We start from the raw sequence: 144,179 nt of genomic DNA on the forward strand, positions 1-144,179 counted from the left end.
TAATAATTTTGCATCTCAAAAAGTTAGAAAACTAAATTTTACATAAAAATTTATTTTAAATTAATATTTTATTTTTTTTAAAAAATAAACCCACCATTGTCGGTCCCAAGTCCGAATGAAAAAGGGTGAGGGAAAATTTTTAAAAAAATATATATTAAAGGCCTAAATGTTTTTTTTTTTGCAAAGGGTCTCATGAAACTTTGAGATGACCCTGTATTTATTTATATATATTTTCTTATTTGCATTAATCAACTATTTAGAGCATGGTTCTCTCTTCCTTGCTTTGAACGTAGAATGGACGGAACTGGCATTCCGTCACGGAAACACTTTATGCCGTTCAAAAATTTCGATAAATCATGTGATTTACTTTGGGATGTCGTTTTCAGACATAACGATAAAAGAACAGGCCGAAACGAGGTACTTTTCTTGGACAGTCGCTTGCGACCTCTTCTCCAATGGTAGCTCACGACGGCAAGTTGTTGGCGAGCAGAGTGGTGCTGGCTCGGTTGCCAACAGAATATATATATATAGTGCTATTCTGTTGGCAATAATATAATTAATAAAATAAAAGAATAATTCGAAGTACGACGTCAATATAAGATCTGAAGTAATAATCTATTGTACGTAATCTTATCTTACTTTATAAGAAGATATTTCTAATACTTGAATTCATGACCTCTAGATCATACAATTACAATTTTACTGTTTTACCAAGAATCTCCTTCATCACAAAATGATTACTTTACCATTTTTTTTAAATTAAGCTCAATTCTGAAACTTGTTTGCATAAACTCTTTTTAACTTGATACAAAAGAGATTCTACCATGTTATTACTTATTAATTGAAATAGGTCTTCAGTTCTTGTGCAGAGCAATTGAAGATGCTTCCATGAGTATGCTTCTTGTAAACTCTAGAAATCGCAAGAAGTATATAAAAAAATTGCACATTGTATTTCTTGTCAATAACTTGAAAACATGAGGTAGCTTCATGGTATTTTTTCTAATAAACACTTCACGATATCAAATCTTGTAAATTATGCAAACTTTATTTACAGATATACCTCCTACAGAAAACTGAACAGATACAACAGCAAAATAGTTACAAGTAGAAAAGAGGATAGAAACAAATAAAACACACACAAAAACCACATTGATACCAAACCAGTTAACTAAATTGGCATCAGACAATCTGTCTCAAATTAGCAGTAGTTGATAAAAAAATTCACAACTCGTATCAAAATAATCTGAATGACTGATTAAATAAAAATAAAAGTAGTTGGTAGAAGAAAGTTATTACAAAGACTTTTGAGTAGTTGTTCTGGAAACCAGTTCGGTTTTAGATAACAGGTCGTCGCTGGTCTCCGATCTGATCCACTGACGACATCACTTTCGTCATCGCCCCGCCGCCAACTGCGACCGCTTCGTACCATCTCCAATATCTCGACACCGACGACGAGCTCCCTTTCGTCAAGAGTACTCAAGACACAACGATTCCTCTTTTGAACTTATTGGGAAAATCCAGAACAGTTAATGGCGGACGTGAAGCTCATCGGCGCACCGCTAAGTCCATACGTGCTACGAGCGATAATTGCTCTGAGCCTGAAGAAGGTGGAGTACGAGTTGCTGCAAGAGAAGTTCGGGAGCGAGCTGCTCCTCAAGTCGAATCCCATCTACAAGAAGATCCCCGTCCTCATCCACCACGACCGCCCCATCTGCGAGTCGGCCGTCATCGTGGAGTACATCGACGAGGTCTGGCCAGAGTCCGGCTGGGGCGCCATCCTCCCGGCTGACGCCTACCACCGCTCGCTCCACCGCTTCTGGACCTTCTACGTCGATGACAAGGTTAGTTAGCTAATTAATTAGTTTTCGTCTATAGTTGATTTTGCCGTGAATGCCTCTTATATTTTGTCTGCTGAATTGATGATTCTGCGCCTACAGTGGTGCCCGTCGTTGGTCGCCACAGGTAAGGCTGAAACAGAGGAAGCCAAGGCGGAGGCGGTGGAGCAGGTCCGCGCAGGGCTTCTGCTTCTGGAAGAAGCCTTCGTGAAGCTGAGTGAAGGGAAAGCCTTCTTCGGCGGCGATCGCGTATCGTATCTGGACGTCACGTTCGGGTGCTTTGCGAATTGGATCAAGGCGGTGGAGCAGTTGGTGAGCGTGGAGCTGTTGGATGCGGCGACGATGCCGGCACTGCACGGGTGGGCGGTGAGGTTCCTCGAGCACGAGGCGGTGAAGGAGGTGATGCCGGACAGCGGGAAGGTGCTCGAGTATTTGAAGACCCTTCAGTCAAAGGGAAAGAAGGACGCTGCCGACGCCAAGAATTAATAACGCTTAGCAATATAAACAAAACCTGTGAGATCGGTGAGAATGAACAAGGCAACCCAACCCTTTTAGGCATCAATGGGAATTAAATTGTTGGGTTTAAAAAATAAATTTTCATTTTTAAATATATTATCTTTGGTTGGTTTGAATTTTTAGTTTATATATATATATATACAAATTTGTTATACTACGGACTCTATCCTGCGGATTGTTACGGACCAACTGCCACATCATATTATTTTATTTTTTTTAATACAATATTTTCTCTTAATTTTTTTTTCTTCTTCTCGCTTCTCGCTGTAACGAAACGCTCACCGCGCCTCGTCGCCGCGATCGTCGGCCGGACTCCAGACAGTCGGACGCTCGCGACTGGACGCTGCCGAAGGGAAGCGATCGTGCCGACTGGACGCTGCCGACTGGACGAGATCACAACCGGAATCTGGCGCGATCTCGTTCGAAATCCGGCCGCGATCGTGCCAGATTCTGGACGCCATCGCGACCGGAATCCGACGGGATCGCAGCCGGATTCCGGACGCGATCGCGACTGGACGTGATCGCGCCGGAATCCGGCGGCGATCTTGCTGGAATCTGGCACGATCACGTCCAGTCGCGAGCGTCCAGTACGTCGCGATAGCGGCCGGATTCCGGACGTTATCCCCGACGGGTTCACCTTCTGGTCTATAGTATGGGTGAGTCCAGGCGACCGGAGGCCGCCGGCGGTGGGCAGATGGCCGGTGGCAGGGCGTGTGGCGGGCGCGCGAGGAGGCGCGGTGAGCACAGTGAGCAGCGAGAACGTTTCGGCGAGAACGAAGAGAAAAAAGAAAAAGAAAAAGTTACATTTAAAAAATTAAAAAGAAAATGACATGGCAAGTCCGTAACAATCCGTAGAAAATAGTCCGTAGCATAACAATCCTCTATATATATATATATGAATTGTCAATCCTTATTTTATTTATGAGCTTCTACATGCATCAATCTTACAGACCACGGATGTTCTTCAACAAGTTGGACGTCAAGCCCCTGTAAAATCCACGACGGCCTTCAAACCTTCAGCGACGAGTTAGCAATCATCTGCCTCTCATTTAACAATTATGAAATTGAGCAAGTAATGAATCAACGAGCATAATTCTCCTACTGCAAGCCTAATCCAATTGATCCTTGTATTAGAACTATTGTTTTGCATGAACTTGATTGCAGCAGGCATGTTTAGGTAGTAAATTATAACGAGGACAAATGACCAAATAAAGGTATCGGACAAGCAAGGTGGCTCGTGGACTATAACTCTGTAGAATGCCAATTTAGTTAAATAACAAAGTCAAGATATCAATTTTGTTTTCTACAAAAAATCTTAAAGTTAAATAATGTGCTACTATGACATCATTATTTACCTTGCAGTTTCCTTTATAACATGCCAACTATCTGAATACTTTGGGGTTCAATTGATATTAGGTCTTTGCTGCAATATACAAAAAAAAATATTTAATTGGGATACAAGGGCAAGCTGATTGTATTGCTCATATATTAAAATGGATAGAAAATATAACTTTTCAACATCCAAAATTAGATGGTATAGGAAAAAGAAACTGGTTTGGCAATTATGAAAGAAAACATCAAGTACCTGTAACCAATAACCTACAATGGGACAACCACTGAACCACAATCAGTTAGGAAGATAGCTTGCGAGTAAGGGCATCGAGTTCAGGTTAATGTGATTGCAAACAAAACACAAAATCTAGAAAGAAGATAACAAATCTTGAACAGCTTGCCTGATATGGATATGTGAATAGGATAGCGACAAGTTTAGAGGAAGCCCCAAGAGCAGCATAGTCGAATTAGCTCTAATAAGAGAAACAAAATAAACCAATGAATCCCATCGCAAGCAAAGTATTAATGGGCAGTGCAACAGTATAATGTGTTAGCAAAATGAATTTGTAACTTGACAAGTGCAATAGTACAACCATATCAAAGACACATGCAAGGACGAATCCAGAAATTAGAGTTGGATTGGACTGATCGTGAGTTGGTTGAGTCCGCCAAGAACGTTGTGGAAGAGGTCCGAATTTATATTGCACGAGCACTTAACCATCTCGTCATCTCTTATATTTTATAGGATTTTAAATTTTTATTGAATAGATTTTTCTCATTATTTATGAAATTGTTTAGTTAATTTATCGATAATGATATCTAATTCTTAGAAGTTGAAAATTTAGGGTCACGACGGAAGCCTGACCCCTAACATCGACATTAAAGAGCGTGTCGTTGACAGTGAGGTAAAGATAGTCATTTCACGAGTGTGGCATGAGATCGGCTTTCTTGACAACTATGCCTCTAGAGGCGAGGGCTTGGACATAGAGGGAGTGGTCGTATTCATGAGCGATGATAGGAAAAAGTCATGAGAATGAGTAAGCGAGACAGAAGAGGGAGGCAATATCATTGAGGAGGACAGGCAGAGGACGACGAACATAATTAATTAATTAATTAGGAAGGTTATTGTTTTACATACATCCAATTTATGTTATTTTATTCATGTAATAAAATTAGTATATGATTTAGACCTTTTAGATGGATTTTTTTAAGAAACGATTTAAAAATATATTTAGTGTTGAAAAAAATAATTAGAACTTGTCTTTTTTAATTTGATGTTATTTAATCGAGCAGCTAACTTGTAAGGAATGAATCAAAAAATAAATCATGGGTCATTTCAAAGTCTCCATGCATGAACGGATGGACCCTTGACGAGAAAATGCATGTGCCATTTTATGTTTAATCATATATTTGGGCTGGGCTACAGCACAGCCCAGCCCTTAGATAATCTGGACACAAGTAAAAAAAACTTATATTATACGCTGGACAATACTTCCGGTTCTATCTTAGCTTTAACAGCAAATAAAAAATGAATGGGCAAAAATAGTTATCTCGGTTTCATAATAAATTTTTTAGCATATTTTGCCTCATTCAATTTTTTTGCATCCATAATGCGACAACTGTTAAAAGTTAATTTGTATTTCCAATTAAGATAACTCTTGTCTTTTCAGTTTTCTATGAGTCTGGATAATAGTGTTAATCAGTCATTGGAATTGTGTTAAGGAATTAAGATAGGGTCTAACAATCTGATGATTAGTACTGAAGTTAAAGAAAAAAAGGGCCTCCTAAATAAATCAAAGATTTGTTTCCTCTCTAGCCTTCATTTTCTTATACTACTCTTCATTATCTCCAACAAATTTGGTATCAGAGCCAAGGGCCTCTTCAAATCCTTTAACCTTCTTCACTTATTCTCCTAGTCAAATACCTATATTCGAAGGAGAACATTACGAGTATTGGAGCTCCCAAATGGAGACCATCTTCATTTCCCAAGATTTGTGGGATGTGGTGAAACAAGAATTCGAAACAGTCGTGGGAGAAGAAACCGAGAAGCAGTTGAAGGAGAATATAAAGAAGAATGCTACAGCCTTGCGAATTATTCAACAGGGGGTAAGTAAATCAATTTACCCTAGAATTTTCGGCATGAAGAGCGCCCAAGAAGCATGGGACGTTCTGAAGAAGGAATTCAAAGGGGCTGATAAAGTGATCTCAATTAAGTTGCAAAATTATTGGAGAAATTTTGACAACTTATCGATGAAAGAAAATGAATCTGTTAAAGATTTTTCTTCGAGGGTGACTGAGATTGTCAACCAAATCAAGGGCTGTGGTGATACAATATCCGAGAAGAAAGTAGTGGAAAGAATTCTCAGATCATTACCGCAAAAATTCGAGCATATCGTTGCCGTGATCGAGGAGACGAAGGATAAATCCCAGCTAACTCGGTACGAGTTGTTCAGCTCTTTGGAGGCACATGAAGGCAGAGTCAATGGCTATACGAATCAGCCACTTGAGCAAGTTTTTCAAGTAAAGGCCAACCTCGGGGAAAAGAAATCTGATCCGAGACATGAAGAAAGAGGGTTTTCATCTTCCTACAGAGGATCATCAAGCAGAAAACGAGGAGGCTCAGGTCAAAATCATGGCCGGGGATATGGAAGAAAGCCATCATTGGATGTGCAGAGGTCTGGGACAGAGTGCCAGATCTGCAAAAAGCCAGGACATGAATCAAAAAGTTGTTGGCATCGCTGTACTAGGTGCAAAATTTCCAATCATTCGAAGCGGGACTGTTGGTTTAAGGAGAAATCTGAAGCCGCAGATGCTAAGGCGAATTTTGCGAAGGAAAATGATGTTGAAAAATTATTTTATTCATCTATGGATTCCAAGCACAGTTACAAGGAAACGTGGTTTCTTGACCGCGGGTGCAGCCACCACATAACCGGAAATCGTGATTCTTTCGCTATGCTGGATGATAAATTTTCCACGCAAGTGGAGCTTGGTGACAGCAAGCGTGTAAGCATCGAAGGGCAAGGAGTTGTTGCTGTCTTCACAGAAGGAGGTAATAAAAAACATATTCATGATGTCTATTATTCTTCAAAGATCACCCATAACTTGTTGAGTGTTGGGCAAATAATGAAGGATGGTTATAAGTTGATTTTTGATAATGATCGTTGTGATATCATCAATAAGAAGAACAATTTGAGAGTAGCTGCTGTGAAAATGAATGCAAATGGTTTATTTCCATTCGAGACAGGGAAGTTACAGACATATGCTCTCAAATGTGGAGACCTTGATGAATCCTATCTTTGGCATTTAAGGTATGGACACTTAAACTTTAAGAGCTTGCAGCTTTTGGAGCAAAAGGGAATGGTCACTGGTCTTCCTACAATCCATTCAAAAGATCGAGTTTGTGAAGGCTGTATATATGGAAAGATGCATCGATTTCCATTTCCAAAGACAGCATGGAGAGCTCGAAGTCCATTAGAGCTTGTCCATGCTGATATATGCGGCCCAATTCGAAGTGCTTCACTCGGTAACAAGCAGTACTTCATTCTTTTTGTTGACGAATTTACAAGAATGATATGGACTTATTTTCTCGATAGAAAGTCAGATGCTTTCAGCACCTTCTTACACTTCAAAGCCCTTGTTGAGAATCAAAGTGGATGCTCGATTAAGGCTCTCCGAACAGATCGTGGAGGAGAGTTTATATACAAACCTTTCCTCAAATATTGCAAGGAGAACGGGATTCTACGACAGCTTACTGTGTGGCACACTCCTCAGCAAAACGGAGTCGCGGAGAGGAAAAATCGAACGATTGAAGAAATGTCTCGCAGCATGCTCAAGGGTAAAGGACTTCCTAACAAATTTTGGGCTGAGGCTGTGAATACGACAGTGTATATTCTAAATCGTTCTCCAACAAAGGCTGTTCAGAATAGGACTCCGTTCGAGGCATGGTATGATCGAAAGCTAGTTGTAAATCAGCTCAAGATTTTTGGGTGCGTCGCCTATGCTTGTGTGTTGCCACATAACAGGGAGAAGTTTGATGAAAAAGGAGAAAAATTGATTTTTATTGGCTATAGTGATGAGTCCAAGGGGTATCGTCTTTATAACCCAAAAACTAATCAGTTAGTTCTCTCAAGAGATGTAATTTTTGACGAATTAGCTGTGTGGAATTGGGACGATAATGATTCACAAGTGCCTGTATTATCGGATGGAGCTGGAACAATTCCATTTGCTGATGTTGCTGGACCAACTGCGGGGACACAAAGCAGGATGGAAGGTGAAAGTTTGAGCACAGAAGGAGAAAGTAGTACTGCACCAACTGATGACTCAGAATCAGATTCCCCTCAAAGGTATCGCTCTTTATCTGACATATATTCAGAAACTAATTTGGCTTTGTTTGCTGGAGAACCACAGAATTACGTTGAAGCTACAGATCAAGAAGTGTGGAGAAAAGCCATGAATGAAGAGATTAAAAGCATTGAGAAAAATCAGACTTGGGATCTGGTTGATTTGCCAGCAGGAAAGGATGCAATCGGATTGAAATGGATATTCAAGACGAAGTATAATGAAGACGGAAGCATTCAGAAGCACAAGGCCAGAGTAGTCGCAAAAGGCTACTCACAGCAGCCGGGGATTGACTTCAATGAGACCTTCGCACCGGTCGCTCGCATGGAAACGATAAGAATTGTTCTCGCTTTGGCAGCCCAGTTGGAGATGAAAGTTTACCAACTTGGCATTAAGTCGGCCTTCTTGAATGGAGAGTTAGAAGAAGAAGTTTATGTATGCCAGCCTGAAGGATATGTCGTGAAAGGGAAGGAAGAAAAAGTGTACCGGCTTCGAAAAGCTCTTTATGGGTTAAAACAAGCCCCTCGAGCTTGGTACAGCAAGATTGATTCCTATTTTCAGCATTTCGGTCTTCAGCGCAGCCCCAACGAGCCCTCCCTCTATGTGAAAGTCGGAGAAAAGGGAATTTTTTAATCGTTTGTCTTTACGTCGATGATGTGATTTATGCAGGAACCGATATAAAGATGGTTGAAGATTTTAAATTGGCCATGATGAAAAAGTTCGAGATGTCTGATCTTGGACTTATGAGGTATTTTCTTGGTTTTCAAGTCAAGCAATCAAGTGGCGAGATTTTCATTTCACAAGAAAAGTATGTGGAGGATCTCTTGAAGAAGTTTCAGATGTTGTCTTGCAAACCCGTGCCCACGCCAATGGCACTTAATGAGAAGTTACAGCAAGAAGATGACAACGAAATGGCAGATGAGAAGCTTTATCGAAGCTTAGTGGGATCCTGGATTTATCTCACAAACACGAGGCCCGATATTGTTCAGCCTGTAAGTGTACTCTCGAGGTTTATGAGCAAGCCAAGCAAGGTTCATTATGCTGCTGCAAAGAGAGTGCTCAGATTCTTGCAAGGAACAATGAAACATGGGTTGAGATATGTAAAAGAATCGAACAATGATTTGGTCGGTTTTACGGATAGTGATTGGGCCGGCTCCCTCGAAGATAGGAGGAGTACCTCAGCATATCTTTTCTGTCTCGGATCAAAGGTGATTTCATGGAGCTCAAGGAAGCAAAATACAGTAGCTTTATCATCTGCAGAGGCTGAATATTCTGCAGCAACAAGTGCAGCTTGTGAAGCAATTTGGCTTAGGCGAATTATGGCTGATCTGCAACAGAAACATACGTGTTCGACTACTGTTTTCTGTGACAACATGTCCGCAATTGCAATGACAAAGAATCCAGTTTTTCACGCCCGAAGTTAGCATATTGAGTCGCGTCATCATTTCATTCGAGATTTGGTGAACAAAAGGGAAATTCACTTGGAGTTCATCGGGACTAATGAGCAGCCTGCAGATGTTCTTACAAAGCCTGTGTCATTGGAAAAGCTTGAGAAGTTTAAAGACAAGATGAAAATCACAAATTAAAGGGGAGTGTTAAAAGTTAATTTGTATTTCCAATTAAGATAACTCTTGTCTTTTCAGTTTTCTATGAGTCTGGATAATAGTGTTAATCAGTCATTGGAATTGTGTTAAGGAATTAAGATAGGGTCTAGAACAATCTGATGATTAGTATAAAAATATGTGCTTTGTACTGACTGAAGTTAAAGAAAAAAAGGGCCTCCTAAATAAATCAAAGATCCGTTTCCTCTCTAGCCTTCATTTTCTTATACTACTCTTCATTATCTCCAACAACAACTGTATTGATTATAGTATAACAGTGAATCTAGATTGATATAGTAAAAAAGATAATCAACGTACTAGGACTGTGATTACCTAGTCTGAAAGAATATGTTTATTTGGATTTATAAAGTCATTCCTCAAATTAGTTTGCAAACATTGAAAAAACTTGACTTGAGATAAATAATCTCTCATTTTCATGTATTTGAGCAATGTTTAATTAATCTCCTCAAATAATAGTATTTTTTTATTGTATGTCATCTAATAGTTCTATGCATCCATCTTAGCAATCTCAAATTGCTATATTAATTTATTTTTGTTTCTTCTTCACAGCTCATCTCTCCAATCCATTTCATAAAGTATGACTAATGATATCACAATCATATAAATTTTCCTTTTAACTTAAGGGAGATATGACATCACATGAGACTCCAGAAGCTCTTCTACATTCTAACTACTTGTTCTTTATCCTAATACTGGTATCTTCATCAATATCAATTTCATAAAATATCTAAACTTTCATAAGAATTACATGCTCGCTTATTCAGCCATAACATTGATTCTTTTTTTGTTCCCAGAACTATTTTACATATTCAAATTTAGTACTAATAGATAGTACAACTAAATAATCCCAGATTTTCCATATTATCATGAACCACTAGGATTCATGATCGTATCCAACTAAAATGCAAGATTTTTTTATATAAAAAAAGTGAATTTTCAAACTTTGGAAATAAGAGACAATCTGACATCTATTCAAGCCTACCACTATCGCTATATATAGATACATGCAATCAATAATATCTACTCATTGAAATGCGCATAATTTCAGAATATTACCAATGATTCATCTCCACCCATGGCATTTGTCTTTGCTCCTTTTCCCTTGGTGTAAGCAACAAGCCTACGGAACTGAATTGCACCATGAGTAACCTAATCAAATATTAACAAACATCAATTTTACCATTACTAATGATATATACAGAAGTAAATAAAGTCTACGTTAAAAAAAATTGTGTGCCAAATGATTAACGCATGTTTCACAGGTTAAATGAGAGGAGCGGAAAACAAAATCAAAACTCAAGAGGTACAGGCGTAAGAGTTCCTGTGTTTAAGTTCTTGATGCATGACCAACCCAACATGACTTTAAAGAGTCATAACTTTTGACTGGACTCGGAATCAGGCTCTATCGGCAGCCAAGCGTGCAAAATTCAGAGATCTACATTTATTATCGGGAACCCGTAACCATCAAATTTCGGATCCAAAAAGCAATGTTTAGGCCCTCGTCGGAGCCTTCAAAGATTTTATTACTACTTTTAGTAATTCCTATTTTTATAATATTTAGGGTATTTTTGATATTTATGGTATTTCTGGGTTAGTATTTGTCTATATCAACGTCCTGTTTTATTAATTTCGATTTTTGTCAAGAAATTTCCTTTTTTGGTAAGAAATTTTCTTTTTTTGTTACAAGATATGAATTGAAGTCCATAAATTGGGATTTCTTTCCTTTTTTTTATCTTAGGATCTAGAGTCTATATAAACACGGTCGTATGAGGATTCATCCTTCAATTATTAACAAAGTTTCCTTTTTTAGCAAACGACAAGTTTTCTCCTTGTTTTTTTCTGGTTTTCTTCTTGTCTTCTCCTCAATTCCTCCTTTTCGTTAGCCCATAGGATAATCGCTATCGTGTCCGGCATCAATTCAGTTGTCTGAGTTATGCTAGAGTAAGAATAAATACTCATGGATTTCAAATGTGGGCCTCAACTAGCTATTCTTGTCTAGACATGTATACGTCCTCTCGGAACGGTCTCATGGCTAGCGCATGAGGTGCTGCCAACTTGAGGTTTGGGATTCAAATATCAGCATAATCGAGATAAATGTCTCTCTCATGTGTCATTCACTATTCCAAGGGCTAATAACAATGGGACCTGTTGGTGGGGACACTGGAGGCGAGCACAGTCACCTTTTGCCAACTTGTCTAGACATTTATACATAAGGGAAGTGTTAAGAAATATGATTTGGGCCCTGCCACATATCTTAAGCTTTTGGCATAATTGCTCAACTACTCAGACTTACAGAAATTTAGAACCTTCATATAAGATCTCAATTGCATCATTTATTATTGTCAGAGAAGTGCTACTCTGTTTTATTCCTTCCATTTGAATACATAAAAATTTAAGAATTACTATACTGATGCAACTCTAAATCACAAGCACTTGAAAATTGAATTATTGTGCTTGATAGCAATACTTTGAGATGACTTGATATCTGAATGACTTCCAAACCCTAAGTATAGTGCTAACAGTAATATTAATACATGAAAAAATAGTTCATCAAAAAAAAATTGAACATGACATAGAGGCAGAACCCACCACCCAAAATGACTAACCATTTGGGTGGAGATTATCATTATGTATAAGCCTAACAAGATCTCCAACTTGTCTGTGAGGGACTAATGGAGCTACCCCTGCTTGCCACTAGCTAGACCTCTGACTCAAACTATTAATGTGAGGAGTCCTGCTTCATTCAACGCATATTGGGTTCCTAGATTAGGGTGCCTGACAAGTAGAACTTGTGTTTCACTCAGCAAATTGTATGATGATGATGTTGATTCATAGTACCGGGCATCATTCTGCCTATTTGATGCCATCTCAATCTAGGCCTAACCCACAGCCCATTAAGGATTCAGACCCATGAACTACTAAATCCCTTGGCCATGTGAGACTAAGGAGCTACCCAATAAGAAGTAATTAAGCTTTGTTTATGCAATGACAATGTAGAACTTCGTCAAGGTAACCTTATATCAAAACAATACAACACACAACAACCATAGATGACGTTTTTTAAAAATGTAATATTGTAATTATCTTTGAAGTTTCTCCAGTGACCAAAAATAAATAAAGTTAATAAGAGATCTCAAGACTTATTGGGTGCAAAGAATTTCTTGAGTTTTTAGAGGTCAAGGATATCAAAATGGCCATGTTACTTTCAACTAACAATTGGTAGGACACGATTAGGTGGTCCTATAATTTTGTGAATCCTATTTGTTAACAGAAAATCGTGTATTAGACATCACGGAATTATTGACTTATATAGAGAAGGATATACAGCATAATTATAATAATATCCTTAGTTATTATGTTTATAATATTCTAACACTCCCTCTCAAGCTAGAGAATATAGATCATATGTACCCAGCTTATTACATATGCAGTCAATTCAGAAATCTCTCAGTGACTTAGTGAATATATCTGCTAGTTGATCATGTGAGTTGACAAAACTAGTAAATATTTCTCTTGATATGACTTTCTCTCTAACAAAGTGACAGTCAACTTCAATATGTTTTGTCCTCTCATGAAAAACTGGGTTCGAGGCAATATGCATGGCAGCCTGGTTGTCACATATAAATGACATTTGTGTAACCTCCCCAAACCTGAGTTCCTAAAGCAACTGTTTTAGCCATATAAGCTCTTGACTAGTTATGGCCATAGCTCGATACTCTGCCTCTACACTGGATCTTGCCACAACATTTTGCTTTTTGCTTTTCCAAGAAACAAGGTTACCTCCGACAAATATACAAAACCCAGAAGTGGATCTTTTATCAATGGGAGATCCTGCCCAATCTGCAACAGAATATCCTATGACTCGAGTATGTCCTTTGTCTGCATACAAAAGACCCTTTCCTAGTGCGCCTCTGATATATCGAATAATACAAGTCACAGCATCCCAATGTTCTTTGCATGGAGAGTTGAGAAACTGACTTACCGCAAATGAGATATCCAGACGAGTAATAGTAAGGTAGCTTAGTTTCCCTACTAATCGCCTGTACCGTTCAAGATCTGGAAGAGGATCCCTCTGATTTGGCAGGAGTTTGACATTATGATCCATAGGGTTGTCGACTGTCTTTGAGTTTAACATTCTTGTTTCTTCCAAAATAACCATTGCATACTTCCTTTGGGATATGACGATCCCCTGTTTAGACTGTGCTACTTCTATCCCTAAGAAATATATGAGTTTGCCGAGGTCCTTTGTCTGAAAATGTTTAAAAAAATGTTATTTCACCTGTGAAATTCTAAGATAATCACTACCTGTGATGACAATATCATAAACATAAACCACTACGTAGATGAGTTATGTCAAACTGTTGAATTACAGTACTAAATCTACCGAACTATACTCTGGGTGATTGCTTGAGGTCATATAAAGATTTCCGCAAGCGACATACAAGACCAGAAGACTCCCCTGAGCAACAAAACATGGAGGTTGCTCCATGTAGACTTCCTCGAGCAGATCACCATGTAAGAATGCATTTTTGATGTCCAACTGATAAAGAGGTCAATGGCGAATCACAACAATTGACAGGAATAGGCGTACAGAAGATATCTTGATAATAGGAGAAAAAGTATCCCCATAATCCAATCTGAAGATCTGAGTATAGCCTTTAGCTAGGGGTGTCAAAAATGAACCCGACCCGACGACCCAACCCGAGTCGACCCGAAAAAAATCGGGTTCGGGTTGGGCATTTTCGGGTTCGGGTTGGAAGGTTGGAGAGTAAAAGAGTCTCGGTTTGGGTCGGGTTGGGTTCGGGTTGACCCGGGTTGACTTAAATATAGGGTTTTGTGGGTTTTTTTGGGGTTAAATCAAATTTTATTTTAAAAATTTAGATGTTTTTATGTATATTAATATCATGTTTGTATGATAATGATGGAATATTGAGATAAAAGTAAAGAATTATAGGGAAAATAGCCCAAAAAAGTCGTTTTGAATCGGATTTTCGGGTTATATGGGTCGGGTTCGGGTTGATCGGGTTGGTCGGGTTCGGGTTCGGGTTCGGGTTGAGGTATTTTGGGTTGAACTCGGGTTCGGGTCGGGTTCGGGTTGGGTTAAAAAAAAAAAAAAACTCAACCCGACCCAACCCGACCCGACCCACCCGAATTGACACCCCTACCTTTAGCGACGAGACGCGCCTTAAGTCTGTCATCTATACCGTCTGGACCAACCTTCACCGTATACACCCATCGACAACCAACAACTGACTTCCCAGGTGGTAGAGGAACGATGTCCCAAGTCCCACTACTCTGTAAAGCACAAATTTCATTGAGCATAGCCTGTTTCCATCTTGATGGGCAAAGGCATCACCTGCAGTCTTAGGAAGAGAAACAGACGACAAGGAAGAAAGACAAAAATAATATGAAGGAGAAAGACGATGATAACTCAAAGAAACATAGTGAGGAGAAGGATTACGAGTGGAACGCATACCCTTTCGAAGTGCAATAGGAATATCAGAGTCAGGAGATGGAACCAGAGGAAACAGCGAAGGACTTCACTCTAAAGATGTGTCCACGGTAGTGTCAGGGTCAGTCGGCGGCAAAGCAAGACGAGGGCGACGCTGATAAACCTGCAAAGGAGGAGACGAGGCTGGCCTCCAGAGGAAAAAGATAGTTACTAGTGCAGGTGGAGAGGGAGAAACCTCGGACTGGGAAGTGAGAGGCCAAAAAAATGGAATCGAATCAAAGAATGTGGCATCAACAGAGATGAAGTACCGACGAAGAGTGGGGGAATAACACTTGTACCCTTTCTGAGACCGTGGGTACCCAAGAAAAACGCACTTATGAGATCGGGGAGAGAGTTTATCAATGCTAGGATCAAGATCATGAGCAAAACATATAGAACCAAAGATCTGAGGTGGTAAAGGATGAAGAGGATGATGAGGGTAGAGGATATGATGAGGTATTTTACCCTGGAGAGTGGAGGAAGACATACGATTGATGAGATAACACGCAGTAAGTACGGCATCATCCCAAAACTGATGAGGAACATGAGAATGGAGAAGAAGAGTCCGAGTAGTCTCAAGGAGATGACGATTCTTACGTTCTGCAACCCCATTCTGTTGAGGGGTATGAGGGAAAGACGTGCGATGCAATGCACCATGAGATGACAAAAAGGAACGAAACTGAGTAGAAAGATATTTGTGTGCATTATCATTTTGCAAAGTTCGAAGATAAATACAAACTGAGTTTTGATTTCATGAAAAAAAGATTGAAAAATAGAAAATAATTTTGAACGTTCCTTCATCAGATACAACCATGTACAACGGGAAAAATCATCTATAAAAGTAACAAAATATCATGATCCTAATGTAGAAGAAACACGACTCGGACCCCAAACATCAGAATGAACCAAAGCAAAGGGGGGCGTAGCTCGACTCACAATGCGAGGAGAAAAAGAACTACGAACATACTTACCTAATTGACACGACTCACAAGACAAAGACTCTAAGTGAGAAAGACTAGGATGTAATTGTTTCAACTTATCAAGACATGAATGTCCCAACTGAGCATGAATAAAAAGTGGAGATGCCGTCGTCGAACCAACAAAAGAGGGTTGTTGAAGACGATAAAGTCCATGAGACTCACATCCGAAGTCAATCATCCTCCCCGTACTCCGGTCCTGTAAGGAAACAGACGTTTTAGTAAAAGAAATAACACAATCAAGAGACCGAGTAAGTTGACTTATTGACAATAGATTAAAGGGAGCTTCGGGAACATAAAGAACATTATGAATAGAAAGAGACGGAGAAGGATGAACAATACCAATACCCTTGGACTCAGTTTGGGAACCATTGGCCATGGTGACAATTGGTAAATAACCAGAAGTAGTGAGAGAAGAAAATAGAGATTTATTACCAGTGATACGATCAGTGGCCCCAGAATCAAGAACCCAAGGACCTAAAGAGTGAGATATGCCAGCAAAGGAATTACCAGCATGTGCAACAGCAGCAGTGGAATCAGAAGCCCGACGATCCTCAAATCATTTCAGAAAGTCATTATAGGAAGGTCGTAGGGTCGAATCCGATGGCAGGTGGAAGCCGAAGAAGCGTCAGAACTCTGAACGACCTGAGCAACGCATGGAGGTCGACCATGTAGACTCCAACGCTTATCAATCATGTGTCCTGGTCGGTGGCTGTAATCACACCAAGGACGTCCTTTGCCACCCTTACGAGGTGGAGGTCTGTTGTTGTTTAGAGAGACCAAAGCTGACGAGTCACTAGGAACGAAAGGAGGCAACGTCAAGACTTTGGCAGGGGCACGGAGGAGAATCGCCAAGGTACTGTCTATGGTAGCTTCTGTGGGGCTGCCCAGGATCTGATCACGAACATGAGAATAATCTGAGGGCGGACCATATCAAGCCAGAGACATAAAAAACTTCTTCTGATTTTCAAGCTCTGCAACAGGAGTGACCGCAGGTGAAGGTGAAAGTAGTTCATTGAAGTCACAAAGAAGGCTAGAGACCGAACCCAGATAAGTTGACATTGAGTCCTTAATTTGATGGGCACTGAGGATGGTCATGAGATCTTCACAAACTTGATAGAGTCGTCGAGGGTGTTTGTAAAGAGTTGTTGAGCATGTGTCCAAACATCTTTACAAGTTTTGTGAGTGTGGAAGACATCCCTAAGAGATGGATGGATGGTGGCTCGGATAATGCAACACAATTGGGCGTCAACCTTTCTCCACAAAGGACGATCAACGACTTGGACATCCTTTTCGATTTGAGAGAGATGTGTCTCATAATCCTGTCCAACAAGCCAAAGCTCAATGTGAGAGGACCAAGAGGAGTAGTTCTTACCATCCAACTGCTCGGAGGAGAGTGGTGCAGTGATGTGGTTGGTAAAGATCGAAATATCCGGCTTTGGAGTGCTGGAGGTAGCCATTGATCAACTCGGTGAAAGAGGGCAGCAGCCCGACTCTTCGATGACGTCGTAGCACCTCGGAGACAGGCACGGAGTTTCTCTCCGTCGTCGGACTGTAGGAGAATTAAGGGTTTGCTGCGGCGCTGGAAAATTTAGGGTTTGCTGCGACGGCGCCGGAAAATTTAGGATTTGTTGCGGTGCAAGGATGCTGTGACGCTAGGATATTCCACGCAGAAGGAAGAGCATTGGCGGCTTGTGCTCACGATCAGAAAAGAGATGCCTGCGCGCAAGGAATGGAGGCGGCGGCTTGTGCTCGCGGGCGACGCGAGAGGGAGAAGCAGGCAACGCGCGAGGGAGAAGCAGCGGCTTGTGCTCGTGGGCGACGCGAGAAGGAGCGGCTTTCTCGAGGCTGAGGAGCAGATCTGGTCGCGGAGGCCGGCATCGGCGTCAACGGCGACGACGGAGAAACCGAAGCGGGCAACGCGAGAGGGAGAAGAGGGATCGGGAGAGATTTTCTCCCATCCAAGCGTGACTAATGGCGGTAGGAATTGGTGGTGACGGCAGAAAAATTAGGATTTGACTCTGATACCATGTTAAAAGAAAACCGTATATTAGACACCAAGAGTTATTGACTTATATAGATAAAGATATATAGCATAATTACAATAATACCCCTAGTTATTATGTTTACAATATTCTAACACTATTTATTTGCAAGCTTCTCACTTGGGAGAAGAGCATATATGTCATCGATAGAGAACCTCATTATCTAAAAGTTGGGAAAGGTATTTTTCCTAAGTATTTTGGTTAACTTTGCTATTCACTTGTATTGATTATTTATTTGATAGAAGAAGTGTAAACTAAGATCAATCGTCTTGACTGATTTATTTATTCCTTAAGATGGTAAATCAAATTGAACTAATGAACTAGCTTAATATAGGTAAGACAACTGAAATAAAGGTAATATCCCATGCGTTTATGTGTGTGTAAAAAAGGAAGGACTGCATATGCATATGCAACCACCTGAAAAACAATTTTAAGACAACACAACGACAACGGAAAGAACAACAAAGAAAAAGTCGTGAGTCCCAACTCCCACCTATTCCAACCATGACTTTTATGCAAGGGTATTTCACTACTAAGTCTTACGATCTTAAATAGTCTTCTTAGTCTCTTTCACACCTTTATATCTAAATAATATAACAATCGAATCTCAATTTTCTTTATTGATCCCTTGTCCGGTTGGATGCATAAAATTATGAATGCATTTGAAAGGAATTATTCCTACAAAACCATTCATCAATTATACTTGCACTGCAATAATAAAACTGACTCGCAATTCATTATTCACACAATTTCTCGATAATATGGTTGAGTGGTTCAAGGAGTGACATTGGAATTGCTATATAGACTCATATTTTGATTTAATATAGAATCCCATATTTTCTACCTATGGCTAGAAAAGAATTATATTTACAGATCCAGTAGACGGAGAAAGTTCAGTAAGGAACCAATTTATTTGACTTGGTATTCTATCAAATGAATGAATTATACTTTAAAAAATTGTTTGCTTAAGTCATTTATATCTCCAACAAAATTTTCAGGCTACTCAATCATGAAGTAAACATTTTTATATAACAAAAAAGACTATAAAACTATAATTTATTAATTTCCATTTAATATATTTCTAATCATGGAGCCAAATCCATTATAATGTGCAAAGGCACAATATATCATGCTCAATAAGTATAGAAAAGAATATCATAGAAACAAACATGATACGCCAAACTAAATCAGGTAGAATACAAAATAAGGGAAAAATTCAAACTGAAAACTGCAAGCACAGAAGTCCATACAAGCAGAAGACTTGGTCCAATCCCTTTATAAAGTGCTTGCCATCCTTCCTCTTTTAAAATGGTCTTCAAAGCATCTGACCTTAGATAAAAAGTATGTGCATGTGTAAGCAACTTTTATATACCTTAGAATGACTGCAAATGGTAACTAAAGTAGAATATATAACCGCAGAACTGAGACATTAAGCAATCTAAGACATAATATCCAACTTTTAAAAAAAACGCCTTCCTTTTTTTAAAGTTGGTTAACATAGCCTTAGCAAGAATTTTCCTAATTAAGCAACTTTTTTGCACCCCAGCAGAGGTTGCAAAATGCTAGAAATGCATACTTGAAAACCAACCCTAAAGCGGTAAAAGCATTTCATAAAATTACATAAGCATGTTTGCCTAAAGACTAAGTGAATTGCTCATCCACAGTCTTATATTCAGCATAAGATAATAGCCAAATATAAAATGTTAAACAAAAAAAAATTATATAAGTATGCAATATTTGAAAAGGACAATTTTAATATTATAGCAAGTCCAGTATCACTCAATTCTCAAGGAAGAGAACATACCATAAAATCCTGAATAGGTTCGCCAAATATAAAAATGTTAAACAAAAAAAACTATATATTGCAAGTATGCAATATTTGAAAAGGACAATTTTAATATCATAGCAAGTCCAGTCTCACTCATTTCTCAAGGAAGAGAACATACTGAAAAATCCCGAATAGGTCCGATAACCATGGTAAGGAGTTTGGAGCTGAAGCCGTGTTTTTACAAGCCAAATAGGATTGGTAAACAAAGAAACCTGCAGTGCCAGAAGAGTGTTTGTCATGTAATAAAAGTCTGCCAGTCTATAACTGCAGTGAAAATCTAATTTAGATATTTGAATTATTGATTATATCACGTCAATCACAGATGGGCACAATAGAATCAAAGAAGTGTACATCAAATATAATGAACAAGATAGCTACCATCCTAAAATAATAAAGGAACTCTGAAGTTACCAATTTCATCACAGGAACCAAAGGAACAGAAACCCATTGACACTGGAGGGATGGGCAAGGAAAGCCCACTCAGTATTTGGTCTTAACAAACAATACTGATCTGTCAAAGGAATCTTATGTCAACTTAGTTCAGATCCTGTCTTTAACACACAAGGAGATACAATTTAATTTTTTCTATGATTGTAGCAGAAGGTACCCTGCTGCCCTGCTGGCAGCCAGAGGAATAACATTCATCAATTTCATAAAACCTCATACACATTGGATAAATTATGTGATCAACCACAGATCACATAATTTCCATCAAACACTTTCCCTCCCACACAGGAACTCAGTTCTCTTTTTTTTTCTTAGCAGTTGAGACAAGTAGGAAATAGAGAATTTAACACAATGATTTGGATGAAGAGCTGCAAAAAGGTTAATAAGCCAATGAGACGCTCCAGCAAGCTATCCAACCTTGAGCGCCAAGAAGAAAGAACCACTCAAGTGGACAAAAACTCTTTACCATAGTAATTATCATTTCCTAACTGATAATTGCACAAAAAAGGGGACTGAAAGGGAGAAATTCTTGAAGGAAGAACATGAATCTTGTTGCACTTCCACTGTCTACTTTAAGGAAGAACAATTTCAAATTTTGGCACAATTTCAATTATCAAAACTGGGTGAAAGAGGAAAAAGGAACATTATTGTTTGGTAAAATTGCTATTTTATACTTAGTAAGTTATCAAAACTACCATTCTGTTTGGCACAGCTTCTCCTTTTTGGCTCTTTTCCTTTTTAGGAAGACAGAACATTATCATGAATCATTTTTTTGTTTAGCACAATTTTTCATTCTCTTTACTGCTTGCGTTTTTGCCTCACCGATATTACTATTTTTTACCCAATAAACATGAAGGAGAATGAGATTTCTTTATGGGTAAAATGGATATTTTCTTTTCTATCCAAGTAGATAAAGGAATGAGCCAAATACTCACATTCTTTCCCTTTGTATTTCTTCTTTCCAAACAGACAAATTTTAGTACCCCTTCTTTCTTCTCCTTTTCCCTCCACCTTCCACTCCTTTCCTGCCCTCCCTTACCCTTTCCTTATAAGTAGATGGAGCATAAGTCTGCTAGCTACAATATTATTCTCAACTTACATACACATACATTCTATTGCTTACAATAAATGAAATCACTTTCATTAATCATGGCCTAGCCTCACAAACAATCCAATCTTCAGCTTTTTGCAACAGCAAAGATCATGGTAAGGCCAGCAAAATCCTTTATTAATTACTGAATCAACAAAAAAAAGGATATTTTTTTGTCAAAAAAAAAAAAAAAACATTTCCTACTGGTCTTCAAACAAAGGATCATCCTGTATGGCATGCTTACAATCAGTAAGTCTGAGAACGACAACAATGTTATTTGGTAATCTCTACATTCAAACATAGCATCTTATCTTACCAAAAGAACAAAAAATCGTTATCGTATATGATAAGGTATGTTAAACTAAAATGCTGAGATAATAGATAATATTGTTGCAGAATATCACTGACCAGACCAATGTCAAGATAGCAATCACAGCACTTTCCATAGCACCAGCTTCAGCAGCAGAAATAAGATGATAATGGGGGGTGAGAATGTGAGATGCTCATCATTCCCTCTTAGGTACCTACTCTTTGCCCTGCTATAACTGAAACAGGAAGAAACAAGATGTCATTGAGAAAGGCAAAAAACAATATATTGAACAAGTCCAAGTAAGAACTGAATATTAGTCTATCATAATTCTCATATACGCTTGATGAGAAGATAAAAGGCAAGCTTCATGAATCATGACATTAGAAATATACATGAGAACAGAGAGAACTGCATGTTTTACTTCTTAAATGGTTGATATGAAAGGCTCTTCGGCAATTATCACCTAGCAATCATCATATGTTTTAAAGTAAGCAATGCTTAAAACTGTCTTAATTTGAAATATTTAGGTTTCTATTTTTTTCCCCAATGCTACAATATTGTCAATGCATGCTTTCACTAGACAATGACCCTGCTCATTATGCAAACAGTATAAAATATTTTTAAAAAAACATTAATATGTTTTATTTCATTACCGTTGTTGTTGTTGCGGCTAATGGAGTGTATTGTTTAAAGTTGAAAGATTCAACTTAATTTGATGTTTAGAAGAAAAAAATCACTTCATGGTGGTAAAAAGCTATAAAATCGTCATAAAGATTTTAAAGTGATGTTTTTTTGTAATTACACGAGAGTTATATTTCATATTTATCTATTAAATAATTCTTTTCTTAGTAGTTTTCTATAATTTATCAAAATTTTATAATTTATTTAAATAACTAATTTTCTCAGATGTCAAACAATGTTATATAATTCTTTAATATAATTCATACAAAATAATTATTCTAACTCAATTATATTCTTAATTTTTATGTATAAAATAGAAAGAAAAGAACAAATAATTTCTCTATTGATTGTGTAAAGAAACAAATAGAGCAACTGAACATACCATATAAATAAAATACAAAACTTCCCTAATACATAAGACATATTAGTACATAATTATAAAAATAGTATTGTACATAATTTATTGAAATTCACCTACTAATTATATTTCTTAATATTAGTATCTATTTAATAATTAATTGATATTTGCTTATAATTATTTTTTTATGCAAAAATAGTGTACAATGTAGAATATTATGGCAAAAACACAAGTTGTTCAATTAGGAGGTAAAGTAATTAAAATTAATTGGATCGAGCAGAAAAGGTTAGCATAGATGAAAGGTTATGGAGACATATCTTAAAATATATTCACAAGATCTTAACCAAAACCAAACTTATTTAGTTGGCATGAAAATTGGACATGAAAGAAGAATATGGCCAGTTATTTTAAAAGAGCTTCAAATGCATAGTTAGCACCAGTTAGGAGGCCAAGTTGATGAGCATAGCTTAGTTATATATAAATATATAAATCATTGAACTCTCTCTCACTCTCTTTATAAAGAGTTGGTGATTGTGAAATGTAGTGTGCATGCATAAATATCCACCACATCTTGCTTCCAGCGTGGTGACTTAGTATTGCAAGCGCCTAGTTCTGTTCATGCCTTTGATTTCGACTGATGAGTTGGCCATTATCAAGGTAACCTTACCCTTTTCCACTGCAGTATCCATATTTATCATTGCATCAACCACTTAAAAATGTCTAAATATTTCATGTTGCTAACCTAATCCTATAATTATTGCCTACCAAACAGTTGGAATATGAGAATGCTTATTAGTTTGTATCCGATTCAAGCATTGATGTGAAGTTAGCTTTCGAAAAATCAACACCCACCCCATTTAGTTCTGTAATCCTTAATTAATGTGAGCTCAGGCAATGCAACAGGCATAGAATAGGGGGAAGACAGTTTGGTTCAGCTAATTAGGCATGTTTGGAATTTTGGGTCTAGATAATTAGAAACATTGAAGGAACAACTATTGGAAGGGCACCAAGATTGTTATTTTAGGTCTTTTTTAGCATTATACTGGGAAGCCAAATCCCAACAGTACAATTTATTTTGTGCATGATAAGCGACAAATCTACACTATTGACAACCTAAAACTGATTTGGTTCCAACAGTATGTCTTGATCAACTTTTAAGTACGAAGCTTAACAATATCCTAATAAATGCGCACAGACCAATAACAATGGAAGTAAAAAAAGTTGCTTCTAATTTAAGGGATCAAGTCACACTTGCAATGTCAGAAATAGAGATTTATGAAACTAACTACTATTTTGAGGTTTATTTGATTTTAATACCTCCATTATAGTATAATCATTATCAAATCAACAAATTCTAATATATATCCAACCTATCTAATAGTAATCAAAAGAGTATATAGTTCTTGCTCTTTAAATTTGATGACATTTACAAAATAATATGAAGCCTTGCAAATTTTGAGAAAATAATGTGTCCGACCGACCATAGCACACAAATGTTTAAAAAAAGTTAGTATTAAAGCTACCTCAAGCATAGGAATTATTTCAAATATATTCAGATTTTGAATTTGTATAAATCCATAATCTTTCATCCTCACCTCATTTGAGTCCTACTATCACACACATGTATATGAATTGTCTACATTGATGCAATTTGCATGAGTCACTAATTCCCAAATCATCAACCATTGTGGATTGTAACATATATAGTAAAACATGGTAGCATAGACATAAATATATAGCCACACTTACAAAAAGAAGTAAAGCCCCTATGAAACAGTTGACCCAATAACAGCTGGAAAAAAATCCCGCATATAGACCTCTGATTCCCTACAAAAATGCAAATCTGATTAGCCATAAGATAATTACTTTATAGTATGTAATTACTTTATTGTATGAAAGTTAAATGTACAGTTAATCTAAGGAAAAAAATTACTTAAGTTTGAGTAAAACTAATGCTAACAGTTCACAATTAAAATTTTCAGTGGCTTATCATTTTTATCCATAACAGTTATTATCACATCAAAATACGTGCAATGCTCTCCAAAGTAATTGCCTCAAACTATGTGTTTAAACTAGATATTGAATAAGTATATTCAAATTTTGGAATATGATTGATGCGGCAAAGGGGGCGTCGGCGTCGTCATTCTCTCCTGCATTCCTCCCCTGGCGGCGGAAGAAAACCCGAAGCCCCCTCCTCTCTTTGTGATGAACAGTATCCCTCTTAAAGCCAAAATCCTACTAATGTCAAATGACCAAAATGCCCTTCCACCTCTCATCTCATCACCATATCAGATATTTTATGCCATTGGGCTTTATCCCCTATATCATCATCTATACTTAAATAAATTTTATAAATATTGTTGCTAACCAAGTCTTTTTTGGTCTTCCTCGTTTGATGTGCATATTTGTTATAGTTTTACATCGCCTAGAGCATTTATTGATCCTCTACATACATGTTTGTGTCATCTTAAACGTTTCTTTTCCCTATGTAACTCCGACTTTCTCTCTAATGCTCTCATTTCTTATTCTACCCATCCTCGTATGTTTTAATACATTCACCTTAACATTCTCATCTCTGCAACCCTCATTTTCTGCTCATATGCTCGAGTCATAGTCCAACATTCAACACTATATAACATAGCACGTCTAACCGTCGTTTTGTAGAACTTCTCTTCAAGTTTTAAAACCTATCTTTTTTATCTTCTTGGAAGTTAAAAAAGGCTTCTCATATAATCCACAATTTTCTTGGAAAATATGTTCAGAAGAGTTGTCTATTTCTTTTAACGCTAAATTTTAAAATGTTTATTTGAATGCAAGTTTATTCATATTAAGTTATGATTGCGCATATCAAGATCCTACATATCAACAATGATTGATCATAAAATTGAGTCATGAGTTTGTGAGATCCTACCACAATCAAGGCTATGTAGGTTGATTTAGATAGTAGGATCTTAAGATCCTAAGATCCTATTCACAAATTTGACAATCATATTGGATAAAATTTAGCATCAATTTATTATGGCTCATCTTAAGTAGAAGTAATCCATTTTTACCTTCAGCTGCACAACTAGCCTAATGTATTTCTCTTCTTCCCTTTTCCTTTGCTAAAAAACTCCCTGACACAAAGTTCGCACCATCACTGCCTAATTTCACATTTAACAAATGAGTATTGTCAACAACTTGCATTATCTCCTTGATTGAATATTAACTTGTTCAATTAAATTCATACCACTTAGGAAACTTGCCCAAGCTCAATACTTTTTTGATTGATGATAATGAAAGGTTTTAAACAAATAATCTTGCCCTTTTACCATGTAAAGATGGGTTGGATGAACACTTATTCCATTCCTGAAGGCTGAAGCTATCATGTAAGAGTCCAATCCATACTTTTGTATGCTTATCAAATCATAATTGCATGCTCTCTTTGTCAAATAAATTGTTTGTTTAATGGGTTTGGTTTCATCCCTTAATAGGTTAAGTACATGTTTTTGAAAAATGAATTATGATTTTTTTGTGATTGATTGATTGGCTCTAAAATTATTGAACTCTTTGACAATATCACATTTTGTGACAATGCGCTCGGATATTGTCACAAAATTTCAATAATTTTAGAGCCACGTCACACCGGCAATTCCGTCTTCTTATATTCCCGATAGGATCAATTTGATCCATATAGCTGACTCCTCGAGGTTGCCGACCTTTGCCTTCAATTTTTCCTTTTCTTCCCTCTAGGTGTGTGTTTCTTATAAAGCTTCCTTTCTGATTTTCTTCATTGGTGATTTTCACTGATTTATCAATTTTTTTTCACTTATTTACTTCTCTATGTTTGTCACTGACTTTGATTATTTTCACTAATTTATTACTCAATTTTATGATTTGTTGATAATGTGTATTTTATCCTATTTTAATAAAATTTTAATGCCAACCCCTTAGGCCTCAACCTAGAACCGTTTTGATACCTTACTTTTAATCATTTCAGTTCTATCTATTATCTTCTCATCTATACTCTGCACTGTGATATACTTGCTCTCATTTACTGTGGAAACAATTCCATAGTTAAGTCTATTTCCTCAAAAAGGTATTCTTGTTTCATCATTGCCCACTGTAATAAAACAATTGGCACTCAAAAAGGAAGATCGCTATGCAGTGACAATAGTATATATAAGACACCTCAAGGGCAAAAGAAATAAGTAGGAAAGTCTAGAGATCTTAATCTATAACCGTGCAGTAAACATACAGAACATGCATGAATTGAGAAATTCAGAGAAAAAGATGTAGTTAACCCCAAATAGCTGAGGCAAGCACCACTCGATGAGAATTTTTCTTGATTAAATAATACAAGCAAATAAATTCCTAAGCAACACGATATAAAACAAAAAAAAAACTTTTTTTTCAACACATTTGGAATTCTGAAGTCACAATAGCTAAATCAATTTATTTCATGACCATAAAACGTGGCAAACCAGGATGAAAAATTTAATAATCTAACAAATGTTACATTTTAATAGCATGAAAACTAAGCACAATATTGCAGAAATATATGTTCCTGAGCAGGGAATCGAAACACTACTAGAAGTTATGAACTGTTGATAATGCAAAGAATTCAATTCATATGTGTTTGCGACTAACAGCAACGGAACGAATTCTATCGATTTATTTCTTGATTCCAAGAAACAGAATAATAACGAAAATGGTATAATAGCAACGAAGGGAGAAGGAGACCCTACCTAACCATCTTCCTCATTCGAACACGACTTTAGCACCAATATGTTTCAGCTTCTCCACAATCTTCTCCGCGTCTTCCTTCAGCACCCCAGTCTTCAGTACGGTTGGAGCCTTCTCCACGAGTTCCTTAGCCTCTTTGAGTCCCAGGTTCGTGAAAGTTCTTACTTCCTTGATGATCTTGATCTTGGAGGCCGCTTCGAAGCTCTCCAGCTTCAGATCGAAGGCCGTCTTCTCCTCCTTCTCCTCGGGCACAGCAGCGGCTCCTGCACCGGAGAAGGCGGCAGCGGGCCCACCCATGCCAGGGTTCAAAATGACCATGACGGGCATCTGCTGGACGCCCAACCGGACACGGAGTGCCTCTGTGAGGTCGGCAACCTCGAGGAGTGATAACCGAGAGATCTCATCGACCATGGCGGACACGCGCACGGTGGGCTGGTGAGGAGCTGAGGCAGTGGAGAGGCGGGCGGAAGTGACAGGGTGCATAACGGTGGACAGAGCGACGCGGACGATGAAGCTCGATCGCCTCATCGTGGATCGGCGCTTATGGTGTCTCTCGTCCGCAATCTTTGATCCGCTCCGTCCTTAGGTTCACCTTTCAATCTAGTTATAGTTTATGTCGAAACTGTGAACTCAAAAGAAAGGTGTACTGTCAATCGGGACAGGGATCAACAATTAAAAGATTATTGTCAACCGAGCCTGGCCCAGTCAGGCACAGCTCAGCCTTAAATGGACCGAGCCTAGGCGCAGCTTAGCGTTAAAGCGATCAAGCCCAACTCGTATAAGACATTGTCAAACAATTTAAATAAATTTGATTAAAATTTTATCAATTTCATCCTTGGACGGACCTAAACGAACTAGTCTCCGGCGAGCACAGGTTGACCCGTTGATTGAGAAGATTTTTTAAAAATAAAAATAAAATTAAAAAATTCCATAAATTCATGAACAAGCCGGCATAACTCACAACCCAAACTTAAATTTTTAATTTATATATACTTTTTTATATATTTTTATTTTTAGTTTTTTGGGCTCGTGAGCTGATCGATATAACTCACACTTCACCTTGAGTTGGAGATTTTCCATATCGTCAAATGATGAATTTTTAACTGACCGACCTATCTGACAATTCTATGCATAGTTATACAACCACTCGCAAAATCGAAACACGTTTTGACAATTTTTTTGTCAGTGCTACTTTTTAGGGTAGAGCTATTCATTTAGACGGAGTCTGTTAAATTAACCTCCTCGTCAAATAATTAAAATGGATTAAATTAAAATTTTATTAATTCATTATATGACCGACTTAAATGGGCTAGCCCACATGCTTCATGGGTTCAGGTAGACAGATGCTATGACAAAGCCTGTAAATTGAGAATAAATTTTTTTCCTTTCAAAATTTAAATTAAAATAGAAAATTTAATGATTTTTTTTTTAAAAAAAATCGGCTTGTGGGTTGACTATTTAATCTATCATCTACCTTGGATTGGGAATTTTTCAACCCGCTAAATGATGAATTTTTTATGAATCGATCCGTCTGACAGCTCTATGAATATTTACACTTAATGAGATCATTCATAAAATTCAAGCACGTTTTGATATTTTTTTGTTGGTGATGGTTTTCAAACTAAGCTATTAATTTAGATTAGACACGTCAAATTGATTTGCCTCGTCAAACAATTTAAATATATTGAGTTAAAATTTTATCAATTCATTATGCCTAAATAAGTCAGCTAGTACTGGTTGACCTACGTATTTAGAAGATTTTTTTTTTAAATTAAACTAAAATAGAAAATTACCTACCTAACTCACAACACAAACTTTAAAATTTTAACATTTTCTATATATATTATTTTTAATAGGCTCATGATTTAACCGATTATCCAAATTCACTTTAGATTGATTGAGTTGGATTGAAGATTTCTCATCTTGATATCCCCCACTCCCACCAAGATGGCAGGTCAATCTGTCCTAGTTCATCTACTGCTCTATCTATGTATAATTTTTAAAATAAAACAATACATTAATTTCATATATTTTTGAAAAAAAATATTTAGATGCCAAGACGCTTTCTAAAATTTATCAAATTGTCATTTATTTAAAATGTAAAAACTTTAATAGTGCTGAAATCCATTCATACCATTTCACCAGGGAAAGATGTTAAAAGATATTTTGTAAATAAGTCATAAGAGCTTTATAACATATTTAACCAAGTGCCGGAAAAAAATATGCAAATAAAATTCTAAAAAGGTGAAATTTATCATATTGACGTTCCTGCCATTGTCTCATATTATTAGGAGAGGGGTCCCCTCGGATGGATTTAATGGTTAGTACATAAGGTCTGTGATTCGAATCTTGATAAAGTCGAGGTAAATGTCTACTTTATGTATTAGTCATTATTCCAAAGAATAGTAGCCGTCCGTGATTTACCTCCTCTGTGTTGACCCTGAGACGAATTGACGAGGACGCTGGGGACGAACATATTTACCTTTTTACCACAATACTATTATGATAATGTAAATCAAGAAATCGAAACTTACCATCATATAGGACAATAATTATACGATTTTTATTAAGATTAACTCTTACTTTAGTATGCAAATTTTGCATATGAGAACCTATTCGGTTATGCCATGAAAAAAAAAACTGCAAATAAAAAAATATTATTAAGTAGCATAATTAACTATGAAAATGAAAAAATTACCATATAAATGTAAATTTAATTTTTAATTAAAATGTAATTTAGAATTTAAAATGTTTTTATTGTGATATAATTATAACCACACAATTAATACAAGTAACATTGAACTTGGAGGCGCGGCCGATACGTTACCATGCATGAAAATTTTCTATTGATCATCCGAATAAATCAAGACATAATGGGTGACCTAGAAGTCTAGCATCGCTTGATTACGCGCGTTCATTTGAAGAAAATTGTTTATAAATATGTCATAATTAGATTTCACTATGAATACCTAGAATAACAACCATCGATATACAATACAAGCATCTATGATCACACATGAAAAAATATCAACTGTTTTTCATTTTTACATCACTAATAACATTCATACGATTTGTACAATTTTTTTTAGCAGTGTAACAATTCAAATTATTTTTTAATAATAAGTCAAAGTAAGATCCCTAACAATATGTTTTGCATATGTTTTATTTTGCATTTTGTATTAAATAATACAGCTAAGGGTATTTTTTTTTTTCAGAACACTTGCCTATTTTTATTCATATCCTTAATTACTCTGAAATAACTTTTAACAAAGTTATTATTATTTTCGATTTCGATTGTTCTCAAAGAAAATGAATCAAGTGAATTTTGTTTTATAATCTAGGTATGCAGCTTTCGGTCCAATTAGTATGGGAGATGAATGGTCTATCCCGATCACATAGAGTGAGCATTAGCTAAATCTGGAAGCATCAAGGAAAAAATATTGCATTACACTCTATAGTTAAAATCCGAAAGTGTTTGCAGTTGCTACCAGCGATCGAGATTTTTTTTCCTAATCGTGCTTGCGAACTGCTCACTCTCTCACGGATCATTAGATTAAGTCCGAAGTGTTTGCAGTTGCGACCAGCGATCAAGATTTTTAGTTTTTTACTCCGATATAATCAGAATTCATCGCGTTCGAAAATTTCAGGCTCCCGTTAAATTCTGAGCGTAACTTTAGACCGAAGCATAAGACAAGCTCGACTCGTCAGTGCTAACTTATTAGAACCGGACTCCTCTTCAACTCATTGCTTGTCCATCCTCAGCGCTCTCCGCTGCTCTGCCGTCCCAGTGCCTCCTCATGCGCTGTCCTCCCCAAGAACCACGAGGACTCCTACTGTTGGTCAAGCAGATCAAAGGCGGTGAATACAAGGTTAGATTTCAATTTCCTTCACCACAATTCCCTCTCCAAGTTCGTTGTGGAATTCTCCTTTTTTTTTTTTTTTCTTTTCATCTCCGAGTTCTCCGAGCATATATTCCAATCTAGGTATTGTTGAGATGAGCTGCTTCTTCTTGTTGTTTCTTATTTTTTCTCCGAGTTCTCCAAGCATAGATGTCAATCTAGGTATTACTGTGATGACAGTGGCTAGAGGTGAGTTTTTTTTTTCTTTTGTTATCCTTTTTCCTTGGCTGTCTGGGTCTTGATCCTTCTCCATCTAGGCTGGTGTTGCGGTTACTTCACCATTTCTGATCTCCCTTGTTCGTCGCAGTTGCAGTTGGAGTTGGAAGAATAGCTACGTTGTTGGATTTAGGAATAATTTGGTTGGTCGAGTGGGTTATGTTTAGATACGGTAACGGGTGGAGTTGGAAGTTCGATTATAGATTCGGAGTATTGATGGGTGTAGTAACCTAGTTGCCGATCAATTGTTTCTTCTTACTGATTTGGGAGGTAGGTCCTTTCTGGTCAAATTAGATTATATCTATGCATTCATTGGTTAATGTCGGTTTCTCTTCTAGTTCAGCGTATTAGGCTTTATCCTACCGCCATAGCCTCTTTGGATGACGATGTATATATTGTTTGCATACATCTTAAATATCATTTGGAAGTGCGTCTTTTCTCCTACCTCTTACATGTCAGGCTTTTGACAACACAGCAACATTGACGATGCCATAGTTTTTTGGAACATGAGAAAAAAAACATAAAACCACGACTTGGAAGCTAATTTAAACTGAAAGTCAACACGACACTCAATCAACCACACCCGTTGCAAATACACAAAATTAATTCATCACACTTGAACCAAATATTTCAGCCTTTTCAGCTCCACTTATTGGAATGCTAGTATGCAGCTTAACAAGTTGGAATTGGTACACTGCACGTCTTGGAGACCTGCTTCGCCATTACCACCACCTTGAGCTTAGTTGAAGAAAGCGGTGGTGGGCAGTGTCAATGTTCTTAACAAAAAATTTGTCAAAAAATGACTTTGTATGAACTATGGATCAGTGAAAATTGGAATTCTTTTTGGTTGCATCAAAGGAGTGAAAAGCCCGGAGAGGTTGCAATTTAAAATATTTTATCCATTATTATCTTTAATAATTTATCCCTTTCTAAAACATTCAACCTATATATTAACTAACTTGATTTATTTGATCTCTATTTACATCCATCTTAAAATGATATAGTTAATAGATTTTATGTTTGCCTATTTTCCTTTATTTTTATCCTCTCTGTTTGGAGTTACTTAACTTTTATGTGATTTTTAATTTTGTGTCTCTCTTAATACTGTGTGCATACAGTGCTTAAGGAGTTCATATGGCTGGTTTGGAGGAGCTAAAAAGGAAGTTGCAGCCCTTATTTGACTCCACAAATGCTCCCTCAGTTGCACTCTCTCTCGATCCTTGTGACTCATACACGGTGAGTGTTTGTAAATATCTTTGGATCATGCTTAAGTGGAAAACCAAAAGATAGAATGTCAAGCCTATCTAAATTGCCATTTGGCTGATAATCTACTTGTTTAGTTATCCTTTCATATCTATCTTATGTCTTGTTGGTATGATCCACTTTATTTTATGGATTGGAATGTTGGGCTGTTTGAAGCAACATATAGAAAAAGTTTAATAGACATTAAAATGAGAGAAAATAGATTGAAATGGGCTAGAGTTGTTTAATGGCAATCAATAACTACTCTAGTTAGAAATGTTGAATCATTTAGAATGGAAGATTTAAGGGTAGAGGAACTAAAAGTTTCATAAGTTGATGTGATTAAAAAAATTAATTGATTTGGATATTACTACTAATTTAATGTTTTGCATAGCTTAATAGAGGGTTAAGATTCATAAACCAATTCCAAATAGTCGGGATAAAGATGTCTTGATGATTATAAGGTTGGCGATTTCCTCTGTTTTGTACATTAAATCAATTTAATGGGTATAAATTAATGCTTACATTTGGTTAATGTAGAAACATACTTATAAATATACTTTGACAACTGCATTTCTATATTTTTGTTTGTAAGACTGATATAGAAAGAAGCCCAAAAACATGTAAGTTTTGGGGTGTCTACAGTCATGAAGATTTTTTGGAAGGGCTTTAGATTACTGTTAAGCTCTCAAGTTTGGGATCAATTCCAAAGGCAAAGGGTAATAGGTGGGAAACCTCTCAATGAGTAATATAATTGGTTTGTCACAACAACCTTATTCTTTCTTCTAATTGTGTTGTAGGAGGCTGGAAGGGAAGAAGGATCAAACTTCTTGGAATCATTGAAGGGAACTCAGAACCCCACACAGTGCCTTATGACTTGACTTTGCCTTATTCACACACACACACACACAACACAGCATCTTCTTAATAATAAATTAGTCTTAGTGGGTGTTTGGCTAAGCTTATAAGCTCTCTAAAATAGCTTATAAGCTGTTTTGGAGCTTATAAGCTCTTCAAATTTGTTTGGTAAATTTTTTTTCAAACAGCTTATAAACTGTCAAAATAAGCTGTTTTGGAGCTTATAAGCTGTTTTTAAAAAAGTATGAAAGACCCTACTTTTTAAAAAAAGATCTTATTTTAATAATTTGTTTCTCTAAAATATCCTTATATAATTTCATAAATCTCCATCTTATCCTCGATAAATTTTTATAAGCTTAATATCTTTTTATCTCCGTCGACTTTTCTTCCAACGTTGTATCATCTTCTCCGCCAACGCCTCTTTCTAATTTTCTCTCCCCCGATGCAGAAATTCGCCCAAAACCCTCTATTAATAAAAATATCAAAACCCTCTATTAATAGTATTATACCCGTTTTGGTAATTTTATTAATAAAAAGAACTTATAATACCAAACACATCAATATCTTTAAGTTGATTGTAATAAGTTCACCCAAACACTTTAACAACTTATTTTTAAAATAAGACCTAACAACTTATAAGCTCCTAAAACAACTTATAAGTTGTACGAGCTTATAAACTGTTTTTAATAAGTTTAGCCAAACACCCTCTTAATTTAAGGAAAAAGGGGAATGCAATTTTCTCATAGCTGGATCTTGGTCTGGCCACCTTTCCCGCAACCACACCTACAGTTGTTCACTCTGTGCAGTCAGAATGGGTTCAGACTAGGTTGGATCGTCAGGATTGAGTTCGACTCACTCACCAGCTCGAGTGCATGGTCTGCAACCACTTGGACTTTGACCCTATAAGCTCTCTCAGAATCTAGAAAATTTTGGAATTTTGGCATCAGCAATGAATTCCCTAACATGCACTCTGTAGTTAGTTGTGAATTACTAGTGTCGCCAAGCTTTGGTCTCTTCTTTCCATACATGGAATTTTATTGAAATTCTAGTTGATGATTTATGTTAAAATTTTTGTTATATATGGGGGCAGCTTTTTGAATGTTTCTAAGGAATTCTATTGTAATAGTTGAAATGCCTATTAATTTTGTGTATTACTTGGTTATACTTTGTCATATCCTAGTTGAAACTTCAGATTGTTTTTGTCTGCAATTTCATCAACTATTTCATGTTACCAAATTTGAGCTTCTTATGCTCAATTAAAACCTAATATAATCATATTGTGTGTTGAGGGAGTACTGATTCCTGTGGCCTATTACTCTTCTATGTTATGTCGAAACTCTCCTTATGCCGACATAAGCTGAAATTGCCCTATTTTGGGTCAGGTTGGCATTTTGCTGACATATGCCCCACATGACAATCTTGCAAAAAACAGGATAAGGCTACGTACAATGGATCCTTCCCCGGGACCCCGCATGGCAGGAGCTTTGTGCACCGGGCTGTCCTTTTTTATTTTTTAGTTTTTATGCCCCACATGACAATCTTTCATTGAACTTTATATTTAGGTCATATGTTACATACTCTCTCACTTGTATAATAAAATTTCCTATCTTCGTTTTCTGAAGGTTTCGGATGATGGAAATGTTAATTTATTAAGCAGATCATATGGAGTCTACAATATTAATGAGCAAGGGTTGCAAAAACGTCCAGCAGTTATAGGAAGTGAAACTGAAACTGGTGAAAAGACATACTGCTGTGCCTCTCATGAAATGCATGTTTTTGGAACCATAGGTTGTGGAGCTAGCAGTGTGGTGCAACGAGCTATTAAAGTACCAATTCATCGAATTCTGGCATTGAAGAGGATAAATGTGTTTGAAAAGGTCTGCCATTTATTTTTCTCATTGTTTACGTTTGTTAGATGTGCAATAAATATGTATTAGTTTTGCTTTACAGAATTTTATATATCCTTCAGCTGAAAATTACTATACAGGATTTTAGCCATAGGAGAACTTAAATGCTTGAATGCCTTAATGTCGATTTAGAATTTTTTATCTGTTAATTTTTTAATAATCATCAAACTAAACCTGTGCCTGAGAAGCCATATCTCAATTTTTAAATTCTCTTGTATACAAATTTGGAGTTGGATCAGGAGCCGTGGGATCTGATCAGAATTCTACTGGGATCACGGAAAACACTAGGGACACATTATAAACGGCCACCTAAATTGAGAGAAATTGGTTGAAATTAAAGATCTACAATGGGAATTGATCGAGATCTTCCAGCAGGGCATAGGCAGAGTGAGCAGAGAAGCAATGAGTGGGAAAAACATGCTTCTCCAAGAAGTGACAAGCTTTTGAAGGTGATATGTCAGAGTTTAGTTTTAGTGGCATGCGAGAAAGATGTGAACATCTGTGGATCATGAAGATGCAAGAAGCAGATGCTACCTGATTGTGTGGGTGAGGCATGCATGGTGATGGTGGTGGTGAGGCGAGTTAAGAAATTAGGCTAGGTCTTAGTAAATTAGTTTTAAGGTTTATACTTTTAAGTTTCTATTTCAATAATCATAAATCTAATTAGGTCATTAATCATCTTATTATTATAAAAATATTGTACATTTAAATATCTTAGTGTTAATATGTAATCATAATTGTTTAATTATGAATTATAATTTGATTAATATTAAGCTGTTAACTAACTACTAACTAGTAATGTACTATCCTATTTTTTAGCCATTGATTATTAGTATCAAATTATTATTATATTATATATTTTAATGTAATTAGATTGACTTAAAATTATCTTAGTGTTACTTAATATTAATTTTTTTATTATATTATCACGACAATTTAATAATCAGATTTTTAAATCATAGTTAAACACCATACTGTAATCAACATTTTATTATTCTAAAATGATAATAACTACTAATCATTTTTTAAATTATTGATGTTTTTAATAACAATAAACATAATAATTATATATTCTGTTTGAACTAATTAGAAAAGTTTTATTAAATCCAATGTTATTAATTCTATTATTGATTGTATTATGAGTAATAATTTAATAGTTTTATACAATAATCAAATAGAAAAATATTGAGGCAGTTGCTATACATTTTTATACATGATTCCCCGGGACCTTGCATGGCGGGAGTTTCGTGCACCGGGCTATCCTTTTTTTTAATTCATTAGTAAATATATATTAATAATTTGAAGAAGTTTTGTTAAATTTTAAAAAATTTATCACTGAAAATTTAATTCTATTTACCTTGATGTCATGTGTTTATCTTAATATGATATTACATCAAATAAAAAATTATATCAAGAATAGAGATAGAATTGTAACATTGTAAAAAAATCACAAAGCAAATTCCATAATTAGAATTCAGCATGAAATCATTGGGATTGTATTTTATTCATGAAAAAATGGATTTGGTTAGTATTTATCAAGAAATCATTACCTTTTTGGTAAGGTAATATCTAACTTTATTTTTCTTTAACTTCCTATATACTGTTCTTAGCATTTAGTAAATTATACACTGTCTTTAGGTTTTCTGAAATTTTATATTCTCTCATAAACTAAACAGTTTTATTGTACTTTCAATTTTATGGGTTTTATTTTCCTTCCAACTCCGATCTCAGTGATTGATCAATATGGAAGATATCTGGGTTTTTGGCTAGTTGATACCAACACTGATTTTGATTTTGCAAACTATACTTGTGGGAGTCTTGGCGCAGCAGTAAAGTTGTTGCAGTGCGACCTTATGGTCACAAGTTCGAGTCGTGGAAACAACCTCTTGCAATGCATAATAAGGCTATGTATGATGGGAGCTTGGTGCATCGCGCTGCTCTTTAAACTATACTTGTGCATATCAGACAATCTGATATATAGGTTACAAGCTCAAGGATTTTCTGGATCAAAGACTGACTCATCTCTATTCCACAAATATAATGATAGATATATGATATTTTTTCTTATTTATGCGGATGACATCCTAATAATCGGCAATGATCGCAAGGTTATCACAATTTTATTAAGTCTTCTTAATCAAGAATTTCCTACTCGAGATTTGGGTATTGCTAGTTTTTTCTTGGTATTGAACTTATTCCATATGAGAAAGGCTATCTTCTCTCTCAAAGCAAATATATTACTGGCTTGAGCCAAAATGAATGGAGCACGTCCGGTCTCTACACCAATTGCTATAAACAACTCTACAACTTATTCTCCGTCTGATCCCCAGATTTATTGAAGCATTGTTAGATCCTTATAATATGTCACTATCACATGCCTTGATATTATCTTTGCAGTAAATCATGTTTGTCAATTCATGCATGCTCCAACTGAACAAAATTGGGATAATGTAAAAAGAATACTTTGCTATCTCAAAGTTACTATATTACATGGTCTTCTTTTATATCGTCAATCGTCTTGAGATTTATATGCCTACAGTGATGTGGATGGACAAGTTCTCCTGAAGATAGACGCTCTACTAGTGGATATGCAATATTTCTTGAACGGAATCTTACCTCATGGAATTCGAAAAAACAACCTACAGTATCTCGTTCAGAATATAAAGCTATAGCAAATACAACGTCTGAAATTATTTAGCTTCAATCACTTCTCTGTTAACTTCATCTTGTATCAAATATTGCATCAAAAATTTGGCGTGATAATATTGAAGCAACATATCTCACAGCAAATTCAATCTTTCATGCTCGTATAGAACATGTGGAGATTGATTTTCATTTTGTTCGAGAGCGTGTGGCAACTCAACAATTATCAGTTTCTTACATTTCTACGGAGAATCAAATTGCTGATATCTTTATTAAGCTATTATTCAAACAACGTTTCAACAAGTTAGCAACTAAACTCAACATCCGAGATCTCCCGTTGAATTTGTCGGGGGTAAAAGAGACTTGTTCAATATGACTGGATCAAATCAAGGACGTAATAATTTTTTGAATAAATCTGTTTCCTAGGTCAATTGACCAAGTCTTGCAAATATGCTATAAATTATACCATCTGTACCTTAACCAGTAATTTAACAAAGTTTTAATTATTTGCCGAACACTTTCTTCATCACCTTTTCTGAGTTCAATATATATATATATATATATATTTCCGGCAAAATGAATGGATCTGGGAGATGCTATATTGCACACCTCATGTTTGGTTTATACATGTTTTCTGTGATTTTGAAGGAGAAAAGGCAACAACTACTTAATGAGATTCGGACCTTATGTGAAGCATCAAATTACTCTGGTCTAGTTGAATTTCATGGTGCATTTTATACGCCTGAGTCTGGACAAATCAGCATTGCTCTGGAGTATGTTGATGGAGGTTCATTTGCAGATATATTGAAATTTCAGAAAGTTATTCCTGAGGATGTCCTTTCGTGCATGGTTAAAAAATTGTTGGATGTAAGGATTACTTGTTTCAACTGTTGTTGTCATTATCTATTATTTTTGTGTTTCAGCAATTTGTGTTCATCTTCTAGATGTTTCCACTTTAGAGTCTAAACTACTTGCACGGAGTAAGACGTTTGGTGCATAGAGATATAAAGCCGGCCAATTTGCTTGTAAGCCTCAAAGGGGAGACAAAGGTCACAGATTTTGGTGTCAGTGCTGGTTTAGATAATTCAGTGGCTATGGTATGTTATTTGCATTGCATTGATGCATATTATTGTCACGTTTTTTTACATTGTTTGATTCTTTGAAACAAGAAACAACTGTCTTGTTCCTCTCTTACTATTGTGGATGGAGCTTGAGAAGAGAATAAACATAAAATATCTGTTGTTTCTTTGCCAGTGTGCTACTTTTGTGGGCACAGTCACATACATGTCACCTGAGAGAATACGAAATGAGACCTATTCCTTCGCTGCAGACATTTGGAGCCTTGGATTAACCATCCTCGAATGCGGTAGTGGAAAATTCCCATACAGTGCAAATGAAGGGCCTGCAAATCTAATGCTTCAGGTCAATACGATTTCATTTTCTCTCGTCTGCTGCATTTTTCCTCATGCTTATCATTTATCAAATTACTTTTTTTTTAATGTTCTTCGCACTTTGCGCGAAGGGGAGCCTTGGCGCAACGGTAAAGTTGTTGCCATGTGATCAAAAGGTCGGTTCGAATCCTGGAAACAGTCTCTTGCAAAAAGCAGGGTAAGACTGCATACAATGGATCCTTCCTCGGGATCCCGCATGGCGGGAGCTTCGTGCTCCGGGCTGTTTTTTTTTTTTTTTGTTCTTTGCACTTTGCACATATAAATACAAATGCTAATTATATAAAATCAAATCACATAATTATGATAATAGTAAATCAAAATTAAAAATAATTTTAATTTTAAAATTTATTAAAAATGATACCAGAATTAATATATTATTATTTTAGAGTAATTTGAAATTGGTTGAACATCGTTTGGTTAAAAAATATTTTATAGTTTTAATTATATTTGATTTTTTTTTGCAGAAAGTGACAATTTGCAAATTGGATTCCATGAAATATAATTAATTCAATATTAAGAATTGCTTAATATCTAAATATGAATTTGATTTTCACAAAATTTAATTGATAAATTCTAAAATAATATATAAAGAATATATTACCAAAGGCAAGTTTATGGGTAATGACAAACTATGAATAATTTTTAATTCTAATTACTTACAGTGTTACATAAATATTTTTTTGATTAAAAATTTAGAATATAGTGTCGAAAATACTTTATAGAAAATAAAATATATTCAGTTGAATTAAAACATGGTTTTTTGGAGAAAGAATGACAATATATGAAATGGATGTTGAAGATTGAGTGAGGAAAGGGATTAACATGAGACAACGGTGACGCTCAGTGGTTGTGGGTTGTTTAACGCCTGTTCCAGTTGCTTCCTCGACAAGCAACCACACCCTTCTAGAGAATAAAAGCAATGTTAGAAAATAAATATAAGAAATCAGGAACATACAATTTTGTCAACTTGTTATATCTCAGATCAGCATTTATAGTGCTTCATGTTCAAGAACAATGTTGGCATGGAAGGAATCAGCTTTGTTTGTCATTTCATCATTGTTAACTTCTTTGGGTCTTAGGAAAAACAACAACATTACTTTTAGAAGAAATTGTAGGAATCATTGGACTATCCAAATTGGTGATTTAATTACTTGCACTTTGAGTATTCATCAGCTGGTTGATTCACACCTTTGCTCTCTTTCCGTTGGCTAGCAGTTGCACTATCAACTTGCCATTTCCTACTTATACTCAGATCAGTGGAGTATGAAGTTAGGGTAAGTTATGATCTCTTGGAGCAATTGCATCTTAAGTTTCCTTGCCTCTATATTGAAGTGTGTGTTGGGTACGACAAACTGTGGATGTGCACTGTTCATCCATCTTAGCATTGCACAAATCAAGTCGATCACCTTCCTCTCAGATCTGAGCCCTAACAAGTAGCAAGCAGCCATTAGAAAGAGAAATGGTGGAGATTATAGTGGCAAAAAAAGGTGGTGTTTGTGAGAGGGGAGAATGTTGAGTCTTCCAACATCACCATTCTTGTCTCAACATTGTCTGCTCAATCTTCATCTTGGTTATAGTCTCTTTGGCTTCAAAGGCTCAAGCCAGTTGAGCTACCTGACAACTTCCACTTTATTAAAATCAATAGCCTACTTAGTCCTGGATTTAAAAGAAATAACATAGAAATAGCTTGTATATATGAATTGAGATAATGCAATATGGCAATAACAAGCTGTTTGTTATGTTCTATCATTTTTTGTGGTTGCCTTTAGGGACCTTATTCCACCATTGAGTGCTCTGCAAGTTCATATCATTAGTATTATGCCTGTAGTTTCTTTAAAATATTACTTTGGAAAAGCTCTAGACTTTCTATGAAAGGGTGAATATACATTTATTCTTTCAACACATCCAAGAAGTATACACACCTTTGCAAAATTTGATATTGCATGTATACCATTGTTAATCTACAAATCTCTCATAAATACCATTGGTTTAAATTAAACTTAAGTTAATGGTATTTGGTTAAAATTATATTCCCAAAACATTATTATTATATTTTTTTAAAAATTGTTTTTTTCTCTTTTCTCCCTATCTTTATTTTGCATTCTATTTCATTTTAATCATATTTTTCATATTCAATGCCCTCCTAAAATATTCAAATGCCTTTTCAAATATTGAAGAAAAATTTAGTAAGAATATAGATAAATGATCAAATGCACTTCATATACTGTTTAAAGCTAAATGACAATATTATCGATTATAACCATTTTAATCCTATTTCAAGAAAAAAACACTCTAATGGTATATATTCTATTTTAAATTTTACAGTGATATATTTGCAAAATTAAAATTTAGTAGGATATATGCAAAATAGTATGTTTGTAAAGGCATGGAATTTTTACTTGTTTTAAAGGAAACAATAGATGCTTAGAAACCTCAATTTTCATTTATTACACCTGTAGTGGGCTTACTAGCAAGGACATGCTTACAATTTGTGCAAATTCAGCAAGGATATGTTTGTACCTTTTGGTGATGGATTTGGCTGAAGCTTGTATATCTCTTTCCTGTCTTATATTCTTATGTCTTCGCAGATCTTGTATGATCCTTCACCCACACCTCCAAGAGATTCATTTTCACCAGAATTTTGCTCATTTGTCGATGCTTGTCTTCAAAAGGATTCTGATGCACGACCAACAGCTGAGCAGGCAAGAGAACCTTATATTTTGTTTTTGAATCACGTTCAGTGCTTTAATATATTATATCTTCTCAGTTCATAGAGATGCAAAAGGTACTTATGTCATGGCATATTGACTCACACAAAGTAATCATTCTCTAGTATCGTAAAATGACATTATGACGTAAATAACCTGGTCAAACTTCAGTGGTTGACAGTTGTTCATTGATAATTTAGCATCCATATAATTTGCACAAATTGGAGAATTAAAGAGAAAACAATAACAAGTTATTAAGTTATTGTTCCTGACTGTTTTTCTAGTTTTTTAAGTGGCTCATTGCCATTGAATTTTATGAAAAGTGGGTGGACATCAAATTGTGGTTTTGACAGTGTAATTTGTTTTTTCTATTCTGTGGCAAATGTAACAGGGTTTCACAGTGAGAAAAGGAGAAATGGAAGAGAAGAGGACACAACAAAATTAAAAATAAAAGCCTAAGCACACAAGTATAAATATATGGCAAACAAGAAATCTAATTTTTAAATTTTAGATTTGTGAAATTTGGTTTTGGTCAAATCCTCTTTTCTAGGATTATGGGTATTTAAGGTGTCTTTGAAGATGGTGATTGCCTTTTTAGGAGTATAACCAAGATTTGGTAGAAGTTTTATTAGATGGTCACTTTATAATTTGAAGTTGTTTCGGTGCTTAATTTGATTGAGTCATTTAGGTAGGTATAATCTATTTCTTTCTTTGATTGTTCTCAGTTCATTTTTAATTTTGTTTGGGTTTGTTTTAAAGGTAACAAAATTGTGAAAAATAGATTAAACGCCTTTTAAAATTTTTCACAACAAAACAATTTTGTTTAGATCGAACAAAAGATCTTGTTTAATTATAAAATCTCTTATAATTCAACATGCAAACATTATAATATTTTCTTTATAATTCTACAAAATAGAATCTTTACCTTGAGTTCACGCCTAAGATTTGCAGGTCGCCGGAGTTCTTCACAGGTTGTCGGAGTTCTTCCAATACCACGATCTTCCTCTCCAATTCTTCGAATCAACGGATGGACAAAAGTGTGGGCTAACTCTTTTAACTTTTCTCACAAAATGAATTGTAGAATTTTTCACCAAAAATTCTCTTTTTCATTCTTTTTTTTTTTTTTTTTTTTTTGCGAGAGAGAAAGAGAGATGTATATTATAGTAAGGAGAGAGGGGAACGTGTATTATGAACATGGGAGAAAAAGAGGGAAACGTGTATTATCGAGTGGGAGAGAAAAGAGGGGAACATGTATACAAAAGTGGAAGAGAAAAAATGGGAACGTGTATTATAAAGTGAGAGAGAAAATTTATAATATTCACAAATATTGATTTCTCTCTTTTATATTTTATTCGTAATTAAATTACAAATAGAATATCTAAATACTTGATTTTTCTCTTATATATATTTTATTTGTAATCAAATTACAAATAGAATATCCAAATATTTGATTTCACTCTTTTATATTTTATTCGTAATCAAATTACAAATAGAATATTTGTATATTTGATTTCTCTCTCTTTTATATTTTATTCATAATCAAATTACAAATAGAATATCTGAATATTTGATTTCTCTCTTTTTTTATATTTTATTCGTAATCAAATTATAAATAGAATATCTGTATATTTGATTTCTCTCTCTTTTATATTTTATTCGTAATCAAATTACAAATAGAATATCTTCTTTTAGTAAAAATAATAAACAATTTATTAGTTAATAAATTTTGTGAGAATAAATAATTAATCAAATTAATTATTTAAGAGTATCCATCATGATTATACGAAGATGGTTTGGGGACCATGGACCCATAATTTCAAGCTCCAATAAATTTAGATACAATTAATTAAAGCTCTTTAACTAATTATCTAATTTATTAATTCCGAGATTATTCCACTAAAATCCAGAATTGAACTCTTGAGAATTATGGAACATATTTACTCAAAAGATTTGAACAGTCCATTGATATAATCATTACATGTCGATCAACCCTCCGTTCATGGTTCACAAATAGAGCTAGGCGAAATTACTGTTTTACCTCTCTATTTGTATCTAAAATCTTAAGTACCATTGATTCACTAGTGAATAGTTAATTCATAATCTAATTATGAATTAGAGCGCTCAAACTATTCAGTGCTAGAATCAACACTCAAGAGAACCATTTTAGCATCCTTTCGGAAGTTACGGATTCCGTATCTATAAATCATATTCCCAGCTGAATGTATAACTGAGTCTCCAAAATGTAAGTGTTACACCTATTATTTAAAATAGGTTTTAACAAACAAATCAAGAGACTTGTTAATACAAACAAGGAGTCTATGACAACTCAGGATTTAGATTGATCTACATATGATCATCTTAGCGATGTTGATTCGAGTCTTTGTAACGGTACTTAAACATAGACACTTAAATCACATCTGGTCCTTGTCCTATATAATCATATTATATAAAATGCCTCTGCTTAGTGTCATTACACTGATTGTCCGGATAAGACTATCATATTCATAATGTCAGCAAACTGCATTCATGATTTCCAATTAAAGATCCATACTTTAATCAATCATGGACATTTTAAATATATTATCTATGATTTTAATCCTATTGTATATAACAATCTTATATACTAAAATCATAGTTACATCAATATATTATGGATTTTATACAGATATTCATTTTTATACAAATAAGCATAAAACAATCAAACAATAAAATAAATTCTTCTTTTATTTAATTCAGCAATTAATAATAAATATCTGTTTTACGGGCATATTCCCAACAAACTCCCACTTGACCTAAAACAAATGAGACATATCTCTAAGACCCATTCCCTCTAAGTGACCTATGAACATTTTTTCAGGTAATGTCTTGGTGAACGGATCTGCAAGGTTCTCTTTCGACGCTATCTTCATAACGTCGACATCTCCTCGACGTACAATCTCCCTAAGGAGATGATACTTTCTTTCTATGTGCTTGCTTCTTTTATGACTCCTTGGTTCTTTTGAATTTGCCACAGCCCCACTGTTGTCACAATACAGGGTTAATGGTTTATCCATATCTGGAACTATTTCCGGATCGAGTAGAACTTTTTCAGCAAATCGATTCCTTAGCGGCTTCACAAGTTGCTATATATTCGTTCCATGGTAGAATCTGCTATCTGGATTGTTTAATGCTTCTCCAAACAACTGCTCCTCCACCAAGAATAAATATTGATCCAGACGTCGACTTTCGAGAGTCCTTATCGACTGGAAATCAGAATCAGTATATCCCAAGGGGTTCAGGACTCCTCCTGAATAGACAAGCATATAGTTTCTTGTTCTTCGCAGGTACTTGAGAATATGTTTTACTGCAACCCAATGATCTAATCCTGGGTTTGACTGGTACCGACTAACCATTCCCACTGCATAGCAAATATCAGGCCTAGTGCACAACATAGCATACATAAGGCTCCCCACTGCTGATGCATATGGGATACGTCTCATATGCTCTTCCTCTTGCAATGTTTTGGGACATTGTGCCTTCGAAAGAGTAATTCCATGTCGGGTTGGTAAGAGACCTTTCTTGGAATTTTGCATCGAAAAACGTGTGAGCACCTTATCAATATAAGTTGCTTGAGATAATGCTAGGAGTTTATTCTTCCTATCCCGAATAATCTGGATCCCAAGAACATAACTTGCTTCTCCCAAATCTTTCATTTGGAATTGCTCAGTCAACCAAGTCTTTACATGAGATAACACTTTTATATCATTCCCAATGAGTAAAATGTCATCTACGTAAAGGGCTAAGAAAACCACACTTTTAGCATTGATGAGCTTGTAAACACAAGGTTCATCAATATTTTGTTGGAATCCATAGGTCTTAATAATCTCATCAAACCTAAGATTCCATGATCTAGATGCTTGCTTAAGTCCGTAAATGGACCTTTGTAGCTTGCAAACTTTTTGCTCATGATCTTTAACTACGAACCCTTCTGGTTGCACCATATAGATGCTTTCTTCAAGATGACCATTCAAAAAGGCTGTCTTGACATCCATTTGCCAAATCTCATAGTCAAGACAAGTGGCAATGGACAAGAGAATGCGGATAGACTTTATCATGGCAACCGGAGAGAAAGTTTCTTCATAATCAACTCCTTCCTTTTGGGTATAACCCTTTGCCACTAGTCTAGCTTTGAAAGTCTCTACTTCTCCATTCACACCTCTCTTTTTCTTGAAGATCCATTTACATCCTATGGGCCTGACATCTTCAGGTGGATCTACAAGTTCCCAGACCGAATTAGAGTACATTGACTCTATTTCTTGGTTCATGGCTTCTTGCCATTTTTCCTTATCAAGATCATTCATTGCATGTTGATATGATGATGGATCATCATCATTGGTATCGGCTACAACAATATTTGTTTCACCGTCCTGTCTGTAGCGGGCAGGAGTTCTAACAACTCTCCCACTTCGTCTAGGTACCAAACTTTCCTGATTAGGAATAGTGGTTTCTTTTTCTTTCCTATTATCTTCAACAATCATCGGTTGTGAAATGATCTGATCATTTAGCAATTCCTCGAGTACAACTTTACTTCGAGGTTTGAAGTTTGTCATATAGTCATTCTCAAGGAAAGTAGCATGTGTTGATACAAATACTTTCTTTTCTTGTGGGCTAAAAAACAAACCTCCTCTCGTGCCTTTTGGGTAGCCAACAAACAAACACACTTCTGTTCGTGGTTCCAATTTCCCAGATTTCCCTTTTAGTACATGTGCTAGACATCCCCAAATTCTAAAATGGCGCAAACTAGGTTTACGCTCATTCCACATTTCTATTGGGGTCTTAGGGACTGATTTTGATGGTACCACATTCAAAATATAGACTGCTGTTTGTAAAGCGTATCCCCAAAAAGATGTAGGTAGCGAGGCATAACTCATCATGGATCTAACCATATCTAACAAAGTTCGATTCCTTCTTTCAGCAACACCATTTTGTTGCGGAGTTCTAGGAGCCGAGAGATGGGATATAATCCCTTTCTCAATTAGGTGATTCTTGAACTCAGTATCAAGGTACTCACCTCCTCGATCTGATCGAAGTATTTTTAGTGATTTACCTAATTGCTTTTCAGCTTCAGCTAGAAACTCCTTAAACTTTCCAAAAGTTTCTGATTTCCTTTGCATTAGGTAAACATATCCATATCTCGAATAATCATCTATAAATGTGACGAAATATTCATAACCTCCTCGTGCGTGGACATTCAATGGTCCACACACATCAGTATGCACTAACTCAAGTGGTTCTTTGGCCCTTTCGCCCTTCGAAAAGAAAGATCTTTTAGTCATTTTCCCTTCTAGACAAGATTCACAAACTGGTAGAGTGTTAACAATTAACTCTCTCAAAGGACCATCCTTTGTTAGTCTATTTAGCTTATCTAAATTGATATGACCTAACCTAAGGTGCCATAGATATGTTTCATCACTATTTGCAAGCTTTTGCCTTTTGTTAGATTTTGGATAAGCTACTTTGAATAGTTCAGTATTTAATGATAAATTTTCACAAGGCTTAAGGACATATAACCCGTTTTTCATACCTGCATGACAAATTTCAAGACCATTTCTTGAAATAGAAATTCCATTTTCATAAAAGGAAATACCAAATAATTGTTCATGCAATTTTGAAATAGAAATCAAATTCCTACAAAATCCAGGAATAAAATAAACATCGTTCAACACTAAATATTTATTTTTAAAATTTAAACGGGTGACTCCCACTGCCTTGACTGAAACTAATGCCCCATTGCCAACTCTAAGTGTCAACTCCCCATCTGCAAGCTCCTTTAAAGAACTAAGTAGCTGTATAGAAGAACAAACATGATTAGTGGCTCCTGAATCAACTATCCAGAAGGAGGAGTCATCCTCTACTAAACAAGCTTCTAAGACAAGTAAATCAAATTTACCTTTCTTCTTCTCCTTCAACTCTGCGAGGTATTTTGGACAGTTCCTTTTCCAGTGTCCATCTACACCGCAGTGGAAACATTTTCCTTTAGGTTTCTTCTCGGCCTTCTTGCATCTGGTTTTGTTGTTCTTAGACCCATCCTTTGTCTTTTTGAATTTACCACCAGATTTACCACCTTTAGCCATTTTTCTCTTCAAACCTTTTGAAGAATTGGGTTTATTAACAATATTTGCTTCAGCCTTGTTCTTCACAAGCCCTAAGATAGCTTCAAAGGTTTGTAGTTCATTCAGCAGCTGAGTCATCCCATAATTCAGCTTATTCATAATATAGTTGCTGGTGAACGGGATGAAGTCACTAGAGAGCGAATTCAAAATTATGCTCACTTGTGTACCCTCATCAATTACAGCCCCATGCATCTCAGCCTCAGAAAAATAATTTGTCATCTGCATGACATGATCACGAACATGAGTGCCAAGAATCATTCTAGCATTTGTGTACTTTCTTGTGGCCTCATGACGAGCTTGCTCAGATTGTTGCCCAAACATTTCTTGCAGAGATTCCATGATCTCAAAAGCACACTCTTTGGGCTCCATCTTGCTTCTTAGTGCATCAGACATGCTCGCAAGCATATATGCCTTAGCCTTATTGTTGGACGCAATCCAACGATCATACAGTTCTCTAACAGCACGAGTGGCATTTGCAGGTGGTACCGGTGGACATTCCTCTGTAAGAACAAACCTATTGTTCTCACTAACCAACACGATATTAATATTGCTTTTCCACTTAGGAAAGTTTTCCCCAGTCAAAGTATTGTTTGCGAGTAAAGACATAATTGGATTTCCCATTGACATTATTGCTGAATTCAAATAAATAGCATGATTAAATTGTTTGAAAAAAAATATCCATATGTATATATTTAGGAATAGTAAACATGATGTAAGAATGCAAGGATAAAATCAAAAATCCCATATACTATTCCTTCGATAATTCAACTATCCACGAAGAATGATGCCATCGTTGGGAAGGTCACATTGCTTGCTTAGTCAAACCAAGACTCTTCTTGATTAACATATGTGTACCAAAATAACTTTTATTCATACACATATTAACTACCGGAAAAAAAAAATTTGGTCAAAGATATAATCAACAATTTTGATCTCATATCTTTATGAGTAAAAACCTTCGTTTCAAATTTTAGACTTAACTCAAGAGTGCCGCCGTAAGGGTGGGTCAAACTTAAAATACATTAAAAATTCTATCATCAGAGATCTAGCCTTGATATTAAATCAAAACGGACACCACCCGTAGGGTAACGAAATCAAAGCGTTAAGAGGCGCCATTCTAACTCTCACGGTGTTAGACCAACGAAGGAGACCAATAATTACTCATTATTTAATTTCTTAGATAACTAATTATCCACTAATCCTAGATTTTAATAATCATATTATTAATTAGACATCTTATGTCATAATTACCTAGGTCTATAGAATTCTCAATAATTCTAATTAATTGTAACATAAACAATTTATGAATTACAATTATACATGATGTTTGCAACATGCAACATGCGATATGCTATAATGCACAGAATAGACCCATCTAATTCTAAATGACATATTGCTATTATAAACATAAAACATCATTGAATAATATATGGAATTGAGTTAAAATTGTAATCTTTAATTACCTCTAATTAATAGTTCATGACCTTGAACTATTTTGTCAAAATTATAAAATTAACTAATTGAATTAATTTTATCAACTTTTGAATCCAATTATTTAACTTTCGATAATTACATTAATTATCAAAACTATTAAATAAATTAATTATTTCGAATAAAATAATTATATTCCTTCTGGTTTGATGATTATATTAATTATCAAAACTATATCTCACTTTTGATAGTTATATTAATTATCAAAACTATTAAATATTTAAAAATGGATAATTCAATTTTGTCCACTGAAGTAATCGAAATATTTAACTTTTGATAATTACATTAATTATCAAAACTATTAAATATATCAACTAGTTTAAATAAAACAATTTTATACTAGAACAGTGGATCTTTTAGGCTAATAAGTGTAAGGTGGAATTAGAAAATTACCCATCCATAAAATCCAAACTCTTTGGTAATTAAAGAAAATAATTTTAGCCTGATCTTAATAATAAAATCAGAAACAAACGGAGTCATAAAATTAGCCAATCACTATCATGCATTAAAAAATATATAATACATGGCATTCAATCAAATATCGAACAAATCATGTGATCATTCATATAAATAAAATATCATAATGTTTTTCAATAACCTGGCTCTGATACCAATTTGTTGGTATTTAACTGTTCGATGCGCAACGGAAGGTGTGAAAAATAGATTAAACGCCTTTTAAATTACAAATTACAAACCCAAACAAAATTTTGTGATACCATGTTGTAATAAAGAGATTTTTAATTCATTCATATTTCAGGAGAAATACATCGTTTATATAACCACACAACCCTAAGCAGCATCAACTTATTTACAAAAGATAAAAAGACTTATCTACCCTTGTTTCTCACAACACTCCCCCTCAAGTTGAACATATATATCAAACATGTTTAACTTGCTAAGAGAAGAGTCGAACACAGCTTGGGGTATAGCTTTTGTAAACATATCAGCAAGTTGGTCCTCAGACTTAACATAAGGCAGACATAGCTCTCCAGAATCAAGTCTCTCCCGAATAAAGTGACGATCAATCTCAATGTGTTTAGTTCGGTCATGCTGTACTGGATTATTTGCAATATTGATTGCTGCCTTATTGTCGCAATACAGCTTGAGAGGTAATTCAACCTTTAATCCTATGTCTGTCAACAGAAAACTCAACCACAACATCTCTGCAAGACCATGTGCCATGGCTCAATATTCTGCTTCAGCACTGGACCGTGCACAAACATTTTGTTTCTTACTCCTCCAAGTTACCAAGTTTCCTCCCAAAAAAGTGCAATAGCCAGAAGTGGACCTTCTATCATCTCGAGAACCAGCCCAGTCTGCATCAGAATAGCATTCCACCTTCAGATCACCACCTCCTTTAAACAGCAAGCCTTTTCCAGGACATGATTTCAAGTACCTTAAAATCCTGTCAATAGCCTTCATGTGGATAGTCTTAGGAGCATGCATGTACTGACTTACCACACTAACAGCATAGGTGATGTCAGGTCTAGTCATAGATAAATAGAGTAATTTTCCAACCAGCCTTTGATACGTTCCCTTTTCCAGACTTGTAAGATCTTCCCCACTAGAACTAGTAAGATCATGATTTACTTCTATAGGAGTAGACGCTGGCCGAGAACCCAGCTTCCCTGTCTCCTTGAGTAAATCCAACACATATTTTCTCTGACACACATAGATCCCTTTTTTTGATCGAGCAACTTCAATGCCCAAGAAGTACTTCAATGACCCAAGATCTTTAATTTCAAATTCTGACGTTAACTTGGACTTAAGAGTCTGGATTTCTACCTCATCATCACCTGTAACTATCATATCATCAACATAAACCAAAAGAATGGTAGTGCTGTCCCCTTTCCTTTTTATAAAGAGTGTATGATCAGCATTCCCTTGTTTAAAGCCAAACAAAATCATGACTTTGCAAAACCTATCAAACCATGCTCTGGGAGATTGTTTAAGCCCATACAAAGCTTTTCTTAGCTTGCAAACCTTTCCTTTTGTTTCAATTCCAGGAGGTGGCAACATGTATACTTCTTCACAAAGGTCACCATTCAAGAAGGCGTTTTTGACATCTAACTGAAATAGAGGCCAATCATATTGAGCAGCAAGAGAAAGAATTACCTGACAGAGTTCAGCTTTGCAACTGGTGCGAAAGTTTCCAAGTAATCTACCCCATATGTTTGGGTAAATCCCTTGGCAACAAGTCTGGCTTTATATCTAATCACTTCACCCTCTGAGTTATACTTGATAGCATAGACCCATTTAGAACCAACCAAGTTCTTCCCCTTCGGGGGATCAACTAATTCCCAAGTACCATTTCTGTTAAGAGCCTCCATTTCGTCGTTCATTGCTTCCTGCCACCTTGAATCCCTTACAGCCTCATAATAGGAAGAAGGTATAGCATGATTTGATAACTGTGAAACAAATGCATGATATGAAGGAGACAAACGAGAATATGAAACATGGTTGGAGATAGGATGTTGAGTACATGACCTGACACCTTTTCTAACAGCAACCGGAAGGTTCAGCTCATTCATATTTAGAGGTGCGGTTGACTCAACTGATGAGGATAACTGCTTCACAGGATCAGGAGCCAGAGCATCCGATTCAACTAGCCGATCAATAGTAGGTTCTTGCTTGCGTCTTTGTCGTTTGTAAGTAATAATATCTGGTGAAGACTGTGCTCCCAGTGACGGAGCATCTTTTCCCAGTGGTGGGGCATCTTTTCTATTTTCTATGACATCCAGTGGAATAGGAGAAGAAATCACTTGAGGAACCACTTGAGGTACAAAGGAAGAGGTAATATCAAAGGAAGAGGTAATATTCTCCCCCTGAGGATGAGACTGAGGAGAATAATAGGACTCAGACTCAAAAAAAGTAACATCCTTCAAACTATATCTCGTCCTATTAATAGGATCAAAGCTTGTAGCCTTTCTGGCAAGTAGAATATCCTATAAAAACTCCTCGTATAGAACGAGGATCAAGTTTAGAGGACTTGGGACCAAGAACATGAATAAAACAAAGAGAACCAAAAACCCGAGGTGTAAGGGAGAACAACTCTACACCAGGATGAAGAATAGTGAGAGGACACCGGTTCCCGAGACCTTTAGATGGCAATCGATTGATGAGATAAGCGGCTGCAAGAACAGCATCAGCCCAGAAATATTTGGGTAAGTGACGTTGAAATAAAAGTGCACGGGCTATTTCAAGAATATGACGATTCTTTCTCTCGGCCACTCCATTTTGTTGTGGTGTGTAGGGACAGGATGACTCATGAAGAATTCCCAAATCCTCAAGAAAAGTATTTAGAGACTGGGCAAAGTACTCACGGGCATTGTCAGAACGAAGAATCTTCACCTTTGAGTTAAATTGGGTTTCAACCATTCTACAAAAATTTTGAATAAGACGAGGAACTTCGTCCCTGGTTTTCATCAAATAAAGCCATGTACAGCGGGTGTAGTCATCAATAAAGGAGAGAAAATATCGATAGCCATCCAAAGAAGTCACAGGAGAGGGCCCCCACACATCCGAATGAACAAGATCAAATGGAGATAAACTCTTCTTTAAAGACTCAGAAAAATGTGTTCTACAATGTTTGGACAACTGATAGATTTCACATTGAAATGACTGAAGAGAAACAGAAGAGAAAAGACTAGGAAATAAAATTTTCAAAGATTGAAAAGACAAATGTCCCAACCGAGAATGCCACAAAAGAATTTCTTGATGCTTAGTTTCTAAACACTTGGCCGCAGATTTCAGAGCAGATGTTGTTTCAAGCTGATAATAATAGAGACCCCCTACTTCACGGCCAGTCCCAATCGTCTGCTTGGTTTCGAGATCCTGGAAGACACAATGATCAGGAAAAAAGGTTACGGAGCAGTGTAGTTGTTTAGTAATGCTACTAACAGAAAGTAAATTAATAGAGACGGAAGGAACATGAAGTGCAGAGGATAGGAAAAAATGATCTGTAAGTTTTATGGAACCTTTGCCAGCAACAGTGGCTTTGGTTCCATCTGCAATGATCACTTTCTCCTGCCCAGAGGATAAAGAGTAAGAAATAAAGGAGTTAGCGGCATTTGTCATGTGATCCGTAGCTCCTGAATCAATGACCCAGGGGCTGTAAGAGCTGGGACCAGTAACACTTAATCCCAGACCACGAATACCTGTGTGCGCCTGAGAGGGAGTAGAGTCTGCAGGAGTAGAGGCCGAAGATGAAGCCTGAAGCCGAGAGAGAAGATGCTGGAGATTAACAATATCAGTAGAAGACAGCCCAGTGGTAGAAGGCACAGAGGAACCAATAGTCTCTTTATTTTCTATCTTTTGGACAGTAATATTACTACTATTAGGAGCCTTCTTAGCGTTGTGCTTAAATTTTTCAGGTTTCTTTTCTGGATATTTTTCCCAACAGAAATCTGAATCATGATTAGTCCTCTTGCAGTGCCGACAAAATCTGTCCCCTTGCCTTTTAGTTCCCCCAGGTCGGAACTTGTTTGCAGAACCAATAAAGACAGAGGTCTCCCCGATCGGAGGGCCTACAGCGGAAATCCCTTGTTGTTCATGGTCCTTTTCTACCTTCTTCACTTAGAATTTTGTAGTAAACCTGTTCTAGAGAGGGAGTAGGATCAAGACCAAGGATTTGCCCTTTTAAATTTTCGAACTCTGCAGTAAGGCCATCTAAAAATTTAATAATTCTGTCTTTTTCCAGAAGCTTTAAATATCTCTGATGATCATCCGTGGAACTCCAATTTTCCATCCGGTAGTAGTCAAACTCATCCCACAGCCCCTTCAGAGTAGCAAAATAATTGGTGACGGACATAGAACCTTGTTCAAGTTTGAAAATTTGACTGCTGATCTGATAGGTACGCAGCATATCATGTCGACGTCCATACATCTGCTCTAGTGTCTTCCACATGTCGTACGCTGTTTTGTTATGAAGAATGACTTGTTTGATGCCAGAATTAACAGAGTTAAGCATCCAAGTCATTAATTGAATATTGTCACGCCGCCAAGTACGAAAGCTAGGATCCTTCTCATCTGGTTTTACTTTAGTGCCATGAAGAATATCAAGTTTATCATGGCCTTCGACATAAAGTTCAACAGCAACTGCCCATGATGCATAATTTGTTTCAGACAATTTTTCTGATACGATTTGAAGACCGGATCCTCCAGTGCCTGTCATTGTAAAAACTGGTTGTACCTGTCCTGAAGAAGACATAGGGTTCACAGAAATCCCAGAGGATTCGCTAGTGTTGTCAGCCATTAAGATCACACAAAAAAAAAAATATGTTTCTTTTCCTGGAAGGGCGGCGGCAGCAGATCAGAGGAAAGGGGAAGTTGCTGTTGATCGAGCCCTAACGCGGTAGATAGGAAGCAGCAGCAGCCAAGAGCGACAAGGGAAGAGGAAAGGGAAGTGCAGGAGGCTTCTTGTGCTTTCTGTCCGACACTACTGGAGGCTACTGCTGGTGGCTCTGGCCGATGGCAGCGTCCGCGGCGTTGGGTGGACGGGAGGCGTCTGCGGCGTGCGCGAGCAGAGACGGCGTCCGCGGCGTGCGCGAGCAGAGAGGGCGTGCGCGAGCAGAGACGGCTTCCGCGGCGTGCGCGAGAAGAGAGAGCGTGCGCGAGCAGAGAGAGCGTGCGCGAGCAGATACGGCGTCCGCGTGCGCGAGCAGAGAGGGCGCAGCTTGTGGTCGGCAGCAGGAAACCAGAGGCCAAACGCGCGAGCGATGAAGAAGGGAAGAGGAAAGCTTTGTCGGAGCTAGGGCAGAGAGGAAGGAGATGCGCCAGCGGCGGCGGTTAGGGTTAGGGATCAGAAACTTTGCTCTGATACCATGTTGTAATAAAGAGATTTTTAATTCATTCATATTTCAGGAGAAATACATCGTTTATATAACCACACAACCCTAAGCAGCATCAACTTATTTACAAAAGATAAAAAAGACTTATCTACCCTTGTTTCTCACAACAATGGGTATTTAAGGTGTCTTTGAAGATGGTAATTGCCTTTTTAGGAGTATAACCAAGATTTGGTAGAAGTTTTATTAGATGGTCACTTTATAATTTGAAGTTGTTTCGGTGCTTAATTTGATTGAGTCATTTAGGTAGGTATAATCTATTTCTTTCTTTGATTGTTCTCAGTTCATTTTTAATTTTGTTTGGGTTTGTTTTAAAGGTAACAAAATTCTTCTTGCGTGATATTGTTCTTGTTTGTGAGTTTGATAGTTGTCTTTAGTACCATGGCAATAGAGGTGTAAGTTTGGCCAAACTACTTGTGCTCCGACTTGGCATATTTAGTGTTGTGTTTATCCCAACTTCAATGCAAACAAGTGGGGTCGCCCAAAGCACAACATTAGAAGAAGGTTTGTGCCGAATGTGGGGGTGACGGCCCATAGGCTCAAGCATGGCCAGGTCGACATGAGATCGGGCTTGGTAGGGTCTACTGATCAAGTCTAGCCAAGCCTTTTTTCTTTTGTAAAATATTAACATTGTATATAAATATTAAATATTCTAATAATATTTGATAAAAATTGTCAATTTTATTAATATTTATTCTGATTTTTTTTTTAAATTTTTTAGTAATTTTTCAAAATAAACTCTCATGGGCTGTTCTAATCAACCCAGGCCCAAGCCTGGCTCGTTGATGCCTCATAAAAAAGGCTCCACATTAACATGGAAGTTATAAGAACACTTTAATGATCTAGCTATCCAGGTTTCACATATATCCAAGACTATTATTTAGATATTTTTATCTTTGATATGAACCATTACCAACATTTTTTGCCCCTAAGAAGCTAATATTTAACATATTGGGTGAGGTGAATGTGATTGTATGTTTTAAGTGGCATGAAGAGTTTTTATTTATTCTATATATTTTTTCTTGTTACACAATAGTACAATGTTCAATAACTATCATTTGTGCTATCTGACATATATATCTTTTCTTTTGGCTTCTTTCAAAAAAATGTATGAGGCAGCAAGGAAGACCATTTACATCTAGTAGATTTGCCCATAATAATTAGCTAGATATCAATGAGAGAGTATAAAGGAAAACAGATAGAGGACTTTTTCTTTGACCTCTATGCACTAGTGCAAGTTTTATTTTTACTCTTTCAGGAGCTCAATCTCAAGGCAGCTCTCTGTAAGAGATCTCAAAGTATAATTGTTTTTATTGTCCAGTGATTGATTACGTTCTTGAAGATTTGATTTGTGTTATTTCCTAATGCTTATATTTACATAATGAATTTGGAACAAGAATTGTAATTTTTGTGGAAACCTCTTCAAGTTTTACTAAAGGAAGAAAAGCTAAAATTAAATGGAAGTCATTTGAAAAGGCATAGTTTATTAAGATAGAAAATGTGAGAATGTAAATCAATATCTAGAGATGAACTACAGTGAATTTGGTGTATTTGCAAAATCTAGTAATTTCCACTAATTGAAACTTAAAATGTGAATGGATTTTTTTTTGTATCTTTTATCTTTTGAAGCATGTTTTGGAATTTATTACTAATTTTCTAGATAAGCATGCACAGTTGTCTTTGAAAACACGGGTGAATTTCATTAACATATATTATAAACTGAAAATTCTTCAGCTCTCACGTTGTGTTCTTTTTGGTCTTACTGACAAGAGTTCTTTTTGTTTTGTTTGTTTGCTTTCATACTTTGATGTGCAAATTCTAAAATCCATTCATTTAGTTTGATGAATGCTGCTATATTGGTATTCCTTTAAACTAAATTCATGATTTTCTGCACTTTCAAAGGCATGAAGTTTTTACATTTTACATATCACTCTTTAATTCCACCTACACAATTGCTGAAATAAAATCCTCAGATAAATGAGATAAGAAAAGACTTATATTTCTCACGTTTAGATTATCGAAGGTGGTAGTAACAGTGTTAATGTCTCACACAAGGTGTGTCTATTTATCTTGATTGACAAAAGTTTACATGCTGATAGTGTTCTGTTTTCCAGCTTTTATCACATCCATTCATCAGAAAGTATGAGAATGCTCGTGTGAATTTACGGGAATATATTCGAAGTGTTTTTGATCCAACTCAGAAGCTGAAAGAAATAGCTGATGTAAGTCTATTGACCTCTTAAAAAATTCAAATATTTCTTGGGTTCTCATAAGCCGGAGATTTGACCTGGCTGACAATATGGTATTGAATGTTTCTTTTTGATGGATTGTATTGGATAATCCATTATGCTGCTGCGTGGAAGCCTTTTTGTGCATCTATGAAATGTCCTTGCTCATTCTTTATATAGACACATAGGATGTTGATAGCCTATAGAACCATTATCCTATAGAACCATCTTTTGTTTAGCTTTTCTGAATCAAGGGTTGATTACAAACTGTCAGTTTATTTTTAATGATGATTTATTTGCAAATTTGGCAGATGCTTTCTGTGCACTACTACTTACTTTTTGATGGGTCTGATGAGCTTTGGCAGCATATGAGAACATTTTATACTGAAAACTCTAGCTTCAGGTATACTTAAAATATTTTCATTTAGATCTTTTAATTTGTAGTTATTCTCCATAATAAATTCTTATTTTCATATCCATGAATTATCTAATGCGTAGTATGTTTAGTCGGCATATGCACTTATTGCATACTCCCCAATCCCCATATATATTTACCAAATTTCATATGCACTTTGCACCATACATTAGTAGAATGGATGACAGGGTATTATCAGTCAGTGAAAACAAAGTTATATGCCCGGTTCCTTCTGAAAATTGGATTTTTTTAAACTCCCATTTCTTATCCTTGATATTTTTATTAGTTTAAATGTACAGGTTTACCCACACGATGCTACTTTTTTTAGATAGATATATATGTGCTTCATCAAATTAACCCAACAAGGCTTGAAGAAGTCTTCAAAAGGTATGAACCATATCTTTAATGAAAATTCTAACTAAGACCTCTACTTTATTACTAAGTAAATTACTTTAGCGTCTGAACCCTATATGGAGCTGTGAAAGACTTTAGTAAGGTCATAAGAAGGCAGAAGGCTGTTAGAGATCTGAACCTTGGTTTCATGGTAAGCTTGAAGGGTAAAGAACTAAAAATAATTTACTTTATAATAAATTATGTCAGAAAGGTTTGAACAATCAATTAAAGATTGGTACCAGAACTCACGAACTGTGGATCTAGAATACCTTGATTTAGGAACAGCAGTTTCCCTCAAAGAAGTTTCTAATAACATCGGTGTTATTTACGATCGCCTTTTATTACATTCAAAGGTGTCCATAGCTGAATATAGGACCCTTCTTGAAATTTTAAAACAAAATCATTTGGAGACAACGCAGGCTTTGCAGGAATCTTTAAAGGTGCAAAGAAAGACGCAGCATGCCATCTTACAACTACAGAAGGAGCTGGTGCATAATAAGCCTTTGACTTCCAGCGACGTTAAAAGTTTGGTAGTAGAAATTTCCAAACAGCCAAAGTTAATTGAAGAACAAGCAGTGGTCCTCATTGAAGAACTAAAAAATCAGATTAAGCAAATTGAAGAAATTATGCAAGAAGTAAAGCGGCAAGTGTCATGAGCCTACCTTCCTCTTCAAAATCAAGAGATTATGAAGAAGCGCTAGCCAACACTGAAGAAATTAGCTCACCCGCCATTGGTTTTATTGTTGCAAAAGACGCCACCAATAAAGACATCGATAGACAAAACAATACCATCATCGACTTGCTACTAAAGAATAACGAGAAGCTAGATCAGCTACTTATAAAGCCGGTCTCTAGCAACTCCGAACAAGTTGCAACTCTTGCCAAACAACTTGAAGGCCTAACTCTGGGAGTAGTAAAAGCAGTACCACCAAAAAAGGAGTCTTTCTACGTATACCAAGATCCTTTACAAATATTCAAAAAGGAAAAAGAAAAGCTTAATGGCAACAAGGAATAGGCCAACAATAACAGAAGTATCTGAACCGGTAACCTCTTCACAAGAATATCAAATAAGAAGCTATCGGAGGATGACGAGACTCCGATATGAAGCTCAAAGAAGATTACATGGCTCAAGAAATGGAACGAGAACGCTGGAGAGTCAATTAAATCCTGAAGCAGAATTGGAACTTTCCCAAAGAAGGAGAGCCTCATTAGTACCAGTTGAAACTTTATATTCCATAAATTGGTCTGAACCTCAACATAGAGTCTACCAGCATTATTCTGAAACAAGAATCTTGGTGACAGGAGGACAACAAAACCTTCCCCTAATAAATCAAGAGAGCTACACCATCCTGCGACAAGAAGGTATGCAGCTAATCCACCTTGGATTAGTAATGATTAGAGTTCATGCTCTGCATCGCAGGAACGCTGGTGTCAACGCTTTAATAGTCCTTCGAGACACACGATGGAAGGATGACAGATCTATCATTGGCACGATGGAAGAAGATCTTTCTGGAGGAGCACAGCTGGTATATATAGCCCCAAATATGCTAATCAGCGTGGAAGATTTCTTCCAACACATTGAGTTGGCTATCCAAACTCATGGCCATGAAGACTGGAATATGGCGGAATCAAATTTACTAATTACACGAGGGCTAATTGGAAGATTAACCAATACCAGTCATGCTGGTTTCCGTTATAATGTCCAAAATATAGCAGATTATCTAGCCAACACCGGAATTCATGCAGTAGCAGCTACACCAAGGACGATAATTGAATTACAAGGGATGAGATGGACTTTGCAACCATCAACCGTTTCCCAGATCCGGATTCCTCAAGAGGTTAGAACCACTACTCTACTGGATGGTTCCATTTCTTTATCTTTCCAGGCGTATCAACCAGTAAGAAATCCTCAACCAAGAAGAATGAGTAATTTTGATATAGGGGAAATCAGAAATAAAGGAGAAGAAGAATTCGCTGAGGTTTTCATAACACCCTGTTTGGAAATAACTTAAGTCATGGAATTGAATTGAGTTCCATTATGAATTGAATTCCATAAGGAATTGAATTCAATTCTCATGTTTGGAATGAATTGCAACTTAAGTTATGGAATTCTTATGTTTTACCATTTTATCCTTCTCTCTTTTTTCTTTTCTTTTTTTACAAAGAAGAGAGAATGAGGGCACAATGGACATAATATGGAGAATTGAATTCCCTATCTAAATCACACATAAAGAGGTGTGATTTACTTTTGCCTTGTTTGATGGAATTGGAATTGAATTCCATATCAATTCTTAGCTAAAAAAGCATTCCAAAGCATGGAATTCAATTCCAATTCTAAAAAGAATTGAATTCCATATCATTCCAAACAGGCAATAAGCGAATATGCTTTACTACTTTTTCATGAAGAATATGATTTTCCTGACACAAATGATAGATGGGATATCCTAGGAGAACCTAGTGGTAAGTATAATTACTATGTCAATTACGCAACACCACCCATAGTACCTTTTATACCTCCAACCAAGCCTTCATGGGAAGATGAAGATGAGGACGACAATGAAACAGTTTTTCCAAGTATATGGGAAGACACGCCATGGGAAGAAGATCCTGATTTTGATCCCAATGAACTTCCAACAAATGTTGAAGACGAAGAAGAGGATCTAAGTTCTTACTTCTTAGGGTTCAGTAATCTGGAAACAGATTACCCTATTAATTCTCCAAGTTCGGTCCTACCCGAGGACAATAATCAACAACAACCGCCATATTGGGATGATACTGACACTGATTCAAAGGAATATTGGCAACAAGTAGAACAGATTGAAGAACAATTTTATACAACACTGACGAATAGCTTACCTAGGAGAATGAACACATTATCAGTCCATGAGGACAAATCCTCAACAGAAGAAGGAGAACCAAACGACTGGTTACCATAAATCAACCAGTCCCAAAACCAGGAGAGCTTCCAATCAGAAGAAGAAGATACTCAAGCAACAGAAGAAGCAGCACATGTTGGAGCCGATTCTCTTGTGACAGAACAACTTGAAAGATTGGACTATCCAATACTACGGAGTATGATGCAACAAGCAACTACTGAGAAAGCATTATCTAGTACAAGTGTCATATCAAGGTACAATCCCCCTCAAGAACCTCTTATGGGTCAAGTAAATTATCCCCCTGCGCAGGTAAATATGAGGACGGAACCACGAGAATCAACTACGGTTCTTAATGGCAAGTTTAAACCTCGAGGTTATAATTATCAACCATGGACGTTATCATCAGCCCAGACAAACGATGGAGCTATTTTAATTCTACCTGAAGATATCGGGCAATATTCTGAAGTTTTTTCTCAGTGGGAATCCATTACTAATAATTTGGTGAATCAAAAGACATGGCTGGACAATGCGCAAAGATACAATTTATTGAAAATCTCTTAGAAGAAAACGAGAAAAAGATGCAGATCCAATGGCGTATGGCTTACGCAGCGGAGTATGAAGCTCTTATTCAAATGACTGGTGAAACACAAAATATTTTATCAGCTATTAGAAGATCATTCGAAGATCCCTACCAAGGATCCATTGTTGAACAAGATCAAGCCTACATAGATATTGAAAGATTATCTTGCAACAGTATGAAGGATATTTTTAATTATTTGAATGATTACAAAATGTTGACAGCTAAGTCCGGGCGCATGTTTATAAGTCCTGAACTATCAGACAAGTTATTTAGAAAGATGCCTCCCATTATTGGCAACGAGATGGAGGCCGCCTTCAAAGCCAAATATCCAGCTAATCAGGTAGGCATCATTCCAAGAATTCAATTTACTTACCAATATTTGGCAGAAATCTGCAAGAAGGCAGCAATACAAAAGAGTGTGAAGGACTTGACATTCTGTAGCAAGATACCTATACCAGGATATTACAATAAGCAAAAGAAATATAGCCTCAGGAAATCCAAAACTTATAAAGGAAAACCTTATGATTCTCATGTTCGAGTCTTCAAAAGAAAAAAGACGGACCAGCAAAAGAAATGTAAGTGTTTTATTTGTGGTGAACCAGGTCACTTTGCTCGAGATTGTAAAAAACAAGTAGGTAACATTGTTCGAGCAGTAATAATGGATCAATTAGACATTTCATCATATTATGATGTCCTCTCTGTAGACCAAAATGAAGAAGACTCTGATGCAATTTGCTCATTTTCAGAAGGTGAAGTTGGACTAATTATGTCAATCTTGCACTATATGACACACCATGGGTCTACGAAGCAACTTTTATGCTTGGAGTAGAAAATTGCGGTTGGAGAAGCCAGGTTTTTATAGGCGATAAAATGAAAAACTGTCAGCATCAATGGGAAGAAAACCAGATTATTACCGTTAGTAAATACTTATATTGTACTCTCTGTAAATTAATCACTAATGATACTATGCGCATACATTGCTTACTCCGCAGGATGACAGTATGTCCTGCTTGTGGCCCATTCTACTTAAACAAGACTCTGGTCTTAAAAAAGAATGATGCCATCCCACCATATGAAAAAGAAGACCGAATGATACAAGACTTACTGGATTATACCCAGTATTTGTGAAGTACCTTGGACAAAAGAACGACGGAGCAAGGAACAGAAATAGCAATTAATCAAGAAACTCCTATCGCAGCAAACAACCTTTTTATTAAAGTCAAGAGGATAACACCAACGACAGTACTACCAGTTCGGCGAACACCTGGAGCAGCTAGATATGATATTTTCATAGATGAGGAAGTTCATATTTCGGCACATCAACAGTTCTTATCAAGACAGGACTAAGCATAGAATTTTCAGACGGATACTATGCTAGAATCGCACCCAGATCCGGGGCTGCGTTTTGCCTCAATTTTCTAATCAATGCTGGTGTCATTGATACTGATTTCCGGGGGAGGTACAAATACTTATTTATAATATTTCTAATCTAACCCTCTCTCTTGAACATGGCAGTTGCATTGCACAATTGATATTTGAAAAAATTATGACCCCATGTATTATGGAGGTCGAAAATTTGGAAGAAACAACCAGAGCAACGGGATCCTTTGGCTCGACTTCGGAAACTCAACCATCAACAAGTCAAGAACTGATACTTGCAGCAACAGGAAAATCCCTTATGAATCGTTTATATAATATCGAGGTAACTATTCAAATTCCTGGAGTAGCTAATACAAAGGTACAAGCAATACTGGATACAGGAGCTACTACCTGTTGTATTTGTAAGGATGTGTTACCAAGAAATGCATTTGAAGAGATTAGCTATAAAGTAATCTTTTCCGGAATAATTTCTCAATAAGAATCAACAAAGAAGGTGAAGAATGACTTCATGACCATCGGTATACATAAATTTCGGATTCCCTTCACCTATCATCTAGAAATGAATCTTAAAGATGGAATCCAAATGCTAATCGGATGTAATTTCATCAAGGCTATGGCAGGAGGTTTGAGAATAGAAGGAACAGAGGTAACATTTTACAAAAAAAATTACTACTATTAATACCTCTCCTGAAGTATATGTTTCAGCAAAAGCAATACTAGAGCTGGACATGAATGAGGATGAGTATCTTAACCTTCACGAGGAATTTTTCTTACCAAGACAACCAGTATTGGCGGGAATAGATTTCAAGATGCAATTTGCACCATTACTCCAACGATTAAAGGAAGCTGGATTTATCGGGGAAAATCCCCTGGAGCATTGGTCTAGAAATAAGGTACTATGCACCTTGGATATTATTAACCCTGATATTACTATACAGGATAAACCTTTGAAGCACATCACCCCTGCTATAGAGGCCTCTTTCAAAATCCATATAGAGGCCCTATTAAAACTAAAGGTCATCAGACCCAGTGTAAGTCGGCATCGGACCATGACCTTTATTGTTCAATCTGGAACTACTATAGATCCTATAACGGGCCAGGAGAAGAAAGGCAAGGAAAGACTTGTCTTTAACTTCAAAACGCTCAATGATAATACCTATAAGGATCAATATTCTTTACCGGGTATTAATCTTATTTTAAAGAAGCTTGGAGGCAGCAAGGTGTTTTCTAAATTTGACCTGAAATATGGATTTCATCAGGTCATGATGAACCCTGAATCTGTTACATGGACGACCTTTCTAGTCCCGCAAGGATTATATGAATGGCTTGTTATGTCTTTCGGGTTAAAAAATGCGCCTGCAATTTTGCAACGCAAAATGGATAATTGCTTCCAAGATTGCGAGGATTTCTTGGTAGTCTATATCGATGATATCTTAATTTTCTCTACTAATGAAGAATTGCATTGTCAACACCTGGGTAAAATGTTGGACATCTGTCAGAAGGAAGGATTAATTCTTTCTCCTACCAAAATGAAAATTGCTCAACCAGAAATTGAATTCTTGGACGTTATTATAGGAAATCGGAAGATTAAGCTCCAGCAGCATATTATCAAGAAAATTATTGATTTCAATGAAGAAACTCTCGCCACCTTAAAGGGTTTAAGGTCATTCCTTGGTATTCTTAACTATGCTAGGTCTCATATTTCAAATCTAAGCAAATTATTGGGACCCCTTTATTCAAAATCATCTCCACATGGTGATCGACATTTCAGATCCTCTGATTGGGCTATAATCAAAGAAGTCTAGGCATTAGTCCAGAAATTGCCCGACTTAGAGCTACCACCTTCAAACGCTTACATCATAATTGAAACAGACGGATGTATGGAAGGATGAGGAGGGGTATGCAAAAGGGAAAAAACAAAATTTGATCCCAGAAGCATGGAAAAAATATGTGCTTATACTAGTGGAAAATTCCCAGTGATCAAGGCTACAATTGATGTAGAAATCTATGCATGTATGGAAGCCCTAACAGCCATGAAAATTTACTACCTGGACCAGAAGTAAATAATATTAAGAACGGATTGTCATGCAATCATCAAGTTTTTCAATAAAACGGTCAGTAATAAGCCTTCTCGGGTCCGGTGGATCTCATTTATTGACTATATTATTGGAACAGGTGTAGAAATCAAATTTGAGCATATAGAAGGGATCAACAATGAGTTGGCTGATGCACTATCACGACTTGTGCATCACATCACTACTGAGGGATGCCTACCAGAAAAACAGATCAAATTAATCAGACAAGTGGACAGCTCAATGGACGAAACCAATGATGCCCCCACTACAATCAAAAGTATTCTTGGAAAAACAATCTTGGCTTTACTCCCACCGACACCACCTTTTATAGATACCTGTACGAAAAGGAATTGAGCCTCGGGGAGCCTTTCCTTTTCTTAGGCGGTTTTGTAAAACTAGGTGCGACCACTTGTTTTGGCCGACAGCTTTTAATAATTAGGGTATCAGGCACGTGAAAGTAAGAAGAGATAAGATGCGATGGGGCCCTCCGAGCACCCGGTCTTACTCATCTATCTTATCACTTAGCCTATATAAACCCTTTGTAAGTCCTTAGCAGAACACACGGAAAAACATCCGGAGCTCTACTAAGAATCGAGTGTAAGTTTGAGTGATTGCTTCTTGAGTTCAAGTGCCTCGGTGCTTATACTCAAGCGTGTACAGAGGCACCGATCGCCCTCCGAGCACCCGGTCTTACTCATCTATCTTATCACTTAGCCTATATAAACCCTTTGTAAGTCCTTAGCAGAACACACGGAAAAACATCCGGAGCTCTACTAAGAATCGAGTGTAAGTTTGAGTGTTTGAGTGATTGCTTCTTGAGTTCAAGTGCCTCGGTGCTTATACTCAAGCGTGTACAGAGGCACCGATACCCTAATTATTAAAAGCTGTCGGCCAAAACAAGTGGTCGCACCTAGTTTTACAAAACCGCCTAAGAAAAGGAAAGGCTCCCCGAGGCTCAATTCCTTTTCGTACAGGTATCTATAAAAGGTGGTGTCGGTGGGAGTAAAGCCAAGATTGTTTTCCAAGAATACTTTTGATTGTAGTGGGGGCATCTTTGGTTTCGTCCATTGAGCTGTCCACTTGTCTGATTAATTTGATCTGTTTTTCTGGTAGGCATCCCTCAGTAGTGATAGTACATCAGCCAACTCATTGTTGATCCCTTCTATATGCTCAAATTTGATTTCTACTCCTGTTCCAGTAATATAGTCAATAAATGAGATCCACCGGACCCGAGAAGGCTTATTACTGACCGTTTTATTGAAAAACTTGATGATTGCGTGACAATCCGTTCTTAATGTTATTTCCTTCTGGTCCAGGTAGTAAATTTTTATGGCTGTTAGGGCTTCCATACATGCATAGATTTCTGCATCAATTGTAGCCTTGATCAGGGAACTTTCCACTAGCATAAGCACATATTTTTTCCATGCTTCTGGGATCAAATTTTGTTTTTTTCCATTTGCATACCCCTCCCCATCCTTCCATACATCCGTCTGTTTCAATTATGATGTAGGCATCTGAAGGTGGTAGCTCTAAGTCGGGCAATTTCTGGACTAATGCCTTGACTTCTTTGATTATAGCCCAATTAGAGGATTTGAAATGTCGATCACCATGTGGAGATGTTTTTGAATAAAGGGGTCCCAATAATTTGCTTAGATTTGAAATATGAGATCTAGCATAGTTAAGAATATCAAGGAATGACCTTAAACCCTTTAAGGTGGTGAGAGTTTTTTCATTGAAATCAATAATTTTCTTGATAATATGCTGCTGGAGCTTAATCTCCCGATTTCCTATAACAACGTCCAAGAATTCAATTTCTGGTTGAACAATTTTCATTTTGGTAGGAGAAAGAATTAATCCTTCCTTCTGACAGATGTCCAACATTTTACCCTGGTGTTGACAATGCAATTCTTCATTAGCAGAGAAAATTAAGATATCATCGATATAGACTACCAAGAAATCCTCGCAATCTTGGAAGCAATTATCCATTTTGCGTTGCAAAATTGCCGGCGCATTTTTTAACCCGAAAGGCATAACTAGCCATTCATATAATCCTTGCGGGACTAGAAAGGTCGTCCATGTAACAAATTCAGGGTTCATTATGACCTGATGAAATCCATATTTCAGGTCAAATTTAGAAAACACCTTGCTGCCTCCAGTCTTCTTTAAAATAAGATTAATACCAGGTAAAAAATATTGATCCTTATAGATGTTATCATTGAGCGTTTTGTAGTTAAAAACAAGCCTTTCCTTGCCTTTCTTCTCCTGGCCCGTTATAGGATCTATAGTAGTTCCAGATTGAACAATAAAGGTCATGGTCCGATGCCGACTTACACTGGGTCTGATGACCTTTAGTTTTAATAGGGCCTCTATAGCAGGGGTGATGTGCTTCAAAGGTTTATCCTGTATAGTAATATCAGGGTTAATAATATCCAGTGTGCATAGTGCCTTATTTCTGGACCAATGCTCCAGGGGATTTTCCCCGATAAATCCAGCTTCCTTTAATCGTTGGAGTAAAGGTGCAAACTGGACCGCTTGAGAATAAGCACTGAGGCACTTGAACTCAAGAAGCAATCACTCAAACTTACACTACCGCCTAAACAAGTGGCCGCACCTAGTTTTACAATACCGCCTAAGAAAAGGAATGGCTCCCCGAGGCTCAAAAACTTGATGATTGCGTGACAATCCGTTCTTAATGTTATTTTCTTCTTGTCCAGATAGTAAATTTTCATGGCTGTTAGGGCTTCCATACATGCATAGATTTCTGCATCAATTGTAGCCTTGATCACTGGGAACTTTCCACTGGTATAAGCACATATTTTTTCCGTGCTTCTGGGATCAAATTTTGTTTTTTTTTTCCATTTGCATACCCCTCCCCATCCTTCCATACATCCGTCTGTTTCAATTATGATGTAGGCATCTGAAGGTGGTTGCTCTATGTCGGGCAATTTCTGGACTAATACCTTGACTTCTTTGATTATGGCCCAATCAGAGGATTTGAAACGTCGAACACCATGTGGATATGTTTTTGAATAAAGGGGTCCCTATAATTTGCTTATATTTGGAATATGAGACCTAGCATAGTTAAGAATACCAAGGAATGACCTTAACCCCTTTAAGGTGGTATGAGTTTCTTCATTGAAATCAATAATTTTCTTGATAATATGCTGCTGGAGCTTAATCTTCCGATTTCCTATAATAACGTCCAAGAATTCAATTTCTGGTTGAGCAATTTTCATTTTGGTAGGAGAAAGAATTAATCCTTCCTTCTGACAGATATCTAACATTTTACCCAATTGTTGACAATGCAATTCTTCATTAGCAGAGAAAATTAAGATATCATCAATATAGACTACCAAGAAATCCTCGCAATCTTGGAAGCAATTATCCATTTTGCGTTGCAAAATTGCCGGCGCATTTTTTAAACCCAAAGACATAACTAGCCATTCATATAATCCTTGCGGGACTAGAAAGGTCGTCCATGTAACAGATTCAGGGTTCATCATGACCTGATGAAATCCATATTTCAGGTCAAATTTAGAAAACACCTTGCTGCCTCCAATCTTCTTTAAAATAAGATTAATACCCGGTAAAATATATTGATCCTTATAGGTATTATCATTGAGCGTTTTGTAGTTAAAAACAAGTCTTTCCTTGCCTTTCTTCTCCTAGCCCATTATAGGATTTATAGTAGTTCCAGATTGAACAATAAAGGTCATGGTCCGATGCCGACTTACACTGGGTCTGATGACCTTTAGTTTTAATAGAGCCTCTATATGGATTTTAAAAGAGGCCTCTATAGCAGGGGTGATGTGCTTCAAAGGTTTATCCTGTATAGTAATATCAGGGTTAATAATATCCAAGGTGCATAGTACCTTATTTCTGGACCAATGCTCCATGGGATTTTCCCCGATAAATCCAACTTCCTTTAATCGTTGGAGTAATGGTGCAAATTGCATCTTGAAATCTATTCCCGCCAATACTGGTCGTCTTGGTAAGAATAATTCCTCGTGAAGGTTAAGATACTCATCCTCATTCATGTCTAGCTCTAGTATTGCTTTTGCTGAAACATATACTTCATGAGAGGTATTAATAGTAGTAATTTCTTTATAAAATGTTACCTCTGTTCCTTCTATTCTCAAACTTCCTGCCATAGCCTTGATGAAATTACACCCGATCAGCATTTGGATTCCATCTTTAAGATTCATTTCTAGCTGATAGGTGAAGGGAATCCGAAATTTATGTATACCGATGGTCATGAAGCCATTCTTCACCTTCTTTGTTGATTCTTGCTGAGAATTTATTCCGGAAAAGATTACTTTATAGCTAATCTCTTCAAATGCATTTCTTGGTAACACATCCTTACAAATACAACAGGTAGTAGCTCCTGTATCTAGTATTGCTTGTACCTTTGTATCAGCTACTCCAGGAATTTGATTATTTACTCATATTATATAAACGATTTATAAGAGATTTTCCTGTTGCTGCAAGTATCAGTTCTTGACTTGTTGATGGTTCTAGTTTCCGTGGCCGAGCCAAAGGATCCCGTTGCTCTGGTTGTTTCTTCGAAATTTTCGACCTCCATAATAGATGGGGTTGTAATTTTTTCAAATACCAGTTGTGCAATGCAACTGCCATGTTCAAGAGAGGGTTAGATTAGAAATATTATAAATAATTCGTACCTCCCCCCGGAAATTAGAATAAATGACACCAACATTGATTAGAAAATTGAGGCAAAACGCAGCCCCGGATCTGGGTGCGATTCTAGCATAGTATCCGTTTGAAAATACTATGCTTAGTCCTGTCTTGATAAGGCACTGTTGATGTGCCGAAATATGGACTTCCTCATCTATGAAAATATCATATCCAGTTGCTCCAGGTGTTCGCCGAACTGGTAGTACTGCCGTTGGTGTTATCCTCTTGACTTTAATAAAGAGGTTGTTTGCTGCGATAGGAGTTTCTTGATTAATTGCTATTTCTGTTCCTTGCTCAGCCGTTCTTTTGTCCAAAGTACTTTACAAATACTGAGTATAATCCAGTAAGTCTTGTATCATTCGGTCTTCTTTTTCATATGGTGGGATGACATCATTCTTTTTTAAGACTAGAGTCTTGTTTAAGTAGAATGGGCCACAAGCAGGACATACTGTCATCCTGCAGAGTAAGCAATGTATGCGCATAGTATCAGTAGTGATTAACTTATAGAGAGCACAACATACATATTTACTATCGGTAATAATATGGTTTTCTTCCCATTGATGCTGACAATTTTTCATTTTATCGTCTACAAAAACCTGGCTTCTCCAACCGTAATTTTCTGCTCCAAGCATAAAAGTTGCTTCCTAGACCCATGGTGTGTCATCTAGTGCAAAATTGACATAATTGGGTTCTGCTTCACCTTCTGAAAATGAGCAAATTGCATCAGAGTCTTCTTCATTTAGGTCTACAGAGAGGACATCATAATATGATGGAATGTCTAATTGATCCATTATTACTGCTCGAACAATGTTACCTACTTGTTTTTTACAATCTCGAGCAAAGTGACCTGGTTCACCACAAATAAAACACTTACATTTCTTTTGCTGGTCCGTCTTTTTTCTTTTGAAGACTCGAACATGAGAATCATAAGGTTTTCCTTTATAAGTTTTGGATTTCCTGAGGCCATATTTCTTTTGCTTATTGTAATATCCTGGTATAGGTATCTTGTTACAGAATGCCAAGTCCTTCACACTCTTTTGTATTGCTGCCTTCTTGCAGATTTCTGTCAAATATTGGTAAGTAAATTGAATTCTTGGAATGATGCCTACCTGATTAGCTGGATATTTGGCTTTGAAGGCGGCCTCTATCTCGTTGCCAATGATGGGAGGCATCTTTCTAAATAACTTGTCTGATAGTTCAGGACTTATAAACATGCGCCCGGACTTAGCTGCCAACATTTTGTAATCATTCAAATAATTAAAAATATCCTTCATACTATTGCAAGATAATCTTTCAATATCTATTTAGGCTTGATCTTGTTCAACAGTGGATCCTTGGTAGGGATCTTCTAGCAGGAATGATCTTCTAATAGCTGATAAAATATTTTGTGTTTCATCAGCCCTTTGATAAGGGCTTCATATTCCGCTGCGTAGGTCATAAGCCTTTGAATCCGCATCTTTTTCTCGTTTTCTCCTAAGAGATTTTCAATAAATTGTACCTTTTGCGCATTGTCCAGCCATGTCTTTTGATTCACCAAATTATTAGTAATGGATTCCCACTAAGAAATAACTTCAGAATATTGCCCGATATCTTTAGGTAGATTTAAAATAGCTCCATCGTTTGTCTGGGCTGATGGTAGCGTCCATGGTTGATAATTATAACCTCGAGGTTTAAACTTGCTATTAAGAACCGTAGTTGATTCTCGTGGTTCCGTCCTCATATTTACCTGCGCAGGGGGATAATTTACTTGACCCACAAGAGGTTCTTGAGGGGGATTGTACCTGGATATGACACTCGTACTGGATAATGCTTTCTCAGTAGTTGCTTGTTGCATCATACTCCGTAGTATTGGATAGTCCAATCTTTCAAGTTGTTCTGTCACAAGAGAATCGTCTCCAATATGTGTTGCTTCTTCTGTTGCTTGAGTATCTTCCTCTTCTGATTGAGAGCTCTCCTGGTTTTGGGACTGGTTGATGTATGGTAACCAGTCATTTGGTTCTCCTTCTTCTGTTGAGGATGTATCCTCATGGATTGATAATGTGTTCATTCTCCCAAGTAAGCTATTCGTCTATGTTGTATAAAATTGTTCTTCAATCTGTTCTGCCACTTGTTGCCAATATTCCTCTGAATTAGTGTCAGTATCATCCCAATATGGCGGTTGTTGTTGATTATCGTCCTCGGGTAGGACCGAACTTGGAGAATTAATAGGGTAATCTATTTCCAGATTACTGAGCCCTAAGAAGTAAGAGCTTAGATCCTCTTCTTCGTCTTCAACATTTGTTGGAAGTTCATTGGGATCAAAATCAGGATCTTCTTCCCATGGCGTGCCTTCCCATATACTTGGAAAAACTGTTTCATTGTCGTCCTCATCTTCATCTCCCCATGAAGGCTTGGTTAGAGGTATAAAAGGTACTATGGGTGGTACTGCATAATTGACATAGTAATTATACTTACCACTAGGTTCTCCTAGGGTATTCCATCTATCATTTGTGTCAGGAAAACCATATTCTTCATGAAAAAGTGGTAAAGCATATTCGCTTATGAAAACTCCAGCGAATTCTTCTTCTCCTTCATTTCTGATTTCCTCTATATCAAAATTACTCATTCTTCTTGGTTGTGGATTTCTTGCTGGTTGATACCCCTGGAAAGATAAAGAAATGGAACCATCCAGTAGAGTAGTGGTTCTAACCTCTTGAGGAATCCGGATATGGGAAACAGTTGATGGCTGCAAAGTCCATCTCATCCCTTGTAATTCAATTATCGTCCTTGGCGTAGCTGCTACTGCATGAATTCCGGTGCTAACTGGATAATCTGTTATATTTTGGACATTATAGCGGAAACCAGCATGATTGGTATTGGTTAATCTTCCAATTAGCCCTCGTGTAATTAGTAAATTTGATTCCGCCATATTCCAGTGTTCATAGCCATGGGTTTGGATAGCCAACTCAATGTGTTGGAAGAAATCTTCCACGCTGATTAGCATATTTGGGGCTATATATACCAGCTGTGCTCCAGAAAGATCTACTTCCATCGTGCCAATGATAGATCTGTCATCCTTCCATCGTGTGTCTCGAAGGACTATTAAAGCGTTGACACCCGCATTCCTGCGATGCAGAGCATGAACTCTAATCATTACTAATCCAAGGTGGATTAGTTGCATACCTTCTTGTCGCAGGATGGTGTAGCTCTCTTGATTTATTAGGTGAAGGTTTTGTTGTTCTCCTGTCACCAAGATTCTTATTTCGGTATAATGCTGGTAGACTCTATGTCGAGGTTCAGACCAATTTATGGAATATAAAGTTTCAGCTGGTACTAATGAGGCTCTCCTTCTTTGGGAAAGTTCCAATTCTGCTTCAGGATTTAATTGACTCTCCAGCGTGCGTTGGATTAGTAATGATTAGAGTTCATGCTCTGCATCGCAGGAACGTGGGTGTCAACACTTTAATAGTCCTTCGAGACACACGATGGAAGGATGACAAATCTATCATTGGCACGATGGAAGTAGATCTTTCTGGAGGAGCACAGCTGGTATATATAGCCCCAAATATGTTAATCAGCGTTGAAGATTTCTTTCAACACATTGAGTTGGCTATCAAAACCAAGGGCTGCCCCTGTGCCACTCTATAGGTGTATGTGTCCGTCAGCTTGTCCCTTGGCATGGTTGGTGGTTGGCAAAAAATGTCATCCTGAACGGCCCCTTTGAACCAAATGCCTGGCACCGGGGGCTGCCCCCGTGCCACTCTATAGGTGTGTGCGCCCATTAGGAGAGAGTAAATTAGGAAGCCGAAGTTAGCCATCACATGGGAGGGTAATTCCTTGATTTTTGTTGGAATTTGAATTATGCAAATCTGCCATGTGATAATCAACTTGGTTATGCCCGGGGCTGGGCATAGCATTTATGAATATGATGAAAGGTGGCACCACGGTAGTTTTTTCTTACTGTGCTATAATTTTATGCATGGGCATATTTCTGCACGTTAACTACTCTCTCTAACCTAAGTACCTCATAGATAAACATTAAGGTAATATACCCTATCCATGATAGTAACAATCCAAATCTGTAATGCCAAATTTTGAATTGTATCTGTATGGATGTTAGAACGTCTTCTGCTCGTATAAGCTAAACTTGAGATTTGTAGATGAGTCTCATGCAAAATACAAATATTTCTAATTTGAAGCTTGAACGACTGCAGAATGGGCATGACGTAGGCACTCCACTTATTTTGAAATCCCCCTAGTCAATGAACAATGTACTAGTACATTCAAAAATAAGTTCATTTAAGTGATGTTTGCAAGCATAGAGACATGCTTGTGCTATTGATTATATTCTATCTTCATGTATTGTTTACCTTTTCCTATTTAAGAAACAAGGGCGTAACTTCTGATGCCCATCAACAAGATTTAAAAGCACTGAGGGCTCTTTCACTCCTTGTCAGCTTCTCTGGAAAGGATTACGTTGGGCAAAATGATATATTTACAACTCTATCAGACATAAGGAGAAAATTGGCTGGGCATCGTCCACAAGAGAAAATTGTTCATGTGGTGGAAAAACTTCAATGTCGTCCACATGAGCAAGATGGAGTTGCCATTCGGGCATCAGGATCATTTATCCTCGGCAACCACTTCCTTATATGTGGAGACGGTGTTCAAGCGCAAGGAATGCCCAGCATCCAAGAAGCACCACCCGATGTTGACAGGAAGCGTGTGGGAACCTTTTATGAGCAATTTATCATGGAACCAGGGACTTCCATCGGTAGCTTCTTGATAGCTAAGCAAGAACTCTACATACTGCAGGCCTAGAGAGAGTAAAAAGGAATTCTGTTAGACCTAATTGCTTAGTTATTACATATACTTGAAAGGAAGGGTAACTAGCTTTGTTAGGCTTTTCCCATGTATCTTGCAGCTGATTTCACGACAGTAGTTGTAGCTCTACATGATGGATCAAATTCAGAGCCCAGTAATTATGGTGATAAGAAATTGCATAAAAGTTATTCAGCTATGTGATGGTATTAGTTTTCTCTAAGTGTATTACTACAATCAAATACATAGAATTATTAATAAGATTTAGTTTTCGCTTTTGTTATACACCTGTATTTGCCTATTATTATGGTGACTTTTGCCTTTAACTGATCACTGATGAATATAATATGTATAGACAGCGTAGTTGTTTATTACATATCATATTAAAATATTTAGCACGCACATATTACTTCTCTTTTCATCATCATGCATTTTGTCTCATCTTTAAAATTTATTCAGGAATTTTTTTTTTTTGCCTTAAAATACATAGGCACGTTGCTTGCATGTGTTTTTATGTTTACGTTGCCTTAACTGGTCAATGAAATACAAGGTGTTCATATTTTATGTCATATTAAAATATTATTGTTATTATTATTTCATAATTGAGGTGTTCGGATTTTCCCAGACAAATTCTTTTAGCCTTTTCAATGTGCATTTTGTGACACTTAAGTCATATATTTCAAAATGCTGTTTTATATGAAAGAACCTGAAATCAATATACCCAACTTTGGTTTTATTTGATTATTATAAATCACATGTGAAGCTTTGGTAGTAAACATATAAACTACCAAAATCTTATCCAGATTTTAAATAGGATATAATTATTTGAAGATAGCCATATTGATTCTGTTATCATAAATAAAGACATTTCTTATTTTTGACAATGGAATTTTGTTGATCATGCAATTTGAAGATAGCAACTACAAGCACACTTCTTACATACTTTAATATTAATCTACGTGGTCTTAAGATGTAGTGTAAATAAGAGACGTATGATATTTTTGACATAATGATTAAGATCGATTTTTAAAAATTGATGGTATGAGATTTAACTAATCATACACTGAGCGTCTATATATTTGTATTTATCTCTTTTCATATCATGGGTCGATAATAAAGAATACGGAAATGGAATTTAGAAGTTGAATTCAGTTAATTTGATTTTTTTTTTAATATAGGTTAAATCGATCAAATTCAGTTTGGTTCCATTTTAAATTTTACAAATTGATTAAATCGAACTCATATATATTTGAATCAAACTATAATTTGATTGATAAAATAGACTGATTTGATTACTCAATATCAATTTCAATCTCTTGATAAAATCATTAGTCTACTGATCAATTAATTTGATAATCGACTTTAATTTATTCAATTTTAAAAGTAATATTCCATCGGTTTAATTTGTAAAAAAACCAAATTAATTGAATTCAATTTGTTCAGTTTTAATATTAATGTTCAGTGGTTTATCGATAAACAAAATTCAATTTAATCTATCAAGATTTATTCGATTCGATCGCCAATTAATTTCCTTCGTTATTTTTTTTTAACAAAATATGTTTGTTTAGTTAGTATTTTTTTTAATTATATATTTTAAAAGAAAATATATTAAAAGTTATAAAGACAAGAAATAAATATTTCTAGTATTCATTTCTAATAAATTTAAATAGGTTAAAAAAATCTAATATTAAAATAATTATTTTATATCTATTTTTAAATTTGATTTTCTAAAAAAATAAACAAATAATACAATAACACACGTCATTATCTTTGAAATCATTGTCCATATTAGTCCTCTCACATTAAAAAAAAATTATCCTTGACTAAATTGTCACTTAGGTATTTTGAGTTGTTCATTATAAGCATTTCTGATTTATTCGGATGACAAATAAAAAAATTACGAGGAGTTGAGCCGGTAAACAAACTTATATTATGCCGTTGTTACTAAAGTCAAAATTAGTAAGCTCCTTTTGAAATGAAAAAAAAAATAATTAGCAAAATACAAATTGAGTTACAATGTCACAATTTTTCATTAACATATCGAAGATAGGGTGAAAAAAAGAACTAGAAAACAATGAATTAAAAATGAAGCGTGATTATTTTCCTATTTTTATTATTTTCTACGAGTGCTCATCGTTAAGCAGGAGTGTGACTTGTTTCTATTTCTTTTAAACAAAATATTAAAACAGGAGCATGTGGCTGTTTATTATTTTTTATTCATTAAAACCGGCGTGTGATCTCTCTCCTTCCACGGGATTCATCTGGATCTCGTGGCGATTACAATTCCATTGCATTCAGATCATATTAATTTATATTGTGGTTATAGTCTATTAGCATGTTTTCTATTATTGAGTTCATAAGATTTTCGAATTATTGTTTAGAAAAGTAAATTCCATCCGGATCTGCTCAGGACATAGCTGGAACGTGTCGCATCAAGCAACGATAGAATTCTGACAAAATCACACATCATCTAAAATTTCTTAATTTATCTCTTTATAAATGATCATGAGCACATTTAACGATGGTGGAAAGTACAGGATCAACGTATAACCTTTTAATGTACCACATTCAAGCACAACAATTTCTCTAACTTCGTACACCAGCTCAACACTTACGCAGGTGTCTCCTGATCACGAGGTTTGATTTTTTTTACCCGGTTTCGTATTCATGAATTTTTAAGGATTTTTAAGGATTTTTTTATAGGCATTTCGAAAGATTGCTCCGTATCGGTGGGAGACTGGGAGTTTGCCAACGATTGCTTTCGCAGAGGCAAAAAGCTCCTCCTTTTCCAATACTAATATATCGAGTTCAAACATTGACATAAAGTGAGAAAAAAACCTGATTTCGTCCCTCTAGTTCACTCCTTATGCCAACTTAGTCCTTGTTCTTTTTCATATGTTAAATACATCCCTTAATTTTTAAAAAATATCTCAAAATCATCCCTCCTTTTATTTAAGCAATAGTTACTAACGGAGGAGTGTCTTATTTCCTAAAATTCAATCTAGAATCCTAATTACACTCATTCTCCCGCCCCCTCTTTTTCGTGAGATTCTCTCAAAATCTTCTTAAACCATTGATTTTTGCATGTTCAAATTTGTGTTTCAAAATTGAGCCTGGGATGAAGTCTCATCCACTCCTAGTGATCTCCGACATAAAATTTATGTAAAACCTTTTGTTGTTTCAAATTGCCATGTGTGTTGTGTTCTGAGTTCAGACAGAGAGCCAGTGTCAGAACCCACAGTACAAAGTCCCAACCTCCTTAGTTCCTCTTGTTAGCCACTTTGTTTCTGTGCCATGTGTTAAATTTGCACCGCTCGCTACTCCTTCGTTGTTGCTAGATTTGTATTGGGACTCCATTTTTTTTTTCTTTTACTATTTTCTTTTCCTTTTTGTTGGTAGATTTGACTGTTAATATATATATATAGAGAGAGAGAGAGAGAGAGAGAAATTTTAGCCTGCGGTGCCTTATGTGCGATTTTGCTACGGTATTTGCTACGTCAGCGAGAAAACACAAAAAACTGCTCTCCTCTGATCGGCCTGGACCGATCAGGCTCCAACCTGATCGGTCTGTGGACCGATCAGGCCCTAGGCTGATCGGTCCCAGACCGATCAGGAGCACAAGCCAACTCTCACAGAGAGTTGGTTGATCGGTCTGGGGACCGATCAGCCTAGGGCTTGATCGGTCCACAGACCGATCAGGAGACTCCCAGACCGATCAGGTTGGAGCCTGATCGGTCCAGACCGATCAGGAGCACAAGCCAACTCTCACAGATAGTTGGTTGATCGGTCTGGGGACCGATCAACGTAGGGCCTGATCGGTCCACAGACCGATCAGGAGACTCCCAGACAGATCAGGTTGGAGCCTGATCGGTCCAGGCCGATCAGAGGAGAGCAGTTTTTTGTGTTTTCTCGCTGACGTGGCAAGTACCGCAGCAAAACCGCACACATAAGGCACCGCAGCATAAAATTTCTCTCTCGATATATATATATATATTCAAGAAAAGAAATGAGTTGGAAGTGAGAAGAATTATAAGAAAAATCTGGCGATTGGAAGAAGTTATATAGGGGAAAGGTGTAAAAATATGATTTTTTTTATTCTTGATTATTGGCTTTACTTGGGTCCCATCAAAGTACGTGGCATAAATAAATACATGATGACTTCAATTCAAAGTTTATTTCCATATTATCATAACTGTTTTGTTTTTCCAAATTATTGCCACTTTGTATATATTCTCATTCCTAAATTTTAAATTTATGAGAATTATTTTGTTTATGTAGTAAGTTGCTGGATTTATTTTTTGTCAATAAATTTGACTATTATTATTGTCTAATTTTTTGGATGTAATTAGTTGCCGGATTTACATTAAGTGCAAGTGGTGTTGGTTTATGATTGAAGCAAACATTATCTGGAATTCACCCCACATTATGGTAATGTTTATACATGTGAAGCTTTGTCACTTTTGGTTTTGTCAAATGGATGATATTTTGGATAAATTTGTTGAGATGTGAATTATTTGTATAGAAGCTCTCTTGGGGAGCATTCTTATATTTCAATCAAATTGTATTACAATGGTACGATGGAAACTAGTGGGAAGAAAAAAGTATATAGAGGTGAGAGTGTTGAATTTTTTGATTATGTCGATATGGAAAAGATGGAAACAATTGATCTTGGGGGTAGGGGTGAGCAGTCAATTCGTCAAATCGACCAACCCGCTTATACCGACCCGAACCGAACCGAAAAAAAATAATCCGCCGGATATAGGACCGGATGTAGGGTCCTAATATTGTATTATCTGATCTAGTAGGGACGGATAGTTTTTTATCCCAATAACCGAACCAACCCGATCCGATCACCCCTACTTGTAGCAACTAATGTTGATAAGTTATTAAACGTTGTAGTAACTACTGCCGATAAGCTGCTACACGTTTAATAGTTATTTCCGATTAGCTGCTATAACGTGTAATGAGTAATGTCTATTATCATTTTAAAATTTTTTATTTTTTTTGTTATATTTATATTTATATTTTATATTTCATTGGATATAAGGTCGGATATCCAAATAACTGACAACCCGTCAGATATCTGAAACATAAGAACCGCCGGATATAGGGCCGGATGTAGGTCCCGATTTTGCATTATCTGATCTAGTAGGGCCGGATAATTTTTTACCTCAATAACCGAATCAACCCGATCCGTGATCACCCCTACTTGGGGGTTTGCTAAGGAAGTAGGATGTACAAAGAAGCTAGCTTCAGATTTTGGCACAAAATTGGAAGAACTTTGAATAATGGGAGATATGTGGACAATGACGAGATTGCACTTGATATTAGGAATCATATTCCTAAAAACTTTTAAGTAGAAATTTATATAAAACATGTTTATGTTGTTACAATCAATCAGATAGATCTTGCTAATGGTTTAGAGAAAACAAAAGGACTTAAAGTGATGATAAATGGTAGCCAGAGTGAGGAAGACGATGATGAAAAAGATGGAGATGAATTTTATGATAATAACTTTGGTGTTAAAGAAGATGATGAATTGTTTGACGAATTTATTGATCCGGATGTTAAAAATTGGGGGGGGGGGGGGGGGGGATCTAGGAAATCAAGGAGACATTTCTAATGAATTGTTATCAATAATGCAATGAGATGAAGGAGATGATGGTTGTGTAGATAGTGATAGTTTGGGGAGTGTTGCTGAATCAGAAGAAGATGATGATTCAAAAAGATTTACGATTTATGACCTGAATGTAGATTTCAAAAATCCTGAATTGAAACTTGGTATGATATTCAATTCGAATGAAGAGGTAAAGTTTGCGATAGAAAACCATTGTATAAGACGAGGGAAGCTTGCAAGGTTTGTCAAGAATGATAAAATTAGACTTCAGGATGAGGTAAAACTGAAAGCTATGGATGGAACATTCTCGTCTCACCAATGAATAAAGATTCTTGTTGGCAAATAAAGACATTGAAATCTACACATAGCAATTGCTATCTGAATCGTACCAGTAAAGGCATCACCTTAACCTGGATGGGAATAACTTTTACAAAGAAAATTAAATCCAATCCTAAGTTGGGGACCAACGAGTTCAGGCAAGAGATATGGACTACTTTTAAGGCAAATATTTCAAAGAAACACTTAAGATAATTGACGGCAGCATAGAAGAATAATTTAGCAAAATAAGAAATACTGTGCTGAACTGAAGAGTTCTGATGTAGGTGCTTCAGTTATTCTAAAGTTAACAAAAGATGATGATGGTCCAAGATTTCAAAGACTTTATGTTTGCTTCTCCGCATGCAAAGAAGGTTTTAAAGAGGCATGTAGGCATGTGATTGGTGTTGATGGCTTTTTTTTGAAAAGCAAGAATGGAGGACAATTGTTGTGAGCAGTTGGGCTAGATCCAAACAATAACATTTTTCCTATTGCTTATGCCATGGTTGACAGAGAAGAAAGATAGTTGGATATTGTTTTTGCAACTATTGGACAATGATATTGGTTTGGAGAATCAATATGGTTGGACCTTTATGTCTGATAAACAAAAAGGTTTGATTCCTGCTTTTGAGCAATTATTCCAAATGTTGAGAAGTGAGAATAGATTCTATGTGAGGCATCTCTACAACAACACGAAACACAATGGCTTTAGAGGTGTGGCGGTTAAGAATGCTCTTTGGGTTGCTACGAGAGTGACAAGAATTGAAGTGTTCAAAAGACGGATGGAGAAGAAAATTGATGAAAATGCATATTAGTGATTAGCAAAAAAACCTGTGGTTTAGGTCACATTTTACCATTGTTCCTAAATGTGACAAAATTTATTAATAATATGTGTGAATGCTTCAACAACTTTATATTGGATGCAAGAGAAAAACCAATAATTCCCATGTTTGAAACAATAAGAAATTTACTTATGATTAGATTTCAAATGAATATGCTGAGAAATGGAATGATGTAATATGCCCTAAAATTAAGATGGTGTTGGGAAAGAATTACTTGGAAGCATCTAGATATAGTCCCATGATGTCTGACGAGATACATTATCAGATCGTTGGGCTAAACTAATAGCATTCTGTCGACTTGTGTAGGATGATTTGCAGTTGTAGAAAATGGGATTTGACAAGAATATCATTCGCCTTTAAAATGAAGTGGATCAACCTCTTTTCATTGGCTTGGGCCACACACTTTCTCTCGCTGGTCGAGCTTTTTACAAAAAAAAAAAGCGATGCGAGAGCATATTCTCTTTTCCCGTCATGACCTCAGACCTTCCTTCCCCCATCGTAGATGGTTCAGCCACACCCGATGCCATGAAATGATTGAGAACTATGACGGGGTCGAAATTAATTTTGGTCTTTGTATTCAATAAGTATTGCATGACCGAATAATTCAAGGAGGGGCACACAACGGGGAGAGTCCTTTTTAGTAGATGACTCGTCGGGTTGTCAGAGCGGGACTTCTTTGCTAAGAATCCCTTGCCCGCATGCTATTTGTGTTATTTGGTGTAAGAGAGAAGATCCAGAAGCTTATGTACATAGCCATTATAGTGTCAAGGCCTACAAACGATGTTATAGTGGATCAATCATGCCCCTCAATGGACCGGATTTGTGGCCTAAATGTCATTTAATCCCTCCATTGCCACCAGTGTTAAAGAAAGAGTTGGTAGGAGTTGGTAGGCCAGTAAAATTGAGAAGGCGGGATCCAGATGAATTACCAACTTCAAAACAAACAAAGCTGACGGGTTTGAGAAGAAACAACAAATGCAAGAGTTGTAGTGAGATTAGTCATAAGATACCTAAATCCAATGATTTAGATACAACATCACATCAAAGCAAAGGGATAGAGCATGAATTAGTACCACGAAAATGTAATGAAATGGAGATAGGTGCACATATACAATGCAGCGGTGCAATGCCAGATGAAGGAGAAAGAATCAATCCCACGAAAGAGGTAGTGCATGATGCATTAGTATCAAACAAAAGAGAAAAGCTACAAGTTATCAAATTTTATACATATTAGAAAAGCATAATGTGTATTACTTACTTTGTTCATAGTAATGCATTTTTTGTTTTCGATTATCATGATTACTTACAGGTTATACGACAAAAGATAACTGAAGTGAAGATTAAATGCAGCTCTCGCACGATACCATCAATCAATGTAAGTGAAATAGAATTGTATTTGATTACTTGTTTTAATTGGATGAATTTTAGTTTCTTAAAATTTTATGTTTAAGGTGAAGCAAGTATTCAATGGGCAAAATAATATTTTGTGAAAGATGGAAAGAACTTTGTGACGTACATAAGCAGAATCGTCAAGTATATCAATTATCAAGCAGATATTGTAATTGTTATTTGTCTATTTTAGGTATTATTTTTGGTTATACTTAATTAGTATTGATCAAGTGTGTTGGATTGATTATTGTTATTTGAATATCAAACAGACTCTTTTTTGGTTGAAATATTGATATTATGTTGCTTCTATGTAAATGGTAGTGTGTTGTTTTCATTCTGATGTACTTTATTTTGGTTTAATTGATGCACCTTATTTTGATTTCGTGTTTTTTCTCTCATTTTGTGATAATGTTATAGTTGTAAGATTAATTTTTAGAAAAGGAGACACTCCATCAGCAATTAACATCCAAATAAACAGAGGGACGATCTTGAGACATTTTTTCAAAGTTAAGGTATGCATTTGCCACATAAAAAAGAAGAGGGACTAAGTTGGGACAATGAATAAACTAGAGGAACGAAATCGAGTGTATTTGGCGCATGAAACAGAAGAGGGATTAAGTTGGGATAGAGTAAACTAGAGGGACGAAATTAGGTTTTACCCCACATAAAGTGTTTAACTCCAAATTAATAGTCTTTTTCACATGGAAGTTTACAAAGTTTCTCTATTAATCGACAAATTCGGTCTACCTTGGATCATGATCCAAATCTTAGCTGCTGAGATTGTGGCGCTGCCATCATTTCCATCATTTGCTGCTAGCGCACAGCTACAGCTTCCATCAGTCGACATGGATTTTTTTAATTTTTATTTTTTGAAACAGGGGAATGTTTGAAATAAGTAGAAAGAATAAACGTACATTTAAATGTTTCTCCATGAGCAAAAATGAGCATTCAACTGCACCATTTATATACAGAGAAACTTCACTCTAGTTACCTTCGAATTCAATTGAATTCCTATATTTTTGGGAATGACTACGTCCTCAGTTTGTCCCGCCAGCATGTGCACTGTGTTAGCCGATACCATTCCAGATAACACTCACTTCTACTTTTATATAGCATGAGGATGACCTGATGGAGTAGCTACATTTTTGAGATGCTCCAAATCATAGCCTTAGCAAGTTTGATATAGGCTGCCATGCAAGAAGCCATGGCTTCTTGCACGAGGGTAGTGCAAAATTGAGTTCAAACATCTCCTTGGTCATGCTTCCTCCCTCGCAGAAACCTACCAGCCGAGCCACTATATCAGCACTTGCTTCAGTGTGGGCTATATCATTCGGATCCGTCCACAGCTTGTTCACCAGCTGAAGCTTCCTCTGCTTCCCATCAAGGGGCACTTGCCACTTGATGTACAACCGCTGTCGCTCATCCTCGGTCAATCTTGATTGCATCCTCTTTGCAAGGAACTCTCTTTCATGTCTCAAGGCTTTAATACTGCAATGTGAACAAAAGATTCCAGAGTTGAAATTATACTAAAATAAAAAATAGGTATAAAAAAACTGTGAAGCAATAATGATGGAAAAATTTTCAAACCTTGACGATAGAGAAATTATGGAGTCATCCCCCAATTGAGCAGGACTTGCATTACCAACTTCAGCAAAATGTTGTTCCAGCCATATCAATCTTCTAACCTCTACTTCAATGTATATCTGATCAGCTGTGTCACCTCTGAATAGCAAATAAAATTGGGTGCGGTGTATTATTGATACATGGCAAATATCCCATAAAATAATAATCTGACGCATTTGCTCCTCGAATCTGAGCTTCCATGCATCAGGGGATTTCTCTAGATCTGACATATTATCATCACTCTCCGCCGCATCAAATCCAGCAGACTCGTTTGCTTCGAGTTCCAACACCTGAGCCCATTAAAATCAAGCCAGCGTTTACAAAATATTCTTTATAGAAAACATTAAAAATTGAGATGAAGAGTCAGTTTTGAGACCTGGCAAACCAGAAGCTGTTTTTGATACTGAAGCTTAGCAACTCGTTCTTTTAGTTCTGTGACATATGCTCTTATGCTCCTCACATTTTCTTCTGCAGCATTCTGGAACATTTGTTGCATCTTTTTCATGTTTACAGAACTGGAACGATGATAGCGTGGCGTACCATCCCTTGATGAGATATCTCCTCCATCTTCACTCTTCGATGGAGTAGCTTTCTCTGAAACTGAAATGTTCTCGTGGAATTCAGTGTCAGTTTCCGGGACCCTGTTCTCCACTTCAGATTCCAATACCTGCCGGGAGGCTGACAAAGGAGAGCATGGTGCTCTTATAAGATGAGGTCGGTTAACATTGCTACTCATGGTCAAAGGAAGCATCTTCTTCTTTTTGATTTGAGACTTTAAAGTTTTTGGAGTTGCATCATCAAACTGATTATTGCTGGGAAGGGACATCACCAACTTGTCTAAAGACTTCTGGACATTTTCTAATTTCTCCTCAAGACTGGCAATGGAACTGCCCTGTGTGTGGAGTCTTGTAATTTCTTCTTTAAGGTTTGCTCCACCATTCTGGTTGGTATCCATGCTGCAAGTGCCAACCTCTTTACTTGGAGACTTAAAGGCACGCATTTCTCGAATTTCTACTTGAAGTTTGGCAATAGTTTCAGCAGCATCTTGGTTACCTAGCCTATGACAAGCCACCTCTTTCTGCAAAACCTCTAGAGCTCTATTAGCCTCCTCTCCAAGCTGCTCTTGTAACTGCTCAAGTTTTCGAATTTCATGAACAAGCATGGATGGGATAGTTGATGATTGCCTCATTGGGTTCCTTGTCCGTTCTGCCTTCCTGTGACTTTTGTCGCTTGCATTTGGTGACAATCCAGAAAAGGTGAGAGATTTTACTACTCGACGGGGTGATGAATCAAATGGATTCAAACCCTAAGTTGAATACCAGATATAAATCCACAGATTAGGATTGCAACAGATACAACAGCAAACGCCTATTAGAATAGAAATTCTTAGCATTACCTGACAATTACTCATTTTCCGACGCAATTCATTCAATTGGGATTGGGCAAGGTCCCTTTCTCTTTTCAGTGTTTTCATTTCCATTTCCATCTAGAAAAAGTTTGCTCTCGTGACTTTGTACTTTTAATCATGATGCGTCGAAGATCAAATGGGATTTTGATTCAGTATAATTACCTGCTTAATTTGCAACTCTTTCTCAATCAAAAGAGCGTCTGAGCTTGCGGAAGCTTCTGGTGTGCGCAATTCTGCTTCAAGTCTCGCGACTTCCTTCTGCAGCTGTTTAACCAACTGTTTTTCGGAAACAACCTGATTGAAAAAAAATCACAACATTTAGAAGGAAAAGCGTATGCACTCAAACAGATGCTAAATAAGTATCCAAGTGTCAATATTTGTACCACATTCACTTGTGCCGTGTTCGTCACTTCCTTAGCACAAGTTGCGAAAAATAATGTATTTCGAGATTGTTCCACATGACCTAGTGCTGGACTCATAGTGCAAATTATAGCAGTCCTTGCATTACCTCCTAGAGAGCTCTGCAATATACGCGTCAGCTTTGAATTTCTATATGGAATATGTGCGCCTCTTTTCCCTTGACTGCACCGCAAAAAAGAGATTTACATCAAATCGTCAACCCTGTCTGACATTGTTTTGCTATAACTATTATCGAGACAATTACTTTTATTTGTGGGGCGCACAGATCCTCTGACCATAGTTATCATCAATTACTTTTATTTACTACAAGAAACAACTTGAAGTAAAAAAAGTATTAAAATGCAGAGCCATATCAAAAAGGGTTTTCTTATTATTTTATACAGATAATAAATTTGGTTCTTTCATTTGTTTTGTGTATGCGGCCATGTGATTGTCAATGAGCAATACTTCAGTTCACATGAGGAATTATAATTATAATGCTTACCTAGCGTTTCTCATCAATTATGAACAAGTGATGGAGTGAACACCTCATGTGACTTGTAAGTTGGATTTCAGTTTACAACTGAAGATATCACCTACTAACTCTCCACTAGCAAATCATGATCACAAGAAAATTAATTTCTGCTAAAATACTAAATTTGCATTTATTGGAGAAAGTAATGCATTTATTATTTCGAGCTAGCAAGTAAATGCCATTTTTCTCTGCTAGATATGCAACTTTCCATTCCAATTACCTAATATATTGCCATACCAAGTACGCAGTATAGATTTTCACAACCATTCAGTTGCAGACAAATGACTGACAGAAAGTTATGTGTGCGTCTTTATGTTCTTTACCACTTCTACAATCTTAGAAACATAGAAGTTGACACCACAAGCTGTCATTTTCCTTGAAAAGATTAATCATCCGAAGACCAAGCGTTTAGGTCGACATAATTAGTAAACTGTAATGCTAACAAACTTGAAGTAGAAAATTAAGAGGAAGCACTACCTCAAGGTTCTGATAACTGTTGTAAGATTCAACAGGCTACGATTTATATGACACCCTTCCTTGAGCCTAGCACCACTTGCGTGGGTTTGCCCGGCTCTCTCACTTCCTGCAAGGTCCACAAAATTCTGCAGGGGCGAAATTCTGATCACAATATCCAAGAACACAGGACATGACCATCAAAATAAGGTAAAAATAACTCACCAAGTTTGCGACAAAAGACTTAACACAGTCTGAATTCTCACGCATAACACTTTCCACTGTCTGCGGAACAAAAAATGCATCAGCTTGTACTATGAATTTTCTTAAGTCTTTACCAACCTAAAAATCCAGGAGAAAAATGTGATTAGACTTACCAGCCTTATTATCTGGTGTGACCTGGAACTTGCATCATTCAAGGCAGTTTCACCAACTTGCCTTTGTGCTGTAAGCATTGGAATTTTAAATCAGTGTGCTTGACGTTGACACAAGTTGCTAAAAAAGAGAAGATGTATTAACCTTCACATATTCCAATTAGATGTCTCAAATGCTGACTATCTTTTGCTGTTTCTTCCTCCAACTTATCAACAATAGTTCCTCTCTGCGCACATGGTGTTACATGCTTAATTCCATAAGAACAATGCAGAGATTACAATTAGATAAAATAAACAATGAAGTACCTCAGGATCATCTAGCAAGCGAAGGGGACCAGAATCTGGCTTAAGAAGATCCCTCACTATCTCATTATATATCTCCATAGCCGAAATTTTGACAGTAAAGTCCCTCTCTGGTGTCTAAATCTCATCAAGACAATAAAAACATAAAAGTTTGAAATGCAAACATGAAAGACTAAGTCATACATATGATTCAAGATCGTTACATTATGTATGTGCTTGTAAATGTCATTAACAGCATTTTCAGCTATCCCTCTCATGGTATATGTTTTTCCACTGCTAGTCTGCCCATAAGCAAAGATTGTAGCTGCAGATACAATAGTAGTGTCACCGCAAGAGATTTAAAACATTCTACACACTAAGTATTAATTAAAAAGAATGAATCTCATGATGCATACCATTAATTCCTGTTAGTGCTGACAATGCAACATCCTTAGCTCCTTCTTCATAGACTGTGTCAGTTAAACAGGCAGGTCCAAAAACCCTGTCTGGAATAATAAGTGAATAATGTGAGTACATCCATATTACAAATAACACATTAAAGTAATTGCAGATAGATACTCATTATGCAATTAAAGTAATATGAACTAGAATATCTTAAAATTCGTGAATGTGTACCAAAGGTATATGAAGTTGGTAAATTGGAGCGATCCTGAGCTGACACCTTGAACACAACTTTGTTATCATCAACGCATTCCCATGCTTCCTGGTCTTTAAGTGATAGCTCCTTTTTACTCAGAGGCCTAACACGTACAGTGACAAAAATCTTCTCTTCTTTTACTTTTGAACCTCCAGGAGTACAGATTGGCACCTTTTCAATCTTTGAGGCTGGTGTACTAGGTGGCCGAGCTGATGCCATCATTGTAAATAACCAGTTGGGCTATTGTAAATGTTTGCCTTTATAGAAGGTTGAGAAGAACCTTCTCCTGCAACACCGAACCAAACCAGATGTATTCCAGGATGATTAGGGAATGTAGTAACTTGCTAGCCATTAGTTGTCAATGCAACATATGCAAAAAGTGAACAGTCGAGAAAGATGAGAGTTTAAGTTATCACTGAACAATGATCAAAGAGTTTAATCTTACAGACGAGCATGCATTATGTTAGTGATTCAATTTAAACTTACAAAGAATCATTTTGTTAGCGAGCCACTCGAATGGAGGTACATTTTAGATCAACATAACAGTTCCACAGTGATCGACCATGAAAAAAATCAGCACCGAAAGAAAGATGGGAGAAAAATCACATCCTCAGTCCCGGAGTAGTCTGGATAGACAATATTAGACCTAGCGCTAGGCTTTCATTTGTAGCTAAGTGAACCAGATGGCAAACCAGCTAAAGATTACAAGAAACTAGCAGCGAAAATGACAAATTAAAGAAAGAATCTAAAATAATCAAGAGCCGGAACTTCACCCAAAATTCGATGCCGCCGCGCCGTTCCAACCCGCGGCTCGTGGACGGCGAGATCGCGGAGACTAATAGCCGACGCGAGTGAAAGGAAACGATACCCTCTGCAGCAGAACACCCTGTAGTTCAGTAACGTGCAAGAACAGATCAACAGAACCCTAAGGTCGTTTGGGCGAATGCAAGAACAGATCCGTCATCCTCCACCCACAAATCAACAGAACAATTCCCGACAATACACCACATAAAGGGGAGCACAATGCACCTTGGTATGGGTCCGTCCGTCCACCTCGTTCGCCGCTGCTCAACACCGGATCCGAACCACAGGCTTCCGAGCGGCGATGATAACAAGAAAAAGAGAGAGATCAAAGGTATTTTGTTCGCGATCAATCGACGAATAATAGAAGAGAGAGAGAGAGAAGTGGCCGTTTGAAATCGGGGCAGGGACAACGGCTAGTTCCGGGATTAAGTGCGCGTCGACCGATGAGGCAAAGCTAAACCGTCAGCGCCGAGTTATAATTACGAGCCCCGTGGAATCTGCCTCACGAGTCACGCCGCGCCCGACTGTTCACTTCAGTCTCGGAGACGAACAAAGTTTGTTTTGATCTTTCTCCTTTTATTAATTTAGGAATTAGGAGGATTTTGAAATGGATGAATAATTTAATTTTCATTCATGTGTTTTTTTTTAAATTATAAAATTTAAATATTTTATCATTATATGACCTCTAAATGCAACCATACTTCTATTTTAAGTTTAATAAAGTAATCTTATAATCACCAAGGTAAACAATGCTTACTTTTGTCAGTTTGTGGTAAAAAAAAAACTTAATTATGAATATTCACTTTTTAAAATGGTAATTAATTATTAATTAAGTTGACCTAAAATTAATAAAGTGAATGGTTTTATTAAAGTAAATAGGTTTTGTTGATTTAAGAATGGTCGATGTAGATTTATAATTATGATTGCTTAAGGACAAATATTCATTTATAATTAGATTCTTATAGATCAGACTGAAGTTTAAAACTCAGCTATGAGAGGATGAATTTCTATATGTATTTCTCCAATTTTACTAGGTGAAATTCAAAAATTATGTTCACTTTAAAAAATGCATTTTAAAAGGTAAACCAATTTGATAATAATCAATAAAGAAAGTTTATTTAATGACTTTAAAAATAAAAAATGTTTATTATTATTTTTTTTCTATAAAACATGTGTCAATTAAATAAAATTCAAAGTGGTTACAATATCATTTCAATTTTTTTTATTATAAATATAGATTTCTTAATAATCCATATTCTATTTTATTTCATTTCATTTTTAAACACTTCATAAAATAATAATAATAATAATAATGTCATAAGTTTTTCATAACTACCAAGTTAAATCAAGAATGTTCATGATTTAGAAGTCCAATATCTCATAATTACATGTCTTATTTTAAAAAAATTTATACAAATATATAATATTTAGGGATGGAATAATAAATAGCTAAGTGATAATTTAACGGCCTTTTATGTACAATATCGGGGGCTTGTAAACACTTTTAACATACTACTTAATGTAGCTATTTCACTTGTGATTGCCATCGAAAATTAGCTCAAATATGCTTCTATAAAAAGTAAATATTTTTTGACTTTGAAAATTAAGTGTTTATGGAAAGAACGTTAGTCTTGTCACACGACAAGTGACACAAGGCGGAGAGGGGAGAACCGATTCGTCTAGCGAATCATGTGGCAGGTAACTTCTGGAGTATTCGAAACAAAAAAAAAAATTGCCTCGCCTAGCTATTCGCTTTGCTTGCTTATTCGGTTCTTCAGCTCTTTTCATGAGTTGGATTTCCTCACTAGTCATCATCAATGGCAAAGTGAAGAACAAAGAAAAAGCTTGATCCTTACTAGGGTTATCACATTCCCAATTCATTTCTCTTCCTCTCCCTCCCTCTCGCTCGGTCGTCCCATGGAGTCAGCGACCAGTTCATTTTGATCCGGATCTAGGGATGGGCGGGAGGTCCGACGGCGAGAACGTCCGAGAAGTCCTCTGCGACGCCCTCGCCGGAGCATCCGCAGGTGAGTGCATCCTACTCGTGCCCTTGACGCGATCAGTCTGTTCGTGCAAAATTTTATTCTCTTTTTGCTTGATTGGTGTTTGTCTCGATGGTGAATGCAGGGGCCATAGCTGCGACCTTCGTCTGCCCGCTGGACGTGATCAAGACGCGGCTTCAGGTCCGTGGCCCGTCGGAGGTGCGCCTCTACTCTTCCCGCCGTACGTTTCTCCACACTGATACTAGGCTTGGCTTCTTTACTTCTCACTCTTTGTTGAGAACTGGCATCTTCATTTATGCCGTCTATCTTTGGCACATTAGAAATACATCGGAGTTTAAAGGGTGTACTGATTGGAAGAAATCATCATGTCTTGCAAGCAATACATTGGGTCGATTTGGCACATTAGAATGCTAATAGAGTTTGACTAGTACTGGAAATTGTTGAAAGTAGAAATTCAAAATACTGCTAAAAGTTAATAGATTAAGAGTTGAAAAGTAGCTTAGTTACTACTGATATGTTGATTTAGTTGTACATATATTTATTAATTTATATCATAAACTGAGTACTGATTGTGATAAAGTTAGGAAAATCAGGCAATTGACTAGTATATTTTGTCTTTGTTCTTCTGTTCCGTTATCTTTTGCTCGAGTTGCTAGTAGGTATTGTTTATTTTACTTAAAATGAGGAATGAATTGTACGTTCATTTATTGTTTTATTCTGTTAAATTGAGTTCAGTTTGCAAACAAGATATGTGGTGCATTGAAGTAATAAAGAGGCTCAGAAAGCATTAATTAGGACAGCAAGAAAGTTGCACGTAAAAACCAGACTTTGGATATATAGGATAAAATTACTGAATGACACAGTTTGGTAACAGTTGGCTTAGACCCCCCTAAGATTACTTTCCAAATTAGATGCTCTTCAAACCTTACACGCAATGGATCTCCAATTTTTTTCAAACCATCTATGCTTTTGAGTTGCTTTAGGTGTCAGATTCTCTATGTTATATGGTTTTTTGTTAGTCAATAGTTTACTATTTTCTGAAACACTTATTTATGCATAGATTACATTCCAAATACTTATTAAACTTCTTTCTATTATTTTGGATGGAGCATAAAATTTTCTATAAACTTTACTTCCGTTGTACCCTTTATTTCTTTATTTTGATTCACTCTAATTCTCCATCTTATTATCTTGATATCATTTATTCCCTATGTTTTTCAATTGATTGTGTAGCATAACCTTATGTATTCTTTTTCTCTGAATTAAGGCATATAGCCCTAAAATCTTGGTGAAATATTATTTTCTCCAGAATTTTGCATGTTGTTGCAGCCAATTTCCTCCTATATCATTCTCTAGTCCTCAATTGGCGGAGGGAGTAGTAAGTATAAAATGAATGTGGCCTCCCTTCCCTCTTATTACAATACCTCCAAATTTCTACTGCTTCAACTAAGCTTTATATATCTCTTGCTTCATTTGAAGTTGTTGAAAAAAAATAATCTAAGTTTTGGTTTTTTTTGGTAATTTCCTATTTGTATTAGGTTAACTTTTTATTTAGTTTTTGGGTAAAATAGGTCATATAAGTATTTGATGTTGCCGTCATATTTTAAAGAGAGAGGGAGAAAAGATAGCTTTTTCGGCTGGTTCCTTTTCTTAGTTTTACAAGCCTTGCAATTGTTTTTTTTTAAAGATATACATCCTTGTTTCCCGTGTTCATAATCTATATTGGCTGCAATTTGTTTCTTTCAACGATTGCAAGTTTCTGTTCTTACTTTGGCTTCATTCTTTTAAATTTGTTTTTTTTTGGGTTATTCTTAGTTGAGTTCTACAAGTGGTATCAGAGCCAGGTTTCTATTGATCATGGCAAATAGAAGTATTCTCTATTTGGTTCCCAAATTAACGGGAAAATAGGAGTATAGTTTTTGGAAGCTTCAGATGGAGACACATCTTACAACGTACAAATTATTGATGTACGTGAATGAAGATTTAGCGAAAGATGCAGATGATGATGACCAGAGACGTGATAGTTTGGCTTTATCTCAGATACACTAGGCAATCGATATGTCTGTGTTTGTCAAAATTTCCACCGCTAAAACTGCAAAACAGGCGTGGGTTATTTTGGACAAAACATATCGAAGTATTGACAGAGTCCAAAGGAATAACTTGATGGCGTTGAAGAGAAAATTTGAAGGATGTATGATGTAGAAGACAGAGACAATTTAGGCTTATTTTTCTCGTTTAATGAGATCAAAAACGAGATGGAACTCAATGGCTATGAGGTTGAAGAGGAGATATTTGTTGAAAAAGTTTTGAACAGTTTGCCTTTGAAGTTTAATTATATTGTGGCTGTATTGCAAGAGACGAAAGATTTTTCGAAGATGTCCATTGAAGAGTTGCATGGTTCGCTGATTTTACATGAAAGCAAGATTAATGTAAGACTGTAGAATTCGACGAAAAAGGATTCAACAAAAAAGGTGTTGCAAGCCTTGACTCCAAAAGGCAATGGACAGGGACAATCCAATAATGGTGGTGGTGATTCACATGCTCGTGGTCAAAATTTTAGAGCTCGTGGGCGTGGTGGCTGTGGGAATTACCAAGGTCGTGGTAGAGGTAATTTCCAATTTTAGAAAAGAGGTAATCCTAACAATTCCAATTATAGTCTACAATTTCAAAAATATGAGGTCCGTTGTTATAATTGTGGAAAGTTGGGTCATTATAAAAAGGATTGTTGAAGTGTAAAGGTTGAGAATAAAAATGGGCATGCTCAAGTTGCTAAAACTGATGACGATAACCATGAAACAATTTTATTTTCTGCTGGTATTGCTGAGGAAAATAAAAATTTTGTTTGGTATCTTGATTCTGACTGTAGTAATCATATGTGTGGAAAAAAGAAGAATTTTTCTAATCTTGATGAATCTTTTCAAAGCACTGTGAAGTTTGGTAATAATCAAGTTGTTCCTGTGATGGGTAAAAGTAGTATTCCCATTACTTTGAAAAATGGGAAGAAGAGTTGCATTGGTGGTGTTTATTGTGTGCCTAATTTCATCATAATTTGTTGAGTCTTGGTAAGTTGCAAGAGAAGAATTATGATTTTAATTTTAGACGTGGTGTTTGTACAATTCGTGATGAACGATTGAGGCTAATAGCTAAGGTAGATATGAACAATTATCGGTTGTTCCCTATTACTCTTAGTTATTATGATTTGTCTTGTTATAGCACTACTGGCTTCGATGAGACTTGGTTATGACATATGAGATTTGGACACTTTCATTTTGGATGTCTAAAGTATATTGTTAGAAATAATGTGGTGTCTGGATTACCATTATTTGGTTTTACCACTAGACATTGTGAAGCATGTATTTTGGGGAAGAAGCATATGGATTCCTTTCCAATAGGTATTGCTTGGAGAGCAAGACAACCATTGGAGCTCATACACTCAGATTTGTGTTCAGTTGAGGTTCCTTCTCGTGGAGGTAACAAGTTTTTCATTACTTTATTTTAGTCGGAAGACATGAGTGTATTTTTGAAATATAAATCCGATGCATGTGAAGTCTTCAAGAGTTTTAAGTCATATGTTGAGAAGCAAAGCGGTTATATGATTAAGATTTTGAGGACTGACAGAGGCACTGAATATACAGTATGTGATGATTTTTTTGGCTAACTATGGAATCAAGCATCAGATGACAGCTAGGTGCACTCCTCAGCAGAATGGTATTGCGGAGAGGAAAAATCGTACTGTGATGGAAATGGTGAGATCTATGATGAAAGCAAAGAGTATGCAAAGGAGTTTTGGGCTGAAGCTGTTTCTTGTGATGTTCATGTTTTGAATCGGTGTCCATCAAGGAGTATTCGAAAAACACTCGTTATGAGTTGTGGTCCGATAATAAGCCAAATATTTCTCATCTTAAGGTATTTGGTTGTGTTGCTTATGCCCATGTCCCAGATGCAATCCGGAAGTTGGATGATAAAGCAGAGAAATGCATCTTTATTGGCTATAGTAGTGAAACAAAGGGGGGTACAAGTTGTTCAATCTAGACACTGGGAAGGTAATCATTAGTAGGGATGTGACTTTTGATGAGCAAGGAGTATGAGATTGGAAAAAAGAAGAGCCTGAGTCACCACAGCCACCGGCGCCGATGTATATGGATGGAGTTGATGAGAGAGGAGGAGCAAACTCAACAATCATTTTGTGATTCTTCTACTTCTAGTGGTCGTCCGCGGAGGAAATCACAATTACCTGCTCGTTTGAATGACTATGTTGTTGGAGATACGATTGACCATTTCAATGACAAAGATGTTGTGAATTTTGCTTTGTTTGTAGATTGTGATCCTGTTGACTTTAAAGATGCTGTTGCTTATGATCGTTGGGTGAAAGCAATGCGTGAAGAAATTCATGCCATTGAGAAGAATAACACTTGGGAGCTCACAAAACTTCCAAGTGGGAAGAAGCCCATAGGTGTTAAATGGGTTTATAAGACTTAAGTACAAGCCTAGTGGAGAAGCTGTAGATACAAGGCAAGGTTGGTAGTGAAAGACTGCTAGCAGAAACTTGACATTGATTATTTTGAGGTATTTGCTCCTGTTGCTCGTCTTGATACTATTCATATGGTGATTTCTCTTGCTGCTCAAAATTGTTGGAATATATATGAAATGGATGTAAAATATGTCTTTCTGAATGGAGTACTTGAAGAAGAAGTGTATGTGGAGCAACCTTCTGGATTTCTTAAAAAAAGACAAGAAGATATGGTGTATAGGTTGAAGAGAGCTTTGTATGGGTTGAAACAAGCTCCAAGAGCGTGGTACACGCGTATTGACACCTTCTTTGTTGAAAGTGATTTTCAAAGGTGTCCGTATGAGCATACTTTATATGTGAAGTCCTTTTCAGCTAGTGACGTTCTTATTGTTTGCTTATATGTTGATGATTTGATTTACACTAGGAATAATCAAAAGATGATGGCAGATTTTAGGGAGGTAATGATTAGACAGTTTGAGATGATGGATTTGGGTCTCATGTTATTTTTTCTTAGGATTGAAGTTACACAATCAGATCGTGGTATCTTTATTTCTCAAAGAAAGTATGCGGGTGATATCTTGAAGAAATTTAAGATGGATAGTGCTAATTCAATTATGACTCCGGCTGAAGAAAGGTTGAGGTTGACTAAAGATGACAATGGTGGTGTTGTGAATTCTACCTTTTTTAAGAGCTTGGTTGGGAGTTTAAGGTATTTGACATCGACAAGGCCTGACATCAATTTTAGTGTTGGACTCATCAACAGATTTATGGAGAATCTTCGACAGTCACACTTACAGGCAGCCAAGAGGATCTTGAGGTACATCAAAAGCACTCAAGGAGATGGTATTTTGTATGTAAAAGGTGAGCCTGTTGAACTTCTTGGATATACTGATAGTGATTGGGCCGGTGATACAGTTGAGAGAAAGAGCACTTTTGGATATGTCTTTTTCATTGGTTCTGGTGTGTTTTTCTAGAGTTCAAAGAAACAACCAATTATTGATTTGTCGACAGCTGAGGCGAAGTACATTGCGACATCAAATTGTGCTACCCAAGCAGTTTGGTTAAGGAGGATGCTTGGATATCTTCAACATAAGCAAGATGATTCGACCATGGTATGTTGCGATAGCAAATCAGCTATTCAGTTGACTAAGAATCCAGTTTTTCATGATCGCAGTAAGCACATTGATATCAAGTACCACTTCATTCGTGACTTGGTTCGTGAGAATGAGATTGCAGTTAACTATTGCAAGAGTGAAGATCAAGTGGCAGATATTTTTACCAAGGGATTGAAGATGGAGACTTTTATGAAATTGAAGAAAATGCTTGGCATGGAGAATGTTGCAAACTTAGTTTAAGGGAGGCTATGTTGAAAAATAATAAACTAAGTTTTGGTTTTTTTTGTCATTTCCTACTTGTATCAGGTTAACTTTTTATTTAGTTTTTGGGTAAAATAGGTCATATAAATATTTGATGTTGCCGTCATATTTTTAAGAGAGGGAGAAAAGATAGCTTTTTCGGCTGGTTCCTTTTCTTAGTTTTACAAGCCTTGCAATTGTTTTTTTGAAAGATATACATCCTTGTTTCTTGTGTTCATAATCTATATTGGCTGCAATTAGTCTCTTTCAACGATCGCAAGTTTCCGTTCTTACTTTGACTTCATTCTTTTAAATTTGATTTTTTTTTGAGTTATTCTCAGTTGAGTTCTACAAGTGGTATCAGAGCCAGGTTTCTATTGATCATGGCAAATAGAAGTATTCTCTGTTCGGTTCCTAAATTAACGGGAACATAGGATTATATTTTTTGGAAGCTTCAGATGGAGACGCATTTTACAGCGTACAAATTATTGAAGTCCGTGAATGAAGATTTAGCGAAAGATGCAGATGATGATGACCAGAGACGTGATAGTTTGCCTTTATCTCAGATACACTAGGCAATCGATATGCCTGTGTTTGTCAAAATTTCCACTGCTAAAACTGCAAAACAGGCGTGGGTTATTTTGGACAAAACATATCGAAGTATTGACAGAGTCCAAAGGAATAACTTGATGGCGTTGAAGAGAAAATTTGAAGGATGTATGATGTAGAAGACAGAGACAATTTAGGCTTATTTTTCTCGTTTAATGGAGATTAAAAACGAGATGGAACTCAATGGCTATGAGGTTGAAGGTGAGATATTTGTTGAAAAAGTTTTGAACAGTTTGCCTTTGAAGTTTAATTATATTGTGGAGCAACCTCTTGTTGGAATATATTTCAAATGGATGTAAAGTCTGCCTTTCTGAATGGAGTACTTGAAGAAGAAGTGTATGTGGAGCAACCTCTTGGATTTCTTAAAAAAGGACAAGAAGATATGGTGTATAGGTTGAAGAGAGCTTCATGCGGGTTGAAACAAGCTCCTAGAGCGTGGTACATGCGCATTGACACCTTCTTTATTGAAAGTGATTTTCAAAGGTGTTCGTATGAGCATACTTTATATGTGAAGTCCTCTTCAGCTGGTGATGTTCTTATAGTTTGCCTATATGTTGATGATTTGATTTACACTAGGAATAATCAAAAGATGATGGCAGATTTTTGGGAGGCAATGATTAGGCAGTTCGAGATGATGGATTTGGGTCTCATGTCATTTTTTCTTAGGATTGTAGTTACGCAATCAGATCGTGATATCTTTATTTCTCAAAGAAAGTATGTGAGTGATATCTTGAAGAAATTTAAGATGGATAGTGCTAATTTAATTATGACTCCGACTGAAGAAAGGTTGAAGTTGACTAAAGATGGCAATGGTGGTGTTGTGAATTCTACCTATTTTATGAGCTTGGTTGGGAGTTTAAGGTATTTGACGCCGACTAGGCCTAACATCAATTTTTGTGTTGGACTCATCAGCAGATTTATGGCGAATCCTCGACAGTTACACAGGCAGCCAAGAGGATCTTGAGGTACATCAAAGGCACTCAAGGAGATGATATTTTGTATGCAAAAGATGAGCCTATTGAACTTCTTGTATACACTGATAGTGATTGGGCTGGTATACAGTTACGAGAAAGAGCACTTCTGGATATGCCTTTTTCATTGGTTCTGGTGTGTTTTTCTAGAGTTTAAAGAAACAACCAGTTATTACTTTGTCGACAGCTGAGGCGGAGTACATTGCACCATCAAATTGTGCTACCCAAGCAATTTGGTTAAGGAGGATGCTTGGATTTCTTCAACATAAGCAAGATGTCTCAACCTTGGTATTTTGCGATAACAAATCAGCTATTGAGTTGACGAAGAATCCAGTTTTTTATGGTCGCAGTAAGCACTTTGATATTAGGTGCCACTTTATTCGTGACTTGGTTCGTGAGAATGAGATTGCAGTTAATAATTGCAAGAGTGAAGATCAAGTGACAGATATTTTTACCAAGCGATTAAAGATGGAGACTTTTATGAAATTGAAGAAAATGCTTGGCATGGAGAATGTTGCAAACTTAGTTTAAGGGAAGGCTTTGTTGAAAAAAATAAATTATGTTTTGTTTTTTGTTTTGGTAATTTCTTATTTGTATTAGGTTATCTTTTTATTTAGTTTTTGGGTAAAATAGGTCATATAAATATTTGATGTTGTCGTATTTTTAAGAGAGAGGGAGAAAAGATAGCTTTTTCGGCTAGTTCCTTTTCATGATTTTACAAGCCTTGCAATTGTTTTTTTTTTTGAAAGATATACATCCTTGTTTCCAGTGTTCATAATCTATATTGGCTGCAATTTGTCTCTTTCAACGATCGCAAGTTTTCGTTATTACTTTGGCTTCATTCTTTTAAATTTGATTTTTTTTTGGGTTATTCTCAGTTGAGTTCTACAAGTGGTATCAAAGCCAGGTTTCTATTGATCATGGCAAATAGAAGTATTCTCTGTTCGGTTCCCAAATTAACGGGAAAATAGGAGTATATTTTTTGGAAGCTTCAGATGGAGACACATCTTACAACGTACAAATTATTGAATTACGTGAATGAAGATTTAGCGAAAGATGCAGATGATGATGATCATCAGAGACGTGATAGTTTGGCTTTATCTCAGATACACTAGGCAATCGATATGTCTGTGTTTGTCAAAATTTCTACCGCTAAAACTGCAAAACAGGCGTGGATTATTTTGGACAAAACATATCGAGGCATTGACAGAGTCTAAAGGAATAACTTAAAGGCGTTGAAGAGAAAATTTGAAGGATGTATGATGGAGAAGGCAGAGACAGTTGAGGTTTTTTTTTCTCGTTTAATGGAGATAAAAAACGAGATGGAACTCAATGGCTATGAGGTTGAAGATGAGATGTGTGTTGAAAAAGTTTTGAACAGTTTGCCTTTGAAGTTTAATTATATTGTGGCCGTATTACAAGAGACGAAAGATTTTTCGAAGATGTCCATTGAAGAGTTGCATGGTTTGTTGATTTTACATGAAAGCAGGATTAATGAAAGACTGGAGAATTCGACGAAAAAGGATTCAACAGAAAAGGTGTTGCAAGCCTTGACTGCAAAAGGCAATGGATAGGGACAATCCAATAATGGTGGTGGTGATTCACATTCTCGTGGTCAAAATTTTAGAGCTCGTGGGCGTGGTGGCCGTGGGAATTACCAAGGTCGTGTTAGAGGTAATTTCCAATTTCAGAAAAGAGGTAATCCTAACAATTCCAATTATAGTCTACAATTTCAAAAATGTGAGGTCCGTTGTTATAATTGTGGAAAGTTGGGTCATTATAAAATGGATTGTTGGAGTGTAAAGGTTAAGAATAAAAATGGGCATGCTCAAGTTGTTAAAATTAGTGATGATAACCATGAGACAATTTTATTTTCTGCTGGTGTTGCTGAGGAAAATAAAAATTCTATTTGGTATCTTGATTCTGGCTGTAGTAATCATATGTGTGGAAAAAAGGAGAATTTTTCTGAGCTTGATGAATCTTTTCGTAGCACTGTGAAGTTTGGTAATAATCAAGTTGTTCCTGTGAAGGGTAAAGGTAGTATTCCCATTACTTTGAAAAATGGGAAGAAGAGTTGCATTGATGGTGTTTATTGTGTGCCTAATTTTCATCATAATTTGTTGAGTCTTGGTCAATTGCAAGAGAAGAATTATGATCTTAATTTTAGACGTGGCGTTTGTTCAATTCGTGTTGAACGAATGGGCGTTAATAGCTATGGTAGATATGAACAATTGTTGGTTGTTTCCTATTATTCTTAGTTATGATGATTTGTCTTGTTATAACACAACTGACTTCGAGGAGATTTGGTTATGGCATATGAGATTCAGACACTTTCATTTTCGAGGTCTAAAGTTTATTGTCAGAAATAATGTGGTGTCTGGATTACTATTATTTGATTTTACCACTAGATATTGTGAAGCATGTATTTTGGGGAAGAAGCACAGGGATTCCTTTCTAATAGGTAATGCTTGGAGAGCAAGACAACCATTGGAGCTCATACACTTAGATTTGTGTTCAGTTGAGGTTCCTTCTTGTGGAGGTAACAAGTTTTTCAATACTTTCATTGATGATTTTAGTCGGAAGATATGAGTGTATTTTTTGAAATATAAATATGATGCTTGTGAAGTCTTCAAGAGTTTTAAGTCATATGTTGAGAAGCAAAGCGATTATTTGATTAAGACTTTAAGGACTGACAGAGGCACTGATTATACAGTATGTGATGATTTTTTTGGCCAACTATGGAATCAAGCATCAGATTACAGCTAGGTACATACCTCAGCAGAATGGTGTTGCGGAGAGGAAGAATCGTACTATGATGGATATGGTGAGATCTATGATGAAAGCAAAGAATATGCCAAAGGAGTTTTGGGCTGAAGTTGTTTCTTGTGATGTTCATGTTTTGAATCGGTGTCCATCAAGGAGTATTCGAAAAACACTCCTTATGAGTTGTGGTCCGGTTAGAAACCAAATATTTTTCATCTTAAGGTATTTGGTTGTGTTGATTATGCCCATGTCCCATATTCAATCCGGAAGAAGTTGGATGATAAAGCTGAGAAATGCATCTTTATTGGCTATAGTAGTGAAACTAAGGGGTACAAGCTGTTTAATCCAGACACTGGAAAGGTAATCAATAGTAAGGATGTGACTTTAGATGAGCAAGGAGTATGGGATTGGAAAAAAGAAGAGCCAGCCACCGGCGCCGATGTATATGGATGGAGTTGATGAGAGAGGGGAGCAAACTCAACAATCATTTCATGATTCTTCTACTTTTGGTGGTCGTCCGCGGAGGAAATCACAATTACCTGCTCGTTTGAATGACTATGTTGTTGGAGATACGATTGACCATCTCACTGACGAAGATGTTGTGAATTTTCCTTTGTTTGTAGATTGTGATCATGTTGACTTTAAAGATGCTGTTGCTTATGATCGTTGGGTGAAAGCAATGCATGAAGGAATTCATGCCATTGAGAAGAATAACACTTGGGAGCTCACAAAACTTCCAAGTGGAAAGAAGCCCATATGTGTCAAATGGGTTTATAAGACTAAGTACAAGCCTAGTGGAGAAGCTGATAGATACAAGGCAAGGTTGGTAGTGAAAGGCTACAAGCAGAAACCTGACATTGATTATTTTGAGGTATTTGCTCCTGTTGCGCGTCTTGATACTATTCGTATGGTGATTTCTCTTGTTGTTCAAAATTGTTGGAACATGTTTCAAATGAATGTAAAGTCTGTCTTTCTGAATGGAGTATTTGAAGAAGAAGTGTATGTGGAGCAACCTCCTGGATTTCTTAAAAAAGGACAAGAAGATATGGTGTATAGGTTGAAGAGAGCTTTATATGGGTTGAAACAAGCTCCAAGGGTGTGGTACACGTGCATTGACACCTTCTTTGTTGAAAGTGGTTTTCAAAGGTGTCCGTATGAGCATACTTTATATGTGAGATTCTCTTCAGTTGGTGATGTTCTTATTGTTTGCCTATATGTTGATGATTTGATATACATTAGGACTAATCAAAACATGATGGCAGATTTTAGGGAGGCAATGATTAGACAGTTTGAGATGATGGATTTGGGTCTCATGTCATTTTTTCTTGGGATTGAAGTTATGCAATCGGATTGTGGTATCTTTATTTTCAAAGAATGTATGCAGGTGATATCTTGAAGAAATTTAAGATGGATAGTGCTAATTCAATTATGACTCCGGCTAAAGAAAGGTTGAGGTTGACTAAAGATGGCAATGGTGATGTTGTGAATTCTACCTATTTTAAGAGCTTGGTTGGGAGTTTAAGGTATTTGACGTCGACAAGGCCTGACATCAATTTTTGTGTTGGACTCATCAACAGATTTATGGAGAATCTTCGACAGTCACACTTACAGGCAGCCAAGAGGATCTTGAGGTACATCAAAGGCACTCAAGGAGATGATATTTTGTATGCAAAAGGTGTGCTTGTTGAACTTCTTGGATACCTGACAGTGATTGGGCTGGTGATACAGTTGAGAGAGAGCACTTCTGGATATGCTTTTTTCATTGGTTCTGGAGTTCAAAGGAACAACCAGTTATTGCTTTGTCGACAGCTGAGGCGGAGTACATTGCATCATCAAACTGTGCTACCCAAGCAGTTTGGTTAAGGAGGATGCTTGGATTTCTTCAACATAAGCAAGATGACTTGACCATGGTATTTTGAGATAACAAATCAGCTATTGAGTTGACTAAGAATCCAATTTTTCATGGTTGCAGTAAGCACATTAATATCAAGTACCACTTTATTCGTGACTTGGTTTGTGAGAATGAGATTGCAGTTAACTATTGCAAGAGTGAAGTTCAAGTAGTAGATATTTTTACCAAGGGATTAAAGATGGTTACTTTTATGAAATTGAAGATAATGTTTGGCATGGAGAATGTTGCAAACTTAGTTTAAGGGAGGCTTTGTTGAAAAAAAAAAAATTAAGTTTTGTGTTTTTGGTAATTTCCTATTTGTATTAGGTTAATTTTTTATTTAGTTTTTGGGTAAAATAGGTCATATAAATATTTGATGTTGTTGTCGTATTTTTAAGAGAGAGGGAGAAAAGATAGCTTTTTTGGTTGGTTCCTTTTCTTGGTTTTACAAGCCTTACAATTGTTTTTTTTTGAAAGATATACATCCTTGTTTCTTGTGTTCATAATCTATATTGGCTGCAATTTGTCTCTTTCAATGATCGTAAGTTTTCGTTCTTACTTTGGCTTCATTCTTTTAAATTTGTTTTTTTTTGGGTTATTCTTAGTTGAGTTCGACAAGTGGTATCAGAGCCAGGTTTTTATTGATCATAACAAATAGAAGTATTCTCTGTTCGGTTCCCAAATTATCGGGAAAACGTAACTATATTTATTGGAAGCTTCAGATGGAGACACATCTTACAACGTACAAATTATTGAAGTACGTGAATGAAGATTTAGCGAAAGATGCAAATGATGATGACCAGAGACGTGATAGTTTGACTTTAGCTCAGATGCACCAGGCAATCGATATGTTTGTGTTTGTCAAAATTTCCACCGCTAAAATTGCAAAACAGGTATGGGATATTTTGGACAAAATATATAGAGGTATTGACAGAGTCTAATGGAGTAACTTGAAGGCGTTGAAGAGAAAATTTGAAGGATGTATGATGGAGAAGACAGAGACAATTGAGGCTTATTTTTCTCGTTTAATGGAGATCAAAAACGAGATGGAACTCAATGGCTATGAGGTTGAAGATGAGATGTTTGTTGAAATAGTTTTGAACAGTTTGCCTTTGAAGTTTAATTATATTGTGGCCGTATTGCAAGAGACGAAAGATTTTTCGAAGATGTCCATTGAAGAGTTGCATGGTTTGTTGATTTTACATGAAAGCAGGATTAATGAAAGATTGGAGAATTCGATGAAAAATGATTCAACAGAAAAGGTGTTGCAAGCCTTGACTCCAAAAGGCAATGGACAGGGACAGTCTAATAGTGGTGGTGGTGATTCACATGCTCGTGGTCAAAATTTTAGAGCTCGTGGGCGTGGTGGCCGTGGGAATTACCAAGGTCGTGGTAGAGGTAATTTCCAATTTCAGAAAAGTGGTAATCCTAACAATTCCAATTATAGTCTACAATTTCAAAAATATGAGGTCCGTTGTTATAATTGTGGAAAGTTGGGTCATTATAAAATGGATTGTTGGAGTGTAAAGGTTGAGAATAAAAATGGGCATGCTCAAGTTGCTAAAATTGGTGATGATAACCATGAAACAATTTTATTTTCTGCTGGTGTTGCTGAGGTAAATAAAAATTCTGTTTGGTATCTTGATTCTGGCTGTAGTAATCATATGTGTGGAAAAAAGGAGAATTTTTCTGATCTTGATGAATCTTTTCAAAGCACTGTGAAGTTTGGTAATAATCAAGTTGTTCCTGTGATGGGTAAAGGTAGTATTCCCATTACTTTGAAAAATGGGAAGAAGAGTTGCATTGGTGGTGTTTATTGCGTGCCTAATCTTCTTCATAATTTGTTGAGTCTTGGTCAGTTGCAAGAGAAGAATTATGATCTTAATTTTAGACGTGGTGTTTGTACAATTCGTGATGAACGATTGGGTCTAATAGCTAAGGTAGATATGAACAATTGTTGGTTGTTTCCTATTATTCTTAGTCATGATGATTTGTCTTGTTATAGCACTACTGGCTTCGATGAGACTTGGTTATGGCATATGAGATTTGGTCATTTTCATTTTGGAGGTCTAAAGTTTATTGCTAGAAGTAATGTGGTGTCTGGATTACTATTATTTGATTTTACCACTAGACATTGTGAAGCATGTATTTTGGGGAAGAAGCATAGGGATTCCTTTCTAATAGGTAATGCTTGGAGAGCAAGACAACCATTGGAGCTCATACACTTAGATTTGTATTCAGTTGAGGTTCCTTCTCATGGAGGTAATAAGTTTTTCATTACTTTCATTGATGATTTTGGTCGGAAGACATGGATGTATTTTTTGAAATATAAATCTGATGCTTGTGAAGTCTTCAAGAGTTTTAAGTCCTATGTTGAGAAGCAAAGCGGTTATATGATTAAGACTTTGAGGATTGACAGAGGCACTGAATATACAGTATGTGATGATTTTTTTTGGCTAACTATGAAATCAAGCATTAGATGACCGCTAGGTACATACCTCAGCAGAATGGTGTTGTGGAGAGGAAGAATCGTACTGTGATGGATATGGTGAGATCTATGATGAAAGCAAAGAGTATGCCAAAGGAGTTTTGGGCTGAAGCTGTTTCTTGTGATGTTCATGTTTTGAATCGATGTCCATCAAAGAGTATTCAAAAAACACTCCTTATGAGTTGTGGTCCGGTAAGAAACCAAATATTTCTCATCTTAAGGTATTTGGTTGTGTTACTTATGCCCATGTCCCAGATGCAATCCGGAAGAAGTTGGATGATAAAGCAGAGAAATGCATCTTTATTGGTTATAGTAGTGAAACAAAGGGGTACAAGCTGTTCAATCCAAACACTGGGAAGGTAATCATTAGTAGGGATGTGACTTTTGATGAGCAAAGAGTATGGGATTGGTAAAAAGAAGAGCCTGAGTCACCACAACCACCGATGCGGATGTATATGGATGGAGTTGATGAGAGAGGGGAGCAAACTCAACAATCATTTCATGATTCTTCTACTTATGGTGGTCGTCCGCGGTGGAAATCACAATTACTTGCTCGTTTGAATGACTATGTTGTTGGAGATACGATTGACCATCTTACTAATGAAGATGTTGTGAATTTTGCTTTGTTTATAGATTGTGATCCTGTTGACTTTAAAGATGCTGTTGCTTATGATCGTTGGGGGAAAGCAATGCGTGAAGAAATTCATGCCATTGAGAAGAATAACACTTGGGAGCTCACAAAACTTCTAAGTGGGAAGAAGCCCATAGGTGTCAAATGAGTTTATAAGATTAAGTACAAGCCTAGTGGAGAAGCTGATAGATACAAGGCAAGGTTGTTAGTGAAAGGTTGCAAGCAGAAACTTGACATTGATTATTTTGAGGTATTTGCTCCTGTTGCTCGTCTTGATACTATTCGTATGGTGATTTCTCTTGTTGCTCAAAATTGTTGGAATATATTTCAAATGGATATAAAGTCTGCCTTTCTGAATGGAGTACTTGAAGAAGAAGTGTATGTGGAGCAACCTCTTGGATTTCTTAAAAAAGGACAAGAAGATATGGTGTATAGGTTGAAGAGAGCTTTGTATGGGTTGAAACAAGCTCCAAGAGCGTGGTACAAGCGCATTGACACCTTCTTTGTTGAAAGTGATTTTCAAAGGTGTTCGTATGAGCATACTTTATATGTGAAGTCCTCTTCAGCTGGTGACGTTCTTATTGTTTGCTTATATGTTGATGATTTGATTTACACTAGGAATAATCAAAAGATGATGGCAGATTTTAGTGAGGTAATGATTAGACAGTTTGAGATGATGGATTTGGGTCTCATGTCATTTTTTCTTGGGATTGAAGTTACACAATCTGATCGTGGTATCTTTATTTCTAAAAGAAAGTATATGGGTGATATCTTGAAGAAATTTAAGATGGATAGTGTTAATTCAATTATGACTCTTGCTGAAGAAAGGTTGAGGTTGACTAAAGATGGCAATGGTGGTGTTGTGAATTCTACCTATTTTAAGAGCTTGGTTGGGAGTTTAAGGTTTTTGACGTCGACAAGGCCTGACATCAATTTTAGTGTTGGACTTATCTGCAGATTTATGGAGAATCTTCGACAGTCACACTTACAGGCAGCCAATAGGATCTTGAGGTACATCAAAGGCACTCAAGGAGATGGTATTTTGTACAAAAGGTGTGTTTGTTGAACTTCTTGGATACACTGATAGTGATTGGGCTGGTGATACAGTTGAGAGAAAGAGTACTTCTGGATATGCTTTTTTCATTGGTTCTAGTGTGTTTTTTTGGAGTTCAAAGAAACAATCAGTTATTGCTTTGTCGACAGCTGAGGCGGAGTACATTCCTACATCAAACTGTGCTACCCAAGCAATTTGGTTAAGGAGGATGCTTGGATTTCTTCAATATAAGCAAGATGACTCAACCATGGTATTTTGAGATAACAATTCAGCTATTGAGTTGACTAAGAATTCAATTTTTCATGGTTGCAGTAAGCACATTGATATCATGTACAACTTCATTCGTGACTTGGTTTGTGAGAATGAGATTGCAGTTAATTATTGCAAGAGTGAAGATTAAGTGGCAGATATTTTTCCCAAGGGATTGAAGATGGAGACTTTTATGAAATTGAAGAAAATGCTTGGCATGGAGAATGTTGCAAACTTAGTTTAAGGGAGGCTATGTTGAAAAAAAATAAACTAAGTTTTCATTTTTTTGGTCATTTCCTATTTGTATCAGGTTAACTTTTTATTTAGTTTTTGGGTAAAATAGGTCATATAAATATTTGATGTTGCCGTCATTTTTTTAAGAGAGAGGGAGAAAAGATAGCTTTTTCGGCTGGTTCCTTTTCTTAGTTTTACAAGCCTTGCAATTGTTTTTTTGAAAGATATACATCCTTGTTTCTAGTGTTCATAATCCATATTTGCTGCAATTTGTCTCTTTCAACGATCGCAAATTTCTGTTCTTACTTTGGCTTCATTCTTTTAAATTTGGTTTTTTTTTTTTTTGGATTATTCTCAGTTGAGTCTACAGAAGTGATGTTCTAGATATCATAACTGTATCTGCTACCATCGACAAACCCAATATTGTTATCTCTCATCCAATCTATGACCATTTCATGAAGCATTGCAGGTTTTGGATATGTAGATCATTCAGAGAAGACTATTTGTTGGATACTCTCCATTCAATATTATCAAGGAAGAATTGTTATTGGTAATTATTTTCTTAAAAGTATACAAAGGCAAATATCCTGCACTTTCTTCCCTATAGCCTGGGAAGGTTTGATGAGGGTTGATGCTGCATCATCATTAATCTGGCTGCCAAACTCATTCTCATTGCAGTTTCAATTTGAGGGAGAGCAACAAAAAATATATTATTTTCTTTTTTATTAATTATTATTCCAGATTCACCTTAATTCACCATAGAATACAAAATAATTCAATTTATTAAAAGTTTATTTAGGGAAAAATGATAAAAGGTCAGCTCCACCTTCGGTTGGCTTTAAGAGGTATTTATTCAGATCTTTGTTAATGTTCTGAATTGTTTTAACATGCTATCTCTTAATGGGTTATTCAGTAGTTTGATAGGAACCCATGCTTTTCCTCCATTGTAATTTAGACTACTGATTTATTCTTTCTTACTAAATAGGCAACATCATTATTTCAAGCCTAAAACAGATCATAAAAAATGAAGGTGTGAGTGGTTTATATCGTGGACTCACTCCAACTGTTACTGCACTTCTTCCAACCTGGACTGTAAGAATCCTCTTTTACTTTCTATTTTCATGCAGTCATCTTCCTTTATCTCTGTTAGTTTGTTCAAATGCAAGTAGTATTATTTGAAATTCTGGGTATCTAACTTTTTGAACTTTTGAACATAGTAACAGCTAAGTTCCCAATGGAAGTCAAACAAACATTTGCTTATTGTATAGTCTGGAGTAATTTTTTTCTTCCAGATACATAAGCATATATTTTTCTCAAGATCCATAAGCATATATTTATTGACTGGATGCAGGACACTTACCACATTTTGATGATGAGTCACTGAATAATTTACAACTTTACATAATGGATGTTCCATGAATTTTTATTAGAAAATGGATTCGACATTGTTGGGTCTTCATGGTTCAGCCCTATTTGCATCATTATGCTGGACAAAAGGAATGGCAGAATCTCCAATAGAAAAAATTGTTAGTTGATAAAGAAACACAAGCTCATTTTGAGTTTCTCATATTCAAAATGCAGTCCAGATCTATGCTGAATTCTATCATTAATCTGTGGAGATCCTGTGGTTATAGATGTCCAGTTGGATTGGAATGAATCAGTATGAATTCCATGAGATGTAAATCAGCCAAGAAAGTTGAATCATTAAAGGGAATTGCATGAGACAAAAAAAACCCATATAGTTAATTGCTGTCGTTGAATTATAAGCATGGTGTAAGAGAGAAGACGGGCGCCAAGAATTCTTGGAACTTATGTTACTTGGACTTGAGTATGAATATCCAACACGATTATTTATTTATTTTTTTTTGAAAAAATCAGGGTTTAGATGAAGAGTCCCAGTATTAGAGCTTAAACAAATTACAATGACCGTTCACATCTTGTTTCTTGTCATATGTTAATCTTCTCTCTCAATTGTAGTTTGTATATCTAATATAATGTAGATTATCAAGTGTAGATTTTTTTTTTCAGGGTGTTTATGAAATTTCTAAGAAATGAAATTGTAATTTCGAGGTAATGAAAAGTATGTAATGAATTTTTTAATAGGTTTAATTAAATGTAATATAATAAAACAAGAACTCATCAAGAAGTTGATGAAATGCAATGCTTACTTATCACTGGCATTATGAAAGATGAAAGACTAAAAAGTTTCTTGTCTTTTGAGCTTGTATGGTTATTGAGTATATGCTTTCCTCTTTTGCTTTCTTTTCTTGATCAACAGTTTCCCTATTGCAACTTAGGCCACCATAGTGAATCACTGGAAGAACCTCTCTAGTTGTACATTTATATTTAAGGCTATTTACATTTGACCTGTACAATACAACTGCACTTGCAGAACTGTTGAGCCCTAAATGCTTGTTATTTAGCCTGTCTGTGTACACGCGACATAAATATGGTATACTACATCAAACTGGTTGGTCAATTGTTTGTTAAGAGAAATCAGCAAAAAGAATATACATAGTCAAAATCGATAGCTCAGCAGAAAGGGACTTAAACAAATTTGTACATAATAATTCTAATGTCATTGATGCTACATGGCCCCATACAGAGTATTTATGTAAGATCGCCTACAAAAAATCTCAGTTTCTCTGGCTGTTGAGATTGTTTACAAATATAAAATTGCAAATACCTACATCTGGCACTATTGACTGATCTTTGGAAAAAAAAAAAGAGGCATTGGAGTCATCTAAGTTTGAATATGTTCAGAAGCTCTAGATTAACACCTGAGTGAAATGAGGTATATCATTAAAGAGGTTTTAAAAGAACTAGCTGAAAGGCCTTAGGGTTCTTTATTGCTAATAATTAAAACTTGAATAACCAATTGCAAATGTTCTTGGTCTTACGGCTGCTTTCTCACTCAGTGGATGGAAGAGATCCATATTACCATTGCCCAAAGGTAGAAATTTTATTTTGTACTTACTAGACGACCTGATTTCTCTTCATTGAATCACCAAGTCCAGGACTACTGCATTTTGTATGCATATATTAGTTTCCCTCATGACAAATTGATCCGAAAAGGACATCATTTTTGTTTTTCCACAGATTCACCTCTGATGCTATAGGTACTATGGTATCCTAATTTCAACACTTATATAACTAATAAAAAAAATACTATGTGCAGGTGTATTTTACTGTTTATAATCAGCTGAAAAGCTTGCTTCATTCACATGGTTGGTCTCCTTTTTCCCTGTATTTCCTTTAGACGTTTTCTTTATTTTTCATCATATGGACGCACTCTGCTAGTTGAGTAATTTGGCAAGTTTATGAACCTTAATTTTCTAATCTACATGTGCATAAGCAGTGGATGAAAATAAGGAGCATTCAATTGGTGCAAATGTGCTTGCTGCTGCAGGCGCAGGAGCTGCAACAGCTATTACCACCAATCCATTATGGGTTGTTAAAACTAGACTTCAAGTATGTAGTTTTCCATTCTGTTATCCTTCTCATTTAATATATTTTTAAAGTTTAAGTCCTTTAACAAGGAACTTCTAATATTTAATTTCAGACTAGGTGCAAAAGAATGTATAGTTATCTATTTTGACCCAAGTTATCACATTGCAGTGACAGTTTTTAGTCTTAGTAGCTACTACTAACAACTGTCAGGCATGCAAATTCAACTGCTTTTGGCCTCAGTTAATTCAACTGCTTTTGGCCCAGTGAAACTTTGGGCATCTTGAAAGTGGTTTAATATTAGTGAAAGGCCTGCAAATGACAAAGGAATAATTGAATTGGACATGTATATCTGTGGGATGCAACTCTGGACTTCTACTATTTTCTGCAAAAATTAGAGTATGTTTGATCAGTTTGTGAGCAAAAAATTCCAACTGCCAGAAGCTTAATAGGTTGTTATAGCATCATGTTTGACTGTTTTATGTGTATCCTATGTTCCTTGACTCTTAGTTGTCTACACATTGAAGATTCAAAGCCATGCTAAAGCATATCTTCTACTATTTTCTGCAAAAATTAGAGTATGTTTGATCAGTTTGTGAGCAACAAATTCCAACTGCCAGAAGCTTAATAGGTTGTTATGGCAGCATGTTTGACTGTTTTATGCGTATCCTATGTTCCTTGACTTTTAGTTGTCTACACATTGAAGATTCAAAGCCATGCTAAAACCAATATGCAACTCTTTTTTATTTTATTGAGTGGTTGTGATTCGAAGCCATGCTAAAGCCAATATGCAACCATTTAATAGACTGATAATGATTTGGTATATTTTTAGCTGGTTATGACATTATTCATTCTTTTGCTTATGCAAGGTGGACAAGGTTCTTAAAAGGCATGGGCATGTTCTTAAAGTGAGAGAATAATTAAGATGGATAGAGAAAAGATCTCTAAGATTCAATTATCTTGGATTTATTATTGAACAAGGAGATTTCGATTAAGATATTATTAATAAGTGAAGATTAAGTGGTTGAAATGGAGAGGAGCTTCTTGTGTCATCTTTGTTTCTTGTGTGCCTCTTAATTCCAAATAAAAATGTCTAAAAGCTGTGATGCAATTCACCATACTTGGTCTCCAATTCTTTCATCGTATTATTATGGTTCAAACCATTGAATAGACAAATCCCACAACAGTTGGATGGTGATAAAATTATCAATGATTGAATATTATTAGCCAATTAGGCTACGTTTGATAGGGTGTAATCTGTCTTGTAATGTAATCAGGATTACATTACAAGGTTGATTATTTTGTTTGGTTTAATTTTAAACTTGTAGGCTGCGTTTGGTAGCATGTAATCTACCTTGTAATGTAATCCAGATTACATTACAAAGTCGATTATTTTGTTTGGTTTGATTTAAAACTTGTAATGTAATGTAATCTGGATTACAAAATGTAGTGAAGATTTGTAATCTGGATTACAAAACAAATACTATGTAATCCGATTACATTACGAGGTCATTGTTTCACCAAAGTTTAAATGCCGAATATACCCTAAGTCTGTTGTCGACTGCCGCCCGCCACCGGTCGCCGAACTTCGTCGCCCGCCGCCGCCGGTCGCCGGCCGTCGACCGCCGCAAGAAAAAAAAATTCGGTGCCGCTGGCCGCCCGCCACTGCCAATTGCCGGCCGTCGATCGTCGGCCGTCGATCGCCGTTCGCCTCCGCCACCGTTGCCCGCTGATCGTCGCCCGCCTGCCGTCGCCATCGCCATCGATTGGCGAAGACGGTGGCCTGCTGCGGCGACCGACGGTGGCGACGACAGCTAGTTGCTGATGGCTGCCGCAAACTCCGGCAGAGGTATGGCGACCGCCGATAGAGCTCATAGGATATTTTTGTCATTTTATAATAATATGAATTACATTCCTTATAAAAAATAATGGACACCAAACAAAAGAATGTAATCACCTTTGTAATAAAAAATTACATACATTACAATACCAAACGTAGTAATGTAATCAAGATTACATTACATTACATTACAAATTTGATTACATTACAAGCTAGATTACATTACACCCAACCAAACGTAGCCGTAATTAGGGGTGCAAATGAGCCGAGCCGCTCGTGAGCCGCTCGCGAGCGGCTCGGTCAAAGCTCGACTCGAGCTCGAATTTGACTGAGCTCGAGCCGAGCTCGAGCCGGCTCGTTTAACGTTCGAGCCGAGCTTGAGCTTATTTAACATAGGCTCGAGGGCTCGTCGAGCCTATTCGAGCCAGGCTAAAATTCAATATTCTAATGTTTAAAACAATTATTACTTTCAAATAATCTAATAAATTGAGGGGTGCTGGTGGTTAGAGTGTTTTATTGGGTTGTTAGAGGTTGAAGGTTCAAATCCCAGCTTCCGCAACTTATTTTTACATTACAATCCATTTTCGAGTCGAGCTCGAGCCGAGCTCGAGCCGATCATTAAATGGTCGAGCCGAGCTCGAGCTTAAATTCTGAAACTCGCTCGAGCTCGAGCTCGAGCCGAGCCTCTTCAATTTTCTCGAGCTCGAGCTCGAGCCGACCCAGGCTCGAGCTCGGCTCGGCTCATTTGCAGCCCTAGCCGTAATGTAATGTAATCTGGATTACAAAAGGTAGTAAAGTTTTGTAATCTGGATTACAAAGCAAATACTATGTAATCGGATTACATTACAAGGTCATCATTTAACCAAAATTTAAATGCTGAATATACCTAGTCCACCGTGGGCGTCATCCACTGCCGTCGGCTGCCGCTGCCCACCGCCGGCGACCACTGCCGGCCGCCGCTGCCCACCGCCGGCCGCCGCTGCCCACCGCCGGCTTCCGGCGACCACCGCCGGCGACCACCGCCGGCCGCCGGCGACGATCGTCGACACCGACGATCGTCGCCAACGACCACCGTCGGTCGCCACCGGCGATCGTCGCCGGTTGCCGGTGGCGGCTGCCGTCGGAGGAGGCGACGACCGTTGGTTGCCCAAGCCCCGACAGAGGTGCGGCGGCCATCGATAGAGATCGCATGATATTTTTGTCATTTTATAATAATACGAATTACATTCTTTATAAAAAATAATGAACACCAAACAAAAGAATGTAATCATCCTTGTAATCAAAGATTACATACATTACATTACCAAACGTAGCAATGTAATCAAGATTACATTACATTACATTACAAATTTGATTACATTACAAGCAAGATTACATTACACCCAACCAAACGTATTAGGAAATAACTCTTGTAAAAAGTCAGTATAATAGAGATGCAAATTGTGAATGTATTGCTAGAAAGCAGGTGACAGAAGGATAGAAAATAGATGAGATGATGGATTCCATCCAAGACTAATAGTAGATCTAGAGCTATATATGGTGAAGTAATAAGAGTTGAAGGTACTCTCCAGCAGAAGAATGCCTATCTGCCTTTCGAACACAAGAAAGCAAGTTTCTCCTTTCCATCAATATTGTCAGATTTTTTTTTTTCAGTTTTTTTTAGGTTGCAGGGTGAAATGAGGCATGACTTCCATACTTAGATTTAGCCACCAGGGGCAGGGCTTTAGCGTCTTAGTTCATCCAGGGAGTCTGAACAGCATGAGTGTTTTCAGTCTATATTTATAATAAGGTACAGGAAAAAAATTTGATAGGAGATAAAGGGTGTTAGGTAGAGAGAGAATAAAAATGTGTTTAATTCAATTAAAAGTAATTTCAAAGACGAATATTATTAGCAATGTGGCACGAGATAAGCTATGTGTCAGCTCTTATAGTTGGGGCATCTTGTTGTTTAGAAGGGAGTGCCAATGAATGAGAAGTGGAGAAGGGGGTCCAAAGATTACATAAAAAACCATGAAAACAACTGAAATAGCAATTCAAGATATGTAGACCAATTCAAACTACCAAAACTAGTTATTGAAATTTATTTCATTCGGTGATGTCTGGAGCTCAACCAGTCTTGTTTTCTTTAAATTTAGACTACTTTAGGCAATATGGTTGACACTGTTATATTTGCCTCCATTTGACTTTTGAAACCCATCGCATCAGTAGTTACTAGATGAGTACTGAATGAGATTTTCATCCACACTTCATATCAGGATGTTTCAGAAAATTTTTCAAAAAGTTTTCTCATATTTTAGAAAATAAATGTTGAAAAAAATAAATAATTAGAGTTAGACTTTTTTGACACATTTGAATTTATTAGAAGAGAACGATGTGATAAATATTTATTTTTCAAATTTCACTTTATTTTATTTTCTAAAAACTTCAAACTGAAAATAGAAAATTTTTAGTTACTAAATAAGTATTTACTCTTTGTGCCCATAGATGTCGAACCTTAAAATGTAGAGAATGTATTGGTTCCTCTTTTTTTTTCTTAAATATTTTTTTATCTTGGTGCAGTTGATTTACCCAAGTTTCATATATAGTAGTTGACATGTATAAAAAAAGTATACCTGTTCATGTCATAACTTGTCTTTGAATTTGTAATTTGGCAGGGGGTGTTCTAAGTCATATTTGTGTGCAGCTATTCAGATCAACTATGTCTCTTTTGCATTTATTTCCCTGTTCCTTTTTTACTTGTAAACTTATGTTCCTTTGTTCTACCATGGAATTGGATTTCTCTTGCAATCATAAAATCAACATAGGATCTGCAGAGGAAAATATTCTTAAAACAGGAAATTCATTTAGTAACTTCCAATATTTATAGCTTGAAATCCTATTGAATTGCTGCTCGTTGATGACATCCTTTTGTTATTTCTTAAATGCCACTTGGACATGTTCAATTAAAACAAATACTAACTGGATGGAATAGATAACATGATACTTGCTGACAGCTTTCTCTTTTCAATCTTATTTTACTAAAGATATTTGTTCTGACTCACTTTATATGCTCTTTTTGCACTTCATTATTATAATTGTTACTGAACATAGGTCTTGCTGGTGACCCTTCTTTCTTGTTTCCATTTTGAATAGACTCAGGGAATGAGGGATGATGTGGAGCCATATAAAAGCATGTTATCTGCTTTAAGAAGGATTACACTTGAAGAGGGAAGGAAAGGTCTATACAGGTTAGACCTATAGTGTTTTGGATAATAAAATATCTCTTTTATTTTTGCTTCTGTTGAAGCTTGTAGCATATTATCCTTTATTCGTGTTCTTTTGGGATATAGTGGGCTTCTTCCTTCTTTAGTGGGGATTAGCCATGTTGCTATCCAGTTTCCATCATATGAAAAGATCAAGTCTTACTTGGCACGAAAAGGTAACAGCTTCATGGAACTACAGCTCAGAAAAATTTCTCCACAATTAGCTGCTTATTGACAGCTTCAATGCAGAAAACACTTCAGTGGATAGGCTTAGTCCCAGTGATGTAGCTATTGCTTCTTCCCTATCTAAAATAATTGCATCAACTTTGACATATCCACATGAGGTATGCTGTCTGTCTACTAAAATGTTTACTGTCTTCAATCTGACTCTAGTTTCTTGGCCTAGTACATTTTACGTTTAAATTCCTAATTAGACTCTTTAGATCTGTTATCACTAGTTGGTACTTGTTTGATTACCAACTTACCATGTGAGTTCTGGTGAATTCTATTTTAAACTTCAAATCTACAAAGAAATCATTTTGGCGGGGTTCAAATGATGTCTAGAATCTAGATGAGCTAAGAATTGATCAGAAAATGATGATTTCGTTTTTATATATATAAAATTATCTACCTTGTTCTGGGGAACTCAATTTAGTGGTTCTATCAGGTCATACGAGCCCGGCTACAAGAACAAGGTCATGCACGCAACAATAGCAACAAATATGCAGGGGTAACAGACTGCATTAGGAAGGTATTCTACAAAGAAGGCATCTCTAGTTTTTACCGTGGCTATGCTACAAACTTGCTGAGAACTACTCCTGCTGCTGTTATTACATTTACAAGTTACGAGATGATTCATCGGTTTTGCCTCCAAGTAATCTCTACCTGACCAGAAGCATAGAGAAAGCCTGAAAACCATCCATTTGACAGATTGGTTGAATAAGGCAACAAGAAGCACCGGGCAAAGATACTGCAACCATCAATTTTAAGTTTTGAAGAAATACCTAACTGCAGATAGGACCTCGCCTTTGAGATTGACAAGTCAAAAATATCCAAATATCTGATTCTCCATGTGAACAAAATAATTCAAGGTGTGCAACAGCTTGTATCTCTGAAACATGTGAATTTTTTCTTAATTTTTTCATGGAACTGCAGAGCTTGAAAGTATGTTTTCAACCTATATTATTTATTACCGGAACAGTTCTTATATCCTTGCGGTTGCAAGAAGAGATTTTCTTGTCTCTTTGGGCAGCATTTATTTTCCGAAAGGAATGACTGATGAAATAAATGTTTTTTTTTTTTGAAAAATACATTTTTTTATACCTCAAAATATTTCTGTTAGCGTAGGGATTGGCGAAACGGGCGTTGCTGCCAGCATCGAAAAGCACGAAGAAAGACCAAGGGAAGCGAGACGAAGACACGGTGGAGGTTCCGAATGAACTATGCAGTCCTTGTTAGCTCTTTTTGTGAACAGAGGACATCGTGTTCATTTGGAGCAACGCATGATTGGCAGTATCCCTGGGACCGCGTCCATAGAAGAACTGAAGCTGGCCAAGATCCTGGGGAAAGATTCAGTCGAGCAGCGAAACGGTCGACGAAAAGTTAATGGCCGAGTACTTTCTGAATTGGTCCAGGGCATGCAGTCGGTTGGGACCAACTCCAAACCTATCGAAATTTAGACTCCTTTAAACGCTGAGAAAGAACAAAAAAACACTAGGCTTTTAAACTCCAAGTCCTTGGAAACTACGTACCGCCTGCTGCTTGCTGCTGTGTCGCCATGTTATCACGTGCTCTGACTATTGTTACTAACAAATATATATATATATATATATCGATCTGTAGCTCCCTCTCAATAATTCCAGATCCCAATCCTTTCTTCACCCCTCTCTCTCTCTCTCTCTCTCTTCGGTTTCTTGAGGCTGGTCGACCGGGCGGTGGATTCTGATCCCTCCGGCAGGCGTCGGCGACGATGGGGCCGCCGACGAGAGCCGCTCTCTGCCTCGTGCTCCTGCTGCTCTGCTTCACTTGGCTCTACTGCTCGCACGAGGCAACCGCCGCGGCGAGTAGGCCGCTGTCTACGGCGAGCTCCCACCGCCGGGTCAGTACCGATTTTCCCTTCATCGGCCGGAGACCCTTCCCGGACGACGCCGTTACCCCCGCCGCCGCCGGCGTAGCGGACAGCAAGCGGCGCATCCCGAGCTGCCCCGATCCGCTCCATAACAGGCGATGATCAACCTGTAATAATTAGTTGCGTATGTGTATAATTGCATGGATCGGATACCACATGTCTGTCTCTTCTTAATGATATCTCGTTCCCATAATTTGTCCCTTTGTGTCGAGTGAGTGGGGAAGTGAGAAGCCGATTAGTTCTGTCGTCCAATCCATCATCTTTTAGTAGAAACTCTACTTTCTACCTTTTTCTCTCTTGTCTTTGGCTCTTTTTGTTTGGTTCTCTGCTTCTCTTCACTATATCCGATGAATAATTCTGAGCTAATTTGGACGTCTCAATCCCCATTTTCCATAATTTAATCTGTTCAAATCATGTACGGTAAAAAGTATGATCTGAGTTAACTAGCTAGGAAATTCATCCTCTTATTCTAAAAGATTCCAATATAAAAAAGATATATGAGCATATACGACAAAGTAATTTATGATTTGCAGGCGATGCTTTTCTCATCAAAGGAATTACTTTTCATTTTTTTTTTCAGGATATAGATGATTAATTAGCTTTCGATTTATCACACTACCATCTGGCTCTAATGTGCATGTACAGAATAGACGTGTTTTATATAAATATATATAATCAAATGACCCACGTGAACAAAAAGCCTAACCCTTTTCTTGCCTTTATTATAATGAAACAAACTATGTTTGGAGTCTTAATATACATTTGTAATTGGCTTCCAAGGATCTAATGAATAATAAGAGACAAGTGTGCCATTGTTCTTGGAATATTCAAATCAATGATGTGTGTGTGTGTAAATTTTGACAGCACCAATTATTTAGATAAACTAGAATTATAATTTTGATAGTTTAAATTAGTATTACGTGTCACAAATTGAGGTAACTATATAAATTTGAACACCTACTGATATTTAGATAAATAGCCTCTAAGTCTAATTTGCTTATTACTAAATCAAATTACTATTATTATAGATAAAATTTTGATGCTGACTCAAAAGATTACATTACATTTATTAAATGAGTAGCATAATTTTAATCAGTTGAAGATACCCAAAAAAAATTATGGGCTTTATAAGGCTTCAATGTTTAAATTTTAATTTTATATTGCAATATTTAATTTGATATTTTACCTCGATTAGGTCATGACAAATTGAATCTACATCTTATTTGAAACAAATGAATATCAACTTTGAGTTTGAAAAGTAATACACATGTTCCGGCACGCTTTAAATTAGGAAACAGATTTTTTTTTTGGTATTTTCTCAAATAGCACACTCAGTTTTGTACTTATATTTTGATAAAAATAAAAAAACTCATCTAATTCTCAAAATACTCTTCACATCTATTTTAGCCCTATAATTAAAATAAAAACTATTTTTTTTTTATTTAAACAGAACTAAACGAACGAAACTGAATTAAGAAAAAAAGAATTTAATCGAGTTATTTCATATAAAAATCATTGATGACACAATTTTTTTAAAAAATTATGCCATTAAACTTATCCTAATTTATCCATATTTTTATTTTTTTTATTTTAGAGGTTTATTTTTTTTAAATTAATAAAAAATTAAATAATAAAACTCATGATGATTTTATTTATTTCCTTATAGTAGACATTAAATAATAAAAATATATATTTTAATTTATTATTAATCTTTTTTTTTCTATTTTTTAGAATTTTTTATTAAAACTACAAAATTAAAAATAAAAATATGAATAAATTTAAGAGATTATTATTAATTTAATGGAGTAATTTTATTATTATTTTAAATCATCGATGACTTTTATATAAAAAATCTAAAAATTAATAAATTATTTTAATATTTTATCTGATTTTGTTTAGTTTGATCCGATTAATTTTTTATTTTAATTTAAAATTAAAATGGATGAAAAAGGATATTTTAAAAATTAGATACGTTCTTTGTTAAAAACTAGATGATTTTTTTTTAAAAAAACAAAACTAATTGCTTTTCTTTGACAAAATATTAAATTACAGGATGACGTTCGTTACTTATTAAAATGTCGTTGTCACTGGAAGCAGAGTTTCGAAACAGAATAGAAATCCTATTTAAACTCATCCGACTCCACACTCTATCTTTGCCCACCTTACTCGACTCCATCGCCCGCCGCCGCCGTTCCACTGCTTGCTGGATTCTTTGTGCATTAATAGTTAAAGAAACATGCCATCATGTTATTATCGAATCTTCCCATCATCGAACACGCTTCTTGTTCTATTAACGTTGACGATCTTGATCTTTGAAGGATTCTTTATCATAGGCATATGTAAATTAAAAGAGATCCTGAGAATTTAATGAATAAAAGAAGAAGAAGAATAATTATGTTCTTGGATCCATCGTCACATGTACTTATGATCAAGATTTGTATACCTCTGTCTTTTAGTGATAAGTTGTTAGGGCATCTCTAATGATTAGAACACTAAATGAGTTTTTTTCAAGATCCCAATATACCATATCAACAATATGAAAGTTCATTAAAATATCTTAGTTAAAGCTCTAAATAAGCTTTCTTATGATCCATGTCATAGCATGAGTTGTATGGCTTCATGCATATTGCATCAAATTTGACACAAAAGAACAGGTTTGTATTTTCACTACTGCTCTTAAACTACAAACATCAAATCTCACCTCTATAATGGTTCAAGACTTTTTATTCAGCTTTTTAGATTTTACAAACCTCTCATAAACCTTGCATTGGAGATGCCCTTAGAGTTAAGAAGATGAAAGGGTTAAGGGTATCCTTTTTCTTTCATCTTCTAGCCTATTCAATTTTTCCATTAAAAGTATCTCCAATGTAAAATTTTTAAAGATATTTGTGAAATGAAAAAGTTGAACAAAAAAGTTCTAACTATTGTGAGTGTAAGGTTTGAAGTTTATAGTTAAAGAGTAGTAGTGAAATTTCAAAATTACTTTTTTATCTTGAAATTGATATAATATGCAGGTAGTCATACAATTACATGTTGAGTTAGACCACACAAAAATCATTTAGAGCTCTAATTATTGGAGATGTTTCAATAGATTTTAGAATATCAGTGTTGCATGATGTGACATATTGGAATCATAAAAAATACTTTGGAAGAACTCTAATGATTGGAGATGCCCTAATAGAGGAATAGGAAGAGTCATCTTCCTCTAATATATATGCGTCTAGGCCAAAGAAGACAAGGAGGCTTGCTATGCGTCCAAGCCAAAGAAGACAAGGGGGCTTGCTGTGTGCGAGATTTGTGCAAAGTCAAAGAGAAATGGTTCGTCTCATATGTGAAAGGTCTCTGTGCAAGGTTTGTCCGTGTGCATAAGATTGTAAGAGGGGTGAAGAACATTCAAGATTGGTTTGTTCATTCGCAGAAGAGGGATTTGGTTTGTGAATCATGAAGAGTTTTCCGATTTGTTCGTGATCATTCTTCATATGATAAGTGAAGATCAAGATCTATTACGGGAGATCACTGTGAGTTTTATAAATTTTGTATTTATGTTTATTTTTCATGCTTTAGAACCTACAATGGTATTAGAGCAATGCCTTAGTTATGAAAATTCATGAAACTTGTCTCTTCGTTAAAAAAATGTCTTTACCGCTTCCGTCGTACAAGATCGCAACTGGGTCACGATTTGTCACTGTTGTCGAGGCCCCGAGAGGATACTGGCGATCGACTTCCGAGGCCAGAGAGTTCTAGCGACTGCGTCAGGAGGCCAATGATAGACAATCATGGTGATTGCGTTCGTCACAATAGAAGAAATGAGCGTCTCGATCGTGACAGATAAGAAAAAAAAATTTAATCATTAAATCAATCGATTGAAATAGATTTTAACCCATCTAAGTAATCGATTAAAAAAATGGTATCAGTTAGTGTTCTTCCATGAAATGTTTTCTTAAAAACATTTTTAAGTCGAAAATCGATGCAAGTCAAATTAACAAAATAAACAAAGAGGAATACTTTCTCGAAAAAAAAAATCGTGCTTTCTCCAAGCATGCAAAAAGAAACCATTGGATTTCTGTGCTTTGTTGCGTGTGATGTAATAATTTAGGAATTGTTATTATTTTATTTTCTACTGTACATGTTTATGAAATATGTTTTAGCACACACTGCATCGGACATATCCCAACAGTGGTATCAAAGTTTGATCGTGCTTCAACATGATCGTAAAATTATTTTACGGTTCATAATTTGTGTTGTAATTAATTCTAGAATTTTTATGGAATTATTAACATTTTTCTATTTTTGAAAAGTTTCCTAAATTGTTAGGAAATTTTATTTTTGGAAAGTTTCTAATATAATTTAAGAAAATTAAATCTAGAAATATTTTGTTAATTTAGAAATTATCATTTCTGTAATTTTCTGAAATTTTAAGAAATATTCTATTTTTAGAAAATTTCCTAATTTGTTAGGTAATACTAAATGTAGAAAGATTCTGATTTTTTTTTTAAAAATCTAGATCTGAGATATTCTAAATTAAATTATAGAATTAATCTTTTCTAGAATTTTTAGATTTATTAAAATATTTTATTTTTGAAAAGTTTCTTAAATGGTTAGGAAATACTAAATTTGAAAAGATTTAAAAAATCATAAAAAATATAGATTTGAGATATTCTAAATTAAATTATATAATTAATATTTTCTAGAATTTTTAGATTTCTTAAAATATTCTATTTTTGGAAAGTTTCTTAAATTGCGAGGAAATACCAAATTTGGAAAGACTTGAAAAGTCACAAAAAATCCAGATTTGAATTATTATATAATAAATTAAGAAATATTAATTATTTATTTCTTAAATGGTTAGTAAATTATTTTATAAATTTATTTTTCAAAATAATTAAAGATTCTTGATTGATAGAAAGATTCTAGATGAGACATGTTAATTAAATTTAGAAATTGGTTTCATAATTTGATTAGATAAATATTCATTTATTAAAATTAGATTTATAGCATATTTTTATTTCCAAAATAGAATTATAACATATGTAAATTTATGCCATGAACATACCATATTGTATGCCATGTAGATACATTAATTATGACATGATTAGATTTTGCCATACGTGTGATGTGATTATATCTTACTATATGTATGATGTGTCATGCTATGCTATGCGTGTGATGTGTCATGCCATCATTTATGCCATGCGTGTGATATGTCATGTCATCATTTATGTCATGCGTGTAACATCATGTAGATAGAATTTTGCATGATGTAGATGAGACCTAAATCCCTTACTCAATATTAAAATCTACACCTTTCGTTAATATGGTAAGAACTAGAGTTTAAGTTCTTGTTTGAGTTGTTAGCCAAAGTCAAACTCAACTTGAAATTAAATATGTTCAAACTATAGAGATGCAATCTCATGATTAACGGGTTGATTTTAAACTTGAAGCGTTGATTTGTTATGCCAAAGCCATGATCAATGCGGATAGAGGTGAAGTTGGATGATGTGCATTTGATGTATACTTGTTAATGTGTTAACAACTCGATGTTTATGCGAAGATCAATTAGTTGCTAGCATAATGTGATAGTTGTATATAAGTGATATGCAATCAGTAAATATGTTATCTACCGCTATAGCTAAGAATGACTTGTTGGCCAAAGCCAAGGTTATTCTTATCTATGGTGGATATCAACCCAATTAGAGAAAACCTACCATCTCCCGAATTCAAAATAAGGGTATTTGAATTTGATAAATAAGTGGGCTTTTATGTAAATTATTTACATAAATAAAATTATATCTCTTATATATTCTCATTTTTGTATTTCTAGGTTAATCATTTAATTATGACTTCTGGTAATGTGCGTTAGATTTTGGACTCGAACAAACTGACTGGGTTGAACTTCTTGGGCTAGTTTCAAAATTTGAGAATTGTTCTCAAAACTGAGAAGCTAGCTTATGTCCTTGATCAGCCTCTTCCCACCATTCTTGAAGTCGATGCAACTGCAGACCAACTGTTGGCCCTTCAGAAATATAAGGATGATCCTGTACTTGCTAGTTGCATCATGCTAACCGTTATGACTCCTGAATTATAGAAACAACATCAACATTTGGATGCTTATGACATTGTCTATCATTTTCGTGAGCTATTTGATGAGCAAGCTAGATCCGAAAGGATTTGAGGTCTCCAAGCTTCTCTTTTACTCAAAGGTGTAGGAGGGTTCATCTGCAATACAATACATATTAAAGATTAACGGCTACATAGAGTGTTTAGCATCACTCGATTTTATGATGGATCATGAGTTAAGTATTGACTTAATTCTACATAGTTTACCAAAAAGTCATTCACAATTTGTGATGAACTATCAGATGAACAATTTGGAATCGACCATCCCTGAGATGATAAATATGCTCAAGACCGTGGAGCCTTCTGTTAAGGGCGAGCAAAAAACTGTGATGTTAGTAGACTCCTCCAAGAAAGGTTCTAAGAGGAAGCCAAAACATCAGGCTAAAGGGAAGAGCAAAAAGGTCAAGACAGTAGAACCGACACAAAAGGGCCTATGCCATCATTGTCTCAAGATGGGACATAGGCGAAGAAACTACAAGATCTATCTTAAGTCCGTGAAGAAGAATAAGGCATCCGATCTCCATCCTCTTCAGATATTTTCATTATTGATTGTCATGCTATTTCCTCAGACACTTGGATATTGGATACTAGGTGTGGCTCATATATATGTAATGATATATAGGGGCTAAGGAATAACAGAAGACTCGTCAAGGGAGAAACAAGTCTGCGAGTTGGGAATGGAGCAAATGTTGCTGCAGTTGCCATCGGAACATACTTGTTAAAGCTTTCTAGTGGACTTGTCTTAGAACTAGATATTGTTATTTTGTTCCAGCATTAATAAAGAACATTGTTTCTATTTCTTACTTAAATAGAAAAGGTTTCCATTTAACTTTTAGTAACAATTGTTGTTATATAACCTTAAATGACGTTCTTTATGGCACTGAAACATTATGCAATGATATCTACGCATTAGATATATCTAGTGACGTACTCAATATCGAAAAGAGAAATAAACGTGCCCGATTAGATAAGCAATTAACCTCTTACTCGTGGCATTGTCGCCTTGTCTATATAAGCAAGAAACACATATTCGAATGGCAAAAGATTGTAGTTCTTGAATCATTTGAATTAGATACATTTGATACATGTGATTTATGTTTAAAAGGCAAGATGACAAAGTTACCTTTTTCTCGAAAGGGTGAATGAGTTGATGAGTTACTTGGGCTCGTATATATCGATGTATGTAGACCAATGACAACTCATGTATTAGGAGGTTAAAGCTACTTCATTACTTTTATTGATGATCACTCTCGTTATGGGTATGTGTATCTAATGAAACACAAGTCTGAAGTCTTTGAAAAGTTTAGAGAATTCAGAAGTGAAGTAGCGAAACAACTTGGTAAAAATATTAAGATACTTCGATCCGGTCAAGGTGGTGAATATTTAAGCAAAGAGTTTCTAAATTATCTAAGAGACAATGGTATATTATCTTAATGGACTCTACTTTATACGCCACAACATAATGGTGTATCGAAAAGGCGTAATCGAACCTTGTGAGACATGGTTAGATCAATGATGGATTGTATAAATCTTTCCAAGACCTTTTGGGGGTATACACTCATTACAACTGTTTACTTGCTAAACAGAGTCTTGACGAAGGCAATCTCAACTACTTCATATGAGGTATGGACTAGTAAGAAACTTCTCATATCTTATTTGAAGATATGGGAATGTCCTGCTTATGTAAAGAGGACTATATCAGATAAGTTGGACGCCAAGTCTGATAAGTGTTTATTTATTGGATACCCTAAGGAAAATAAGGGTTACCAATTCTATCACCCATTGGAACAAAAAGTGTTTGTTTTAAGGCATGTTCCCTTCCTAGAGAAATAATTTCTCTTACAAAAAGTAAATGGGAGTATTGTTGAACTTGATGAAGTTCAAGAGACTCTAATAAAAACTAATGAGATGCCTAGTCAAGAACCATAATCGATTATGACACAACCTTCTTGTAGATCAGGTAGGACACACAATATTTCTGAGAGATATGGATTTCTTATAAGAGAATCGAATGATGTGTTACTCATTGAGGATGAGGAACCTACTGATTATGAAGAGGCTCTGAATAGTTCAGAAAAGGACAAGTGACTTACAACCATGAAGTCGGAAATGAATTTCATGTACGAAAAACAAGTTTGGAACTTAGTTGACCCACCTGAAAGTATTACGCCTATAAGGTGCAAATGAGTTTTCAAGAAGAAAAATGACATGGATGGTAATATTATTACCTATAAGGCAAGGTTGGTGGCGAAAGGTTATCGTCAAAGGCAAGACATTGACTATGATAAAACTTTTTCACCTGTAGTCATGCTTAAATCCATTCGGATACTCTTGGCCATACCAGCTCATCATGATTATGAGATATGACAGATGAATGTGAAAACAACTTTCCTTAATGGAAATCTGCTCGAGTATGTGTATATGACACAACTCGAAGGCTTCACATCTATCAATAAGAGATGTCAACAAGAATAAAGTATGCAAGCCTCAATGATTCATTTATGGACTAAAGCAAGCATCCAAGAGTTAGAATATCTATTTTGATGAGGTAATCAAATAGTTTGATTTCTCACAAAATTCAGATGAACCTTGTGTGTATCAAAAGGTTAGTGGGAGTGTAGTCATATTCCTAATATTATATGTGTTGGTTCCTTTGGAGGCCGACAAGAGGGGAGGGGTGAATTGCCCTACAAAAATAAATCTAACCTTTCTCGGATATATCGACTAATTAACAAACACTTGTAACAATAAAGAGACGAGACTAATTAAAAGAGATTAAACACAGAGGGTTTACTTGGTTTGCAATCAGGGGATTGCTAATCCAAGGAAAAGAAGGCGCAGTATCTGATGATCTCCTATGGGCGGAGTAGCCTCTTACAGCGTTGAGAGCACAGACAGAAAAGTAAAGCACTAAGAAACTGATTACAAGTGAGTTAAATTATCTGTGCTAATCAGTGCTATATTTATAACACTGGTCGGGGCGCCCTGGGGGGATAAAATTTTATTCCCTAACGATCAGATCGAGTCAAAACTCGATCTGGTCAAAATCTTCGCTCCGGGCGCCCCGGACCCCAAAAGTCAACTCTAGTTGACTTTTTCCGTCCGGTAGCTCTACTTCGGTTCGGCTCGTCTCGGTCCGGGTATTCAACTCCGGTTCCGCTAGCTTGGGTGATCTCGACCATCTGGAATAGGGCTCACCCAAACCCAAGTTTCGGCCTTCTCCTTGAGCAGCCTTCCTTCCCGGTTTCTCGTCCCTCGAACGCCGCGCACGTTCTTCTCGTCCACTGGTGTACTCTTTCGCGATCACCTCGTCTCTCGGACGTACCGAGCCCGTCTGCTCTCTCCCTGTGTCGTCCTTCTTGTTAGCCGCGTCTTCCGCTCGACTTCCTGTGTTCCTAAGCTCCTGCACACTTAGACACAAGGGTTAGGCAAAACATGACCTAACTTAACTTGTTTGATCACATCAAAACACCTTGGGTTCCAACAATCTCCGCATTTTTGATGTGAGCAACCCAAGTTAAGTTAGGGTAAACATATGCAATAAAAATTGTTAATTTGCAAATAAGTCCAAAGATTTTCAATATTTAAGACTTCCCCTAGACTTAACATTCTTCTCCCCTTTTGATCACATAAAAAATGGGGTTCCGTTCAACAAGTTTAAGGTAAATTCTAACTTAAAAAAAATAAGTGTTTTAAAAACAAATTAGTTAGAAAAAAAATGTGTTAATTTAAGTGTTTGCAAAAATTTCTAAGTAGAACAATAATTTTCTACAAAATTTTGTGCGACAGAATAGATACCAAAAAATTTTTTTTAAAGAAAACTTTAAGACTATTTAATTTGCAACATAAAAATTTTCAAACTAAAAAAATTTCTAAGTTTTTGAAAATATTTTTGAATATATTTTCTAAAGCAAATTGGATAACTCTTTTAAAGCATTATTTGCAACAGAAATATTTTCTAAGTTAAACAAAATTTTCAAAACAAATATTTAAAAAATTTTAAGTATTATTTAATTCTAACTTTAATACTTTTTCCAAAAAGTTAATTAAACATTTGATTTCAGTATTTTGGCTTCCAGGTCGTGGCGAGACACTAGGCCTTCTTGGTTATTGGAGCAACAACCACTTCCTTAGACAAAGCCTCATAAAGAAATTATCTGTTTAACTTTCTCGTTGAAGATGCTAAGTTTAGTTTTAAATTCAAGTTAAACATGTTTTCAGAACCCAATAGAGGTTCCTACCTACAGGGTTAACCAAGTATTTCCTAAGTACATAAGCTTTTGATATTTTTCTAATTTGACTTTGGTGAAACCTATAGTACCAGTTTAGTCCTCTATAATTCTTAAAAGCAAAAATATTTGAACAAGTAGACTTTTTCAAAATTTCTATTTCTTCTTTAATTTTTCATTTTCAAGTTTCAATTTATCAAAATCCTCTATTAGACATGATTTTGCCAAAATTCTTTTAGTTTCTAAAATTTCATTTTCTAATTTGTTATTTTTATTTTCTAATTTATACATGGATTTTGCCATAACCTTAATACCAAAGTAAAGTTGATCAAGAGGTAAGTGTTGCTGCAAGCCACACCAGAATCAAACCTGAGTTTTGATGTTGTCAAAGGTTCAAGTTAAGTCTTGTTGTGATCTAACAAGTTGACTGAGTGTGCATGATGTTTACTTAACCGGGAAAGACCTAGTTGGAGGCTAGGAAGGAGAAATCTTAGCAGATCATGGAACCCAGCTGCAAGTCCAAGTGAGTCGAGGGGACTAGATACTTGGCGGTGTGATTGAGAGGTCTGGAGGACCGAAGATCAAAGGAAAAGTCCTGGGGAGCCGATCAAGGCTGAGTAAAAAGTCCAAACTAGATCTGGAGGATCTAAGTTTGGCAGGTAGGTTGAGGTAAACAAACTCAAGGAGCGACAGTGAGGTCGGGTTCCCGAAGGGAACAACATTAGGTCGCTGATCCAACTGAAGGAACCGGGAAGGTTTCCAAATTGAGATCAAGATAGTTCTACTGTCTCTTAATATTATTCTTGCATTATACTGTTACTGCACTAATTTCTGTTTTGCAGGATGTTTTGCCTAATACTGTTTTGCAGATCTGAGCTGATCGATCGACCGAACCAAGCAAAATCAACACAGAAATTATATCAGATCAGAACTGAGTCCAAGTCAGATCAAAGCATGATCGGTCGACCGAACCATAGTGACTCATCACAGGACAGATCATCAGCATTGATCAGCAGCAAAGGAAATAAGCTGATCGGTCGACCGAACCTGGGGATCGGTCGACCGATCCAATCAGCATGTATTAAGCATTAATTGATGATCTCGGCAGAATCATGATGAACAGGGAAGGAGGCCGTTCGGTCGATCGAAAGGCATGATCGGTCGACCGAACCATTAAAGACCAGTAAATGCGAAAGATCAAGCTAGCTTCGAACTTCAGCAAGGAAGGAAGGGAGCGGGTTCGGTCGACCGAACAGTGGGATCGGTCGACCGAACCTCCAATACATCTATAAAAACAGGCTCGAAGACAGAGGCTAAAGACAGAATTTCTGATCATCTTCAAGTCTTCTCTTTACATACGGATTGTGCTACAAGTCTTCGACTCCGCAGATCTACTCCGTCCGAAAGTGCCGACCGAGCTTCAACCTATACTTAATTGTCCGCATATTTTTTATATTGCACTTAATTTCAATAAGATAGTAGGATTGTTACTATCTTATTCTATTTGTAATTGTACGATCTACTTCTCTCCGAGGATTTCAGAGAGAAGAGTTTTAGTGATTTGCTCATCGGTGCAGTCAAGGACCACGGACCTTTGAGTAGGAGTCGAGCTAGGCTTCGAACGAAGTAAAAGAACGTGTCTCTTTGTTTAATTTCCGCTGCTTAACTTTAATTTTTAATATATGAAAAGAAGAGTTTTAAAAAGCGATATTCATCCCCCCTCTATCGCAACTACTCGATCTATCAGTAAGAGGCATACCTCACTTACCATATCAGACTTGAAGCCTGATTCTTCCCCTGCTTCGCTACATTCATCTAAGGTCTCTCCCCCTTCATCGATGCTGGGTTCTGATGTACTTTGCCCTTCATAGCTTGCCATCAGTGCTATCCCAGCATATTCTTGAATCTCGGACTCAGATGATGAACTATCGTCCCAAGTTGCTTTTAGATTCTTGTGCTTCTTGGGTATCTTGCCTTTGTCCTTCTTTAGTTCTGGGCAGTCTTCTTTTAAGTGTCCTTCCCTTTGACACTGGTAGCAGCGCATCCTTCTTCTATTTCTTGGATTATTTTTATTATGCATTTCTTTAAACTTATTAGATCTAAAATTTTTTTTAAAGTTTCTTACCATATATACTTCTTGATACTCTTCTAAATCTGACTCGGGTTCATCCTTTTTAGTTGCTTTTAGTGCGATCATCTGGCTTGATTCCTTTGTTGTCCCTGCACACCTGGTTTCATGTAACTCAAGAGTAGAGAACAATTCTTCTAAAATAGTTACCTCCAGGTCTTTTGAAATATAGTAGGTGTCGACGATTGATGTCCATTCTGGAGTTCTAGGAAACGCATTGAGTGTGTAGCGTATGGTGTCCCGTTTGTTACCGTTTCACCAAGGTTCTCGAGACCAGTAATCAATTCCTTTACCTTCGCATGTAGATCAGCTACCTTCTCACCTTTTTCCAGACGGATGTTCGTCAGTTTGTTTCGGAGGATGTCTCTTCTGGACAGTTTTGCTTCGAATGTCCCTTTGTGGAGTTCTAGGAACTTCTCCCAGAGTTCTTTGGCCGACGAGTAGCTTCCGATGCGGTTGACTTCTTGAGGCGGCAACATGCTCAGCAGGTGATATTCCGCACGGTTGTTCGCTACGGAATCACTCTGCTCCTTGTTTGTCCACTGGCTCTCTTCTTTTTCTTCTCCATTCTAATTCGTCGGAGCTACAAAGCCATACTTTATAATTACCCAAATTTTGAAATCAGTTCTTAGAATACCTCCATACGACGCTTCAAGTGTGCGAAGTCCCCCTCGAATTTTGGTGGAACGATGCTTGGTCCGACCATCTCGTTGCTTCGATCGACGGTTAATCCTCCTGAAGCGCCTTGCTCTAATACCACTTGTTGGTCCCTTTGGAGGCCGGCAAGAGGGTGTTAGGATGTATACTAAAAGTCTAGCTTTTGGTATAAATATTTATCTAGAAATAAGAATCACATTGGTCAAATATCTACATTTATGATAAATGTAGTTGTTCAATTAATTTATATTGTAGATAACATGGTGTGTGGTGTCACACACAGAGGATCATGTTATCAGTACCTTATAAATTATAAAAAGTAGCTCACGACCAAGATGGAAAGGAACAAACCATTGGAAGGTCGTAGTGTAATTAGGTATTAGTTTATCTTAACTATATAATTACACTAGTACACTTAGAGTGTATTGAGTAGGACCATTAGAGGTCGTTTCTTTTTATACTGACTTTATAAAGAAACAAAGACCTCAGTTATTATGGAAGTGTGTGCTCTTAATCCTAATATAATAACAAGCACATATATTTGATATTTATTTCTTTAATTTATCAATGGGTGAGATTTAGTTCGATAAATCAATAAGGCCGATAAGTTGAGAAATGATATCACTTATAGTGTGTGTTGTTGATTATAGAAGGAAACTGTGTCCTAGTGATCTAGGTTGAGAATGTCCCCAAGAGGAGCTCATAAGGATTGTCATGTTAAACCCTGCAGGTGGACTTAGTCCGACATGATAATAAGGTTGAGTGGTACTACTCTTGGACTAAGATATTAATTAAGTGAGTTGTCAATAATTCATTTAATTAGTGGATATTCATTATCTTAAACACAGGGAGACTAATACACTCATAATAAAAAGGAGCCCAAAAATGTAATTTGGGATTGGTGCGGTAGTTCAATAATAGTTCTCTAGTGGAATGAATTATTATTGATAAAATTAAGTTGTGTGTTCGGGGCGAACACAGGATGCTTAATTTTATCGGAAGACCAAAACCAATTCCTCCTCTCGGTCCCTATCGTAGCCTCTTAATTATAGAGTACTATACCCACCTATACCCACCTTCTTACCCATCCTATAGGGGCCGACCAAGCTAGCTTGGAGACCAAGCTAGGGCCGGCCATGACTTGGTTCATGGGTGAATTCATGTGGTCGGCCCTAGCTTGAACTCAAGCTTAGGTGGCCGGCCCTATTAAAATAAAAAGGAATTTTAATTTTAAAATTTTTCTTATGTGGATAACATGATTTAAAAGAGAGTTTAAAAATTTAAATCTTTCCTTTTATAAAATTCTACAAAAGATTAAGAGAAGAGCTAAATCTCTTTCCTTATTTGTAGATTAAAAGGTTGATTTTAATTTTGGTAAAAACTTTCCTTTTAATCATGTTCATGATTTAAAAAAAAGTTTAAAAAATTAAAAATTCTCTTTTATTAGTTTCTACAAAAGATTAAGAAAAGATTTAATATCTTTCCTTATTTGTAGATTGAAAGGAGATTTTAATTTTTAGAGATAACTTTTCTTTTTGGAAATTATCCACATGTTTAAAAGATAGATTTTAATTTATAAAATTTCTTTTTTATTAACCAATCATGAAGGGATAAAAATTATTGGAGAAATTTTTATAAATTTCCGGAAACAAATTAGGAAGTTTTAATTCTTATTTTAATTAAAACTTTCCTTGATTTGGGGATTGTAGGTGGCCAGCCATTGATATTAAGAAAAGAAAATTATTTTTAATTAAATAATTTTTTTCTTTTTCATGGCAAAGGAATTAAGGAAGTTTTTATTAAAATTTCCTTATTTGCCAAGACCAAGGATTATAAAAGAGGGGGTAGAGGTGCCTTCATGGCTAACGACTGTATTCTTTTTCTTCCTCTCTTTTCTTCCTAGGTGTGGCCGACCCCTAGAGTTTCCCCTTCCCCTTCTCTCTTCTCCTTCTCGTGGTCAAGACTTCATCACCTCTTGGAGACATAGAAGTGGCCGGATCTAGCTTGGAGAAAAGGAGAGAAAGGAGGCTTGTTTCTTGCATCCCTTGGAGCTTGGTTGGTGGAAAAAGTTCTTCATCCTTTGGAAGTTTTTGCTTGGCTGAAACTTGAAGGAAGGAAGAAGAAGGTGCCTTGGTGGTTCTCATCTCGGAAGATCATTGCCCACACAATGTCCGAGGTTAGAAGAGGAATACGGTAGAAGATCAAGAGGTCATTGAAAGTTCACAAAGAAAGGTATAACTAGTAATTATTTTCCGCATCATACTAGTTTTATTTGTTTGTAAAAAATACCAAATACAAGAGGCATGTGATTCTAGATTTCGAATTAGTTTTCGATGTTGTGTTCTTTTGTTTTCTTTTCGAACTTGTGCTTCGATTATTCTTTTTGGTTAACCTAGAGTCATTTAAGGAAATTAAATATTAACTTTCCTTAAAAGACTTTATCTAGGCGGTGGTGGTTACTCCCATATCCAAGAAGGGCATGTGCCTCGCCATGCAGTCCTGGAAGCCAAATTTGAAAATTAATATTTAATCAACTTTGTGACCTAGGTGATTTGGATTGAACGTGTTAAGTTCCGCAGGAGATCCAAATTTAAACCTAAAAGAATATATAAGTTAAACTTGGGATCAAACGTGTTAAGTTCCGCAGGTGATCCAAGTTTAATTTAAAAGAACACATGGTAGCTAGGAAAAGTTCAGATCTTGTACAAAATTTTTTGTACAGAGGAACCATTAGGTTTTCCGAATAGCAACCAACAGAGGGGAGGGGTGAATTGCCCTACAAAAATAAATCTAACCTTTCTCGGATATATCGACTAATTAACAAACACTTGTAACAATAAAGAGACGAGACTAATTAAAAGAGATTAGACACAAAGAGTTTACTTGGTTTGCAATCAGGGGATTGCTAATCCAAGGAAAAGAAGGTGCAGTATCTGATGATCTTCTCTGGGCGGAGTAGCCTCTTACAACGTTGAGAGCACAGACAGAAAAGTAAAACACTAAGAAACTGATTACAAGTGAGTTAAATTATTTGTGCTAATCAGTGCTATATTTATAGCACTGGTCGGGGTGACCTGAAGAGTCTGGGCGCCCTGGGGGGATAAAATTTTATCCCCCAACGATCAGATCGAGTCAAAACTCGATCTGGTCAAAATCTTCGTTCAGGCCTCCGGGCGCCCTAGTACGTTTCGGGCACCTCGGAGGGGTCCGGGCGCCCCGAACCCCAAAAGTCAACTCTGGTTGACTTTTTTCATCCGGTAGCTCTGCTTCGGTTCGGCTCGTCTTGGTCCGGGTATTCAACTCTGGTTCCGCTAGCTTGGGTGATCTTGGTCATCCGGAATAGGGCTCACCCGAACCCAAGTTCCAACCTTCTCCTCTAGCAGCATTCCTTCCCGGTTTCTCGTCCCTCGAACGCCGTGCACATTCTTCTTGTCCACCGATGTACTCTTCCACGGTCACCTTGTCCCTCGGACATATCGAGCCCGTCAGCTCTCTCCCCGTGCCGTCCTTCTCATTAGCCGCGTCTTCCGCTCGACTTCCTGTGTTCCTAAGCTCCTGCACACTTAGACACAAGGGTTAGACAAAATAGGACCTAACTTAACTTGTTTGATCACATCAAAGCACCTTGGGGTTCCAACAATATGTTGATGACATATTGCTTATAGGAAATGATGTGACGGTTTTACAGTCAGTTAAAGTTTGGTTATCCAATACGTTCTCCATGAAAGATATGGGAGAAACAACTTACATCCTCAGGATGAAAATCTATAGAGATAGATCGAAAAGGCCGCTTGGTCTTTCACAATCAACATATATAGACAGAGTGCTAAAATAGTTTAGCATGTCTGAATCCAAGAAAGGTTTCTACCTATGAGGCATGGAATTCAACTTTCAAAGTCTATGTGCCCACGCACAAAAGACGAGAGGATTTGCATGGATAAGATACCTTATGTATCCACAATAGGATCTATCATGTATGCTATGTTATGTACAGGACCCGATGTATCATATGTTTTGAGTGTTACGAGCATATACAAGTCTAATCCAGGAATGGATCATTGAGTGGTTGTCAAGATGATCCTTAAGTACTTAAGAAGAACTAAGGATATGTTCTTAGTTTATGGAGATGGTGATATGACCATATATGGATATACAGATGCTAGTTTCTAGAAGAACAAGAATGACTTCAAGTCCCAATCTGGATTCACATTCATATTAAATGGAGGCGCAGTTAGTTGGAAAAATTCCAAGCAAGACACTGTTGCAGATTCTACCTGTGAGGCGGAATACATTGTAGCTTCAAAAGTAGCAAAGGAAGCGGTTTGGATCAAGAAGTTCGTTACTGAACTTGGAGTGGTTCCATCCATTATTGAAGCATTACCTGTTTACCGCGACAATACTAGAGCCATTGTGTAAGCAAAGGAATCGAGGTCTCATCAGCGATCAAAACATGTGCTTTAAAATTATCATCTGATCAAGGATATCGTTAGTAGGAAAGAAATACAACTTGAGAAATTTCCACTGAAAGGAATCTAGCATATCATTTGACAAAGGCTCTACCACAAAACAAGTTTGAGAGTTACATTTGTGCATACGATTTAGGACACTATGATGATTTGATTTAGGCCAAGTGGGAGTGTTAGAATTTGAGGGATGTCCTAAGATAATCACCTGATAATTTTTTATTTATTTGATAAATATAGATTTACTATTTGAGTGCATATTATATGTTTGATTGGCTTAAACTCATTTACCGAATGCCCGTAATATAATTCATAGCATGAGAGAATTTGTGATTGGATCACAACTAGTGATTATTTCTACATGTGCAATTATGAATATATTGAAATTTCCCTAGTCGTCGAATTGATGCATTCAGACATCATCAATTCTGTAATACTAGCACGGTTTATACTCCTTGGTTCGGGTAAGCATCTTTTTTCTCACTGGCTAGAGACATTGGGATGTCGAGAGTTAAATGTGGATGTTGGTTATGATAACTAGTTCATTGGAGTGACTTGCTGTAAGACTTCATATGATTCTCTACATATATATAGATATGTCTATGAAATTCTTACTGCAGTATGAGTGCAAGTTTCCTTCAACTTGAGTATACAAGTCATCTTGGTCATGAAAACTTATACTTCGACATCTTAAGCAAGCATCTTATTGAGATGTGGACCTAGGATGATTGAGTATAAGTTAAAGTGCCCCAAGATGTTTGGATAACCCACAGAGGATTCACCGCTCCTTGCGAGAAGATGTATATCCTATGACAACTCATTAGGATTATTATTCAAAGTCTTTCGCTAAAGCATCATATGTTAAGAGTGCGAGACTCTTGTACACATGCACGAGTAATTTGAATTTGTAGAACGAGGAAGTATTACTTGTGCCAGGTGTTACGTAGTCAGCCTAGTGGGGACAAGACACATAGACCATGTGCTGAACCAAGTGGGTATAAGATGAGTGAAAGGAACGAGGCACGACCCACTGTAGCTGATGAAGAATTTAGAATTAATTTTAAGATCAACTATGATTTTTTGACTAATTGGGGATCATGATATACTACTAGGTGCTACTCATGATCGTTCTATAATTAAATAGTTAATTATGGATGACTAAGATAAACCAGGAACCTATAAATGTTTGGTTGGACCATACATAAGACAAATATGGAAATATTTGTCACAATGGAAGCGCAAATGAGCCACATCTCTTATGGAATAGTTGGACCATATTTGGTTTAATCATGAATTAGTCATGAACCAACTTGGTTTAGTTGTGAACCAAACCAAGGGGTTAATGGGCTAATTTTTAATTAAAGGATAATGGGTTGGATTTGGTCTTTCTAATCTAACTCATTAATGAGAGCTATATATTGATATGGTTGAAATAAAATTAGACAAGAGATCATTAATTGGCTTGTAAGATTTTTGGAAAACCTTAACCCAATTTCTCTTCTCCTCTCCCTCTCTCCTCTCTCTTTGCCGCCACCAACAAGGGGAAGCCCTCCCCTTGTTGCTGTGACCACCACAAGGAAGAAATCTCTTCCTTGTGCGCTATCTTCCTGTTCCTCTTGATCTCTCTTCTTCGCTCGTGGCTAGTAACTTCCAAAGGAGAGGCTCGTACATAAGGAGTTGTCTTGAGGAGTTTGGCATGGATACGAATAGAGGCAAGGTTTGACAACATCGCTACGGTTGATGCCCTTCTCGTTACTGGTCATTCGTAAGGTACACCTAGCATAAATTTACTTTCTGTAAGAATTTAATTATGCGATCATGTTTGGCATGTTGTATTCTTGTATGTGTGTGGTGCGTGTGATCTAATAATTTAGGAATTATTATTGTTTTATTTTCCACTGTGCATGTTTACGAAACATATTTTAGCACACACTGCATTCGGCATATCCCAACATAATCATCATTGTAATTACTTTATTCGAATATTTGTGGTCCAATGAATGTAAAGGCTAAACATGGAGCTTCCTATTTCATTACATTTATTGATAATTTTTCTCATTTTAGTCATGTGTATTTTGATTTCTTATAAATCAGAAGTATTAGATTGCTTTAATCGTTATTTGAACGAAGTTGAGAATCAATTAGAACATAAAGTTGAAACCTTATGTATTGACCGTGGAGGAGAATATTTGTCTGATTAGTTCAAAACAATGTGTAATGATAGAGGGATTATTAGACAGCTAACCGTCCTAAGAACTTCACAACAAAATGAGGTTGCTGAAAGAAGAAATATAACTCTTCTAGATATGATTAGGTCTATGATGGCACAGGGTAATTTGTCAATCTCCTATTTAAGAGATGCATTATTAGTTGTGACCTATATACTTAACAAAGTGCATTTAAAATCAGTTCCACCCACCCCATATGAACGTTGGACAGACATAAAATTGGATTTAAGTAATCTGAGACCCTAGGGGTCAGCTGCTTATATTCATGATAGTTCTCATAAGTATGAAAAAATGAGACTTGGAGGTAATAAATGTTTCTTTATTAGATATTATGAGACCTTCAAAGGTTATGTTTCCATAAGTGAGCAACTAGATGGAACCATCTTTGAAATAAATTCGAGAGATGCGATTTTTCTTGAAACAGAGTTCCCAACCAGATGTGATGTTGATAAAAGTGTTCTTTTTTTTTAGGAGAATGAGATATTATCAATAAGAGAGGTGTCAAAAGAGATGTTTGAGTCTAGTCAACCCAGTAGGAGTGATTTGCCAAGTCATAAGTTGACATCTTAACAACCCAACTTATGAAGAAGTATTCGCAAGATTAAACCTAGGAAATGATTTGATATTGAGAATAAGGCATTAATAACACTCTAAGTTGACGCAATGAACCTCGAACAGTTGAGGAAGCATTAAGATGCTCAGTTAGAGAAAAAAGGTAAGTTGCAATGGATGAGTAAATGGAGTCAATGAGAAAGAATTAAGTTTGGGATTTAGTCAATCTTTCTCTAGGCCGAAGGGTTATTGGGAATAAGTTCTCAAAATCAAGAGGAAAGCAGATGGATCGATTAATCAATACAAAGCTCAACTAATTGCAAAAAGATATACCCAAATGGAGGATATTATTTTTGATGAGAAGCTAAGTACATCTTAGGTGTGAAGATAGTGAAAGATCGATCAAAAATACTTTTAGGTTTATCTCAAGAGGCTTATATTACTAAGATGATACAATACTTCAATATGTCTAATTGTAACATTGTATCTCAAGACTCCTAAAGAAATAGCTGAAATGAAAAAAAAAAACCATATGCCAGTGCTACTAGTAGTTTGGTGTACACTATGTTGTGTACTCATCCTGCTATAAGCTATGTTGTTGGCTTAGTTGGTCATTTTTAGTTAAACCCAGGATCAAGACATTGGAAAGTGACGAAGAGGATATTAAAATACCTCAAAAAGGACAATAAATTATTGTATCTGTTTCCAAGAATCTATGATGAGCCTGAAGGGCTGTACAGATATAAATTAGGCAGGAGACCTTGATGACATAAAATCCACATCTGACTATACCTTCTTACTAAATGGTGGCTCCAATTCATGGAATAACAAGAAGCAGTCTTATGTAGCCTTGTCGACAATGGAAGCTGTGTGGCTTGACTTATGTAGCCTTGTCGACAATAGAAGCTATATGGCTTGGCTTGTGTAACATTGTCAACAATGGAAGCTGTGTGGCTTGTGCATCTATTGTGTAACAATCTGTTTGGTTGAAAAGGTTCCTGAAATGTTTAAAGATTGCTGAGGATAGTGGGAGTCATGTTATACGGTACTGTGACAGTTAAGTTGAGGATTCTAAATATCACAACAAAGGCAAACATATTGAAATTAAGTATAATTTTATAAAGGATATTGTGAACAAGAAAATGATAATTATTGAGTATATCCCTACATATACTATGCTTGCAGATCCTTTTACAAAGCCATTGACTAAAGAGTCATTTCAAGGATATGAGAAGTCTTTGTGACTTCGTAAATGTAACACATTGCAAAATGTCATCCATTCAGTGTATATGTTGTTACATTTTGAATTAAAGTCTCGATGAACATATTGGTAGGTTGAGATTTGTCAACTCACATGGACAATCATCTCTGTTTGTTAAGTATAAATAGAGGTAAGATCGTTACTTATGAGACAACTTATGTAGCTGTGAATAGAGACATACTTATAAGTTAAGGCCGCCTTGATAATTATGCCAAGATGAGATCATTTATATAATGATAGTAGTAAATGTACCCACCATTTACTGAATCTGCTTAAGGCTAGATTGGAATTCATATGTTGAATTTAGGATTAGACATTAGGTATGTTTAGATCAAAATCTGTATGATGTTATAATTTAAGCAAAACATGCGTTCTTTTAAGTAAAAAAATAACATCGTAGCATGTGATTCATACCAGATGTGCTATGATAACAATAAGGGTAGTAAAAGAATGAATCTATGCTTCTCTACTATGTGAGACCCTTGAGATTATAAGTTAATCTCAATTTTACCCTAAGTGACTATTTAGCTATCTACTTGAAGTTATAATTAGTGTTTGCTACTTTAGCATGTTTTCTATTGGCTATGGATGATTTGATGTATGGAGCATAACTAGGAAAGCGACTGATTGATTAGAATGAATAGATTCTAGCTAAAAAGGAAGATTAAATAGATTTGCATCTTTTAATGTTATTCATTGATCGACCCATTTCTGTTATGTATAGAAATAATTGTGAATATTGAATATGAAACATGCTCTCGACATAATAATCATTATGAGGGATTAGAGATGTTCATATTGATGTAAATGAAGATTATTTAATCTGAGTAAATAACAAGACATGAATATCTCCAAGATAATGGTTGTGTGCCACTGGGAGATTGGATGTTTCCTGGATGATGAATATGTACAACTAAGAGAGAGACTATATGTTATTATCAGAGTTTCTCTAATTCATTTGGAAGAGTGGCTAAGTAAAGTGTAACAACTTTGTTACATTGATTGCTCAGAGAGCGACTATGTAAGATGTAACAATCCTCTTAGCGACTATTGCTTAGTGTGCTTGTAGTGCACAAACCATTTTCCCTAAAGTATGGATTTGATGTTCTAATTTGGTCTTTGTGACTAATTAGTATTTTTTTCTGATCTTTGTGACTTGATTACAATATAGTCTATGTGACTTACATGATTTTTGTGACTAGATAACCTTTATGGATTGACTTGGACGAGTGAGAGATGTTAGAGTTAAGAAGATGAGAGGGCACCCATTTCTCTTCATTTTCTAGCCCATTCAATTTCTCCATTAATAGAGGAAGAGTCATCTTCCTCTGATATATATGCGTCTAAGCCAAAGAAGACAAGGGGGCTTGTTGTGTTGAGCTTTGTGCAAAGTCAAAGAGAAAGGGTTCGCCCCATATGTGAAATGTCTCTGTGCAAGGTTTGTCTGTGTGCACAAGATTGTAAGAGGGGTGAAGAACATTCAAGATTGATTTGTCCATTCACAGAAGAGGGATTTGATTTGTGAACCATGAAAAACTTTTCTATTCATTCGTGATCATTTTTCCGACGATAAATAAAGATCAAGATCTACTATGAAAGATCATTATGAGTTTTATAGATTTTATATTTCCGTATATTTTTCGTGCTTTAGAACCTACCGTCTACTTATATTTTGTTGTTTTAATTTGATGACAACTGCCAATATCCACCTTTTCAGGTATAATGAATAACTAATGAAACCCTTTTTGTAAAATTCAAATAGATCATCAACAAATTATAGCGCAGAAGATTTTGTTACTGACAAAACTTTATTTGCGCAGTTGCTTCGAGGAGTGAAGTATCTCCACTCGGCAAATGTAATTCACAGGGACTTGAAGCCTAGCAACCTTCTCGACAGAGTTGATCCGGGATTTAAAATTAACTGGGATTAACAATCGATTATAATTGTCACTATAAATTAAATAAAAAAGTATGTAAATATTATTTTTCTAAACATATGCAAAAAAAAAAAATAGAAGTATTTAATATTTAATACATTCAAAAGCATAGAAAAAATATCTTGAAAGTTGTACTCTTTTGTTTTTTTTAGAATCAACAATATTAAAATCAAATTCATTAATTAATTTCTCGTTATCAATTTTTTTAACTAGCTCCCGTTCCATAGAATCTGCTAAAAATTTTCTTTCTTATTATGAAAAACTATTTTAATTTTAATAATTTTTATAGTAAAAAATGCTTGTTCTTTTATTACTTTAGAGTTTCTAAAGAGTTAAAATAAAATAAATTAATTTTCCAATTAAATAAATTTATTATATTCAATATATAAGTATGATTGAAAGTACTTGATTTTTCTCCTAACTGCATGGATTCTAGGAACGAAATAAGAATCCAAATCGAGAAAACACAAGATATGATCTAATTTCATCAAAAACATGACGTAATATATAAGCATAAACAAAAAAAAAATGACAAGAAACCTAATTGAAAAGTCATTCTCCTTGTTTCTTTTGCGTCGTTTGGAAAATCCTGAGGAGGAAGAAGAAGAAGAAGTGGAAGCAAACAGGGAAGATCTTCTAAGGGGCTTAGGGGTGATGACGTTGAAAAGTTTCTTGTCAATAGGGAATAAGAAACTAGGTCAAGATATAATCCCCTAAACCCTTAAGGGCCTTCCCTTATATATGCAATCAATCCGTTATTATCCCATAGATGATAACAGATCAAGATAAAAAATTCAACACATTCAACCCACATTCGATAATCCAAAATCCAATAAGCTTAAGTTAGATCACTTTAATGGATTCATTGTACCGATATGCACAACTTACAATTAAGCCACTTGTCATGCCCTAAGGGTATACTTGTCCTCCAAAGTGGACGGTACCCCCTAGTGACAATATATGAAATAATTGATATCAAATCAATTCAAGCCAACATAAAACACCAATATAATATAATAGCACCAAGTCACAAATGACAATATGTG

The 144,179-nt window shown here is 36.2% G+C and overlaps 6 protein-coding genes across 26 annotated transcripts; 4 read left to right on the top strand and 2 right to left on the bottom strand.

The window, feature by feature from the left end:
- Positions 1 to 1,186: 1,186 nt before the first annotated feature.
- LOC122027145 (glutathione S-transferase U17-like) lies at positions 1,187 to 2,566 on the top strand. The gene is made up of 2 exons (XM_042586019.1): positions 1,187 to 1,841; positions 1,938 to 2,566. The coding sequence occupies exons 1-2, from the start codon at positions 1,530 to 1,532 to the stop codon at positions 2,319 to 2,321; spliced, it is 696 nt and encodes a 231-aa protein (XP_042441953.1). The 5' UTR covers positions 1,187 to 1,529; the 3' UTR covers positions 2,322 to 2,566.
- On the bottom strand, positions 2,462 to 28,207 carry LOC122027146 (50S ribosomal protein L7/L12-like). Of its 12 annotated transcripts, none has more exons than XM_042586029.1 (9): positions 27,598 to 28,207; positions 24,620 to 24,697; positions 21,930 to 22,066; positions 20,103 to 20,196; positions 19,407 to 19,485; positions 10,700 to 10,792; positions 3,937 to 4,156; positions 3,707 to 3,774; positions 2,462 to 3,338 (listed from the first exon to the last, which is right to left on the bottom strand). In XM_042586029.1, the coding sequence occupies exon 1, from the start codon at positions 28,121 to 28,123 to the stop codon at positions 27,611 to 27,613; it is 513 nt and encodes a 170-aa protein (XP_042441963.1). In that variant the 5' UTR covers positions 28,124 to 28,207; the 3' UTR covers positions 2,462 to 3,338; positions 3,707 to 3,774; positions 3,937 to 4,156; positions 10,700 to 10,792; positions 19,407 to 19,485; positions 20,103 to 20,196; positions 21,930 to 22,066; positions 24,620 to 24,697; positions 27,598 to 27,610. The 12 variants fall into 12 exon arrangements, with proteins under 12 accessions (XP_042441963.1, XP_042441962.1, XP_042441959.1 ...); XM_042586028.1 differs by having other exon boundaries at positions 2,462 to 3,365; XM_042586025.1 differs by having other exon boundaries at positions 2,462 to 3,601.
- Positions 8,705 to 9,445, top strand: LOC122026499 (secreted RxLR effector protein 161-like). Its single transcript, XM_042585239.1, has one exon. It carries the CDS (start codon positions 8,705 to 8,707, stop codon positions 9,443 to 9,445), a length of 741 nt encoding a protein of 246 aa, XP_042441173.1.
- Positions 28,208 to 31,274: 3,067 nt separating the features above from the next.
- Positions 31,275 to 75,734, top strand: LOC122026246 (mitogen-activated protein kinase kinase 3-like). Of its 5 annotated transcripts, XM_042584911.1 has the most exons (11): positions 31,282 to 31,464; positions 32,829 to 32,946; positions 35,433 to 35,687; positions 39,009 to 39,227; positions 39,320 to 39,457; positions 39,615 to 39,782; positions 42,400 to 42,513; positions 58,123 to 58,230; positions 58,548 to 58,639; positions 58,951 to 59,038; positions 75,084 to 75,220. In XM_042584911.1, the coding sequence occupies exons 2-10, from the start codon at positions 32,845 to 32,847 to the stop codon at positions 59,006 to 59,008; spliced, it is 1,254 nt and encodes a 417-aa protein (XP_042440845.1). In that variant the 5' UTR covers positions 31,282 to 31,464; positions 32,829 to 32,844; the 3' UTR covers positions 59,009 to 59,038; positions 75,084 to 75,220. The 5 variants fall into 5 exon arrangements, with proteins under 5 accessions (XP_042440844.1, XP_042440843.1, XP_042440845.1 ...); XM_042584910.1 differs by lacking the exon at positions 58,951 to 59,038 and having other exon boundaries at positions 31,275 to 31,464; positions 35,468 to 35,687; positions 75,084 to 75,734; XM_042584909.1 differs by lacking the exon at positions 58,951 to 59,038 and having other exon boundaries at positions 31,280 to 31,464; positions 75,084 to 75,734.
- Positions 75,735 to 84,525: 8,791 nt separating this feature from the next.
- On the bottom strand, positions 84,526 to 90,590 carry LOC122027907 (kinesin-like protein KIN-7A). Of its 2 annotated transcripts, none has more exons than XM_042586920.1 (16): positions 90,372 to 90,590; positions 90,116 to 90,213; positions 89,321 to 89,628; positions 89,101 to 89,190; positions 88,909 to 89,009; positions 88,709 to 88,822; positions 88,548 to 88,629; positions 88,406 to 88,473; positions 88,254 to 88,313; positions 88,053 to 88,177; positions 87,025 to 87,223; positions 86,804 to 86,935; positions 86,630 to 86,719; positions 85,610 to 86,539; positions 85,198 to 85,523; positions 84,526 to 85,098 (listed from the first exon to the last, which is right to left on the bottom strand). In XM_042586920.1, exons 3-16 carry the CDS (start codon positions 89,562 to 89,564, stop codon positions 84,771 to 84,773), a joined length of 2,889 nt encoding a protein of 962 aa, XP_042442854.1. In that variant the 5' UTR covers positions 89,565 to 89,628; positions 90,116 to 90,213; positions 90,372 to 90,590; the 3' UTR covers positions 84,526 to 84,770. The 2 variants fall into 2 exon arrangements, with proteins under 2 accessions (XP_042442854.1, XP_042442855.1); XM_042586921.1 differs by having other exon boundaries at positions 90,116 to 90,228.
- A 1,318-nt stretch (positions 90,591 to 91,908) lies between these two features.
- LOC122027441 (nicotinamide adenine dinucleotide transporter 1, chloroplastic-like) lies at positions 91,909 to 119,754 on the top strand. 5 transcript variants are annotated; one of them, XM_042586405.1, is made up of 10 exons: positions 91,909 to 92,173; positions 92,274 to 92,369; positions 109,890 to 109,996; positions 112,083 to 112,131; positions 112,263 to 112,375; positions 117,324 to 117,418; positions 117,521 to 117,609; positions 117,683 to 117,777; positions 118,101 to 118,184; positions 118,277 to 118,642. In XM_042586405.1, the coding sequence occupies exons 1-10, from the start codon at positions 92,104 to 92,106 to the stop codon at positions 118,343 to 118,345; spliced, it is 867 nt and encodes a 288-aa protein (XP_042442339.1). In that variant the 5' UTR covers positions 91,909 to 92,103; the 3' UTR covers positions 118,346 to 118,642. The 5 variants fall into 5 exon arrangements, 3 of the variants coding, with proteins under 3 accessions (XP_042442339.1, XP_042442338.1, XP_042442340.1); XR_006124414.1 differs by adding an exon at positions 118,776 to 119,754 and having other exon boundaries at positions 91,914 to 92,173; positions 118,101 to 118,524; XR_006124413.1 differs by adding an exon at positions 118,781 to 119,754 and having other exon boundaries at positions 91,914 to 92,173; positions 118,101 to 118,524.
- The last annotated feature ends 24,425 nt before the right edge of the window (positions 119,755 to 144,179 follow it).

This window comes from Zingiber officinale, chromosome 10A, assembly GCF_018446385.1.
Source record: "Zingiber officinale cultivar Zhangliang chromosome 10A, Zo_v1.1, whole genome shotgun sequence".
NCBI lineage: Eukaryota > Viridiplantae > Streptophyta > Magnoliopsida > Zingiberales > Zingiberaceae > Zingiber > Zingiber officinale.

Bases quoted from the DNA above. Each gene is read 5' to 3' on its own strand.
- LOC122027441 (XM_042586404.1), top strand. From the start codon at position 92,104: ATGGGCGGGAGGTCCGACGGCGAGAACGTCCGAGAAGTCCTCTGCGAC. The intron at 112,132-112,262 runs GTTGGTCTCCTT...GTGCATAAGCAG, and splicing joins AAGCTTGCTTCATTCACATG to TGGATGAAAATAAGGAGCAT. The intron at 112,376-117,323 runs GTATGTAGTTTT...CATTTTGAATAG, and splicing joins TTGTTAAAACTAGACTTCAA to ACTCAGGGAATGAGGGATGA.
- LOC122027146 (XM_042586027.1), bottom strand. From the start codon at position 28,123: ATGAGGCGATCGAGCTTCATCGTCCGCGTCGCTCTGTCCACCGTTATG.
- LOC122026246 (XM_042584909.1), top strand. From the start codon at position 32,845: ATGGCTGGTTTGGAGGAGCTAAAAAGGAAGTTGCAGCCCTTATTTGAC. The intron at 35,688-39,008 runs GTCTGCCATTTA...GTGATTTTGAAG, and splicing joins GGATAAATGTGTTTGAAAAG to GAGAAAAGGCAACAACTACT. The intron at 39,458-39,614 runs GTATGTTATTTG...TTTCTTTGCCAG, and splicing joins TAGATAATTCAGTGGCTATG to TGTGCTACTTTTGTGGGCAC.
- LOC122027145 (XM_042586019.1), top strand. From the start codon at position 1,530: ATGGCGGACGTGAAGCTCATCGGCGCACCGCTAAGTCCATACGTGCTA. The intron at 1,842-1,937 runs GTTAGTTAGCTA...CTGCGCCTACAG, and splicing joins CCTTCTACGTCGATGACAAG to TGGTGCCCGTCGTTGGTCGC.
- LOC122027907 (XM_042586920.1), bottom strand. From the start codon at position 89,564: ATGATGGCATCAGCTCGGCCACCTAGTACACCAGCCTCAAAGATTGAA. The intron at 89,010-89,100 runs GTATGCATCATG...TTGTATCTGCAG, and splicing joins AGCACTAACAGGAATTAATG to CTACAATCTTTGCTTATGGG. The intron at 86,540-86,629 runs GTAATGCTAAGA...TATTCAACTTAG, and splicing joins GGAAAATGAGTAATTGTCAG to GGTTTGAATCCATTTGATTC.
- LOC122026499 (XM_042585239.1), top strand. From the start codon at position 8,705: ATGGTTGAAGATTTTAAATTGGCCATGATGAAAAAGTTCGAGATGTCT.